We start from the raw sequence: 121896 nt of genomic DNA on the forward strand, positions 1-121896 counted from the left end.
AATGTATGTTATGCTGCCGATTTGGTTTTAACAATAAACCACAAGTTTGTTACATAAAAGAAATTAAGATAAAATTGAATAAGCCAACTTTACATACAACAAAAGTTTAATTATTTCAAAACACGCACTAAACCGCAACTAATCCTGACAGCATTCCTTTACAGTACTCAAAGGCAGAGAGAATTCCTTTCTCATACAGATGGTTTGACTTAGTTTTGGCTTCACTCCCCTTTTGGAGAATCTGATCATCTGTTCTTGAGCTTGAATACAATTGAAAGTAGACTTTCTCACCTTCAAATAACCCCTTCAAGAATTTAACCTAACATTTCTGGTCTGGAATTTAAAATAAACTCCTTACATTGAGGTGTAACCTATTTCTTAATAGCTCTAAACTTTCTTTAGGAGCAACTGTTTTACATATCCAGCTTGAGCTAAGACTTCTGCAAAGCTGCTTCAGACTAAAAGTCTCTTTTCCAGCTATGGGTGTTTCCCCTAAAGTTAAAAAATAAATCCATTTTGGAATCTTATACTTGAAATGTAATGCACATTTGATAACAATATTCACTTATAAAACTCACTGAATAAAACCAAATTCCCGTTACTCTCCAGAAGGTTTATTTCAATCTGTGTTTTAAATGAAAGTACCATGGCTGCAGCAAAACCTCCAAGTTAATAATTAAACCCTTCATAGACACCGACCAAATCCACATGCCACCACCTCAAAATCCATACTCTAAAATAAATGATATTTAAATACAAATTATAAATATATCTTGCATCATAACTTATTCAATACTGGTAAAATGTCTTGAATTTAATTGATTTCCCAGTACCAGCTTGGTAGCAGTTTTTCTATGAATTACATGTTGGGTTGAATTGCCGTTGCATAGCTTAAACATGCAATCTAGGGCGATATTTCAGTGCAGTACTTATAGAGTGATGGATGTTTAGATATTCTATTAGATAGAAATCGCATTTCTCTGTGTTTGAGGATAAGGAAGATCCCATTGCACTGTTCCAATAAGAAGATGTATTCCTCCACGTCCCAGTTTTAATGTCTTAACCAACATCATCAAAATACATTTTTTAATAATTTATCTTTTAGGGACTTTGCACTCTATAAGATGTCTGTTGTATTTGCTGCAGCAACTATATTTAAACATTCAAGCTAATGAATTTTTTGAGACATCCCAAGGTTGTGAAAGACAATATTAATGCAAGTTGTTTCCTTAATAACTCGTCCTCCAGAGACAATATTTGGTATGCTGTCCCTTTGAAGCTTTCTCATGGCATCCAGCACTCTTGATCAACATTCTTCCCCTAGCCTCCCTTTTGTACAGTTTGTTTATTCCTATTAGACATTATTCTTTCTCTCACATTCTGCACTGTTTCAATACCTGTTTTCATCAAAGCTGATTTTTGTTGTAGTTGCTCTGAATGGTGTTGTGGAGAAACATTTGAATTCAAAAGTCTTTTATTATGTTGAGTTACATAGAGTCCATTATTCCAGAACTAGAAACAGGCTGGTGGTTGTGCTTCACTCAATTTCTTCTTAAACACCATCAAAATATTCATCTGTTTGCTCCTCACAATCTATCTGTCTAAACCGGGGAAAACAAATACTGTCCAGGTGAGAGTTTTGCAGAATACATCTGTTCGATCCATGAGCATCACACCAAGCTTCTACTTGCCTGTTATTTTAATTCTCCACCTTGCTCTCCCTCTCTGTCTGTTGCTTGCTACAATGTTCCATTTAAGTTTAACACAGATTGAAAGAACTGCATCTTCTCATTCAGCTAATTTATAGCCTTTTGGATTCAGTTTTGAGTTCAGTATTTTAGTATGCCCTTTAGTTTTTGTTTTTTTCTGGTTTCTCGCTTGCTTCCTTTGCTTTTGAATTGTAACTGTTCCTATTCCTGCCATTCATACCCCCTCTAGACATACCTTTCGTTTCTTTACTTATCCCAATATCCCTCTTTTTCGCCTTGTGCCATACAATGTTTTGACATTTAATCATTATGCCTTCCTCCCTGTCGTAGTGCTTTCCTTTCACTTATTGAAAACCTATTGTTTCTAACTTCCTGCAGTTCTAATTGAAGGTCACAGACCTGGAATATTAACTTGTTTCTGTCTTCACTGATGCTGTCTGACTTGCATTTTCCAGCATTCTCTGATTTTTATTACAATGATATTTAATTGGGTATTATGAAATGAAAAATAGGTTTCTTAGCTGCTTTGCAATCATACATCTTCCAACACTTACAGTAGCCTCAATATGTGATATTTTGGTTGTATTTAAATTTTATTTTGAATCTCTGTGAGTTTCATTTTTCACTGAGATCATGTATTAAAAATTAGATAATTAGAAGTCACTGCATCTTGCAGCAAAGTTTCCCAAGATATAAAAGCACACAGGAGAAAGTGAGGACTGCAGATGCTGGAGATCAGAGCTGAAAATGTGTTGTTGGAAAAGGGCAGCAGGTCAGGCAGCATCCAAGGAGCAGGAGAATCGATGTTTCGGGCATGAGCCCTACTTCAGAAATGAGGAAAGTGTGCCAAGCAGGCTAAGATAAAAGGTAGGGAGGAGAGACTTGGGGGAGGGGCATTGGAAATGCGATAGGTGGAAGGAGGTTAAGATGAGGGTGATAGGCCGGAGTGGGGGTGGGGGCGGGGGCGAAGAGGTCAGGAAGAAGATTGCACATTAGGAAGGTGGTGCTGAGTTCGAGGGTTGGGACTGAGACAAGGTGGGGGGAGGGGAAATGAGGAAACTGGAGAAATCTGAGTTCATCCCTTGTGGTTGGAGGGTTCCTGGGCGGAAGATGAGGCGCTCTTCCTCCAGCCGTCGTGTTGCTATGGTCTGGCAATGGACTCCCCCTCCCACTCCACCAAGGACATGCAGGTCCTTGGACTCCTCCATCACCAGACCATAGCAACACGACGGCTGGAGGAAGAGCGCCTCATCTTCCTCCCAGGAACCCTCCAACCACAAGGGATGAACTCAGATTTCTCCAGTTTCCTCATTTCCCCTCCCCCCACATTGTCTCAGTCCCAACCCTTGAACTCAGCACCACCTTCCTAACCTGCAATCTTCTTCCTGACCTCTCCGCCCCCACCCCCACTCCAGTCTATCACCCTCACCTTATCACCCTCACCTTAACCTCCTTCCACCTGTCGCATTTCCAACACCCCTCCCCCAAGTCTCTCCTCCCTACCTTTTATCTTAGCTGCTTGGCACACTTTCCTCATTCCTGAAGTAGGGCTCATGCCTGAAACGTCGATTCTCCTGCACCTTGGATGCTGCCTGACCTGCGCTTTTCCAGCAACACATTTTCAGCTATAAAAGCACACAGTGGATTATTGTTAATTCTATGAAGAAAGTGCACAAAAGGGAATAGTTTTGATTTAACTGTAGTCATTTGTTTTGATACTTCTGGTTAGGTTTTATCTCTATTGACGAGCTGAAGAAGTACCCAGGAGATTTGTACGACTTCATTCCAGGCAGCGCAGGTTATTCAGTCTGCTGTGCCCATAGAGACAAAATATTTTCAGTTTTAAAAAGCAGAAACAGGAACCACACATTTATTCATACAAATTAAACAGGACTGAAATCAGCTTCAACTGAAAAAAAAGCCTTTGAACATTGGTGAAGGTATGAACTTTTGCAGTAGCCTGTTATGTTTTGCTCAATGATAGATTGTTAAGAATAAAGTTTTTTTGCTTACTATGTAAAATGTTTTGTAATTATTGAACTGTAATCCCTTTATGTTTGCATTAATATATCGAATGTAGCTCAATTACTTGTGTTAATGCATCACATCAAATGAATAATCATAGTGATTTCACACAAAATTACAGAGAAAATATAAAAGTGTAATCATCTGTGTTGGTGTTTAACCTCTTTGGGAGAAATATTTCTAACCCCACTTGCCCGTTGTTTCCAAATTTACTCTATCATTTTTTGAAGTTTTCAATAACTTTATAAAATAAATCAATTATTATAACAAATGCAGTCCCAATTTTCACATTTTACTTCAAAGATTCCTCACGTACCTAATTGTGTTTTTAGTGAAGTAAAAATGGAAAGTGCTAGAGAAGCTCAACAGGTCTGGCGAGAGAAAAGGATTTTATTTTTTAAGTTTAGTATGACTTCTTCTGAGTCAGAATGTTGTCAATTCAAATCTGTATTCAGATACTAGCTTGACATTTCAGTACAGAATCATTATTTGTAGAGCAGATTGGTAATCCTGACATAGTGTCTAATAGTTACATCTCAATTGACATAAATAATGCACACTATCTGCTGTTTTACCCTTTCTATTTGTGGAACGTCTTTGCGTAAAAATTGGCTTCCAATTGTCATTAAAGTTATTATGAGGGATTTTTGATTTTTGGGATATTGTGCATGGTACTTTGTAATGCAAATAAATGTGTATTCATAAAAATAACTTAATTCCTTGAGGTACTATTGGTGAGTTGTGAATCTAAACTCCAAAGTCCACATTGTCCATTAACAGCATAATAATTTATTTACCAAAATATACCACCGAACGTTTACTGAAGTTAAGTGCCATCTGCAATTACTTTGTTTATTCCACCATAATTAGTACCCCCTTGCAGCTATCACTGATCTTTAGCATTATTTGTTATGCCTCCTTTCTGCTAAGTTGAATGGAAATCCATCCAGACTTAAGTTGAAGTAATTGCTGTATAGAGAAAACAGAAGAAGATCCAAAAACTAACTTTAGACCTTCACTTCTAAACTGTACTTTGCATGTATATTTTGTTTCCTATCCCCAAACCATTATTTAGTTGCATTTGCTACACTCTTCCCATTTCCAGACGTCTGAATTTTCTCTGAGTCTCGTGGCAAAAAAAGGCTTTCTAAAAGATCTGTCGGCCACAGCCATTGAATTTTCTCCATTGCATTACCTGTCACCTCTTTTTGTCTACTGCAATAAATTTTCTTAAATTTGACTGGCTAATCCTAATCGTGTTCTCTTCGTTGGACACCTATTAATTCAAATTTTAATGCAAGATTTTAGCATTTTTCTTTGAATAATAGTCAAAGTGAATTGTAACTTATTGGGTTATCTCTGTTGGTACATTTTGGAAATTGAATCTTAGAATCTCCACAGTACTGAAGCAGGCCAGTCGGCCCATCGAGTTCACACTGGCCCTCCGAAGACCATCCCACCCAGACCCACCCTCTATCTTCTCCTAGTAACTCTGTATTTCCTCTGGCTAATCCATCTAGCTTGTACATCCCTGGACACTATGAGCAATTAAGCATGGCCAATCCACCTAACCTGCACATCTTTGGACAGGAAACCTACGCATCACGGGGAGAATGTACAAACCTCACATGGACCAAGCTCCAGTTTTCTGTTGTGAATTAGCACTGCTGCCTCGCAGCGCCAGAGACCCGGGTTCAATTCCTGACTCAGGCGACTGACTGTGTGGAGTTTGCACGTTCTCCCCGTGTCTGCGTGGGTTTCCTCCGGGTCCTCCGGTTTCCTCCCATCATCCAAAGATGTGCAGGTCAGGTGAATTGGCCATGCTAAATTGCCCGTAGTGTTAGGTATAGGGGTAAATGTAGGGGTATGGGTGGGTTGCGCTTCGGCGGGTCGGTGTGGACTTGTTGGGCCGAAGGGCCTGTTTCCATACTGTAATGTAATCTAATCTAATCTGTAATCTAATCTAATCGAATTCATTCTCAGTAGAATCTTAGAATACAAACTTTTTCAGAAAACATATTTTATTGGGGAGGAATACTGATTTACAATCTACCTGATTTTACAATCCGTCGCTTTTCTTTAAGCAGTGATCTTGAGATCATTTGTACCTTACTGAAGGGCAGTCCCCTTTACAATACTCAATTAGCAATTGCTTTTATTTGGTAATGTATTTTTTTAAAACCTTGGATTGTACACTGACATGAAAAAGTGAGTGTATTCTTTAGTTTGTCAGCATGTTGGAAGGATTCCCCAACTTGATTTATTCTACAAAATATTGTTTATGTAAGGGAAAGCTGAATGGGATTAACTAGAATCATTTACTGGGCATTGTGGAATCTCGTATCAAATTAAAGTCAGTATTTGGTCTAAATATTGTTTTGCATTTGTAATTGTATTTAAAACAATACACTTAACATGTTTATAAATAACATGCAGAAAAAAATCTCTCGTGTTAATTGATTTTTATCTTTACAGAACTTCTCACGAGCAGACATTGCCACACGAGGGCAGTATAGGAATATGTTTTAAGAATTACCTTGCATTTTCTGAAAGTCAGCGGTGATCATGCAGTTCACCAAATACAAGTGAATTTTATTACGATAATTTTAGGTTAATGTAGAAAATCATTGTTCATGATACAAGGATTGCAGAGTGCTACATTTTCAATGATGCACTAAAATGTGAAAACTTATATCTGCAATGGCACATAACTGTTCACTTGAATGCAGATACATTGTTGTTCAATGTTTGGGGGTGATAAAACAGAATAATTTAAGATGCAGTACAATATTGGATTAAATTCCACATTTCTGCATATATTAAGAACATAAAAGGTAGCGTGTATTACCCAGAACTACTATTGGCAGTATCAGTGATGTGGAAATGCCAGTGTTGGACTGGGGTGAGCAAAGTCAGAAGTCACACAGTTATAGTTCAACAGATTTGTTTGAAATCACAAGCTTTTGGAGCACTCCTCCTTTGTCAGTTGGAGTGGAAGGAAGTGCACAGGCACAGAATTTGTAGATGGAAAGATAATTGCAAGACAATTCCAGGTAATTAAGAGTGCCAAAGTATAGTGCAAATGGTGTGAGTGGAGTGTCAACAGGCTGAATAACAAGTCTTTGCAGATGATCAAAAGTCAAACGGTGTGAGTGAAGTGTCAACAGCTGAATAGCAAGTGAAGGTATGAACTGTGATCTGATTAATTAAGGCAGAGAGATAATTAGCAATATCAATAACTGAGTACCATGTTTATATGGCATCCCTCACTGCATTTTAGTTGTTAGCAATTATCACCATGTAATATCCAGGACCTAAAGGTGCTTATCAAAATCAAAAGATGGGTTTTGTTTCAGCAGTGAGAAGGCTATTAAACAGACAGCTGGCAATATGATAATGACCTGATAAATTGTTTTAATGATGTTGGATGAGGGATATGATTTGGAGGTGCCGGTGTTGGACTGGGGTGTACAAAGTTAAAAATCACACAACACCAGGTTATAGTCCAACAGGTTTAATTGGAAGCACTAGCTTTCAGAGTGACGCTCCTTCATCAGGTGATAGTGGAGGGCTCAATCCTAACACAGAATTTATAGCAAAAATTTACGGTGTGATGTAACTGAAATTATACATTGAAAAATCGATTGTCTGTTAAACCTTTTGTCTGTTAGAATACAGTGATAGCTTCACTTATTTCATGTGTAAATCACAAAACCTTTTTTTTAAAAAGGTGCATTCTCGCGTTAGCTGTTAACAATGGTGATAGCTAGATAATATGTTGAAGGTGTTGGCCCCCTGTGTTCTCTGTCTATGCCATGATGTTTAGATTGATTCTAATCTAAAAAGTGAGATAATGGAGTTTTACATAAATTCATGCAGTTTTTGAGCAAAGTACAATGTAACCCTGCAAGTACAAATTCACCCCACAAAATATATGTGTGCATGTGGGTCTTTGTCTGTCTATGTGTGTGTGTGTGTCTGTCTGTCTGTCTGGGTTGGGGGTTGTGAGTATGAAAAAGTGTATATGTGTGTGTGTGTAGTGAGTGCAGAGTGTCTTAAGTCTGTGAGGGGTCACATGTGTGGGAGTGTATGTGTCTGTAAAGGTGTGTGTGGGTGTCTGTGTGCGTGTCCGCGTGTGTGTGTGTGTGTGTGTGTGTGTAGGAGTGTCTTTGTGTATGTATAGTGCAATGGTGGTCGCCTGTAATGTGACATGAACCCAAGGTCCCGGTTGATGCCCTCCCTATGGGTACCGAACTTAGCTATCAGTCTCTGCTCGGCCACTTTTCTCTGCTGCCTGTCCCGAAGTACACCTTGGAGGATGGTCACCCGAAAGTCCGAGGCTGAATGTTCTGGACCACTGAAGTGTTCCCCAACTGGGAGGGAACCCTCCTATCTGTTGATTGTTGTGCGGTGCCCATTCATCCGTTGTCGTAGCCTTTGCTCAGTTTCCCCAATGTACCATGCCTCCGGGCATCCTTGCCTGCAATGTATGAGATAGACAACGTTGGCTGAGTCACATGAGTACCTGCCATGTACAAGGTGGGAGGTGTCCCCACGCGTAATGGTGGTATCTATGTCCACACTCTGACACGACTTGCAGCGTCTACCGTGACAGGATTGTATGGAGTTGTCCTGAGAGCCGGGCAGTTTGCTACGAGCAACGATCTGTTTGAGGTTTGGCGGTTGTTTGAAGGCAAGTAGTGGAGATGTGGGGAAGGTTTTGGTGAGATGCTCATCCTCATTGATGATGTGTTGCAGGTCACGAAGAGCATGGCATAATTTTTCAGCTGGGAAATACTGAACAACGAAGGGTACCCTGTCAGTTGCAGCACGTGACTGTCTCCTGAGGAGGTCATTACGGTTCCTTGCTGTGGCACGTCGGAACTGGCGGTCGATGTGTTGGGCATCGTACCCTGTTCTTGTGAGGGCATCCTTGAGTACTTCCAGGTGTACTCAGGATGAGGGATAGATATTGATGTGGACGCTGGTGAGGACACCCTGCTCTTCTTTGCATATGCCAGGGTACAAAGTCTCATTCAAAGGATATCACCTCCAATATTGCAACATTCCTGCAATACTGCATTGAAATGCTAGCCTGGACGTTATGCTCATTCAGTGGTACTTGAACCAATAATTTCTGACTCGGAGGTGAAAGTGCAACTATAGTTGCCAGGCAGAAATAATGTTCTATGGCATAAGTGTTTAACTTATTTCTTACAAACTGTAGAGGGAATTCATTCAACCACCATCATTATCTATGTTTGCCACTGCTAGAACAATTGGAAACTATTTACACTGTACTATTCCCTCTCTATAGCCCTGCATCATTTTCTACTTCAAATCCCTTAATAGATAATGTCCTGGTCCTACTTCAATGCGAATCAGTCACGAAGTTCTAACAAATGCTTGCACATAGAAATGACTCCCAAACTCTCTTGTCAGTCATGGTTATTGTTTTGACTCCTGTCTATCTCTGTTACCTCCTCTGGACCTCAGGATGGGGACAAAGTTGCAGAGCCGCATGCAGACTCCTGCCTGGGAATCCGCTCCTACATGCTGCCTTTCATTTTTTTTCTTCAGTTCTTCTTTTCTTTGGAGCCTTTTGTGGTGAGTTAGTTACAAAATTGATGTGGCAGCTAGAGTGGGCCGTTTATGGAATAGTGGCTCCTCCCTGCTGTGGGAAGCTGTGGCTGATGCAGCTGCTCATGGTGAGTGGAGGCAGAAGCAGCAGCAGGAACTTGCTCCCAACGTTCAAGGCTGGTGGCGGTGCAGCATCAGTGGCAAAGGTCCTCCAGCAATCCGAGATGGTGGCAGCAGACTTTTCAAGATGGTGGCACCAACAGGGGGAGATCTCGGAGGAGGGTGGCCAGAGCAGGTCTCTTAGCGGGACGGTGGCAGTGGCCTGGTCTGGCAGTGGAGCCAGGAACTTCTAGTTGCAGTAGGCCCAGAGCAGGGACTCCTGGTGTTGGCAAGGCAGCAGCTACAGCAGTGGAAGCATGGTATGCTTGAGTCAAAACTCCTGGTATAATCGAGGTGGCAGCAGAGCCAGGGAGAGTATGGGCTCAGCACCAGGACCTGGCATCGGTGTCAGCAAGGTGAGCCCAGTGATGACGATATAGCACCAAAAGAGTGGTAACTTCTACATTGGTGGGTCTTTGCATGGCGGCAGCGAGGCAGTGGAGGGGGGTTGGCAGAGTAGGTGTCGTTGGTGAAACGACTCAGGACTGTCTCAGTTATACCTTTTATTCTTTTTCTTCTTAAAGTATTCAAAATGGTGCCGGACTGTGTTGACTGTTGAACCATTTCACCGTATTTTACAGTATTATTCATTGTAAAATGCAAGTGGTAATAAATAAATCATTCATCATTAAGCTGATATCATTTTATGTTTCACCTGGCCCTCAAAGTTCTGGTAAATAAATTCCTTCTTCCCTGAGCAGTCTGCATTGATCCCTTTAAGAAAGTGATTGATTGGTTCCCTTTTGCATAAGGGTATCTAAGGATCAAATGCAGGGCAATGAAGTTGTGCTGCATTTAAATCACGACCTACTTATAGTTTGCTACCTCTGAAAATATCTCTAAAATTCTCTGAATACACTTCTTACCAACAAGACAGCAGTAGCAGGAATGGGATGAGAAGGATATTACAAAATCCACATGAGTGATCATCTTAATTCATTTTGCCCTCCAGAAATAATGCAGCCAGTAGTTCACAAGGCTGATTGTTTGGATAGGTTAATAGAGAGTAAAAGTACAGAGAAAGAAAATGTGAAAGGAGGATTAAAAAAATGATCAAATTAAATATAGGAGGAACAACCCTCTCGTCCAAAATAAAGGGGTAATGACATTAAGTGTCACCAGGAAGCCAGTGTGCAAAAGATGCTGCCTTGAGTAATTTCAAGAGCATTTCTCAAGTCACAATATAAAAATCTTTAGAACTGCACCTGTATTTCGACCAAATCTGAGTGGTGTATCAGGCACCTGATACTTGGTATTGTTTGAACATTGAAGACAAGACTAATCATTGTATAAGGATTGTGAAACTCAATAAATCAATGTTCTTTGAATTATCTGAAAGCTTTTACAATTATACTTTTTTTTATTGCTTGGCACTTTTCCTGTCATTAAAAGTGATATTTAACTTTTTAAGAAGTAGTTGTACAGACAGCTTCAGGACACAGTTTCTCCTCCACACCCAGGGCTCCTGTAATTTTTAATTACTTTATCTCGTGCTGCCCCTATATTCCTCTACATCCTGTACCTTGCTATCTGCTTCGAACACACCGTGTGACATATTCTATATCTTTGTCACTCAGTATAAAGAAATTCATCCTTAATTCTTTACTTTGATGTGTTGTTGGCTGTCTTGTATTTCAATCCACTTTATTCTGTGCTGAACCACAATTTGAAACTTTATCTACATCCAAACTCATAGTTTTTAAGATCTGTCTCCTCATGGTCTTCTGAAAAGGAAAAATAAAAGCCAGGACAATGTTTGTTGATTGTTGAATCCTTTCAATTCTCCAAACATCAGTATGATTTGTTTTTACTGCACTGCATCCAGTACTTCAATGTCTGTTTTATAATAAAGATAAAATTAGTCCAGAGAAACAGGCTGCCGTCTCATTGGAGAGAGACCACTGATGGTGAGTTTGACTTGTGGGTCACCATGCTTCAGGTGACATTGCGGTTGAGAAGGAAGGACCTTATGGTGACCTCACCAGTATGATAATTAACCCATGCTGTTGGCATCACTGTACACTGCAAACCAGCCATCCAGCTAGCTGAGCTACCTGACCTCCTGGTTACCTATCATGTGATGGGGTTGAGCTCAGGAAGTGATGAGAAGATTGTAAGCTGAGCACCGACACTATTTTAAAAGACTCCCCCTCCACCCCTGCTGAAAGCACACAAAGTGGGCACATGCAGAATCCAGACAAATACGCCAAAATCAGTTCAAAGAGCTTAGATCTTAAACATTATCTACATTGTTTTGCATTCTGTTTCTCTGCAATTAATTGCAGTACTTTCTTTCTACTCCTAATGCTCTAATCAATTTGTTTTGCTACTTCTAGTAATTTATCTTTCTGTACTTTACCTCATTTAGCTCCTTACTTTCCACAACATAAACAAGAATGGTGCGGGGGCGGGGGGAACATTATAGAAACGTATAAAATTATGAAGGAAATAGATAAGGTAGAGAGAATGTTTCCACTGGCAGGTGAAATTAGGAAAAGAGGACATAGCCTTAAAATTAGGGGGAGCGGATTTAGAATGGAGAAGGAACTTCTTCACTCAGAGGGTTGTGAATCTATGGAATTCCCTTCCCAGTGAAGTAGTTGATGCTACTTCAGTAAATGTTTTTAAAGCTAAGTAGATTTTTTTTTGAACAGTAAAGCAATTAAAGGTTACAGTGAGAGGATGGATAAGTGGAACTGAGGTCATGTAAAGATCAGTCATAATCTTATTGAATGGTGTCGCAGGCTCAAAGCGCCAAATGGCCTACTCCTGCTCCTAGTTCTTATGTAACATGGGGCACCAGACCTTATTGCCCACTTCCTACTACCCTGGAAGAGTTGGGCACATATTTGATGAAATGCTTAAATTTTAATAGATTTGCAACAAACAATTTGCTCTAATGTGAGTTAATTTCTGCTAAGTTATTCATGCAGCTTCCTATTGTTGTTTGATTATATAATTAATCATTTTGCTGTGTAAGCATTGCGACAGCTTGTTTGGTGATGTTTTGACTTTATAATTCTTACCCTTGCTTTCAAGTCCCTCCATGGCCTCTCTATTCACAATATGCTGTGATTTCCACAAGCCCCACGACTCCCTGCATTGCTCTTTTTTTTGGCTTCTAGGTTAGAATGGTGCTGGAAAAGCACAGCAGTTCAGGCAGCATTCGAGGAGCAGGAAAATCGACATTTTGGGCAAAAGCCCTTCATTAGGAATAGAGGGTAAAGACAAGGACTGCAGATACTGGAAACCAGATTCTAGATTAGAGTGGTGCTGGAAAAACACAGCAGTTCAGGCAACATCCGAGGAGCAAGAAAATCAACGTTTCTTTTTTTTGGTCCCTTGAGCATCTGTGACTTTAGTTGTTGGACTATTGGTGGATGTGCTTTTGGTAACCAAGGACCCAAGTTCTGCAATCCAATTGCCTCAATCTCTATCTCGCTTTCCTCAAGTTGCTCCTGAAAACACATGTCAAGCTTTTGATCACCTGATGTATTGTAACTTTCAGTAATTCTGTCTCACACTTGATTTTATCATGCTCCTGTATGTTACAAGTGTAAATTGAGATTGTGAAGATCCAAAAAAATGCAAGCTTTTTTATTTTTCACAATCGCAAATGTTATCAGAAGTGATGATCATTGTTAAAAAGTCGTTCAGTGGGTGCTGAAATTTCTATGAAGCAGGGAGTTCATGTAGTGTGCTGGCTTCATTCTGAGCCACTCACTTCATCCCCTATCTCTGAAATCAAACTGGAGATTATCTTGTCATTCCTGTCTTTGTGGTTGGGTTGGTGTTAAGGGGTGTGGGTATCCTGCATTATGCAAAATATCATCCCTGTGTTTCTTTAAGGTAAATGCCACTGCTTTACAGAATAGTTCATTGTATGTTAGTCACTTTGAAAAATAATTTGAGCTGCAATCTGGCACTATACAAATAAGTCTTCCTTTGAGTCAGAGCTATAGTCAATTTTAATAGGAGGCGGTGCTTTGTTATCTGTTTTCCAGGACAATTGCTTAATGTCACATTTTGTTTTGTAATGAAATTATAGATCTTTTGCAAATATTCCCTGGAAAAACCAGAGTAGTGAAATAAGCAAGTGTTTCAAAGCAACCCTTTGTTTAGACTAATGATTTACTTTGCCCTTCATGACCTGAGGTAAGTAAGGTATAACTATTGACACTGATTCGTCTTCGCTTTGAAAGTAATTACTTCTGAGGAGTGCAGGCCCTGTGCAATGAGCAAGAGATCCCTCAAGGTCAAACAACAGGCGGAAATTCCAGCTTCAGAAACTCTGTGAATGGAGAGTATTCATTCCCAGGATGATCCAGTGACAACTCCCTGTGCATGGTAAAAGAGCGAGACGAATCATTTCTGTTAGCGAACTGCCTAAATTACCATGAAGACCTGCTAAATGCAATTGAGCTAGAGCTCATAAAGCTTCCAATGTCCCCAATATCTTAGATTTTAGATAATATGGTTGTGCAACAACTCAGACAAAGGACTCCTTTTATATGTTTCATCTTCCTGGTTTCAGTAAACTTCATCTTTGAGCTATTGGTAGAGATTTATGATGTTAACTCTTTGTTGTGTCTTGGCTTTTTAAATTCTCACATTTCCCCCGTCAATTCCTATTTTCAATCAGCAGGGGAAGTTGGGGATGGGTAAACTGCTGAGAATTTCTCTCCTTGCTATATTTTAGAAATATTGAAGACCAAATTACTGAATTACCAGGGTTCACTGTTCCTTTCGAAAATGAAACAACCGGAAAAAAATTTCCTTAGTAATTAGTGGGTAAATGGAGTGAAGGTACAGATCAGTCAGGGAAGAACAGGTCTGAGGAGCTAAATAGCCTCCTCCTTGATCAATGTTCCACTGACACACAAACCTGAAAATTCCTGTTCTTGCATGAATTTAGAATATCCCAAAGCGGTTTACAACCATGTTATCTGTATTCTCATTCACTCTTATGTTTAGGATTAGGTATTTTGTATCTTCCTGTTCCACACAATTCACTATCCTACAGAACAATTAGATGTACAATTTTAAATGTTCTCCTACATCCATCCATTCAGCAGATGAGCTGTTTGCCAGCTGTAGATCTCATTCGGTATAACCAGGTGTGCCAACAGCCCCAGTGACATCATAAATATCAACTCGCATCCTTTGTTTAATCATGATAGAAGTTCCCAGCCACAGTTTCATGAGTGACCTTAAGGAGGTATTTTACCAGGAAGTGTTACTTTTATTTCTAACGTTAAAGAATATTATTGAATGCAGAAAAGCTTATGTTTTCATCGTAGCATTGGTGCATCTTGTAGACATGTTGGCCTAATTTTAATCTTTACTGGTTGAGTGGAATGTTAGTTTTACATTCTGCCCTCTAATGGTCTTCAGTGATTTCAACAGCAACCATTAAACCAGCATTTATCCAATTCTGCAGACCTCACCCTTCTACATTATTTAAACAGTGTCTACATAGGCACCATTTAGATGGCAACTTTGACCATGACTCCGTGTGGAGTTCGATTTTGAGACCATTGATTATGGGATTGGTGACTTAAACGAGTGCAAAATTGGGTGGGGTGTAAACACAGGTGATTAACCCCTCATCTATTGCCTGCTCCCTCCAGATGGGTTAGGTTAAAACCAATGTCATAGTATTTACACACTTGCATTTCCACCTAAACCCAATCTGTTGCAACAGGGAGCAGGCAACTTGACTGGTTTTACTATTTTAATCTCTGTCACTTCCCTTCCCTCCCTAGCTGGAGGGAATTTTTTCCTTTATTTCCTTGACTGAGAGAAGTCAAGTCTACCTGAAGAATGGAATTTGGGAACGTGTCAATGTGACTGACTGCGATAATGTATCACATATCCACCTATTAGCCCCTTTGGTAATACAATAATTTGGTAAAAAGACTAGGCAACTTGATATTGTATAAACAGCTGATTTGATATTAACCTCCTTTTGCACCATAAAGACTCCATGACACAATGACACCATGCCGAGTATCATCGATTATCACATAAACCCACCTGTTTAACATATGTTCTTTAGGGAAGGAAATCTTCCGTCCTTAACTGGTCTGGCCTACATGTGACTCAGATATACAGCAATGTGGTTGACTCTTAACTGCTCTCTGAAATGGCTTGAGGAGCCATTCAGCTCTGTGGCAATTGGGGATGAGCAACAAATGGCTCACATCCCATCGAATAATTTTTAAGAAAAGTTCCCGTTGTTGCGAATGCTAAGTTTTAGAATGTAACACCTAGGAACAAGAGGAGGCCATTTGACCTTTTGAGCCTGCTCCACCATTGAATAAGATCATTGGCAATTTGGTTGTGGTCTCAGCTCTACTTTCCTGTCTTTGCCACATACCCCTTGACTTCATATTCTAACAAACTGTTCAGAGAAATAAATAAATCTTCAGCTCTGTTCTAAAAGAGAGACTTCTTATTCCTAAACAGTATATCAAGTGTTAGTCTCCCCCACAAAAAGAAACATCCATTTTGTCTATCACTGCCAAGATCTGATATGCTTCACGAAGATTGTCTAATCAAACTATTTTCATAAGGTAAGCCCCTCATCCCAGGTATAACTTGAATGAACCTTTTCTAAATTATTTTTTTATTTCAAAAATATACTTTATTCATAAAATATTTTGATGATCTGTATAATTGGTGGTGCCATACATACATATACATTTTATTTCTTTACATACAGAGATTGGAATTAATCATTCGTATATACAGGTCTGTACATTTACCATCCATATATTTAGCTGAGGCTTCAGTGGAGCCTACTTACTGAGTGGGCCCCCTGTTTTTCTTTGACAGGCAGACGTTACATGGTGGTCTTTCCCCACCGTGCCTTGGTGGCAGCTGCCCCATACTTCCGCGCATCCCTCAAGTCCTGGACCTTGGAATGTGCCAGTCTGCAACACTCAGTCGGGGTCAGCTCCTTCAGCTGGAAGAACAAGTTTCAGACAGACCAAAGAGCGTCTTTCACCGAGTTGATGATCCTCCAGGCACAGTTGATGTGCGTCCCGGGGAACAGACCGTAAAGCACGGAATCCCACATCATGGAGCTGCTTGGGATGAACTTCACTGCATTCTTCTCCAAACTTCCTTTGCGTCAGCACATTCCAGAAGGACGTGTGTGACAGTCTCGTCCCCACCGCAGCCGCTTCGAGGGCAGCGTGCGGTGCACCAGAGAGTCCGAGAGAGTTTCAGACAGACCAAAGAGCGTCTTTCACTGAGTTGATGATCCTCCAGGCACAGTTGATGTTTGTCTCGGTGTGTGTCCTGGGGAACAGACCGTAGAGCACGGAGTCCCGCGTCACGGAGCTGCTTGGGACGGCCCTCGACAAACACCACTGCTTTCCTCTCCAGACTTCCTTTGCATAGGCACATTCCAGAAGAAGGTGTGTGACAGTCTCATCCCCACTGCAGCCGCTTCGAGGGCAGCTTGCGGTGTGGCAGAGAGTCCGGGTGTGCATAAAAGATCTCACAGGCAGAGCCCTTCTCACTACCAGCCAAGCCATGTCTTGGTGCTTGTTGGAAAGTTCTGGCAATGAGGCATTCTGTCAAATGACTTTGACAGTCTGCTCAGGGAACCGCTCAACAGGATCCACCCTCTCCTTTTCCCGAAGGGTCTCAAGGACACTACGTGCTGACCACTTCCTGATGGACTTCTGGTCAAAGGTGTTTTTCTTTATAAATTTCTCTACTAAAGACAGGTGATACGGAGCGTTCAGTGACAGCGAGGCCAGACAGGTAGAACCTCACTACGTAGTGACACTTGGTGTTTGCGTACTGGGGATCCACGCACAGCTTGACCAAAGGTGGCCATCAGGGTGAGGGTGCCATTGGATGTGTTTTTTACCCCGTTGCCCAGATCCTTATACATCGAGTCCCTTCGGACCCGGTCCATCTTTGATCTCGCGGGCCATCTTCCATTTTATATGGAGATCAAAAATGAACCTTCTCAAAATTCCTTCCAATGTAAGTATTTTTTATTCAAATATACAGATCACAATGATACACAGTTCTCCAGATTTAGTCTCACCAATACTCTTTTCAATTGTAGGAAATCCTCCCTACATTTTATATTACCTTATGCATGCAATAAAGGACAGCATTCCATTTGCTTTCCTAATCGCATGCTGCGCCTACATACTAACTTTATGCAATTCATGTACCAGGACACCCAAATCACTGTACCTCTGAGTCATGTATTTAAATAGTATCATTCCATTTAAATAGTATACCGCTTTTCTATTCTTCCTGCCAAAATGGACAAGTTCACATTTATCTGCCTATATTTCATCTGCAAAATCTTTTGCCTGCTCACTTAAACTATCTGTTTTCCTTTGCTGACTTTCCCCGTCCACTTCAAAACTTACTTTCCTACCTATCTTGGTGTTATCAGTAAAGCTAGCTACCACACATTTGGCACCCTCATTCAAATTATTTGTATAGATTTTAAATAGTTGTGGCCACTGATCCTTATGGCACTCCAGAACATGCTAACATGAAATGTGCCCATTTATGCCTGCTTTCTACTTTCTATTCGCTGACCAATTCTTTTTTTCTTGCCAGTATGTGCTCTTGTGCATTAACCTGTGGCATGGCCCCACATCAGATGCCTTTTAGAAATCCAATTACGCCACATCTAATAGTTCTCCCCATCTACCTTGAATGTTATTTTGTCAAAAACTCTATTAGATTACTTAAACATGATTATCTCCTTTAGACTATGTAAATACCTGTGGTTCTATGTGCATAACTAGAAGGCAAACTATTGGGGAGACATAATATGCTTGTGGCTTCAGTATCTCTCAACACAACCCTGGCACAGTTGCTGGCACCCTTATTGATGTCGTCAGATAGAGTCCTAGAGATGTACAGCACGGAAACAGACCCTTCAGTCCAACTCGTCCATGCCAACCAGATATCCCAACCCATTCTAGTCCCACCTGGCAGCACCCGGCCCATATCCCTCCAAACCCTTCATATACCCATACAGATGCCTTTTTAATGTTGCAATTGTACTAGCCTGCTTAAGTCCCACTGCAGAAGTTTGGGCTGGTAATCTAAGCATTTCTTTTTTTTTTAATGTATATATTGAAAAAAAATTACATTTTTATGAAAGCACAAACTAAAAAAGTGATAAAAGTACAAAAGTACAGAAAAATAAAAATAATATTGTAGTGTTATGTGATATGACAGTAACATTAACAATAAACTGCCTACTATTCTTTAAGATACAGACAACTCATATTTACTTACTTAAACCAAATTAGCACAAACTCAACTTAAATAAAATATTAAATTAATTACAATCCACTAAACTTGTTACACTACATTGTACTATATTACATTACTCCACTCACTGCACCTTCGTCAAGGCTCCCGTCCATGGGAGCAACAGCGATTATACCCGTATTTACCAGGCCTTCTCTCCCCTCACCTCCAGGGTCCCCAGACCGCAATATATGGCCCTCGTGGCTGTATAAAAGTCCGACTCAATACTGCCAACAGATCCATGTCTATATAATTTAGAAAGGGTCGTCATTTTTTATAAAATTGCTCTGTTCCATAGTGCACTGTACTTGTCAAGTAATCTTGAAGGACGTGCTGCATCACAAGTCTGCGTCGCCGTGCAAGATCTGGAGGCTTTTCTGGTATCCAATTCATTAGGATGTATTTCCCCACACAGTGTGTAACAATGTTGAATAACCTTTTCCCATGCTCACCCAAAGAGGAAAGATTCGGTAGCCCCAAAAGGAGGGACAACGCTTCCTCCCTAACTTCCATTCCCAGGATCCTCTCCAGCTCATTCACTGTGGTCCCCCAATATCCGCAGACCTTGTAATAAGACCAAAAGCGATGTGTGATGGTGCCAATACTGTTTTTACATTTGGGACATTTTGGGGAAGATCCTTTCTTAAGCTTTGCTTACCTCTCTGGCACCATATGGGCCCTGTGGAGGACCTTCAATTGCATTGCTTTTGCCTTATTGCATATTGAAATCTTCTTTACATTCCCCCAAGGGGGAATCTTCCACGTTTCCGATGAGATTTCTTCCCCTAACTCCTGATTCCAAATCTCATGGAATTCCAAATCTCCATATTCCCCTAGGGCATTCCCTCTCTGCAGACAATTTATGGTACTAACTGAGAGAGCGCCCCCACATCAGAGCACTCAATGTTCTGTGTTCAACTTGTAGGTCTGGGTCAAGAACTTGGTCTTCTTCTGTATGTAATCCCTAACCTAGAAATATCAGAAAAGGTTTCTATTAGAGATTCTGTATTTCTGACCTAATTGGCTAAAAGACATCAAGACCTCTCCCTCAAACAGATCTCCCAGACAGGAGATTCCTTTACCCTCCCATGCTCTAAAGCTGGTGTCCATTAAACCCAGTCTAAATCCTGGGCCTCCCACAAACTAGGTGAACGGCAAAGTCTTAAGCAAATTGCCCTCACCCTGCCACATTATCCTCCATGCTTTTACCCATATTTATGATAATCGGACTTTCACAATGCTCAACTAGTGACCTAATCTTATCCATGAATAGTATGTTTATGAAGGGACATTTCGCCTGCAAGGCCTCCATATTGATTTCGAGTCCTTACGCAATCATTTGCTTACATATGACAACAGGGTGCCTATTTGAAATCTCCTCAAATCTGGGAGGTCCACCCACCCCCACCCCATACATCCTGCGGAAGTTGCAACTTGGTAAGTTTAATTAAGGGGTGCCTCCGGCACCAAATAAATGATCCAAGCCATCCCACAAACCTCCGCAGCACCTGTTTGGGTAATACCAGCGGAAGCATCCTCGGAGGATATAACAGCCAAGGAAGAACATTGTTTTCAATCAAAGCTATATGGCCTAACCACAATATGGATAGTCCCTCCCATCACTGCAAGTCTTGCTTTATCCTTTCAAACAGCTGCAGAAAGTTCGCTCTGTACAGCTTCCGGAGGCAAGAGATAATAAAAATTCCCAGATAGAGAAAACCTTCCTGTGACCATCTAAAAGGAAACTCCATTCTGTCCTCCAGTTTCGGTACCCGCACCAATCCCACCATGGGCATGACTTCCGATTTTGTGAAATTTATCTTGTGTCCTGAAAAGCTACCAAATAATTAAATATATTATATTAGCCGAGGTATGGACTTGAAAATGTGTTGCTGGAAAAGCGCAGCAAGTCAGGCAGCATCCAAGGAGCAGGAGAATCGACGTTTCGGGCATAAGCCCTTCTTCAGGAAGGGCTCATGCCCGAAACGTCGATTCTCCTCCTTGGATGCTGCCTGACCTGCTGCGTTTTTCCAGCAACACATTTTCAGCTCTGATCTCCAGCATCTGCAGTCCTCACTTTCTTCTAGAGGTATGGACTTGTCAGGGTTAGCCAAAAACAAAAGGACATCATCCGTATAGAGAGTGATTTTGTGTTCCCGAACTCCCACCTTCGGTGCCATTATTTTAGGGTCTTTTTGGATGGCCTCTGCCAGCGGTTCAAGTACCAAGGTAAACCGCAGTGGCGACAGGGGACATCCCTATTGGCTGCCCCTCTCCACACCAAAATTGTTTGATTTAACCCAATTCGTGATAACCACCAACTTGGAGTCTTTATATAACACTGCCACCCACCTGGCGAAGGCCCCTCCCAAACCAAAACAATCTAGAACAGCAAAGAGATACAGCCATTCCAACCAATCAAAAGCCTGTTCTGCATTCAGGGAGATCATCAAACTCAGAATCTCTGCTGAAATACTTGCACTATGTTCCGCACCCATCTGGTATTGGAAGAGCTGCATCCCTTGATAAAACCCATCTGGTCCTCTTTTATAATAATGGGTAGTACTTTCTCCAGTCTCAGAGCCAACACTTTTAAGATCCATATTCAACAACGAGATGGGTCTATATGATACGCAGTCCTTGGGGTCTTTCCGTTTCTTTAAGATAAGGGAGATGTTAGCCTCCCTAAGAGAAGGCAGAAGACAGTCCTGACTATATGAATGATTATACATCTCCAGCAGTGGTTCATTTAACATGTGCATGAACTCCTTGTGTAATTCACTCGGGAATCCATCTGGGGATCGGGTGCCTACCACCTTGGAGCTGCCTTACTGCCTCCTGCACCTCCTGTAGTGTCAGAGATGCATTTAAAGGGAAGCCTGATCTGCGTTTATAGCGGGGAGGTTCAAGTTTTCAAAGAATGATTCAATTCTCACATCTCTATCCCTACAGCCCTCTGACCAGTATAATTCTGCATAGAACTCTCGGAATCTGACATTGATCTTCCTCAATTCACTAGTGACATTACCAGTTCTCTCCCTGATAGACACAATGGACTGTAGAGCACTTTTCTTCCTATCTACCTGGCTTATCCCCATATTCAACCAGCCTTTGCTTTGCAAAGGAGACCCCTCTCTTTGCCTCTTGTGTGAGCACTGAATCCAGAGCAGCCCGGACAGCCATGACACATTGTAATTTGACCACGGATGGTCTGGTAGAATATGCTGATTCGGCTGCCTTCAGTCAGACCTTGAGCATCTGCTGCTGCTCCCCCCTCCGACTCCTTCTCATTGCCAAGTATGAAATAATCATACCCCTTCAGAATGCTTTGGTGGTCTTCCAGAGCACTGATGGATTACTGGCCATACCTCGACTGATGTCCCAAAAAGCCCTGAACTCCCTTGTGATATACTGTACAAAGTTGTCATCCTTCAACAGATATGGATCCGTGCACCATTGCCGCATGTCTACTCCACTACCTTTGCTCATAACATCCAAATATACTGCTGCATGATCCGAAATAGTTGTGCTCCCAATTCTGCAGACTAACACCAAGTCCAAACAAACCATCAGAACAAAGAACATATCAGTTCTTGTGTGACACTTGTGCCGGTTGGAGTAAAAGGTAAAGTCCCTCCCATTCGAGTGGAGGCACCTCCACACATCCACTAGCCCCAACTCCTCTCACAAGCCCACTAACTGTGTAGACTGCTGAGGTGTACCCGACAGTCCTCTTGGCATCCTGTCTACCCCAGGGTCCATGAGACAATTAAGGTCCCCTCCTATAATCGTACAGTACACCCCAAGAGCCATTAATTTCGAGACTACATCAACTGAAAGTTTGAGTGATGCGCCGGAGGACATTAAATATTCAGGATGCCATACTCTTCTCCATGTTCAGCGCCTTGAGAATGACAAACAGTCCACACACATCTTTGATTTGACCTGTCATCTGAAATCGGAGGTTCTTTCATACCAGTATGGCCACTCCTCTGCTTTTGGAGTTAAAGGAGGAAAAGAATACCCTATCGTATTTCCCCCCCCCCCCCCCCCCCCCCCCCCCGCTCTAACTTCAGATGTTCCATATCAGTCAAACATGTCTCTTGCAACAGTGCGATGTCAACCCTTTCTTTCCTAAAATTTGAAAGCACCTTTTTAGTGGGGGAGTGGCTCCTCTTTATATTCCAGGTGCACCACCTGATCAGATCATTAGCCATGACCGCACTCGACAGCCCGCAGTCCCCTGAGAGGAAGAAGCCCAATCAATTTGCGATGAGTGGAGAAAAAAACAGACTTTATCAAATCTAAAGACTATTCCCATGGTATTAGCAATAACAATAACATTAGCAAATTTGCTGATGATACTAAGTTGGGTGGCAGGGTGAAATGTGATGTGGATGTTAGGAGATTACAGGGAACCTGGACAAGTTAGGTGAGTGGTCAGATGATGGCAGATGCAGTTTAATGTGGATAAATGTATGGTTATTCACTTTGGTGGCAAAAACAGGAAGGCAGATTACTACCTAAATGGAATCAATTTAGGTAAAGGGGAAGTACAGAGAGATCTGGGTGTTCTTGTACACTAGTCAATGAAGGTAAGCATGCAGGTACAGCAGGTAGTGAAGAAGATTAATAGCATTGAGTATAGAAGCAAAGAGGTTCTTCTGCAGCTGGACAGTGCCCCGCTGAGACCACACCTGGAGTACTGTGTGCAGTTCTGGTCTCCAAATTTGAGGAAAGACATTCTGGCTATTGAGGGAGTGCAGCGTAGGTTCACGAGGTCAATTCCTGGAATGGTGGGATTACCTTACACTGAAAGACTGGAGTGACTGGGCTTGTATACCCTTGAGTTTAGAAGACTGAGAGGGGATCTGATTGAGACATATAAGATTATTAAAGGTTTGGACACTCTGGCGGCAGGAAACATGTTTCCACTGATGGGTGAGTGCCAAACCAGAGGACACAGCTTAAAAATACGGGGTAGACCATTTAGGATAGAGATGAGGAGAAACTTCTTCACCCAGAGAGTCGTGGCTGTGTGGAATGCTCTTCCCCAGAGGGCAGTGGAAGCCCAGTCTCTGGATTCATTTAAGAAAGAGTTGGATAGAGCTCTCAAGGATAGTGGAATCAAGGGTTATGGAGATAAGGCAGGAACAGAATATTGATTAAGGATGATCAGCCATGATCATATTGAATGGTGGTGCAGACTTAAAGGGCAGAATGGCCTACTTCTGCACCTATTGTCTATTGTCAATGCTACCAAAACTAAAATCTAACCTCTACTCCTAACTTAAACAAATAAACACAAATAGCACACAAATAGAATGGTTGTGAGATTCCCCTCCCTTGCCCATAGGGGACATTCACAACCATCCTAACACCTTCCAGTTAAGGCCGTGCCCCAAACCCAAGCAAGGAAAACAAACATACTATTTACATTCCTACAAGTTAACATTGGGCGCCACCCCCCCCCCCGTCATCCCAACCCCACACATCTTTACATTAAAGGAGTAACCGCCCCTCACCCAGCAAAACAGAACAATAAAATAACTAATAACCTCCAAACAGATATAATATCAAACATACCGGGTTTTACTCCAAAGCAATGCCAAGCCTATAAAGCCCAAGATCCTAAAAGGGAGAGGAACAAATAGAGAGAAGATACAAAAAAAGTTAAATTATGCCATTGTCCGTATGCCTCTTTTCCTCCTTTCTCCTTGGCCAAAGTCGATCATTTCAGTGAGTTCAAAAAGTCTTTTACTTTTTTGGCAGTTGAAGTTGTAGACAGTTCCCTCATAATTGAGATGTAGCACCGCCGGGTACCTCGGAGAATAATGAATGTTTATATCTCTTAACTTTTTCTTTACATCATCAAGGGTCTTCCTTTTCTTAACTATGGCCCCAGAAAAGTCATGAAAAGACATTATTTTTGAAATTTGTAAGCCAAAGCCTGTGGATCTCAGTCTTCTGGCTGTTTCTATTATTAAATGCTTTTCCTTGCATTACTGGAGTCACACTAGGACTGGACAGAGGCGCTGAGCCGGCCTGATCCGGTAGGCCCGCTCCACACTCACCTGGCCCGACTCGATATCCAGGCCCAGCAACTCCGGAAGCCAGCTCTTGAGGAAAAGAGCAAGGATTTCACTTTCTTCAAGCTCAGGTAAGATTTTCGAGGTTGTCGACTTGAATTAAATTGAATTGAATTTATTGTCACATGTACTGAGGCACAGTGAAAAGCTTACACTTGTTCCTGCAGGGCCCGAGCCTGGCCTTCCAAGGTTCGGACCCTCCCCTTGGAGCTCTCCGCTGCGGCCTCTGAGGCCATGGTCCTCTGCTCCACTGCCTCCGTGTGCTGATTCAAGGCCCGGATCTCCTGCTCCTGTTTTGTCAGCACGGCAGTAATTGGTTCCAGCGCTCCCTTGATTTTATCACGGAGTCTTGCAAACTCAGTTAGTAAATTCTGATGCTCCAGTGAACTCAAGGGCACCGTCATGGGAGTCGAGGTAACGGCTGCGGGTGTGCCTGACATAGCAGGAGAGTGCCCTGCCTGCTGTGCTCTCTTTCCCTTAAATGTCTTCATATCAGCTCCAGATCTTCCAAATCCTAAATTAAAGGGGCTCCAGATGCTTTATCTACTCTATGCTGCAAACTTTCCTCGGGATGACGAATGGGGAAGAGGGGGAAGAAGCCCACCTTGCTTGGGGTATGGCACAGAGCCCAACACAGCAGACTGTTCAGAGTGGTGCCATCTTGAATCTCTCAATCTAAGCATTTCTATCTGTGTAATATTACAGAGTTTCTTTCACTTTGAATCAGTCTGTTCAGAGATGTTATGACAGCCTTCCGGAGCAGCTGGAACTTGAGCACAACCCTTGTGGTTCAGAGGTACGGAACTACCATTGCACCACCACAGCCCTCAGGGTCTGCTTTATTTTCTTTTGGATCTGAGAGTGTTAACACACACAACCGAATGACCAAATGACTGTGACGTTTTGTTTTGCATTTTTAACTATTAACACTACCAGTAGTCACCTGTGTAGCCAATTAAAAGTTTACATGCAAAGCCCACTATGGGCAATGCAAATCATCAAGAGTGAGGGGTCAGGTTGTGCAAGGAGAACAAGAAGGTGTTAAATGAAAATGGGGGAGGGGGAAATAGACCACTGTATCCCCTGTAGTGCCCACTTCTCTCAAAAGGCATTGAGGGCTTTATGGATGCCATAGCTCAAGCTGTAATAACACCCGGGCACTAACATAATAATGGAAAAGGGTCAGACAGTCAGCAGAGATGGCCCCACCCATGGCTCGCTAACTGGACCTATTTACATCCAGGCCAGGAGCAGACACACAAGGCGATCCCTCCATTCTGCCCACACCCCTCCGCAACAGGTGCCCAAATATGGAACATGGGGCTGAGGCGTAATCAAAAACACAACAAAAAGTTTTCTGAATGAATAAAAACGGGCTGCAATTGCCTGCAACCAATATGCACATGGTCCACGAACTTCACAGCACCGCAAAATACAGTTGGGATGGGAGCCCGTGAACCGCTACAATGTGCAGTCATACGGAACTGCTGCATGCAACACCCTGCAGCTCAGGTCCCCAGTGGAAAATAGGAGGACTCCCATGTAGAGAGTCATCCACTGGGGATCCCCACCACTTGGTGGCAAATGAGCATGCCAAGATGTGTCTGGGCAGCTGACAAAGGAGTCAAGATGGATAGTGTGTATCAGCAGCCTGTACATAAACTGCCTTATGCAAGGTGAAATGGCATATTGCACATACCCAAAACGCGACAGTGGGCATGTGCTCCTGAGGGAGGTTCAGGACCCTAAGGCCAGCGTGAAATTCCGTCTGAGCAGGGATACATGCAAATGGGATTCCACTGCACACCTAAGCGTAGCATTTTCTTAGCCCTGTCCTTGCTGAAAGAGTTGAGAACCAGCCCCAGGGCAGGGCTGCTAGAAGTGCTATCTTTTGCATGAGATGTAAAACTGAGGCCACATTTGCCTTTGCATATAAAAGATCCCAAAGTAATCCTTTGAAGAAGAGAAGATGAAGTCTCCCCGGTGTGCTGGTCAATATTTTATTTTGATTTATATCAAGACCTCATTTATAAAACAACCTAAATTTATTTAATATCGTCTGAGACATATCACTGAAAAGGTAGCCCGATTTTTGTTTCGCTGGTGGGATCTTGATTTGAGCAATTTGGCTGCTGCATTTCCTTTAATGGTTACAATAATCTTTGATTCACCCTAAGGCTGTGATAGGAGCTGTGTTACTGAGAATCTTCTTTTAGTCTCTATTATTAAATTTGTCAATTGTGTCAATGCAGAGTTATATATGCCCTTAATATTGGTCCCTAGTACTTCTGCCAGAGATTTAATTTGTGAATCAAGTTTGTGGCCACTAGCCATACAGACAAGAAAGGCCCAGACATTACCTTCGACAACTTAGCTTGGGAGGCAATAGGGGATCGATAGGCGAACTTAGCATCCTTGAATGAGAGGTTGAATGTATCAGGTAGGATCCCCATCCTGATAAAGACTTCTCAGCGGATGCCGGAAATCTGAAATAAACCCGAAGAATGCTGGATAAACTCATCAGGTCTGGCATCTGTGTGGAGAAAAACAGAGAAAATGTTTATTGTCCATCCTCGACAAGACAGGCATCACATGTTGGAGTCACCATTGTATCCAAGTTGATGGACAGATCTGGGATCATGCAGAAACTGATCTCAAAAGAAGGAAAGAGCTTCGGTTTACAGTAGTGCTTCTCAAGTCACTTCACAGGAATGTTATTGGCATTGAACCGCAGGACACTGTTGGACAGCTAAATGAAAGCATGGTCAAAGAATGGAGACTCTTAAATGATGAGAGAAGCAGAGAGCTTTAGGGAAGGAATTTCAGTGCTTATAGCCCAGGCAGCTGAAAGCACCAATACTGGAACAATTAAAAATTGAGGTCAGTGTTGAAACCATCGTTACTCATTCACGGGATATGGATATCTGTGATAGGGCCAACATTTATTGCCCATCCCTAATTGCCCAGAGGGCACTTAAGAGTCAGCCACGTTGCTGTCAGTCTGGAGTCACATGTAAACCAGGCCAGGTAAGGATGACAAATTTCCATTCCTGACGGGAATGAGATGGGATTTTACAGCAATCAACTGTGGTTACATGGTTGCCATTAATCCAGTGTTTTTTTTTTAATTTCCAGGTTTTTATTGCATTCAGATTTTACCATTTACCATGGTAGGTACAAACCCATGACCTCAAAACATTAGCTTAGACTTCTACATTGCTACTTAGTGACATTACCACTTTGATAATCAGCAGAGATAGGATAGGATCAAACATTTTAAACGAGTGAAATGCTTTGTGTTCTGTTCTGCTGTGTGGCCCTTGTTTCCTCACAGAGAATGGAAAATATCAAAAAAATGGAAATTCATAATAGCTAGAGGTTGTTACATCCACAAAGCAAATATTTTCCTTTCTAAAATACCTATTTTAAGCATCCATCTGGATAGAGCAGTTCGTTGTTAAATTTCTTTGCCTTGCAGCAAGGCTCCAGATACCAATTTCCATACCTAATAAATCTTTGTATAATCACAAATTAGGGCACAGCCAAAGCTTTCTAAACTTTCAAATAAAATCTGAGAAAGGGTTATTAGTAATTGGATTATATTGCAAAATATGATATCAGATTGTGTTGTTCTAAGTCTTGCCATTGTTCATTAATTTGATTTGGTAATTTAATACCAGCGTGAGAAAATCAACACTGATTACTGTTTGGGAGGAAGTGAGGACAGCAGATGCTGGAGAGTGTGAGTTGAAAAGTGTGGTGCTGGAAAAGCACAGCAGGTCAGGCAGCATCCGAGGAGCAGGAGAGTCGATGTTTTAGGCATGAGCCCTTCATCCAGAATGTGAGGGGTGGAAGGGAGCTGAGAGATAAATGGGAGAGTGCGGGTCAGGCTGGGGGTGTGAGGTAGCTGGGAAGGCCATAGGTGGATGCAGGATTACTGTTAGAGACAACTTTTCTCATTTGTAAGTATGAGTACCAATCTGTTACAATGATAAGCACTTCAAGTCATAGAGTTATATGGCACAGAAACAGACCCTTCGGCCCAACTCATCTGCACTAACTAGGCATCCAAATCTGATCTAGTCCCATTTACGAGCATATGGCCCATATCCCTCTAAGTCCTTCCTATTCGTATATCCATCCAGATTTCTTTTAAATGTTGTATTTGTACTAACTTCCACCACTTTGTCTGGGAGTTGATTCCATACATGCATTACCCTCAGCGTGAAAAGTTGAAGGGCTTGTCATATTGAGGCAGTTGAGGATTCTGGGTCTGTACTCGATGGAGTTTAGAAGGATGGGGAGTGGGGTTGGGAGACGAGGTAGTCTCATTGAAACCTACAGAATACTGAGAGGCCTGGATAGAGTGGACATGAAGAAGATGTTTCCACTAGTAGAAGAGACTAGGGCCCGAGGGCACAGCCTCCGTTTGAAGGAATGAGCCTTTAGAACTAAGAAGGAGGGGGGTGGTGAATCTGTGGAGCTCATTGCTGCAGAGGGCTGAGGAAGCCAAGTCATTGAGTATATTTAAGACAGAGATAGATAGGTTCTTGATTATTAAGGGAATCAAAGGTTTCAGGGAGAAGGCAGGTGTTAAGAATTTTATCAGCCATGATTGAATGATGGAGCAGACTTGATGGGCCCAATGGCGTAAATCTATTCCTGGATCTCATGGTCTGATGTTGCCTGTTGCATTTTGCATGTTACAATGATGACTGCAGTTTAGCAAAGTACTCCATGGGCTATAAAACACTTTTCAACATCTGCAAAAGTTGTGATGTAAAGGCAGAATCTATCTTAGAATGATAAGATGGTTACAGCATGCTTGGAAGCCATCAGTCTGCCATGTCCATATGGATCTTCAACACAGATGCTAGCAACTTTGCCACATGAGTTTGCGTACACACACCCCCACATTGATACTATTCGACTGTGCTTCCCCAATATTTTTCCTTCCATCAATAACATTGATGTTTGTTTGTTTGCCTGTATTTGACTGCATGCATTTGTAGGGGTTTAAAAAGGAGAGGTTCTGTGATAAGAGTGTGCATTGATAATTTTGTTTAGATGGTTAGAATTGATTAGGATGGTTAGAATTGTAATAAGTAGTGGAGTAATAGAGCTGTACAGCACAGAAACAGACCCTTTGGTCCAACTCATTCATGCTGGTCAGATATTCTAAATTAATCTAGTCCCATTTGCCAACATTTGGCCCGTATCCCACTAAATTCTTCCTATTCATATACCCATCCAGATGCCTTTTAAATGTTGTAATTGCAGCAGCCTCCATCAACTCTTCTGGCAGCTCATTCCATACACACACCACTCTCTGTGTGAAAAAGTTACCTCTCAGGTCCTTTTTAAATCTTTCTCCTGATACCTTAAACCCTCTAGGTTTGGATTTTCCCATCTTAGGAAAAAGACTTTGGCTATTCACCTTATCCATGCCTGCCATGATTTTATAAACCATGATAATGTCACCCCTTAGTCTCTGTTGCTCCAGAGAAGGAAGTCCCAGCCTATGCAGCCTCTCCCTATATCTCAAACAGTCCAGTTCAGCAACATTCTTGTAAATTTTTTCTGCAACGTCTCAAGTTTAACAACATCTTTCTCCTCAATGGGTGACCAGAATTGTACACAGTGTACTGAAATAAAAGTGGCCTAACCAATGTTCTGTACAGTCACAACATGACATCCCAACTTAATGTTCTGACCAATAAAGGAAAGAATGTTAAATGCCTTTTTCACTATCTGTGATTCCACTTTCAAGAAAATATGCACCTGCGCCTCTCGGTCTCTTTGTTCAGCAGCACTCCCCAGGGCCCTGTCATTAACTCTTTAAGTCCTGCCCTGGTTTGCCTTACTAAAATACCACACCTCACATTTATCTAAATTGAACTCCATCTGCCACTCCTCACCCCATTGGCCCATCTGATGAAGGCATTATTTTACTCTGATATAATCTTCTTCACTATCCACTACACCACCTATTTTAATGCCATCTGTAAGCTTACTAACCATGCCTCCAAAATTCACATCCGCATCATTTATATAAATGACAAAAACCAATGGACCCAGCACCAATTCTTGTGGTGTACCACTGGTCACAGAGCTCCAGTCCAAAAAGCACCACCCTCTTCTGCCACCTTCAAGCCAATTTTGTATCCAATTGGCTAGTTCCCCGGATTCCATTTGACCTAACATTATTAACCAGTCTACCGTGTGGAATCTTGCCAAACACTTTGCTGAAGTCCATATTGACAACGTCTACTGTTACTGCCTTAATCAGTCTGCTTTATCACTTCCTCAAAAAGCTCGTCATTGCTCGATTGTAAAATACACATGAAATTGGCATTTTCATTTCCCTCCATGTGAGTGAAAAGCCAGAAAAATACAAGGAAGTATAAAGAAATAATTCTAACAAGGGCTCGGCCCACTGACCAGCTATTAAAGTGAAGATCAATCATTGCTTTACACACAACAGTGTGTAAACATTCCAACAATCAGAAGGAGACAATAGAACCCACCCTTAAAGTCTGGACTCCTGACCTTCATAATTTTGTGCTATGTCTATTTTTTTTCACCCATAACATCTGTGTTAAATTGTCTGTCCCTTATCTATTTTAATTGTGAATGGGAGCCTCAGGATTGTAAATGAGAAATCCTATCGTCTGTCTGCCATTTGTTAAAGTGGAGTTGTTTCCTGTTATTTTCAATAAATTTCATTCAGAGGATGAGGGTGTCTTTGGCCATCCCAGCATTTATCACCCATTCTCATTGCTCAGAGGGCAGTTACGAGTCAACCATATAGCTGTGGCTTTGGAATCACGTAGAGTCATCCATCACAAATCCACCACCTTTGGCCTAACCCGTCCATGCCGATCAAGTTTCCCAAACTCAACTTGTCCCATTTGCCTGCGTTTGACCCATATCCCTCTAAACCTTTCATATTAATGTACCTGTTCAAATATCTTTTAAATATTATAACTGCGTCTGCATTTACCACTTCCTCTGACAGTTCATTCCACACAAAATGTGAAAATGTTGCCCCTAAGCTCCCTTTTAAATATAATGGCTCTCACCCGAAAAATGTGCTTTCTAGTTTTGAACTCCCATGCCCTGTGAAAGACGTTTGCTATTCACCTTATTATGCCCCTCCTAATTTTAAAACTCTCTAATGTCACCCCTCAATCTCCTGCACTCCAGTGGGAAAAGTCCCAGCTTATCCAGCCTCTCCTTATAACTCAAACCCTCCATTCCCAGCAACATACTACTAAATCTCTTCTGAACTCTCTCCAATTTAACAATTGGCAGGGCGATCAGAACTGAACACAGTACTCCAAAAATGTTCAAAACCAACATCCTGTAAAACCTCAACATGACATCCCAACTCCTATACTCAATTGTTTGAGCAAGTGTGCTAAAGACTTTCTTAACCACCTTGTCTTTCTGTGATACAAATTTCAAAGAATTATGTACCTAAATCTCTAGGTCTCTCTGTTCAATTCCTTCAGGCATCTGTGGCCCAAATTTGCACCCACACCTCCCCCCTCACCTCCCTCCAAGGCCCCAAAGGATCCTTCTATATCCGTCGCAAATTCACCTGCACCTCCACACACATCATTTACTGTATCCGCCTCACCCGATGTGGTCTCCTCTACATTGGGGACACAGGCCGCCTACTTGCGGAACGTTTCAGGGAACACCTCTGGGACACCCGCACCAACCAACGAAACAGCCTTGGCTTCTTCCATCGCCAGACCCTGGCCACAAGACGCCTGAAGGAAGAGCGCCTCATCTTCCGCCTAGGAACCCTCCAACCACACGGGATGAATGTAGATTTCTCCAGCTTCCTCATTTCCCCTCCCCTCACCTTATCTCAGTCCCAACCCTCGGATTCAGCACCGGCCTCTTGACCTGCAACCTTTTTCCCGACCTCTTCGCTCCCCTCCCCCCACCCGGCCTATCACCCTCACCCTCACCTCCTTCCACCTATCGTATTCCCAGCACCTCTTCCCCCAAATTCCCTCCCCCCTACCTTTTATCTCAGCCCGCTTGGCACACCAGCCTCATTCCTGAAGAAGGGCTTATGCCCAAAACATCGATTCTCCTGCTCCTCGGATGCTGCCTGGCCTGCTGTGTTTTTCCAGCACCACATTTTTCAACTCTGGTCTCCAGCATCTGCAGTCCCCACTTTCTCTCTTGATTAACAGTCCATTGAAAATACCATGAGGCTATTGCCTCCTTTGCTTTGTTAAAGATTAAACCTAGTTTGAATTTGTCCTGAAAAGCAGTCAGTGAGAGTAATTGGTTATCTTGGTGCTCTCATTGGGTCTTTGTATATTTGTGATGGCTTGTGGAACAGTGAGACATAACTATTGGCACATTTTTCCAAATTAACTTTTGACAGTATTGACATTTAACAAGCTGGTTTGCAAATTTCATTAAACGGAGAGCAGCCTGGGTGACACAGTGAGTTAGCACAATTAATTCCTTTCTCATTTGTTTGATTTATTTGGTGTATTTCTTAATTATTTTAGTCCCACAAGTTCTTTATATGTTCCAAATGCTTATTGAATGCCTCAGGTAAAATCACAAGATCCCTGGCTCCCCTTGTTTTTTTTTATGACAAGCATGTTATTTCCTCTTCAATGTTGAAAATTATGATCTGCTGGAGTTTTACATTCTCTCATCTTTTATCATGAATTCAGCAAAGGATGCCAAGTTTGTAAAATTACATCTATTGTTATAACTTTAACACCTTTCATGACATAGTGATCAATTATTGAGCAGTGAGATAAAACAGGCCAGAAGTGATTCAAGACATTTGATACACAAAAATTTCTTCCCAAATCACTAACTTTTCACTTATTCCCAGGCTGTGAGAGCAGGTGCCAAGTCCAGCATTTATTGCCCTTGATAAAGCGGTGATAAAGCATTATTGAATTGCTTTTGTTCTTTGAAGAGGCACTGTCTCAGGGTCACAATTTCAGTCATGCCTTCTGTAATGAAATTGGGTAATTACTTCAAGAAGGGTTTAAGATATCGTTTTAAGGCACATGATAAAACTGGGGTTTCTTTGAAGTATGTTACAAATTATTAGTTAGTCATTTCTGTGAAGTTGAAACAAACAAATTGCTGGAGAAACTCAGAAGATTTGGCACCATCTATGGAGAGAAAAACAGTTAACATTTTGAATCCAATGACCCTTGTTCAGAATTCTGCAATTTCTGCTTTTGCTTGTTTCAGATCTCCAGCGTCTGCAGTTCTTCCTTTATTTTTCTCAAAATCTGCTATCGACATGGCCAGAGCAATGTGGTACAAAATCACTTCATTTGGTTTGAAGACTCCCATTCGTGATGATAGTTTTCTGACCTGAATCAGAAAGAAACCATGTCGACCCATTTAATTACTAAGATCTACAATGAATTGTCATCAGCAAAGCATGAAACATTGTGAGTTCAACCCAATGCTTTACACTTCGCCAGTCTTCGGCTCAGGGTGTTAACCCCAGTTTGGTTTGCAGAGTGTGACTAGCATTGTCTGTGAATTTACCAGTATATGCCAAGTTTAAGAAAACATCAAAACCTTAAAATGTCTTTCAGATAAGTCACAAATGAAAGATGATTGAAAGAGTGAGGAATTGAAGTTTAGCCCAGTAAGGTGAGGTGAAGTAAGATGGAAGGTAGCTCATGTACAGCATAAAAAGCAGCCTTTTTTAACATTATTTGATAAGCATTATTTGCTCATCCTTAATTGTCTTTGTGAATGTGGTGGTGAGCTACCTTCATGTGCAGTAAGATCAGAAAACAGACAATCATAAAACTGTAAGAAATAGGAACAGGAGCGGGACATTCAGCCCCTCAAGCCTGCTTCACCATTCATTAGAATCAGGAATAATCTGACATTCCTTATGTCCACTTTCCTACCCTTTCCCCATAACCCCCTAATTTCCCGACTGATCAAAAATCTATCTCAGCCATAAATATACACAAGGATGCTGCCCCCACAGCTTTCTGTGGCAAGGAGTTCCAAAGACTCTCAATCCTCTGAGAAAAAAATTCCTCGACATCTCAGTCTGAAATTGGTGCTCCCTTGTTCTCAGACTATGCCCTCTAGTCCTAGACTCTCCCATGAGGGGATACTTCGTCTCACTGTTTACAATTTAAAGCCATGTAAGAATTCTATACATTTCAATGAGATCACCTCTCATTTTTCTAACTTGTGGGCAAAATGACCTGTTTTTGTAGCTCAGTGTTCTATATAATTTTCTTTAACAAACATTTTTGAGGTAGGTTCATTTTAACACAATTGTACCTTTCCCCATGATAATGGGACCATTCCTCATGCTGTGGCATTGAGTGTATTAGAAACTGCCATTCACAGCGTCACAGTCGCCAGTCCAAGAGTAAATAAATCACCAGGAAGTTTTCAGACCTTTAATTAGATGGCGGTTGGATCAGTGATTTGTGATGAATGAGTACTGTCAGAGGTCAGAGGTGAGGAGGCAATCCTTAGCTAAATGTTCAGTTGCTGAATTTACTTTCACACAGTCTCTTGGATCTGGTAGCTGGAGTTATTAGCCTAGATTTTCTGATCAGTTTAGGCTGAAAATGGAGCACAAATTAAGCAAAATTGTTTAGTCAGATGACCTGGCCATTTGTTTTATAGCCATTAATTGGATCTTGCAAGGTGACTGCTGTGCACAGCAAGATCTCACAAACAGCCATTTAATAAGTGACCTGATAACCTCTTTCAGTGATATTGGTTGAGGAATGAGTATCGGTCAAGGCAGCAGGAGAATTAGCCTGCTCTTCAAAATGGTACCACATTTAAGACCCTGATAGGGCAGCGGAATCTCACATTAATGGTGCCTGTCTGAAAGATAGCACTACCACAGTGCAGTATCCACTGAGTTCTGCAATGCAATATCAGCCTAAATGTTTTATACTCAAGTCTCTAGAATGGAACATGTACCTATAGCCAGCAGAATTAAAAGCAACCCATTTGAGTCCAGTCTGACACTTTGCACAGAGCACAGCTTCCCAAATTTTTCCCCAATGTGATCTATCTTGATGACTTAGAAAATCTGGAGACATAAGAGCAGTTGCTGAGGCGGAAGTGATTTTGGTTGCTGAGATGTAGGGCTGAGGGGTGTCTTTAGTTTTTCTTATATTAGAACAATTACTACACTTCTAAATACTTCATTGATTGCAAATTTGAGGGATTCTGAAAGGTTCTATATACATGAAAACAGTTTATTATGTAGATTTATGGGGTGGGAGGAAGAAGCGTTTTATTTTTGCCTTGTTCGTTCCTTGTTTTTCTTTCCTAGCTTCTTGCCTGTTTTGTGTACCATGCAATTTTTCACTGACACAACCCTGTGCCCTATCACGTGTAACATTTGTAAAGTTTCAATCTGGCAGCAAACTCTGAATCTCAACTGGTCTCAACTGTTACCCCTGAGCAACAATGTTAACTCTGCACTAGGAGGTGCCAAGGATTGTCGGAACCAGGAGCTGTGTTGGAGATCCTTGCCTGAAGAAGAGCAGGGAGGAGTTGCCTCTTGTTTAACTACATTGTTTTTCTTCTCTTCAATGTTGAGGCACAGTTGTGAAAATTGATGGGGCATCATCATATTTGTCCTAGTGATAGCAGAATGGAGTTCCTGTTGCATCCTTTGTTGGGAGGATCAAAAGATGGGTGGACTCATACTCAGCTTGTACCAGAGGTGCAATGACAAACTCCACTTCCCTCCCAGCTGCCATTTGTAATCCTCTGTCTCCAGAGTGAGATATGCATACTTTGATACATTGCAGGAGCAGTTCTTTGCATGCTCTTACTCGCAAATGTTGTTAATTTCTGTTACATGATTCCGCAATATCAGCCATAGTCCCAGAACAATGAAGTTTCTACATTATCAATGTACATCTGGGTCTGTTGACTTTGCCTAATCATATTAAAATGCCATAATCATAAACGCAATCCTAATTAAATAATAATTTATGCAGTAGCTTGTCAAGGTTGGTTTGTTATCATTTTTTGTTTCTGATTAGAAGTTTGTGAATTAAAACCACAACCCTGTACTTGAATATAAAATCAAGATGGATGACCATCCAATACAGAGGGAATGATGCAGCGTAGCATGAGCATTCTTTTGATAAGCTCTTAGTTTAGGACATTGGCATAGCTCCTTATCTGAAGAGCATGTTTAGTCAGTGTACGTCAGTGTGACAAATAGAGCATGAAAAAAGGCCCTTCAGCCCAATCTGCCCGTGCCACCCAGTTAAACTAGTCACTTGTCTGAATTTGACCCATTTTCCTCTATACCTATCCCATCCATGGACCTGTGTAAATGTTTCTTAAAGGACAAAATTGTATTCGCTTCCACCACTCTTGTGTCTTAATGTCAGGGCTTCCCAAACTGTGGGTTATGACCCCTATGGGTCCATGAGGCATGATTTTAGGGTCAGGAGTTTCAAAGCAGCGGTGGTTGACTTGAAGTTGGTATTGGATGCTAGCAACTTTCAGGCCTCATTTAGATCTCATATTTCCCTTCCTATTGTTTGGAGTGGCCGAATGGAAAACTATTTGTGGCTGAATAAACACAGCCTTAGAAAACTTAAATGTTTGTTCCTTTTTGTAGAAACCCTTCTTTTTTAATCACCCCTCCCATTGCTCAACTCCAGTTTCCTCCACATGTACCAGTCAAAAACTAAAGCTATGTCCCCACCCCCACCCCACCCCACTATTTGGCAATCAAAGCCCCTCAGAAGCTGCTGCTTTGCCTCCAAAGTCGCCGAACTCTGGAATCACAAAACGTCTGAGTCATCCAAATAGGTTCACACTGGGAGAGAATTTGAAAAGGGTGACCTTTTGTAAAGTTTCAGGCTTGATTTGATGGGTTGCTTTTATACCTGATGGTTAGAGGCTTGAGCGCAGAACTTTAAAATGACATTACATTGCAGTTCTCAGGGTATGCTGCATGCTGTTGGTGGTGCCGCCATTTTGGAGGGGAACATTAACCTGAGATTCTGTGTGCCATCTCAAGGGGTTTTAACCATGCACTATTATGAACAGCAGGCCAGTGCCCTGACCAGTACCCATCCCTCAAACCAATATGGCAGAAAAAAATTATCAAGTCATTTAGTTCATGTGGGATCTTGCTGTGCACAAGTAAATGCGAAAGATTCACATTTGTATGGTGCACGAAGAGTGAACATCCCCAAGTGCTGTACAACCAAGGAAGTATTGTCCAAATATAGATACTGTTATAATGTAGGAAACATGTTAGCCAATGTGCACACAGCAAGCTTGCACAAGCAATACTATGGTAATGCACTAATGATTAGATTAGATTAGATGACTTACAGTGTGGAAACAGACCCAACAAGTCCACACTGACCAGCCGAAGTGCAACCCACCCAGACCCACTCCCCTACATTTTACCCCTTCACCTAACACTACGGCAATTCAGCATGGCCAATTCACCTAACCTGCACATTTTTGGACTGTGGGATTAAACCGGAGCACCCGGAGGAAACCCACGCAGACACGGGGAGAATGTGCAAACTTTTTGTTTGGTGATTTAGGGGATAAGTATTCAGTATCCCAGGGGGCAACTCTTCAAATTAGTGCCATGGGATCTCTTAATGCCATTCAGGTAGAACGCTGGGACCTTAGATAAACGTCTGATCCCAACCCCTACCTGCAGCAGGACAGGCATGCCCATAGCACTGGAGTGTCTACCTTGAACTCCCATAACCCTCATACTCTGAGATAAGAGTGCTGCCAACTGAACCATAGCTGATGTTAAGAGTAGAGAATTACAGGAGGGGGACTAATCCCCTCCCCCTCCTTCACCTATTCCCCAACAGAAAGATGCCATTGAGGGAGACCCATCAAACTGGAAGACTTGCAAGTGATCAGAGATAGGTCAGTCATAAAGACTCTCTTCTACTGCAACAACAACCTGCATGCGGATAGTGTCTTTAATATGATAAAACATCCTAAGGTGCTTCACAGGAGCATTCCAACGCCATCCATGGAGTCGTTAGATCTGAACAAGGAACAGGCGAAGTCCATTCATCCCCTTGACTCGCACCTGCTGCACCATTCACTCAGATTGGAACCTCAAATTCGTATTCCTGCCTACCCCCTGAAATCTTTCACAAGTTGACAAGAATGAATATTAGGATTGGAGTGTATTGAATAAGGATAGAGAGGTAGAGAGACATAAAGAGAACATTTGAGAGCCTTTGGGTTTTGGTTGTTGAAGACAATGGTGGCACCAATAAAATTTGGATGATGTGCCTGATTTGGAGATTCTGAAGCAGAAAAATTAGAAACTGGTGTAGTCAGCAAGGATGAGCCCTTGCAAGTATGGCTATGAATCGGTCTGTGAGCACTCCAAGCCAATATCAGTTCAGTTCAGTTCAGTGCACTGAAACAACTTAACTTGTCATTGCCCTGGTCAAACAAAATATTTGTCAATTTTTTTTCAAGGTCAGATCGCTATCTCCCTTACCATGCACGCATGCTACATCTTATCATTATGTACTTACGTAATGGGCATGAAATAATATTGAAAGCTTTCTGTATCTTCACTACCAAAGGAATGCAATGTACAAGGTAAGGAGTGACTAACCACAAGTGTGCCATTCTGTCTCCTTCTTTCAAACTCGTAGCTAAGTAGACAATAGCATGACTGTTCTGGATGTTGAGAGCTGGAGATAAAGACTTATTGCGAAACAAGAACACTTTCACTCTTTAAGCTCCAACAGCAATGAATGATACACCCTCATGCAGCTCTGAAACTCCAGAATACAATTGAGCTGGAAAAGAAGGCCTGTTATTTAGCCAGTGCACTCCACGTTGGACATCTCAGTTAAAATCGATGCATGAAAATTTAGTATACGCTGGTCTCTGGACCTGAACCTCAAGTCCTCATAAAAAATGTAACTTTAGCTGTATCGACAACTGTTTTCCCTCCATGTCAAATCTCCCAAGATACTTTACAGTATCATTATCAGACCAAGACTACCACAGGAGACAAAGAAAGTGGTTTTAGAGTTGATCACTAAAGCCTGGTATAAGAGTTAGGTTTCCCTATCTGAGGCAAGGGAAAGGCAAAGAGGAACAGGGAGAGAACTTAGTTAAAGGAGGAACACAGAGGAGGAGAGAGTTATAGAGTCATACAGCATGGAAATAGATCCTTTGGTCCAACTCGTCCATGTCGATTTCCTAAATCGATCTAGTCCCATTTGCAAATTTGAAGAAAGTGTTTGGTATGCTTTCCTTTATTAATTAAGCATTGAGTATAGGAGTTAGTAGGTCGTGTTGCAGCTGTACGGGTTCGGCCACTTTTGGAGTATTGCGTGCAGTTCTGGTCTCCTTCTTATTAGAGGGATGTTAATCTTGACAGGGTTCAGAAAATATTTACAAGGATGTTGCCAAGGTTGGGGGATTTGAGCTATAGGGAGAGGCTAATAGGCTGGGGCTGTTTTCCCTGGAGTGTTGGAGGCAGAGGGGTGACGTTATAAAGGTTTATAAAATCATGAAGGATATGGATAGGATAAATAGACAAGGTCTTTTCTCTGGGGTGGGGGAGTTCAGAACTAGAGGGTATAGGTTTAGGGTGAGAGGGGAAAAATATAAAAGGGACCTAAAGGGCAGGTGTGTGTGTGTGTGGAATGAGCTGCCAGAGGAAGTGATGGAGGCTGGTCTAATTACAGCATTTAAAAGACACCTGGATGGGTATATGAATAGGAAGGGTTTAGAGGGATCTGGGCCAAGTGCTGACAAATGGGACTATATCAGGTTAGGATATGTGGTCAGCATGGACGAGTTGGACCAAAGGTCTGTTTCTGTGTTGTACATCTCTATGACTCTACGACCGAAGGGAAATCACACAACGTACCTCACACTAATCTATATCTTAACTCCACCATCACCCCTTCCCCCTTAGTGTGGTAATCTTTGTAATTTGAGTTAAGTGTGCCATGAGCCTTTCCACTAATCCCCTTTGTGAACCACAGCCACGTATAGTGATTTTAGCCAAGTGTAATTGGGTTTATGTGACTGTTACATCAGTTAAATTAGAGGGTGATGTTCACGATAAGCTTCATGTGTTAGTTGCCAGTTTTCGCTTGGTGTTGAGGTGGGAGTTATGATCTCACCATTTATGGAACTGATCATTTTCATCTGAAGCATTATACAGCAGGTCTATTGTTTGGAAAATCTTTAGGGTACTTGGAAGGTGGCACTTCCACCCTTAGTTCTGAGTCAATGATGATTTTTTTATGAAAGTGAAACAGCCACATTAGTCAGCTGAGTTACATGGATATCAATGTTTTGTTTTTGAAAAATAAACTTCCTTTGATATTCAAATCAGAGTGAGAAACAATTGACACTGTCAAGGGTGGTTAGGGATGGGCAGCAAGTGCAATCTTTACCAGTGATGTTCATTGTTGCAACTACGTTTTGCATATCATGAGCAAGAAATACATTCTTTTGGAATATTGCATGCAATTCTGATTTCCTTTCTGTCTGAAGGATGTTGTGAAACCTGAAAGAGTTCAGAAAAGATTTACAAGGACGTTGCCAGGGTTGGAGGATTTGAGCAAAGGGGACAAATTGAATAGGCTGGGGCTGTTTTCCCTTGAGTGTCGGAGGCTGAGGGGTGACCTTATAGAGGTTTATAAATCATGAAGGGCATGGATAAGGTGAATAGCCAAGGTCTTTTCCATGGGGTTGGGGAGACCAGAACTAGAAAGCATAGGTTTAGGGTGAGAGGGGAAAGATATAAAAGAAACCCAAGGGGCAACGTTTTCACACAGAGGGTGGTATGTGTATGGAATGAGCTGCCAAAGGAAATGGTGGAGGCTGGCACAATTGCAATGTTTAAAAGGCATCTGGATGGGTATAAGATTAGGAAGGGTTTGGTGGGATATGGGACACGTGCTGACAGGTGGGACTAGATTGGGTTGGAATATCTGGTCGGCATGGTTGAGTTGGACTGAAAACCTGTCTGTGAAACCTTCAAAATCCCAATTATTCAGCTCCATTGAATGCTGTAGGTTTCTAGGGAATGAATGGGAAGTTTTATTTACAGTGTTGGAACCTATCTTCATTACATGCACTGATTATAGGTACACTTTGTGTCAAATAGAATGAATGATCACTGAAACACGTTGACAACCTATGACAGATACAAGGTATATGCTGCAACCCTGTTGACTTAGTGGAGCAATGTGCTTTATATCGTGGTAATTATAAATTTCATAGCCACACATTGACAGTGCTTCTGAATCTGGAGGAATAGAGTTGTTATCAAAATAAAGAGGCAAGGTTCATAGACGATACATTTCTCCGAAGAATAAGCACTTCACCACACAATGTTATCAAACAGCACAGAAATAAACTGTTTGTCCAATTGTGCCTGTACATGTAGTCCTTGATTAATATTGCCCTGTTTCAGATTATTTCACTGGAATATTGTTTCTTTGTGGGTCTGTTGCTTTGAGTAATATTGAGTAAAGTATTAAGTCACATGCTGCGCTTCACTGCATCATCCCACTTCAGAGTCATCTGATCTCATTGCAACCCTTAAGTTATTTTGAGGTCTGAGTGGTCAAAGGAGGTGTATTGGTAATGTCTTAGAATCTTTACAGCAAGGAAAGAGGCTCTTTGGCCCATCATGTCAATTGAGGAGAAAGTGAGGACTGCAGATGCTGGAGGTCAGAGCTGAAAATGTGTTGCTGGAAAAGCGCAGCAGGTCAGGCAGCATTCCAAGGAACAGGAGAATCGACGTTTCGGGCATTCCTGAAGAAGGGCTTATGCCCAAAACGTCGATTCTCCTGTTCCTTGGATGCTGACTGACCTGCTGCGCTTTTCCAGCAACATATTTTCAACCATCATGTCAATTATCAAATATTCATCTATTCTAATCCAAATTGCCAGCTCTTAATTCCTAGCCTTGTAAGCTGTGTTCATCTAAATAGCTTTTTAATGTCTTGTGGATTCCTGCCTCTATCACTCTTTCAGGAAGTGAGTTCCAGATAGCCGCAAATCTTGAGTGAATAGCATGTGAAATGAAATCCTGAGGAAATGGTGGATGTGAGTACACTTGCAACATTTAAAAGACATTTGGATAAGTACATGGATAGGAAACGTTTGGGGGGATATGGGCCAGGAGCAGGCAGGTGGGAATAATTTAGTTTGGGATTATGATCAGCATGGACTGGTTGGACAAAAGGGTCTGTTTCCGTGCTGTATGACTATGACTCTGAATGAACATTACTTTTCCTCAAATCCCCTGTCATTTTCCTACTTCTTACCCTAAAGCTGTGCCCATCAGTTATTGGTCTCTCTACTAGTGGGAAAAGTTTCTGCTATCCACCCTGTCTATGCCCCACAAAATGTTGTACACCTCAATCGGACTACTCCTCAGCCATCTTTACTCTGAGGAAAACAGCCCCAGTCTAGCTATTCTCTCTTCATAGCTAAACTGCTTCAAACCAGGCAACATCCTGGTGAATCTAACCTCCATCCCCTTCAGTGCAATCACATTCTCCTTGTAGTGAGTCAACCAAATCTGCACACAGTACTTCACTGTAGCCTAAATAACATTATAACCAGCTCCATCATAACCTCCTGCCTCTTGTGTTCACTGGACTGGTAGTGTAGAGGATCCTGCACAGTTGAGGCCTGTCTTGTCCTTATCTGACATCCATATACTGTCAGCACTCATTGTCTGGTACATAATAGGGTCAACAGCAGTTCCGTTTGAGGATAGAGGATTGTGAGCTGTTAAGACAGGTGACAAAGCAGAGATCCTGATGTGAGAGTTCAGAGAGTTAAAGTATTGTTTGATTTTGTGCGTCTGATACCCATTCTCTGCGTTAATCAACCTTGGGTGAAAACAAAAATTGCTGGAGAAACTCAGCAGGTAAGACAGCATCTGTGGAGAGAGAAACAGAATTAACATTTTGAATCTGGAGAATGAAAACCAAGATTTGGAGATGCCGGGTGTTGGACTGGAGTGTACAAAGTTAAAAATCACATAGCACCAGGTTATAGTCCAACAGATTTAATTGGAAGTACACTAGCTTTCGGAGGTAGTCCTCCTTCATCAGGTAGTTGTGGAGGACACAATTGTAAGGCACAGAATTTATAGCAAAAGTTTACAGTGTGATGTAACTGAAAATATACATTGAAAAATACCTTGATTGTCTGTTGAGTCTTTTATCTGTTCCAATACCATGATAGTTTCACTTCTTTCATGAGTAAATCACAAAACGTTTTTTTTAAAGTTGCATTCTTAGGTTAACTGTAACAATTGGTATTAGCTAGATAATATATTGAAGGTGTTAGCCCCCTCTGCACTTGCAGAGTTACATTGTACTTTGCTCAAAAACTGCTCAATAGGGGACTCAGAGTCCTCTAATCCCGGAGTTTCCATTCTAAAGAAAGTTCCTTTATCTCGTAGTCCTCTCAGGTTCCCTGAGGCATGTCAACAAAACAAATGCTGGAGATTGATTTACAGCCAGTGTTTGAAACAAGTGTGTAGGGTGAAATTGTTCATAATCGAGGTTAAATGAGTTTCTGCACAGTTCCCTGATGTTTCCTGTGGAATGTGCACTGTACACTCCTCCCGACGTGACAAGGTAGTACACAGATCTTTCTTTTACATGTCACCAGTCTCAAGATATCCCTCTGTGCTTTGCACAGAGTGTAGTATACTCTGAGAGACAGGACCTTGTGGTTAATGCTATGCTTTTCTATCCTGGAAATATATAGGCTCCTTGAGCATGCCTCAAGTATCTGTGCAATTTTTAGAAGATGTACTAAGTTTTTCAAGATCCACTGATCTTGTGATATATTTGGAAATGTTATCGGGGCAAGACCGGAATATGGAGTGATTAGATCAGTCACAATCTCATTGAATTCATGTAAAACTCTGTTATTTCACTTTTTAGATTAGAATCAATCTAAACACCATGGCATAGACAGAGAACACAGGGGGCTAACAACCTCAACATATTGTCTAGCTAACACCAATTGCTACAGTTAATCTGAGAGTGCAACTTTTAAAAAAAGGTTTTATGATTTACACATGAAAGAAGTGAAACTATCATTCGAACAGATGAAAGACTCAACAGACAAGGTATTTTTCAATGTATAATTTCAGTTACATCACACTGTAAATTTTTGGCATAAATTCTGTGCCTTACAATTGTGTCCTCCACAACTATCTGATGAAGGAGCGTCGCTCCGAAAGCTACTGTGCTTCCAGTTAAACCTGTTGGACTATAACCTGGTGTTGAATGAAAACCAAGTTAAACAATACTGACCAAATGAATGAAAATCCGCAAATTCTTAATGGTTATTTTTCATTCAATGAATATACAAAAAACATACAAATTAGCAGCATGGGAAGATCACTGTGCCCCTTAAGCCTTCTATTTCATTCAATGGGATTGTGGCTGATCAAGTTACTCCACTTTTTTTTCTCGCCCTGATAATGTTTCCAAATATATTACATCTTCAGAACATTAATTCTGCTTTCTCTCCACAGGTGCTGCCAAACCTGCTGTGTTTCTGCAGCAATTTCTGTTTTTGTTTTAAGTTTCAAGTGCCCACAGTTCTGTGGTTTATTGTAGTTAATCTTGGGTATGGGTCCTAGAAAAACAGATAAATAATATTGCAGACAATCAGCAAGACGTATGAGAGTAGAGATTTTAAGCCATTCAACACTAAGCTCCTCTGCTAATAGAAAATGATGTATGATCTCCACATGTCTTCTAAGATATAAAGCACAGAATTGATAATATCTCATGGAGTGCAGGAAGAGGTCAATTGAGCTGGTATTAGGTGGTCCAGAGAATGATATTACTAGAGATGTTCACAGGTTTGGTTGGGTTCTGGGTAAAAAGATACCAAGGTGAGATTAAGAGCAGAGGCAGGAATTCTTAATAAGGAAGGGTCACCGGACCCAAACGTTAACTCTGATTTCTCTCAGCAGATGCTGCCAGATCTGCTGAGCTTTTCCAACATTGTCAGTGTTTGCTTCGAATTTACACCATCCGCAGTTTTTGTTTAGGGATTCGTAATGGATCACTTTGGCGATGTTCTCACTCGGGATGTGGGTATTGTTGGCTGAGCCAGCATTTATTGTCTGTCCCTAGCTGCCCTTGAGACCGTGGGAGTGAGCTGCTTTCTTGAATCACTGCAATCCATGTGCTGTAGGTCGACCCAATGACCCAATGAGTTGTCAGGGAGGGGAGTCAAGAACGGTCCATTGTTTAGGGAAAATATTACAAGCCTTTAACTTCCTCCTTGTTTACACTGCAACAGTTCACCCCCACCTTGGGGTCTCAAACCTTGCCTTGTTCCCACCCATAGCTTTCAATGACTTGTGCTGAAAGGAATTTAATTGCGAAAGATGGGGCCGTTAAGAGTGATGAGGTCATTAAAGCAGAGCTTTACTGGAAAAGGAAACCACATTCCTTCAATAGGGGACTCAGAGTCCTCTAATCCCGGAGTTTCCATTCTAAAGAAAGTTCCTTTATCTCGTAGTCCTCTCAGGTTCCCTGAGGCATGTCAACAAAACAAATGCTGGAGATTGATTTACAGCCAGTGTTTGAAACAAGTGTGTAGGGTGAAATTGTTCATAATCGAGGTTAAATGAGTTTCTGCACAGTTCCCTGATGTTTCCTGTGGAATGTGCACTGTACACTCCTCCCGACGTGACAAGGTAGTACACAGATCTTTCTTTTACATGTCACCAGTCTCAAGATATCCCTCTGTGCTTTGCAGCATAGTGTAGTATACTCTGAGAGACAGGACCTTGTGGTTAATGCTATGCTTTTCTATCCTGGAAATATATAGGCTCCTTGAGCATGCCTCAAGTATCTGTGCAATTTTTAGAAGATGTACTAAGTTTTTCAAGATCCACTGATCTTGTGATATATTTGGAAATGTTATCGGGGCAAGACCGGAATATGGAGTGATTAGATCAGTCACAATCTCATTGAATGGAATAGAAGGTTTGAGGGAGGGGCGAGGGGCCTACTCATGTTCTTTGTATGTCCATCTACTGAAAAACAATCATTAAAGATTTGCACATTTTCATTCATTTGTTCAGTAGTGTTTAACTTGGTTTTCATTTCACTTTACAATATATGGTGGATGAGGAGCAGGAAGAGATGGTTGAGTGGTGTTCTACAGAATTGTACAATAAAACATGCTGTAGGGTTCCTTACCAAAAGGGGTTTTGAAGGCCCGTGGTTTGCCATCTCTTCTGAACATTACAATCTCAAACTGTGTAACACTCAAGAGAGTTGTACAGCACAGAAACAAACCCTTCTGTCTAACTCATCAATGCTGACCAGGTATCCTAAATTAATATCATCCCATTTGCCAGCATTTGGCCCATATCCCTCTAAACCTTTCATATTCATATACCCATCCAGATGCCTTTTAAATGTTGCAATTGTACCAGCCTCCACCACTTCCTCTGGCAGCTCATTCCATACAAGCACCACCCTCTGCATGAAAAAGTTGCCCTTTAGATCCCTTTTACATCTTTCCCCTCTCACCTTAAACCCATGCCCTCTAGTTCAGAACTCCCTCACCTCAGGGAAAAAGACCTTGGCTGTTCACCCTATCCATGCCACTGATTATTTTATAAGCCTCTGTAAGGTCACCCCTCAGCCTCTGACTCTCGAGGGAAAATAGCCCAACCTACTCAGCTTCTCCCAATAGCTCAAATCCTGGCAACATTTTTGTAAATCTTTTCTGTACCTTTTCAAGTTAAGCAACATCCTTCCTACAGCAGGGAGACCAGAATTGAACACAGTATTCAAATCGTGGCCTAATCAATGTACTGCACAGTACAACATGTTGTACTCAATGCTCTGACCAATAAACATACCAAAAACCTTCTTCATCATCTTACCGACCTGTGACTCCACTTTGGAGGAATCTTGAACATGACTTCCCAACTCCTATACTCAATCTTCCAGTACTGAACCAGTTATGGTGGAGAGCATATGGATTATGACCTCAAGCCCCTGGAGTGGGTTAGATTTATTATTTTGCTTATGTTGTAGCTTCAGTGGGTGCAAAGTGCATTTGGGATTTTCCTTCATCTGATTCTTTGTCTTTCAGAGTAGAAGGAAGGCGGGGGCAAATTAAGTTGCATCAGAGGTTTGCTTTATCCCACTGATCCAGATACCCAAGACTCTCTGAGCGATAGAATTACTTCCTCACCTCTCCTCTAAACCTCCTGCCCTGACCTTAAATCTCTGTCCATGGTCATTGATCCCTTCACCAAAGGGGAAGGTTTTATCCCATCCACCCTGTCTGTGCCCCTCATACCTTTATACATCTCAGGAGAAAGTGAGGACGGCAGATGCTGGATATCAGAGCTGAAAAATGTGTTGCTGAAAAAGCGCAGCAGGTCAGGCCGCATCCAAGGAGCAGGAGAATCGACGTTTCGCGCATAAGCCCTTCTTCAGGAATGAGGAGGGTGTGCCATGCAGGCTGAGATAAAAGGTAGGGAGGAGGGACTTGGGGGAGGGGCGTTGGGAATGCGATAGGTAGAAGGAGGTTAAGGTGAGGGTGATAGGCCGGAGAGGGGGTGGGGGCGGAGAGGTCGGGAAGAAGATTGCAGGTCAAGAAGGTGGTGCTGAGTCCGAGGGTTGGGACTGAGATAAGGTGGGGGGAGGGGAAATGAGGAAGCTGGAGAAATCTGCATTCATCCCTTGTGGTTGGAGGGTTCCTAGGCGGAAGATGAGGTGCTCTTCCTCCAGGCTTCGTGTTGCCATTGTCTGGTGATGGAGGAGGCCAAGGACCTGCATGTCCTTGACGGAGTGGGAGGCAGAGTTAAAGTGTTCAGCCATGGGACGGTTGGGTTGGTTGGTGCGGGTGCCCCAGAGGTGATCTCTGAAACGTTCCGCAAGTAGGCAGCCTGTCCCCCCAATGTAGAGGAGGCCACATCGGGTGCAGCGGATACAGTAAATGATGTGTGTGGAGGTGCAGGTGATTTTGTGATGGATGTGGAAGGATCCCTTGGTGCCTTGGAGGGAAGTGAGGGGGGAAGGTGTGGGCACAAGTTTTGCATTTCTTGCGGTTGCAGGGGAAGGTGCCGGGAGTGGAGGTTGAGTTGGTGGGGGGTGTGGACCTGACGAGGGAGTCGGGGAGGTAGTGGTCTTTCTGGAACGCTGATAGGGGAGGGGAGGGAAATATATCCTTGGTGGTGGGGTCTGTTTGGAGGTGGCGGAAATTACGGAGGATGATACAATGCATCTGGAGGTTGGTGGGGTGGTAGGTGCGGACCAGTGAGGTTTTGTCCTGGTGGCGATTGGAGGGGCTGGGTTCAAGGGCGGAGAAGCGGGAAGTGGAGGAGATGCGGTGGAGAGCATCGTCAACCACGTCTGAGGGGAAATTGCGGTCTTTAAAGAAGGAGGCCATCTGGGTTGTTCGGTATTGGAATTGGTCCTCCTGGGAGCAGATGCGGCGAAGCCGAAGGAATTGGGAATATGGGATGGCATTTTTATAGGGGGCAGGGTGGGAGAAGGTGTAATCTAGGTAGCTGTGGGAGTCGGTCGGTTTATAGTAAATGTCTGTGTTGAGTCAGTCGCCCGAGATAGAAATGGAGAGGTCTAGGAAGGGGAGGGAGGAGTCTGAGACAGTCCAGGTAAATGTGAGGTTGGGATGGAAGGTGTTAGTAAAGTGGATGAACTGTTCAACCTCCTCGTAGGAGCACGAGGTAGTGCCGATACAGTCATCGATGCAGCGGAGGAAAAGGTGGGGGATGGTGCCAGTGTAGCTGCGGAAGATGGACTGTTCCACATATCCTACGAAGAGGCAGGCATAGCTGGGGCCCATGCAGGTGCCTATGGCTACTCCTTTGATTTGGAGGAAGTGGGAGGATTGGAAAGAGAAGTTGTTCAGAGTGAGGACCAGTTCAGTCAGTCGAAGGAGGGTGTCAGTGGAAGTGTACTGGTTGGGTTGGCGGGAAAGGAAGAAGCGGAGTGCTTTGAGGGGGACAGGAGCTCATATCCCACAACCCCGCACCGCCCGTTTCTACCTCCTGCCCAAAATCCACAAACCTGACTGCCCCGGCCGACCCATTGTCTCAACCAGCTCCTGCCCCACCGAACTCATCTCTGCATACCTCGACACAGTCCGGTCCCCCACCTACGTTCAGGACACCACCCACACCCTCCACTTCCACCATGATTTTCGCTTCCCCGGCCCACCATGCCTTATCTTCACCATGGACAACCCCCTCAAAGCCCTCCGCTTCTTCCTTTCCCACTGACCCAACCCTTCGACTGACTGAACTGGTCCTCACTCTAACCAACTTCTCTTTCCAATCCTCCCACTTCCTCCAAACCAAAGGAGTAGCCATGGGCACCCGCATGGGCCCCAGCTATGCCTGCCTCTTTGTTGGATATGTGGAACAGTCCATCTTCCGCAGCTACACTGGCACCTCCACCTTTTCCTCCGCTGCATCGATGACTGTATTGGCGCTACCTCATGCTCCCACCAGGAGGTTCAACAGTTCATCCACTTTACTAACACCTTCCACCCCGACCTCAAATTTACCTGGACCATCTCAGACTCCTCCCTCCCCCTCCTAGACCTCTCCATTTCTATCTCGGGCGACCACTCAACACGGACATTTACTATAAACCGACCGACTCCCACAGATACCTAGATCACACCTTCTCCCACCCTGCCCCCTGTAAAAACGCCTTCCCATATTCCCAATTCCTTCGCCACCACCGCATCTGCTCCCAGGGGAACCAATTCCAATACCAAACAACCCAGATGGCCTCCTTCTTCAAAGATCGTAATTTCCCCTCAGATGTGGTTGACGTTGCTCTCCACCACATCTCCTCCACTTCCCGCTCCTCCACCCTTGAGCCCCGCCCTTCCAATCGCCACCAGGACAGAACCCCACTGGTCCTCACCTACCATCCCACCAACCACCAGATACACCGTATCATCCTTCGTAATTTCCGCCACCTCCAAACAGACCCCACCGCCAAGGATATATTTCCCTCCTCTCCCCTATCAGCATTCCAGAAAACTCATCTCCGCGACTCCCTCGTCAGGTCCACACCCCCCCACCAACTCAACCTCCATTCCTGGCGCCTTCCCCTGCAACCGCAAGAAATGCAAAACTTGCGCCCACACCTCCCCCCCTCACTTCCCTCCAAGGCCCCAAGGGATCCTTCCACATCCATCACAAATTCACCTGCACCTCCACACACATCATTTACTGTATCCGCTGCACCCGATGTGGCCTCCTCTACATTGGGGGGACAGGCTGCCTACTTGCGGAATGTTTCAGAGAACACCTCTGGGACACCCGCACCAACCAACCCAACTGCCCTGTGGCTGAACACTTTAACTCCCCCTCCCACTCCGTCAAGGACATGCAGGTCCTTGGCCTCCTCCATCGCCAGACCATGGCAACACGACGTCTGGAGGAAGAGCGCCTCATCTTCCGCCTAGGAACCCTCCAACCACAAGGGATAAATGCATATTTCTCCAGCTTCCTCATTTCCCCTCCCCCCACCTTATCTCAGTCCCAACCCTCGGCCTCAGCACCGCCTTCTTGACCTGCAATCTTCTTCCTGACCTCTCCGCCCCCACCCCCTCTCCGGCCTATCACCCTCACCTTAACCTCCTTCCACCTATTGCATTCCCAACGCCCCTCCCCCAAGTCCCTCCTCCCTACCTTTTATCTTAGCCTGCTTGGCAAACCTTCCTCATTCCTGAAGAAGGGCTTATGCCCGAAACATCAATTCTCCTGCTCCTTGGATACTGCCTGACCTGCTGCGCTTTTCCAGCAACACATTTTTCAGCTTTATACATCTCAGACATGTCTCCTCTCTGTTTCTCTCTGCTCCAAGGAAAACAGCCCCATTCTATCCAATTTTAAGATATCTGTAGTCATAACAGTGGATTATCCATTAGATTTGTTTGGTATGTTGCATGTTTGGAAGGGCCTAATGATGGAGTGAGTTACTGCAGTTCATCTTGTGCACAGTACACACAACTGCCACTGTGCATCAGTGGTGGAGGGTGTTATAACTGGTCCTTCGGCAATGGTCCCCAATTTTCTATGATTCCACTTGGCAAACCCCAATTGGTAACACTGCCACGCATGGAGGGATAAACTGGCTCCCCTTCTTCAACCACTCCCTCAGTTGATTCCAACAAGGTTAATTTTAAAAAAGATCCTTTTTCCCAGTCAAAATATATTTATGTTTTCAAAGGAACCAATTCAACCAGGCTTTGTTATTTTAAAGATGAGTGGGTTTATTAATTATTGTGTATGAGAAAATGATAATACGATATGATCACAAGCAAGCAGATTAAAATTCAGAGGAAAGTCCAAAGAAAGGTAAATAAAAGATATACGAATCAACCTTTGGTTAGCCCATAATGATTAAGTAATGAAACAATGTGACTTTGGAAAAAAATCCTTGAACGAACTGCGGATGTTGTAAATTAGAAACAAAACACAGAAGTTGCTGGGAAAGCTCAGCAGGTCTGGCAGCATCTGTGGAGAGAAATCAGAGTTAATGTTTCGGATCGAGTGATGTTGTGAAGAAGGGCCACTGGACCTGAAACATCAACTCTGATTTCTCTCCACAGATGCTATCAGACTGCAGAGCTGTTCCAGCAGTTTCAGCAGGTTTTGTTTGTGAATGTGACTATTGAGTTGGTTGATTCTGGTCGTGCTAACTTAGGCAGTTAAGTAGTTACCTGGAAATTCTTGGATCATCTATTAGCTGAAAGGAGAATATCCATTTTCCCTCAACAGTGGGTCTGCTGACTTGTTTCCAACAATGAGAACTCTCAGAGGTATCTTGTGGAAGTTTACAATCATGTCTTTTCACAGCACACTTTAGCACAGTGGAACTTGAACCACAAGCTGTCACACTAGCGTGGCAGCTCTCTAGCACAGAGAATCGTGGTTGCAATTGGATTTTATCTATCTTTCTTGTTTATTCTTGCAAGGGTAAATCCAAACATGTTATTCACCGGAATCACCTTTCTTTCAACTCTTTTCATGTCTGCAGTCTGCGACATATCGCACAGGAGGTCACAATTCAGGTTTTTGAATGGCATCTCTCCCATTGGAGTGTTGCTATCTGAAATTCCCTTAATATTCTCAATGTTCCATGATTCCTCTTAGAATTCTTGGTAACTACTCATATATTTCTGACAGCCATTGAATTTACATCCTCAACTATCTTTTGGCTTGTAGATCTTATATATATATATGTAAATATAAAACATGTGTTGTACTTAAAAGTTCAACATATCAATATCTGCTTATTAAGGTGGGTGGAAGGTGAGCCGATCAGTTGGCTACTTTGCCCTTTCTGTAGTTGAGCTTCTTGAGTGTTGTTGGAGGTCAAAGGCAAGACAGAAATATTCCATCACACTCCTGATTTCTAGATGGTGAACAAGCTTTGGGAGCAGTAATTTGACTGGACTAGTAATTCTGAATCCCAGAGCCATGGGGACACAGGATCAAAAACCTCAACAACAGTTAATGGAATTTGAATTCGATGAATAAATTGTGAATTAAAAGGTGGTCTCAATAATGAAATATTGTTGATTGTTGTAAAAATCCATCTGGCTCATAACTGTCCTGAGGAGAAGGAAATCTGTCATTCTTACCTAGTCTGGCCTACATGTGACTCCAGACTTACAGCCACATGATTGTCTCTTGGCTACCCTTTGAAACGGTGTAGCAAGCCAATCAGTTCAAAGGTAACTAGGGATGGCCCACATTCCAAGTTGTGTGAGGATTGAAAAAAGGAGGCAGTTGCTTTGCCTGTGTTGCAGAATTCCCAGCCTTTGACTTGCTCTTGTAACCATGAACACACTGCACAGAGAGAAGTTCCCAAAATTTGAGCCAGTCATGATAAAATTAAGGAGGAGAAAGTGAGGGCTGCAGATGCTGGAGATCAGAGCTGAAAATGTGTTGCTGGAAAAGCGCAGCAGGTCAGGCAGCATCCAAGGAACAGGAGAATCGACGTTTCGGGCATAGGTAAGCCCAAATATGCTTCATATTATGACGCTGAGTGACTTGGAGTCAAAGTTGGGCATGGCATATCCCCATCTACCCCCTGTAGTTGCCCCTGGTGGAGGTATAGGTTGTAGGTTTGAGCGGCGCTGTGGAAGAAATGATGGTTTACTTGTATTGGAAGAGATCCAAGTATATAGAAAGTTATAACCCATACCTGAACATTAATTGATGTAAGTGACAAACAAAACATTGATAGAAGAATCTGCCTACATCCTGTAATCTCTACTACATTGGATTTACAATAAAATAATCATTGATTCTCCACTCCCTTTCAAAGTTCAATTATTCCATGTGCTGTTCAATTTCTTGAGAAGTCAAACATAGCCATCATGTGTCTATGTGTCACTATCATTGACTGTGGACTCAGCCCTAAGAATAGATCATCTTGTATTAAACCAAAACAGAAATTGCTCGAAAAGCTGAGCAGGTCTGGTAGCATCTGATGGAGAGAAATCAGAGTGACCCTCCCTCAACTTTTGTTATTCTGTTTTGCCAATCCAACAATAACCAGAAATGAAACTGAAGTGTTTATGCCAATTTTGTATGCAAGCCCCTAACTAATTGCTCCAATTTTGGCGTAAAAAGAGTTAAGTCAACAGTGAGCAATATTCAATGGAGATGCACCACTTTCCCCTCTCTTTAGACCTGTTTCGAATTGGAACAAGAGGATAAAGGAACTCCTCATTGTGGTTATTATTCTGGAACTGCTCGTTGTCCCTTTTCTGCAGATTATTTTGTTTGTCACACTTTTTGTTTTTGTTTCAATTATTTCCAAATCATTGAATTTGCTAGTTATGTCTGGCGCTGTAAATTCTATACAATTTGGAACATTATATTGTTGGGATCAGAGAGAAGTTAGCAAGAGTATTGTATCTTTAGGCAGAGGTTACACCAACTCTGTGCTCCCTTCTGAGCAAAGCCAATTTGATCAATTATATTTAATGAAGTACACAAGAAAATTCCTGACATAACTTGGGAAAAAACATTTTTCCATGGAACACGTAAGTTAGGTAAGGGAGGTTTTCTGTGTATGTTAATTGTTGACTTATGTTCTCAATGATAGCGTGTCCCTTATCTGATGATAGGCTGAACTGGTGTCAACATCTTTCAAGTTGTAAAATCCCAGTGAACAATCAAGGTCTGTAACAAAGGTATAGCCAGGTTTCAGAAGGGTAGGAAGGAAGACTGATCTAGAACAGTCATCATTGACTGCAAAATATAAATAGCCTTAGGCCTGATATTGGCTAACTCCCTGACTCACTGTAGGGACTGAGGAGGGTAAATCCTGGTGGAAGAGGAGGATGGTGTAGTTGAGACAAAAGCAGAAATTGCTGGAGAAACTCAGCAGGTCTGGCAGTATCTATAGGACGAGGAATAGGCCATTCAGCCTTTCGAGTCTATTCTGCCATTCAATAAGATCATGCCTGATCTGTGGCCTAACTCACATACTTACCTTTGGCCCATACCCTTTGATACCTAAAAATGTGACTGTTTCAAATTTAAAATTAACAACTGATCCACTGCCATTTGTGGAGGGGAGTTCTAAACATCTATTGCCCTCTGTGTGTAGAAGTGCTTCTTAATATCACTTTTGAACAATCTGAGCCTAATTCTGAGGCTATGTCTCCTAGATTTGGAATCCCCAACCTGTGGAAATAGTTTATCTGTATCCACCTTATCATTTCCTGTTAATATCTTGAATATCCATGGGTCACTGGAATCAAACCATTTATTCTGCTTTCTCTCCATAGGTGCTACAAGACCTGCTGGGTTTCTCCAGTAATTTTTGTTTATGTTTGTTTCAGAGCTCCAGTGCTCTCAGTTCTTTGTTTTGTGTTGGTGGTATAGTTGAGGTTGGACACAGATTCAGTATATTTCTGCTTAGAGTCATCGAGTCAAACAGCACAGAAACGGACCCTTCGATCCAACTCGCTCACGACTACCAGATATCTGAAAATGATCTAGTCCCATTTGCCAGTACTTGACCCATATCCCCCTAATCCTTTCCTGTTCGTGTGCCCATCCAGATGCCTTTTAAATGTCATTGCAAGTAGCCAAAGATAACCTGGGGTTGAGGGAGGGCAGCTGAATGGCCTGCCTGTACTTCTAATGTTCACATTTTGCTGCTCCCTCAGTAGCTGCCTGGGTTTGCGGAGTGGGGACTAGGAGGAGGGGTCAAGACCAGAGAGTGTAGCCGGCCTACTGTTAGATATTTGCACAGCCTCCGTGCCCAGTTAGGCATTGGAGAATGGGATTGGATTTGTAGATCGGCTTTGCATCAGGCCCCAGAGTAGTTGAGAGACAAAGTTGGCCGAATTCCTGAAAATTGGGTGAGCTTGGGAGTAGTGAGTCTGAGGTGAATGAAGAAAGATTCATCCAAATCCAGTCTTCACCTTCCTCCAGGCTTCAGGCTATCTTCCTTGGATTGCCTGGTTCCTGCTCTGATTCACTGATGGTCTGGGCTGGTACAGATACTAACCTTATGGCATTAACTTGGAGTCTCTGGCCATGGAAGAATAATTGCCAGTATCTAATGACCAATATTCTCCCACAGGAAAAATCCAGCAGAAGCATTAAAATGGCATTAAATAAAATGGTGACTCTTTTTGTCACTTTCTTTGAAGGCTTCCATTTATTCACTCAAGAGAATCTGAGAAAACATATGGTGGGGAAGGAAATCCTTTGACAAGTAATTCAATCAGGTGACAGACTCTGTTTGTTTCCCAGTGTGCAAGAGATTGACATGTTGAGTGAGAAACGCTGGGAGGCTGTCGATCCCAATATTAGTTATCAAGGCAGGTGGACCTTTCATGATCATCCAAACAATACCCCATCCCAAATCAGGGACTGCAGCTGGATACTTGCAGAAGGAGATCCCACTCAGCCTGACACCAACATTCCCTTCTTAAAGAGGTACTCAGATTGCCAGTGCCTCCGTGCCTTAAACTCCAAACGGAGACAGAGTTTGGGAGAGATCAGACGGCTGACGAGGCCCACTGTTGAAATGAGGCAGTGCTTTCCATATAGGACCTATATAAGAAAAATTCCCTTTCACCCTGGAGTTTCCTAACATTGATTACATTTCAGCTGACAACCTGACAATTAAGCAGTGAGCTTAAAGTGCTCCAGATCTTGTCTCCTGCTTGGCACACAAGTGTAAAATGGGTTCATGAAGAGAGAAGTGTTCATTTCATGGCTGCCATTGGATCTGTAACAGATGTGACAAGCCGCCTGTCAGGAACAGGTTACACTGTTGGCAACTGAGAGTAATGTTATTTTGAACCCTCAGCAAAGCTTTCCCAGTTGCCTGAATGAACCTTGAAAGTTTGGGAAGCAGTTTAGGCTTGTCACCACCATAGAGAATTCACTAAAAGACAACTGTAGGAGGGGTTCATCCTGATGGCAATGTGTAAGATCCCATAATGCGCTAATGAGCAGAAAGTTTGTCAAAGTGTGGGAAAATTTAATTATTCTACATGTGCAGAACTATCATCCACCAAATGTTGATTTTATGTGCATCTCTCTTTCTTATTTATATAGAATCCCTACAGTGTGGAAACAGGCCCTTCAGCCCAACAAGTCCACACTGACCCTCTGAAGAGTAACCCACCCGGACCCGTTCCCCTACCCTACATTTACCCCAACTAATGCACCTAACCTAGGCATCCCTGAACACTATGGGCAATTTTGCATAGCCAATCGACCTAACCTGCTCATCTTTGGACTGTGGGAGAAAATCAGAGCAACCCTGCATAGACACAGGGAGAACATGCAAACTCCACAAGCAGTCACCCAAGGCTCCAATCGAACTCGGTTCCCTGGTGCTATGAGGCAGCAGTGCAAACCACTGAGCCAGCATGCTGCCCTAATCTCTCAATTCTGAAAGACCTGTTGAGTATTTTAAAGCCTTTTCTGTTTTTATATCTGTTTTACTGATTTTAAAAAAATCATTGAAGGAATGTGGGGCACCACTGGCAAGGCTAGCATTTGTTGCCCATCCCTAAGTGTTCTTGAACTGAGTAGTTTGCTAGATCTATAACAAAGGACATTTGAGAGTCACCCACGTTTCAGTAAGCTGGAGTCACATGCAGTCAGGATAGCTAATTGCAACAGTTGTACATCTTCAAAGGACATTGGTGAACCTGATAGGATGTTATGAGAATCAACATCGACTACATGGTCGCCATTAGACTAATTTTTTATTTCGGTTTATTGAAGTCCTTGTGCGTAGAACATTAGTGAACATTTCTGGATTATTAATTCAGGGAAATTATCAGTATACCTGTACTGGCTGAGGGCCATGTACATCAAGGATAACTCTGACAGTGCGATATTTTCTCAGTACTGACACTCTGACAGTGCGGCACTCCCTCAATACTGATCCTCTGACAGTGCGGCGGTCCCTCAGCACTGACTGTCCATCAGTGAAGCACTTCCTCAGTACTGATCCTGCAACAGTGCAGCACTCCCTCAGCACTGACCCTCTGACAGTGCAGCACTCCCTCAGTACTGACCCGCTGACAGTGTGGAACTCCCTCAGTACTAACCCTTTGACACTGCAGCGCTCCCTCAGTGCTGACCCTCTGACAGTGCATTGCTCCCTCAGTATTGGCCCTCTGACAGTGCGGTACTCCCTCAATACTGACCCTCTGACAGTGCGGTACCCCCTCAGCACTGACCCTCTGACAGTGCAGCTCTCCCTCAGTACTGACCCTCTGACAGTGCAGCACTCCCTCAGTACTGACCCTCTGACAGTGCAGTGCTCCCCCATTACTGGCCCTCTGACAGTGAATTGCTCCCTCAGTACTTGCCCTCTGACAGTGCAGCGCTCCCTCAGTACCGACCCTCTGACAGTGCAGCGCTCACTCAGTACTGACCCTCTGACAGTGCAACGCTCCCCCAGTACTGACCCTTTAACAGTGCAGTGCTCCCTCAGTACAGTCTGGACCTTTGAGCTGACATCTCTGGAGGAGGACTCTGTATGTATGAGTGGATGTGAACCCACAATTGTCTGACGCAGAGATGAGAGACAAGAATGTGACCGACTTATCCATAAATCTACAGTGTTCCTGTCATCAGTGCTCAGAGGTTCAGGTCCAATCTAAACAATGTATAACTTTGCTGCAAAAAATAATGTAAAACTTGTATTTAAATAGTGCCTTCCTTATCCTCAGATCCTCCCAAAGTACTGCACAGATAGTGAAGTGGTTTTGAAATACATTCACTATTGTAATATCAGAAACCCAGCAGCTAATGTGCAAACTGTAAGCTCCCACAAACAGAAAGGTGATAATCCTAGTATCCCAACAGTGTGGGAGCTGGCCATTCAGCACATATCGACCCTCTGAGGAGTATCCTACCCAAACCCACACCCCCTACCCTCTCTGTAACCCTGTATTTCCTGTGGCTAGTCCAGCTTGCCTGCACATCCCTGGACACTATGGGGCAACTTAGCATGGCCAATCTATCAAAACTGCACATCTTTGGACTGTGGGAGGAAACCAGAACACCTAGAGGAAACCCACACAGACACAGGACAAATGTGCAAACTCCACACCAACAGTCACCCGAGGGTGGAGTTGAACCCAGGTCCCTGGCATTGTTGGGTAGCAGTGCTAACCACTGAGCCACTGTGCCACCTCGCTGTGGCTAAAATGTATCTAAATGAGACTTGTTTTGAACTGATAAACAATAAAAGGATAGAGGCAATTTATGTCACGAGCCATCAAGTAAAAATATTTCAAACATTCCTGAAAAATGTAGCAAGATTTTCCTGGACTTGCACCTGGATGTATTGGTTTCACTGAATACGGGAAATTCAAGTGGGGAGGAGTGCATTAGGGAGCTCCTTTGTTCTGTCATCATTTACATAACTAAGAATCAGGTGAAGCCCCTAACCAGATTACCACTTCATCATGTCATGTAATTCAATATGGCCTGGCAGATAGCAAAGAAAATGTGTTCTACGACCTAAGGAATGTGATATACTATTCACTTAACACATCGCAAAATTTGCCAAAAATCCAAACAACTTTGTTTGTTGAGTGACGAATAAGTGATTCACTATAAGTGAACTTTCCTCAGCTTTGAACAGTGCTGTGCAATCCTTTGTGTTTGCCTTAGAGAGTAGAGATTCTCACTTTAATATTACAGATTGGTAGGGCCTTAAGGAGTGCAGTGAAACGAAGGGACCTTGGAGTTCAGGTGCACGGTTCTCTAAAAGTGGAGTCTCAGGTAGACAGGGCAGAGAAGAAAGCTTTTGGCACACTGGCCTTCACCAGTCAGGGCATTGAGTATAGAAGTTGGGAAGTTATATTGCAGTTATACAGGACATTGGTGAGGCTGCACGTGGAGTATTGTTTTCATTTTTGGTCACCTTGCTATAGGAAGGATGTTATTAAATTGGAGAGAGTGCAGAAGAAATTTATAAAGATGTTGCCTAGACTCAATGGTCTGAGTTATAGGGAGAGATTGGGCAAACTTGGACTATTTTCTTTAGAGGAGAAAGTGAGGTCTGCAGATGCTGGAGATCAGAGCTGAAAATGTGTTGCTGGAAAAGCGCAGCAGGTCAGGCAGCATCCATATTTTCTTTAGAGAGTAGGAGACTGAAGGGGAACCTTGTAGAGGTGTATAAGATCATGAGAGGCATAGATAGGATGAATGCACTTTTTACCAGGGTTGGGGAATGGAGGACTAGAGGGCATCAGTTTAAAGTTAGAGAGGAAAGAATAAAAGGGAACCTGAGGGGCACCATTTTTTATACAGAGGATGGTACGCATATGGAATGACCTGCCAGCGGAAGTGGTTGAGGCAGGTATGTTAACAATGTTTAAAAGGCATTTGGACAATACTTAGATAGGAAAGGATTAGAAGGATATGGGGCAAGTGCAAAGTGGCCAAAGGGCCTGTCTCTGTGCTGTATGTCACCATGACTCTATGACTCTAAAACCGCACTGTTGTCAGTTTGATCTTAGCATATCTGATCTGCAAACATCTTGATACACCTGGCTTGGTACATGGGCAATAGAGGGACCCTGAAACTTCCAGGAATGAATAAAAGCACAAAAATTGAAAGAGAAATGTAGATTAGAAAAGACAGAAAGAATGTGCTGATGGATTTGAGGTAGATAACTGATCATTTAGGTGATAGACACCAGATAATAATGCTGGCATAAACTAATCAGCTACAAAGGTTCAGAGAAATGTAGGTTGTCCTTATGAAGCAGAAGCGATTTACAAGACTGGTATCAGAGATGAGAAACTTGAGTTATGAAGTGAGGTTAAGACTGGTACCAGAGATGAGAAACTTGAGTTATGAAGAGAGGTTAAGACTGGTACCAGAGATGAGAAACTTGAGTTATGAAGAGAGGTTGAAGAAGTTGGGACTATTCTCCTTGGAGAGAAGAAGGCTGAGAGGAGATCTAATAGAGATTTTGAAAATCGTGAGCAGTCTGGACAGCATGGATAGGGAGAAACTGTTCCTGCTTATAAAAAGAACAAATGTGAAAGAGATAGATTTAAAGTGGTTTGCAAAAGAAGCAAGGTGATACGAGACAAAACCTTTTCAACATCTAGCCTGTCAAGTCCCCTCAAAATCTTGTGTGTTTCAATAAGATCACCTGTCATTCTTCTAAAAATGAATGAATAAAGGCCTATCCTGTTTAGCTATTCTTGATATGTGTCAGCCTCTTTATCATAGTTATCAGAAAAGTGAATATCTTTTGAATTTTGGCATCAAAGATGCCCTTGAATTTCACACACCACCCTGACCATCCCTCATTAACATCTAAAGGATCAATACAGCAATTTCCGAACAAAACTCGCTTGCAACGATTCTCCATGTTTGTTTTTTTCTGTTCACTTTTTCAATGTCTTTATTTATCACTCTATTAATCAGTCTTGCTTTCCTTCTTTAGTCAATCATGGTGTGGCACGGTGGCTCAGTGGTTAGCCTGTGCACTGCACAGCACCAGGGACCCAGGTTCGATTCCTGCCTCAGGTGACTGTCTGTGTGGAGTTTGCACTTTCTCCCCAGGTCTGCATCTGTTTCTTCTGGGTGCTCCAGTTTCCTTCCAAAGATATGCAGGTTAGGATGGATTGGCTGTGCTAAAATGTCCAGGGGTGTGTAGGTGAGGTGGTTTAGCTATGGGAAATGGTCCTGACAAAGGGCTTTGGCCCAAAACGTTGACTTTGCTGCTCCTCAGATGCTGTCTGACCTGCTGTACTTTTCCAGCTTCACATCTATTGACTCTGACTTCCTGCATCTGCAGTCCTTACCATCTCCTAACTGTGGGAAGTGCAAGGTTACAGAGATGGGATAGGTCTGGGTGGGATGTTCCTCTTCACAGGATTGGTGTGGACTCAATGGGCCGAATGGCCTGCTTCCACACTGTAGGGATTTTATGATTCTCCCTCACTGGTGTGTGTTGCGTTCCTGCCAATAACAGTAATTAGACACTGTCAATTACAATGTGATATCAATAAGAAATGGTGTCTCCGGCTGAGCAGTGGCCTGGTCTCTGAGAGTCCTCTGAGTTCCAGCGACATGAAACGTTTGTCTCTCGGCAGGCTGTGGAAATCAGGCAGTGACGTTCTTAGCAGTAAATGACTCTAATTTAGCAAATATACCCTCTGAGGTGTTGGTATGTGAGCTGGTGAAGGATGCAGGAGGCAGCTTTGCTGTGGATCCTCTCAACATCCGCATCCTCTTCCTCAGAGCCGGAAGTGCAGAACTATTCCCAGGCTGGCATCAGCCACTGATTCCATTGTACCTGCAGGAGACAAACGCGAGAATGCATTGTGACCAAGGGGTGGAAGTGCAGATAGATTACAAATATATTCTCGCTAGTAGTAAAGGGAGAGAAGCACATTCTTAGCCAATGCTTCTTTCTCAGTTGTAGGGACATGGAAGATTTGGCATTCCATTGGGAGCAGAGCTGGTCTTCATTTTTCAGGCGGTCAACATCTTCTCTGTCTAGTGGGTGAGAGGCTGAAAATTGAGTATCCTGGCACCCATCTCCCCTCTATTGATTTGATTTGATTTATTATTGTCACATTTTGGGAAAGCAAATCTTAGCAGGACTTATGCACTTAATGGTAAGGTCCTAGGGAGTGTTGCTGAACAAAGAGACCTTGGAGTGCAGGTTCATAACTCCTTGAAAGTAGAGTGGCAGGTAGATAAGATAATGAAGAAAGCGTTTGGTATGCTTTCCTATATTGGTCAGAGTACAATAGATTATAGAGTCATAGAGATGTACAGCATGGAAACAGATCCTTCAGTCCAACCCGTCCATGCCGACCAGATATCCCAACCCAATCTAGTCCCACCTGCCAGCACCCGGCCCATATCCCTCCAAAGCCTTCCTATTCATATACCCATCCAAATGCCTCTTAAATGTTGCAATTGTACCAGCCTCCACCACATCCTCTGGCAGCTCATTCCATACACGTACCACCCTCTGTGTGAAAAAGTATACTAGTTTTCTTTAACAAAAAATGTTAAAATTCCATTTGCCTTGCTTATTCATTTTACTTGCTTACTAGTTTTCTTTGATTAATTCATGAGGACACCCAGATCCCTCTACATTGAAGCAATCTGAATGTTTCTCTCCAATTGGATGATAATTTGTTGCACATCTTTTCTTCCAACCAAACTGGATAACCTCATCCTTATCCACATTAAACTCCATTTGCCAAATATTGGCCCTTTCACTTAATCTAACCATATCCGTTTGTAACTGTCTTATTTCTTCAGTTATATTCCCACCTATTTTAGTGTCATCTGCAAATGTGGTTATATTGCTTTCTGTCCCTGCACCCACACCATTAACATAGATCGGAAATAATTGGGGTCCAAGCACGAAGCCATGTGGCACCCCATTCGTTACAGTTGGCCAACCAGAGAAAGACTCTGGCTCTCTGCTTTCTCTTTGCCAGCAGATTTTCTATCCAAGTGAATAAATTACCCGTAACCGCATGTGATCATACCTTGTGTATTAGCCTTTTGTACAGCACCTTATCAAATGCCTTGCTTGCTACATCTTTGAAGGATTGTAGTAAATTAGCTATGGGAGACGTTATAGTGTGGGCTTACTACATCAGTTACCAACTGACATTGCTCTCATTTCCTAAGAGGATGGGTACCTTGGCCTTCCTGGAGTTTAGAAGAACGAGAGGTGATCCTATTGAATTAAACAAGGTTCTGACAGGGTGGGCCATATTGAGTACAGGAGTTGGGAAGTCATGTTGTGGTTGTACAGGACATTGGTTAGGCCACTGTTGGAATATTGCATGCAGTTCTGGTCTCCCTTCTATAGGAAGGATGTTGTGAAACTTGAAAGGGTTCAGAAAAGATTTACAAGGATGTTGCCAGGATGGAGGGTTTGCACTATGGGGAGAGATTGAAAAGGCTAGGGCTGTTTCCCCTGGAGTGTTGGAGGCTGAGGGGTGACCTTATAAAGGCTTATAAAATCATGAGAGACATGGCTAGGATAAATAGACAAGGTCTTCCCCCTGGGGTGGGGGAGTCCAGAACTAGAGGGCGTAAATTTAGGGTGAGAGAGGAAAGATATAAAAGAGACCTACGGGGCAACGTTTTCATGCAGAGGGTGGTACGTATATGGAATGAGCTGTGAGAGGAAGTGGTGGAAGCCGGTAAAATTGCAACATTTAAAAGGCATTTGGATGGGTATATGAATAGGAAGAGTTGAGAGGAATATGGGCTGGGTGCTGGCAAGTGGGATTAGATTGGGTTAGGATATCCGGTCAGCATGGACAAGTTGGACAGAAGGGTCTGTTTCCATGCTGTACATCTTTATGACTCTATGACTGTATGTACCTAGGTACAGTGAAAAGTTTTGTTTTGCGTGCAGTACAGGCGGACCATATCATACAAAATGAATTAGGATAATAAAACGAAGTGAGGAATACAATATTATGGCTGCAGAGAAGAGGTCAAAATTAAATTTGAAATTTGAGAGGGCCATTCAGCAGTCTAATAACAGCAGGGAAAAAGCTGTTCTTGTATCTGTTGGTCCACGCATTTAAGCTTAAATATCTTCTGCCTGATGGAAGAGGTTGGAAGGGATTATAACCAGGGTGGGATGGGCCTTCCTGGGGCAGCGGGAAATATAGATGGAGTCAATGGATGGAAGGCTGGTTTGTGCGATGGACCAAGCTGTGTCCACAACTCTCTGTAGCTTCTTGTGGTCCTGGGTGGAGCAGCTGCCATACCAAGCTGTGATGCATCTGGATGGAGTGCTTTCTGTTGTGCATCTATAAAAATTGGTAAGCATCTTTATGGTCATGCTGAATTGCCTTAGCCTCCAGAGGAAGTAGAGACATTATGAGCCGTTTTTGCCTGGAATAAGAGATAGGGAGGGACTGAGTAGGATGAAAGTGGCTGCTATGGCTATTAAGTGCTGGTGTGGGTGGGAGAAAGATGGTGAGGTGTCCTCAGTGACTGAGTGGGCAGCACAGAGGGCACACAGGGTTAGTATGCTTGGAGTGTCAGGTTAGGTGGGACCAAGTGAGGAAGAATGTTGCATGCGACAGTGAGAGTGATAGACCATGAGCCTCGATGGGAGGTGAGTGAAGTAGGAAAGATAGAGTATGAGGGTGTCATTGAGAAGATGGTGGCACTTATCCTGGTAGAACAAAGAAAGCTGTTGAGGTTCTTCCTGCATTACTGGGAGTTTCTCTAAACCCCACTGGCATGGGTGATAACTTTGGTATTGCGACCTTCTCTGTGGATCCTGGAGGAAGAAGACAACTTTCCTCTACACCACATCCCATCCTCTAGGAGCTCTAGGTCCCTGGCCACAAGGTGCAGTGCCAATCTTCCCTTATCAGGCATGTTCAGGCAAGTTAATCAAATCATATAGGGGAGCCCTGGATGGCCAGCTCTTGACTGGGCATTATAAAGATGGCACCGATGCCAAGAATCCTAGGATGCATTGTCAGTGGCAGATACACCCAGCTACAGTGAGGGAGAGAATAGGACAAACATGAGGCCATAGGGATACACTGCATAATTAATGAGTGGGTTTGGGATTGTAACATGAAAAAACAAACTAGGGCCTCGTGAAGAGAAAGCCTCCACATGACTCAACAAAAATGACATTCATCTCAGAATCTTGATTTTTATGCAAATAAATACGATGCCTGGGGCGCTTGTGGTACAATTACAATGTTTAAAAGATTTCGGAATGGGTAGCTGAATAGGGAGGATATGGGCCAAATGCTGGCAAATGGGGCTTATAGAGCTACCTTGATTATCCAAATGAGTCGGACAGGAAGTATTTTGTTCGGATAACTGATTATGGTTCCTGTGGTGACTGCAATAGGAGGAACAGGGTTTCCGTGGCAATGGCAATAACAGGTATAGGGTTCCCGTGGTGACGGCAATGGCAGGAACATGGTTCCTATGGCGACCCTGTTCCTGCTCCTGCCCTCAGCCCAGGTTGCCTGCTCTGGCTGTGCTTTTATTTAAATTGAATATAATTTTTACGGGACCTTGAGATCTTGTTTGGATAATCCGAAATTCTGATCTTTGATGTTCGGATAACTGAGGTTGTTCTGTAGATTAGTAGAGACTGTCTGGTCAGCATGGATTAATTGGACTGAAGGGTCTGTTTCCATGCTGTACAACTCTATGGTTTGGAGATGCCAGTGTTGGACTGGGGTGTACAAACTTAAAAATCACACAACACCAGGTTATAGTCCAACAGGTTTAATTGGAAGCACACTAGCTTCCAATACAGTGTATTCTAACAGATGAAAGGCTTAACAGACAATCAATTTTTCAATGTATAATTTCAGTTACATCACACTGCAAATTTTTGCTATAAATTCTGTGTGTTAGGATTGAGCCCTCCACTACCACCTGATGAAGGAGCGTCGCTCCGAAAGCTAGTGTGCTTCCAATTACACCTGTTGGACTATAACCTGGTGTTTGTGATTTTCAATTCTATGGTAGTATTCCTGTCTCTGATCCAGAAAGCCAGGATTTTAATCCTACTTGGTGCAGAAGTATCCAAACAGGTTGATTGTAGTGGCTGTATGGTGCTTCACTTTACATCTCTTCCACTCACCTTTGTGTCATTTCCCTCGTTACTTGGCAGACAATCCAAACTCAGCAAAGTGCTTTGAAACTGTGTGCATTTTGAAAACTTGTGTAAACATTGACCAACACAAGCCAGCAAAAATTAGGCAATGCTGAAAAACAATCAGTCTTTGAACAACCTCTAGCCTTCCATGCCTATTATCTAGGTTCATGAAGTCTGTTTGTTACTCATCAGCAATATTAAACCCGTGAAAAGACCTATACTGCTAAGTCTTTGCTTACGATGTTTCCTTGCCTTAGAGTTGACCTGGCCACAGTGCGAACTCATGTCCACTTATTTTTCTCAGAGTAAAGACTTTTAATCTTCAGTGAGGCTGAGTAGGCAGGTACGTTCTTTACATTTTCAAAAGCTCCCCATCAATTCATCAGATTGTCCTGGCTGTTTGACCGTCAGGTTGGATGTCTCATTGCAAATGCTTGAATCTTAGGCCTCTGGAATAGTTTTCATACCACTTGGGCTTTGTCAGACAAGCCTTTGCGACTGTTACCTGTCCTGCAGGTATGCGGGCCAAACCACTTCAGCTGCATTGAGAGTGTGGAAAAGCAGCTGTAGTCCAGTAGGGAATTGAGGAGAAATGTTAGGAAGGTGAACCCGTTAGATGTCGAATAGCTGAAGTGAATCGCACTGACAGAGGGAAGCTGGATAAACATATCAGCAAGAAAGGAACAGGATGATATATCAATTAGGTGAGACAAGATAGGTAGAATAATATTCTTGAAGAGCATCAATGCAAGATGGGTTTGATGGCTGAATGAACTTTGTTCAATATTCAGCTAGACCCAAAGAAATATTTGCATTTATACACCATTTTCCAACAATATAATAGGAAAGAAAATTTGAAAAATGTTTCAAACTGCTTTGAGACATTCTGAGTGCTGAAAAGGAGCTCACTAATACATGTACTTTAATCTTTCAGTCCCTTGATGGAATAGAACTTGAATCAAACTGAAAAGAGAGACATGTCACCGAAGGCTACCATCTTATATTCATCAGGACAATTGCAAGAATGCCAAATTTCAAATAGTCACAGCACTTGATACTATTGGAGTGATAGGCACTGATTGGTTGGCAAGTACATTGCTGTGGAGCAGCACAGAGGAAATTATAGGCTCCTCCAGCTCCCAGGAAGTGCAAGAATACCAGAGACTTAAACAAATTCCTTTTGTTTGAGTAGTTGTGTGTGACTTCTAACAAGAGTAAATGAGCCAAGTTATGGGCTCAGCTGATTATCTTCAGCGGGCTGTTAGTGTAGTTATGAGCACACTCAGGATTGCTTGTCAGATGGCAGTGGCAGAGTAGGCAGCATCCAGGCTGCTGGACTCGTGCTTGTCCTCTCCGTCCACTTTTCCTTTTCTTTTCATTTTTCCTTTAGCCCTTCTTTTCTCGGTTTTATTGAATTTTCACTCAAATTTGCCTGATGAAGAGAGTTCTTCAGTAGGAAGGTGGTTTTGTTGGGATCCGTAGCAGCGGTGGTGTCTTCAGAGGTGGCGTGGCTACAGAGTAAGCTTACCTGAAACCTGGAGCGGGACTCTCACTTGAATATGGAGTGGGCTGGTGAATCCTGGAGTGGGACCCTGGCAATGGCATAGTATAGGCTGGTGTAGACTGGACCAGGACTGTAGCAGCAGAGCAGGGAACTTTGGACTCTATTTACCTTTATTTTTTATTTTATTTTAAACTAATGAGAATGGCGCCGATGCACAGTGACGGTACTCACTTTTCACTGTGTTTTATGTTGAATACACGTGATAAAAAAATGATTCAATACAATTTCACCTGCACTTCAATTCCCTGCTGCATTGTTGGACAACTTTGAACTATTGCCTTTCAGGCTGTTATCTTCTCATACTGGTCTGAAGGAATGCTGGGTATTTTCTGACCAACTTCTTCGACGGTGATAGCAGCAAGTGGGCTTGAACAAAGGCTCTTGACCCAGGGGTGGGGTTACTATAACTGTGACGCAAGAGCCCTTGCATGAGATATTATGCAATGAGGGAACAAGTGATAGATATATTAGTTAAAGGTTGATTGATTGTATAAATATCAGGAACTGCTAAACAGTGGGTGTAACCTCTTTGGAGTGTGGCTGACTGAAATAATGCTCTCTCTAAAATTGAGGGCTTGAGCCCTATTTAAGTACTATTATCTATATATTGTTCGGCTGAAAGTACTTAATGGATTCATTAAGGTCAGAACAAAATGAGTACAAGAAGACACATGCAATTTAATATGAAGCAAATTTATTGGCTTAATTAACTTAATATCATTGAGAGACATACACACATCAATGAATGAATCTATTCACTTAAACTACATAATATACCTACATTTACAAACAAGTGGATGTCCCTTCTATCTGTGGCAACTTTGCCGACAGTGGCACTCGGAGTTCTGACTCAGATTCCATAGTATTGGTCTTGTGTACCCGAGCCCCATGGTGAAAAATCCAATTAATGGGGCAAGGTTCCTGATATTAATAATATTCTGAATCTAAGATTATGCGTTGACTCTCTATTCCGGAATGCTTACAGTACTTTTCCAGGTATTCCATTGCAGAGAAAATAAGCTGAAAACATCTCCAGTTGGCTCTGCGTTAACTATACAGAAAAATGGTTCCCACAGACAATCATGGATGTACGTTACCTCCCAGCCAAAACAGTCATTTTTTTTAAACCAAGACTGCAATGTCAATCCTGATTTCCCAACCTTCTCTATCAACCCAGTCTGTGTATCATTATTTAATGCATCAAATGCAAAGGAAGACCATTTGCCAATGCACTGATAGGAATTTGTGTAAACATAGAATTTTTCTCTTGCAGTGTAACTTCCATGTTCTTAATCTTCTCCTCACTCCCATCCACCCCACAGGATGTAAACTATAAAGTAAAAGTCAAAACTGAGTTGCATATCCCCAGTAGATCAAGTCCAAAATGAGTCTCACCCTCCACCAAAAGGCAATTACTTATATTCACAAACAAGCAGAAAAAGAACTGGGAATTAAACCTTTCCATTTGTCAGGAAGTTTTAAAGACTCCCTACACTTCACAAGTTCCAACTGTCTCAGTCAGTTAAAGTTCACTCTGACATGGCTGATATAGCACATTGACTTGGCAGTGACTCATTGCTTATCTGTTTTGCTGTTCGGGAACAGGGTATCATCAGGGGAAACAAGTGAGCACATCCCCACTTGATGGACTTGATGAACTAGATTGTCACTTTCTGTATAGTACTGAGAGAGTGCCACACATTCAGAGTTATCATTATTTGGAGGATATCTTAAACTGAGACTCCACCTGCCCTATCAGTTGAACATTAAAGATCCTTGCAGTATATAAGTAATGTGTTACATCGGCCTGTGTGGTGTACACCATCACAGGCCGCAATGCAATTTCATGGCAAGACAAAGCCACTTTAAGATGGTACTTAGAGACAGTTAATATTTTCTTGATCTAAGAAGGCTCTGTAAATATTCTTTAGTGGCCCAACAAGATCATAAAAACTGAGTATTGCAAATTTTTTTTTTCTTTATGACCAAGTGTGATACTCACTAGAAAGAGAGCAACAAGAACAGAACTCTGTAGGAAGCTGGGGATTGCTGGCCCCATTGCTGAGATACTGCATCATCGATAGTCACAGGTGAGGTGCCGGGAGACTGGAGGTTGGCTAACGTGGTGCCACTATTTAAGAAATATGGTAAGGACAAGCCAGCGAACTAATGGATCCTGACGTCAGTGGTGGGCAAGTTATTGGAGGGAATCCTGAGGGACAGAATGTACATGTATTTGTAAAGGAAAGGACTGATTAGGGATAGTCAACGTGGCTTTATGCGTGGGAAATCATGTTTCACAAACTTGATTGAGTTTTTTGAAGAGGTAAAAAAGAGGATTGATGAGGGCAGAGCGGTGAACGTGATCTATATGGACTTCAGTAAGGCATTCAGCAAGGTTCCCCATGGGAGACTGGGTAAGCAAGGTTTGATCTTATGGAATACAGGGAGAACAGCCATTTGGATACAGAATTGGCTTGAAGGTAGAAGACAGAGGCTGGTGGTGGAGGGTTGTTTTTCAGACTGGTGGCCTGTGACCAGTGGAGTGCCACAAGGATCAGTGTTGGGTCTGCTACTTTTCGTCATTTATATAAATGATTTGCGTGTGAGCATAATAAGAGGTATATTAAGTAAGTTTGCAGATGACACCAAAATTGGAGGTGTAGTAGACAGCGAAGAAGGTTACCTCAGATTCCAATGGGATCTTGATCAGATGGGCCAATGGGCTGAGGAGTGGCAGATGGAGTTTAATTTAGATAAATGCTGCATTTTGGGAAAGCAAATCTTAGCAGGACTTATACACTTAATGGTAAGATCCTAGGGAGAGTTACTGAACTAGGAGACCTTGGGGTACAGGTTCATAGCTCCTTGAAAGTAGAGTCATGGGTAGATAGGATAGTGAAGAAGGCGTTTGGTATGCTTTTCTTTATTGGTCAGAGTATTGAGTACAGGAGTTGGGAGGTCATGTTCCGGCTATACAGGACATTGGTTAGACCACTGTTGGAATATTGCGTGCAATTCTGGTCTCCTTCCTATCGGATGGATGTTGTAAAACATGAAAGGGTTCAGAAAAGATTTACAAGGATGTTGCCAGAGTTTGAGGATTTGAGCTATAGGGAGAGGCTGAAAAGGCTGGGGCTGTTTTTTCTAGAGTGTCGGAGGCTGAGGGGTGACCTTATAGGGATTTATAAAATCATGAGGGGCATGGATAAGATAAATAGACAAAGTTGTTTCCCTGGGGTGTGGGAGTCCAGAACTAGAGGGCATAGGTTTAGGGTGAGAGGGGAAAGATATAAAAGGAACCTAAGGGGCAACGTTTTCACGCAGAGGGTGGTATGTGTATGGAATCAGCTGCCAGAGGAAGTGGTGGAGGCTGGTACAATTACAATATTTAAAAGGCATTTGGATGAGTATATGAATAGGAAGGGTTTGGAGGGATATGGGTTGGGTGCTGGCAGGTGGGACTAGATTGGGTTGGGATATCTGGTCAGCATGGACGAGTTGGACTGACGGGTCTGTTTCTGTGCTGTACATCTCTATGACTCTATGACTCTAAGTGGTGGATGTGGACACCATTACGACCTTTAAAAGACAGTTGAAAAAGGACATGAATAGGAAAGGTTTGGAGGGATATGGGCAGGTGGGACCAGTTTTGTTTGGGATTATGTTCATCATGGACCGGTTGGACAGAAGGGTCTGTTTCCATGCTGTCTGACTCTACGACTCTATGACAGACTAACTTTCCCTCAATCACACATTGCATTATCTTGGACTGTTTATAAATGGCCTTCTACATTATGCAATTGTTAATCAATAATCAGCAAAACTTTGGGAAAAGTTTGACAAACTCTCACAACTTCAAAGAATGTCAAAGGATTATGTAAAATAGCCTGCAATTGCCCAATGGTAGACTTTGATTCACAAAGTGGTGGGGGGGGGGGGGGGGGTGGGGGTTGCAGCAGGGGAATTTGTGTCAGCTTTACTTCAAGGACAACAGAGAGATGGAAAGATATTTTAACTGTTATTGAGCTCAACATCTTTTAAAAGGCAGCCTGCGTTTTAGGCTGAGACTGGGGATGGCGAAGCCGGAGAACCTGTCAGTTGTTGCTCACTCTCCTGGAGATCTGCGGCTGGTAATCAGTAGTTTCTTTGCTTTCACTCTATGTATCTGGGCTCTCCCCTTGGGTGGCCAGATTATGCACTGTTTGAGATGCAGTGTTATAAAGTGTGCACAAATCGTATTGACATCGTTATTTTGACTGTTCAGTAAAAGAAAGAAAAAGCATTTACTCAAGGCATCAGAAATTCAATTGTGCCCAGATAATGGACATGCAGGCAGGTGGGGGTAGTAGGGGAGCTAGACGCACATTGTTTACACCTGTCAGTGTCGTCCAGCTGTCTAACTGGTGCAGTCCTGAGGTATTCATCAACTGCACATGTTTGACAGGGGTCTGGCTGGCTGGTGCAGAATGCTGTTGAGTGTCTATTGAGGACATCTCAAGTAGAGGGCAAACTCTGTCAAGCCTTCTAATATGCTTCAATGTGAAGACCATAACAACATTAAATGTGAGAGCTACGGGAAAGTGAGAGGTGCAAAATATGTTTTACACACGTGCCACTTGGTACTGTGCTAAAATGATTCAGGGGGGCCCTTTATACACGATATCCTGCCTTGCATACAGACAGGGGCTCAGGGAAGACAGGGCCACCGTTAACAAGAATGGTTCCATTCCTCCACCTCCAGTTACTTGAAGTAAAAATCTTTAAAATCTCTCCGAGTGACTCATTTATTTAACAGGAACAGTTTTAGCAGTAAACATGTTTGCTACATTCAACAAGTGTGATTAGAGATATGATGACAGATTCTACCTCCATGAGATATAATTCACTGCTTTGGTTTACTTCCAACATGTCAATTTGAGGTCAGACCACGGCGAGTGCAGGCAAATAACACAAGCTAAAGTGTTTTTGAGTTGAGTTGACCCACTTGGCTGCATGCAGGTATTCCAGAGGTTTGTTGCAATATTTCCCCCTCGGGCTGGTTTCAATGCACCTGAATATCATACAAAAAACAACGCAGTGAAGGAAGAAATTATTTCAGATTAAGAGTTAAGATTTGGGGAAGATTGCATTGCAAGTTATTGCATCAGGGAATTTGCATTTCCCAACAGCCATGAATTTGAATGGCAGCCAGTTCAAAAGTAGATTCCCACAACGCGTGGTGATAGATTACTGCTGAATTAGATAATGTTCTGGGGACTCGGGTCTGAATTCAATTAAAAATAAATGTGAAATTAAGACTCAAATGATGACCATGAATTCATTGTCAATTGTCGGAAAAACCCATCTGATCCACTGGTGTCCATTAGGGAAGCAAACTGCCTTCCTTACCTGGTCTGGCCTACATGTGACTCCAGACCCACAGCAATGTGGTTGACTCTTAATTGCCCTCTGGGGAATTAGGGATGGGCAATAAATGCTGTGAATAAAAATAAGTCACCAATTGACTGTCAGAGCTTTGCAGAAGGCTACCATGGGATGGCAGAGTGGCTCAGTGGTTAGCACTGCTGCCTCACTTTACCAGGGTCCCAGGAAAAATTCCAGCTTCAGGCGACTGTCTGTGTGGAGTTTGCACGTTCTCTGCATGGGTTTGCTCCGGTTTCCTCCCACAGCCCAAAGATGGGCCGGTCAGGTGAATTGACCATGCTAAATTCCCCATAGTGTTAGGTGCATTAGTCAGAGGAAAATAGATCTGGGTGGGTTACTCTTCAGAGAGTTGGTGTGGACTGGTTGGGCCGAAGGGCCTGTTTTCACACTGTAGGGAAATCTAATCTAATCTGCATTTTGTTAACATCTTTAACATGGTAAATCATTTTCAAGTCTTTGAGTCATCATTGTCTACAGGTTCAGCACCAGAGGACTGGAGGATTGCAAATGTTGTGCCCTTTTTCAAGAACGGCAGTAGAGATGACCCAGTTAATTATAGATCAGTGAGCCTTACATCTGTTGTAGGAAAAGTTTTGGAACGGATTATAAGAGATAGGATTTATAAGCATCGAGCAAGCAACAATTTGATGGAGATAGTCAATATGGTTTCGTCAAGGGCAGGTTGTATCTCACAAACCTCATTGAGGTTTTTGAGATGGTGACCAAGCATGTAGATGAGGGTAGAGCAGTTGACATAGTCATAGAGTCATAGAGATGTACAGCATGGAAACAGACCCTTCGGTCCAACCCGTCCATGCCGACCAGACATCCCAACCCAATCTAGTCCCACCTACCAGCACCCAGCCCATATCCCTCCAAACCCATCCTAATTCATATACCCATCCAAATGCCTTTTAAATGTTGCAATTATACCAGCCACCACCACATCCTCTGGCAGCTCGTTCCATACACGTACCACCCTCTGCGTGAACAAGTTGTCCCTTAGGTCTCTTTTATATCATTCCCCTCTCACCCTAAACCTATGCCCTCTAGTTCTGGACTTCCCGACCACAGGGAAAATACTCTACCTATTTATCCTATCCATGCCCCTCATAATTTTATAAACCTCTAAAAAGTCACCCCTCAGCCTGCGACACTCCAGGGAAAACAGCCCCAGCCTGTTCAGTCTCTCCCTGTAGCTCAGATCCTCCAACCCTGGCAACATCCTTGTAAATCTTTTCTGAACCCTTTCAAGTTTCACAACATCTTTCCGATTGGAAGGAGACCAGAATTGCACGCAATATTCCAACGGTGGCCTAACCAATGTCTTGTACAGCCATGTTGTACATGGGCTTCAGTAAAACCGTTGATAAGATTCCACATGGTAGGCTTTTGGGGAGGATGCAGAAGCATGGGATTGATGGTGATTTAGCAGTTTGGATTAGAAATTGGCTTTCTGTAAGAAGGCAGCGAGTGGTGGTTGATGGTAAATATTCAGCCTGGAGTCCGGTTACTAGTGGTGTGCCACAAGGATCTGTTTTGGGACCAATGCTGTTTGTCATTTTTATAAATGACTTGGAGGTAGGCACAGGTAGATAAGTTATTAAGTTTGCAGATGACACTAAAGTCAGTGAAGTAGTGGACAGTGTGGAAGAATGTTGCAAGTTGCAGGGGGACTTGGATAAACTGCAGAATTGGGCTGAAAAGTGACAAATGGAGTTCAATGCAGATAAATGTGAGGTAATTCACTTTGGGAAGAATAACAGAAAGGCAGAGTACTGGGTCAATGGAAAGATTGTTGGTAGTGTGGATGTGCAGGGGGATCTTGGTGTCCATGTACATAGATCCCTGAAAGCTGCCACCCAGGTTGATAGTGCTGTTAAGAAGGCATACGGTATTTTAGGTTTTATTGGTAGAGGGATTGAGGTCCGGAGTTGTGATGTCATGCTGCAACTGTACAAAATGCTAGTGCGGCCTCACTTGGAATATTGTGTGCAGTTCTGGTCGCCCCATTAGAGGAAGGATGTGGAAGCATTGGAAAAGGTGCAGAGGGGATTTACCAGGATGTTGCCTGGTCTGGAGAGAAGGTCTTATGAGGAAAGGCTGAGGGACTTGGGTCTGTTCTCATTGGAGAGATGAAGGCTAAGACGGGATTTACTAGAGACATACAAGATGATCAGAGGATTAGATAGGGTGGATAGTGAGAGTCTTTTCCTTAGACGATGATGATGTTGGCTGGTATGAGGGGGCAATACTGCAAATTGAGGGGTGATAGATTTACGACAGATGTCAGAGGCAGGTTCTTTACTCAGAGAGTGGTAAGGGCGTGGAATGCCCTGCCTGCCAATGTACTTAACTCAGGCGCATTAGGGGCATTTAAATAGTCCTTGGATAAACATATGGATGACGATGGGATAGTGTAGGGGGATAGGCTTAGATTAGTTCACAGATTGGATCAACATCAAGGGCCAAAGGGCCTGTTCTGTGAAGTATTGTTCTATGTCCTATGCTCAAGATTCTTTACCTTGAGTTATCAACAGAATTTGGAAGAGACATGATCCACAAGCTTGGTCAAACAGGGTCTCAAAGAGGAGACAGAGTTAGTGAGGTTTAGGGAGAGAGTTTAGAGTTTAGGATCTAGCTGATTAAAAGCATGACTGCAGTGCTGGCAGCAACTCAAATTGGATATGCCAGTCAGCGACTGGAAGAATGCAGAGATTTTGGATGGTTTTATAGTGCTGGAGAGGATTACAGACTAAGGGAAACCAAGGTCAAAGGCATCTGGATGTGTATATGAATAGGGAGGGGTTAGAGGGATATGAGCCAATTGCTGGCAAATGGGTCTAGATTAGGTTAGGATATTTGGTCGGCATGGACGAGTTGGACTGAAGGGTCTGTTTCCGTGCTGTGCAGCTCTATGACTCTACACTGCATGAGTGGCTAGAATGCAAGAATGGGAATATTCAAATTGAAATGCGTCTGGATTGGGAGACAGAGTGTGTTGGTGAGCATAAGGGAAATGTATGACTGGCGTGACTGGCAATTACAGCCATTGCTTTAAGGTTTCCACTGTTACAAAGTATGGCTGGACTTACTTCAACAAACACCACTACATCAGAGTGACCAATGAACAGATGTCACCGCCAGTCGCTGGAATATAGTCCAAGCCTCTTGCTGGCAAGAATTGGCAGAGAACTGGGGATAGGTCATGTGGTCACATCTGTGTCACATTGTCTGTACCGGGGCACTGTCTCACACTTGCCCAGACAACAGTTCTGACCTCTCAGTTAAAAATCACACAACACCAGGTTATAGTCTGACAGGTTTAATTGGAAGCACTAGCTTTCAGAGCGCCGCTCCTTCATCAGGTGGTTGTTGAGTATAAGATTGTAAGACACAGAATTTATAGCAAAAGTTTACAGTATGATGTAACTGAAATTATATATTGAAAAAGACCTGGATTGTTTGTTAAGTCTCTCATCTGTTAAACAACCACCTAATGAAGTAGTGACACTCCAAAAGCTAGTGCTTCCAATTGAACCTGTTGGACTGTAACCTGGTGTTGTGTGATTTTTAACTTTGCACGCCCAAGTCCAACACCGGCATCTCCAAATTCTGACCTCTCAGTGTCAACTGTGGCTCTCATCCACATTGAAAAATCCCGGAGACATTGTGTACCATTAGTTTGAATCCAGGTTGTGTTTTTAAAATCCTTGCTGACGAGATGTTCTGCAAACAGTGCTCAGATATAACAGAATTGTGTCATGATGTGTAACCTGAGCCTGAGGCATTTGAAGTGAATAGGATGCAAGTATTAGATTAGATTACTTACAGTGTGGAAACAGGCCCTTCGGCCTAACAAGTCCACACCGACCCTCCGAAGAGCAACCCACCCAGACCCATTCCCCTACATTTACCCCTTCACCTAACACTACGGGCAATTTAGCTCGGCCAATTCACCTAACCTGCACGTTTTTTGGACCGTGGGAGGAAACTGGAGCACCTGGAGGAAACCAACGCAGGCACAGGGAGAATGTACAAACTCCACATAGACAGTTGCCTGAGGCGGGAATTGAACCCGAGTCTCTGGCGCTGTGAGGCAGCAGCGCTAACTACTGTGCCACCGTGCCGCCCCATATGTGAGCACTGCTTGTTACAACAACATCAACATTCAGATGTGAATGGCGGGGACACATCCTCCCTGTGGAGCAAGAAGAAATGCCAAAGAATTGAGCATGAATTTAACAACAGAGCAATTTATTTGAAAACTTACAAATGGAGGAAAATTGCAAATTAGCTCAAGGTTGTAAAGTAATAGGTATACCTTCCTCTGTGAGCATTAAATCCAAAAGCAAAACTGCACCCTCACATCTAAACTTCAAAACGTGGCAATATTACAGAATCATAGAGCCACACAGCAGAGAAACAGGCGTTTCGGCCCACCATGTCTATGCCAGCCCACAAACACCAAACTACACTAATTCTGTTTACCTGCACTAGGCCCATATCCTACTCTGCCCTGGCATTTTATCCAGATTTGGAGGTGCTGGTGTTGGACTGGGGTGGACAAAGCTAAAAATCACACAACACCAGGTTATAGTCCAACAGGTTTAATTGGAAGCACTAACTTTCGTCAGGTGGTTGTACAGTATAAGATTTTAAGACACAGAATTTTTAGCAAAAGTTTACAGTGTGATGTAACTGAAATTATATATTGAAAAAGATTTGGATTATTTGTTAAGTCTCTCATCTGTTAGAATGACCATGTTGGTTTCAGTTCTCTCATATGTAAATTGCAAAACCTTTTTAAAAGTTACATTCTCAAGTGAACTTTAACAATAGGTGTCATGTTGGCCCAGATAATGTACTGAAGGTGTGAGCTTCCCTGTGTGAGACTGTGCCACACTGGTCAGACTGATTCTATTTCTAAAAAATGGATTTACAGAATCTTACATGGACTCATGCAGTTTTTGAGCAAAATCAAATGTAATTCTGCAAGTACAGATTCACCCCACAATCTTATTTGTGTATGTGTGCATGTGTGTTTGTGTGGGTGGGAGGGATATTTATGGAGTGTCTGTGAGAGGGTGCGTGTGTGAGTGTGGGAGTATATGTGTGAGTGTATGAAAGAGGGTCTGCGTGAGTGTGTGCGTGTCTCGAGTGTCTGTGTAGGAATGTGTGTGTGTGTGTGTCTCCTACACACACACACACATTCCTACACACACACACTCACACTCTATCATACACTCACACATACACTCCCACACCCACACATGCACCCTCTCACAGGCTTACACACCTTTACACTCACATTCACACACGCATCCTCTCACAGACACCCATTAACATCCCTCCCACCCACACAAACACACATACACAAATAAGATTGTGGGGTGAATCTATACTTGCAGAATTAGATTAGATTAGATTACTTACAGTGTGGAAACAGGACCTTCGGCCCAACAAGCCCACACCAACCCTCTGAGGAGCATCCCACCCAGACCCATTCCCCTACATTTACTCCTTCACCTAACACCATGGGCAATTTAGCGTGGCCAATTCACCTAACCTGCACGTTTTTGAACTGTGGGAAGAAACCAGAGCACCTGGAGGAAACCCACGCAGATACAGGGAGAATGTGCAAACTCCACACAGACAGTTGCCTGAGGCAGGAATTGAAACTAGGTCTCTGGCACTGTGAGGCAGCAGTGTTAACCACTGTGCCACCGTGCCGCCCAACTGTGCCATTCCACACGCAAACCACTCTCTGTGTAAAATATCTGCACCTCATGTCGTTTTTAAATCTTTCTCTACTCACCTTAGCAATGTGCCCTCTAGTCATGAAATCTCCCATCCTAGGGAAAAGACAACTACCATTAACCCTACCTATACCCCACCACCCTCAGGCAGCACGTTCCATATTTCTACCACCCTCTAGATGAAAGAGTTCTTTCTCAGTTTGCCTCTAAGCCATTTGCTGTTCTCCTTAATCTTATACCCTGTAGTCTTAGACACGTTTGCCATGGGGAAAAGACTCTCATGATCTACCCTGTCTATATCTCCCATAATTTCGATACATCAATCAGATCTTCCCCCTTGGTCTCCTGTGCTCTAAGGAAAGCAAATCCAGTCTATCCAGTCCATCCTTGTAACTGAGACTTTTCATTCCATGCAACATCCTGGTGAATCTCCTCTGCACCCTCTACAGTCCAACCATGTCCTTGCAATTGTACTTCTGTAATACCACCTAATGGCTACCCGGCTTGCACAATGCACAGATACTTCAATGTAAAATGTGACAGGAAATCTGGTGTAGATCATTGTCAGTCATGGTGTCAGAGTTTAACTATGTTGCATAATTTGGCTCCGACTCCCCCTGAATATCTAATAATTCAACAACAACAGAAACAGAGATTGCTGGAAAAACTCAGCAGATCCGGCAGCATCTGTGGAGTCAACGTAGAGCTAATGTTTCAAGTCTAGTGACCCTTCTTCAGAATTTCTGTTTATTTTTCAGATGTCCAGTTTCCACAGTTTTTGTTTCTCTTTAATAATTCAGCCAATTCGTCTAAGAACAAATAGTTTTTCCATCACACATTGGTGAATTACACTGCATACAGGAGCTAGTTAGGCATTATAACAAGCAATTCTTTCAGCTGCTTCTCTCTGAAGACATTTTGGTAAATCAGTGGTGACTGAACTCTCATGGTGGCATGTATTGTGCTTATGTTGCTGGTTTACAGATTGGTGTGGGGATTGCAGAGAGATTAGAGATTGCCAATTAGATACAAAATTGGTTTAATGGCAAGAGACAGAGACTAATGGTGGAGGATTGTTTTATGGACTGAAGACCTATGACCAGCAGTGTTCCACAGGTGTTGAGTCCACTTTTGTTTGTCATTTGTATAAATGATTTTGCTGAGAATATAGAAAACATGTTTAGTAAATTTGCAGATAACACCAAAATTGGTGGTATAGTAGACAGTGAAGAAGGCTATCTAAGATTACAAAGAGATCTTGATCACTTGGGGCAAGGAGTGGCAGATGAAGTTCAATTTGGATAAATGTGAGGTATTGCATTTTCTTAAAAAAACAAGGGCAGGACTTATAAAGTTAATGGTAGGGTCCTGGGTAGTGTTGTCGAATAGAGAGACCTAAGGGCACATAATTATTTGAAGTTTGCATCACATATGGGCAGGTAGGTTATGAAAGCGTTTAGAGCTGAAAAAAGTGTTGCTGAAAAAGCACAGCAGGTCAGGCAGCATCAAAGGAGCAGGAGAATCGACGTTTCGGGCATAAGTCCTTCTTCTGGAATGAGGAGTGTGTGCCAAGCAGGCTAAGATAAAAGGTAGGGAGGAGGGACTTAGGGGAGGGGCATTGGGATTGCGATAGGTGGAAGGAGATTAAGGTGAGGGTGATAGGTCGGAGAGGGGGTGGGGACGGAGAGGTCGGGAAGAAGATTGCAGGTCAAGAAGGTGGTGCTGAGTCCGAGGGTTGGGACTGAGAAAAGGTGGGGAGAGGGGAAATGAGGAAGCTGGAGAAATCTGCATTCATCCCTTGTGGTTGGAGGGTTCCTAGGCGGAAGATGAGGCGCTCTTCCTCCAGGCGTCGTGTTGCGATGGTCTGGCGATGGAGGAGGCCAAGGACCTGCATGTCCTTGATGGAGTGGGAGGGGGAGTTAAAGTGTTCAGCCATGGGGCGGTTGGGTTGGTTGGTGCGGGTGTCCCAGAGATGTTCTCTGAAACGTTCCGCAAGTAGGCGGCCTGTCTCCCCAATGTATAGGAGGCCACATCAGGTGCAGCGGATGCAATAAATGATGTATGTGGAGGTGAAGGTGAATTTGTGATGGATATAGAAGGATCCCTTGGGACCTTGGAGGGAAGTGAGGGGGGAGGTGTGGGCACAAGTTTTGCATTTCTTGCGGTTGCAGGGGAAGGTGCCGGGAGTGGAGGTTGGGTTGGTGGGGGGTGTGAACCTGACGAGGGAGTCGTGGAGGGAGTGGTCTTTCCGGAACGCTGATAGGGGAGGGGAGGGAAATATATCCTTGGTGGTGGGGTCTGTTTGGAGGTGGTGGAAATTACGAAGGATGATACGATGTATCTGGTGGTTGGTGGGGTGGAAGGTGAGGACCAGTGGGGTTCTGTCCTGGTGGCGATTGGAGGGCCGGGTTTCAAACCCCAGCTCAGGACAACACTCTCACAGACACCCTGCAGTCAGCCCTACCCCCAGCTCAGGACAACACTCTCACAGACATTGAACCCTGCTCCTCCAATCGCCACCAGGACTGAACCCCACTGGTCCTCACCTACCACCCCACCAGCTTTCCGGAAAGACCACTCCCTCTGCGACTCCCTCTCAGTCCCAACCCTCGGACTCAGCACCACCTTCTTGACCTGCAATCTTTTTCCTGACCTCTCCGTCCCCACCCCCTCTCCGACCTATCACCCTCACCTTAACCTCCTTCCACCGATCGCATTCCCAATGCCCCTCCCCCATGTCCCTCCTCCCTACCTTTTATCTCAGCCCGCTTGGCACACCCTCCTCATTCCTGAAGAAGGGCTTATGCCCGAAACGTCGATTCTCCTGCTCCTTTGATCTTGCCTGACCTGCTGCGCTTTTCCAGCAACACATTTTTCAGCTCTGATCTCCAGCATCTGCAGACCTCACTTCCTCCTATGAAAGCGTTTAGCACACTTACTTTAATTCCTCAGACTTTTGAGTGTAAGAGTTGGGACGTCATGTTGAGGCTATGCAGGATGTTGGTGAGGCCTCTTCTGGAATACTGTGTCCAGTTCTGATTGCCCTGTTATAAGAAAGATATTATTAAACTGAACAGGATTCAGAAGAGATTCACCAGGGTGTTGCTGGGAATGGAGAGTTTGAGTTATAAGGAAAAGCTGGATAGACTGGGACTTTGTTCAATGGAGTGGAGGAGAGTTGAGGGGTGACCTTATCGAGGTTTATAAAATCATGAGGGGTATAGATGGCCAGGATGGGGTATTTCAAGACTAGGCGATATATTTTTAAGGTTAGAGGAGAAAGATTTAAAAAATATGAGGGGCAAAATTTTTACACAGGGAGTGGTTCATGTGTGGAATAAACTTCCAGAGGAAGTGGTGAAGTGGTGGATGCAAGTATAGTTACAACATTTAAAAGACATTTGGATAAATACATGAATAAGAATTGTTTGGAGAGTTATGGGTTAAGCGCAGGCAGGTGGGATTAGTTTAGTTTGAGATTATGGTCAGCACGGACTAGTTGGAAAATAGGGTCAGTTTTGTGCTGTATGACTCTCTGACTCTGTGACTAGTTAGGGAAGGGTGAGGCCATGGAGGCATTGTAAGGCAAGGATGAGCATTTTAAAGTAATGGAATATAGGGGTGATTGCAGAACAGACCTTAATGTGTGTACTGACATGGACAGCTGAGTTTGTAAAGATGTCAGTTTATCAAGGCTAGTATGCAAGGAGCCAAGAGAACAAGAGAGACAGATATTTGGATGCCAGAAATACATTCTCAGTTTGGTACCCATACTGTGTACCAAATTCATATAGTCTTGACCAATATCACCAGCTTAGAGCATGTAAATGTTTGTGGCACACATAACACACGAGGCATTACATGGGGCTCTGCCAAAGCTGGAATGATGAGTTACTGTACCTAATGAAAGGCTGCTATTTCTTCTTCAATCACAATCAGTTTTTTTTTTCGGATTAGAAATAGTTTGGGGTATGGGCGCAGTCTGAATTTGCTTTTGGGGCTGAAATTGAAAAATACATTCCATTTTGCAATAATAAAGCATCATTGTGGGACAGAAGGTCAGACTAACATTTCCTACAATCTTAGGGTGTAGCTAAGTATTTTACATCGTACTCATTATCTTAATGTGGGAAAATATTGCACAGTATTTGTACACAGCTATGTGATAATGGCTAGATAACAATATATTGGTTGAGGGATAAATACATCTCATGCTGTTCATGGAAGTAGTGTGTAGGATCCTTTATATTTGCCTGAGGTGGAACCTCTGACACATCCTCAGACCCAGCATGGGGAGTGTCAACCTAGGCAAAGTGTCTGGAGTGAGGCTTGAACCTATGACCCTCTGCCATAGAATCAAGATTGTTACCAACTGAACCAAGTTTTGAGATTTTTTTGTAATCGTGACTATCCAAAGAGACTTGTGGGTTTGAGGTACAGGATCTTTAAAATATCATGAGCAGGTGCAGAAAATTGTCAAGAAGGATAATGGATTGCTGGACATTATAACTCAATGTTTGGAATGTTAGGATGTAGAAGTCTTGCTTCAGTTATTCAAAACTCAGGTTAGACCACACTTGGAGTGCTGTACACAGATCTGGCAGCACACTTTAGGACGGCTAAGTTGGCCTTGGAGGGAATTAAATGCTGGGACAATGATACCTGGACTTCAGGGTTTAAGCTATGGGGAGAGAATACAGTCAGTTCTACTATAACGCGCCTTTCTTCAATGCGAGTTGGCTTTAACACAATTGAAGAATTTAGACCATTATTTGTAGAGCACAAACTTTCCTTACCGGTATTGGCTATAATGTGATTCCGGTCCCGTTAGTTTAAATGGCGTGGCTCTTGCGCGCTTTTCTTATAATGCGTGATCATATGAGAGCGAAACTATAGGGTTATATCAGAAATGGCTGTACACAAATTAAACCTTTCGTCTCTAGAATTTAGAAGGTTAAAGGGTGATCTGATCGAAGCCTTCAAAATATTAACAGGAAAAGACAGAGTAGGTATAAAGAAATTATTTCCACTGGTTGGGGATTCTAGAACTAAGGGACATAGTCTGAGAATTAGGGCCAGACCATTCAGGAGAGATGTTAGGAAGCACTTCTACACCAATGGGTAGGAGATCTTTGGATCTGCCACCAACAGCAACGGTCGCTAGATCAGTTATTAATTTTAAATCTGAGGTCAATCTTTGTTAAACAAAGATATTAAGGGATATGGAGTTAGGCCACAGATCCGACATGATCTCATTGAATGGTGGGACAGACTTGAGGGGATGAATGGCCTGCTTCTGTTCCTATGAAATCTCAGCATGGTGATTCTGTAACAATTGGGAAGGATTAGACCGTTCTCAAATACGTTTTCTATCCTCTCTCCACAGGAGAAACGTCCAATCCCAGAGCCAGGTTTTAATGGTGAGTCTTCTGACCATTGTGTGTCTGCAGCTGGCCTCAGTCTTTAGTTTCTGTTGCTTTCTACATTTTAGCAAAACCACCATTGTTTTGCAAGTGGCGAAATAATTCAGGGTTTAAAGGATGTCACATTCATAACATGCACAAATATCATAAATAAAATTGATAAATGGGATTCGTAATTGGTCATTTCATAACATCAGAGAATGATTTGCTGTATAATGAAGCCATTTGGCCCATTGAGCTAATGCTAACTCTTTAAAATAGCAGTCCTATTGGTTTCACTGTCTTGCTTTTACTTACAAACCCTTCCCCCTTTCAAGTATTTGCTTATGGAAGATAATTATTGAATCAGATTCCACCATCATCTCTGGCACTGCAATGCAGACTGTAACAGTGGAACATAGAACATAGAACATAGAAGAATACAGCGCAGTACAGGCCCTTCGGCCCTCGATGTTGCGCCGATCCAGGCCACCTAACCTACACTAGCCCACTATCCTCCATATGCCTATCCAATGCCCGCTTAAATGCCCATAAAGAGGGAGAGTCCACCACTGCTACTGGCAGGGCATTCCATGAACTCACGACTCGCTGAGTAAAGAACCTACCCCTAACATCTGTCCTATACCTACCCCCCCCTTAATTTAAAGCTATGCCCCCTTGTAATAGCTGACTCCATATGTGGAAAAAGATTCTCACTGTCGACCCTATCTAAACCCCTAATCATCTTGTACACCTCTATCAAGTCACCCCTAAACCTTCTTTTCTCCAATGAAAACAACCCCAAGTGCCTCAGCCTTTCCTCATACGATCTTTCTACCATACCAGGCAACATCCTGGTAAACCTCCTCTGCACCCGTTCCAGTGCCTCCACATCCTTCCAATAGTATGGCGACCAAAACTGCACACAATACTCCAGATGCGGCCGCACCAGAGTCTTATACAACTGCAACATGACCTCAGTACTCCGGAACTCAATTCCTCTACCAATAAAAGCCAGTATGCCATATGCCTTCTTCACCGCACTATTTACCTGGGTGGCAACTTTCAAAGATCTGTATACATGGACACCAAGATCCCTCTGCTCATCCACACTCCAAGTATCCGACCATTAGCCCAGTACCCCATCTTTTTGTTACTCTTACCAAAGTGAATCACCTCACACTTAGCTACATTGAACTCCATTTGCCACCTTTCTGCCCAGTTCTGCAGCTTATCTATATCCCGCTGTAACCTGCCACATCCTTCCTCATTGTCTACAACTCCTCTGACTTTCGTATCATCCGCAAACTTGCTCACCCAACCTTCTAACCCCTCCTCCAGGTCATTTATAAAAATGACAAACAGCAATGGTCCCAAAACAGATCCTTGCGGAACACCGCTAGTGACGGCACTCCAAGATGAACCTTTGCCATCAACTACTACCCTCTGTCTTCTTCCAGCCAGGCAACTCCTAATCCAAACCTCCAACTCACCCTCAATGCCATACCTCCGTATTGTTTGCAGTAGTCTACCATGGGGAACCTTATCAAACGCCTTACTAAAATCCATATACACCACATCTAACGCTTTCCCCTCATCCACCTCCTTAGTCACCTTCTCAAAGAATTCAATAAGGTTTGTGAGGCACGACCTGCCCTTCACAAAACCATGCTGACTATCCTTGATCACATTATTCCTATCCAGATGTTCATAAATCCTATCCCTTACAATTCTCTCTAAGATTTTGCCCACAACAGAAGTGAGACTCACCGGCCTATAGTTACTAGGGTTATCCCTACTCCCCTTCTTGAACAAGGGAACCACATTTGCTAGCCTCCAATCTTCTGGCACTACTCCTGTAGACAATGAGGACATAAAAATCAAGGCCAATGGCTCTGCAATCTCCTCCCTTGCTTCCCAGAGAATCCTAGGATAAATGCCATCAGGCCCAGGGGACTTATCTATTTTCACCCTTTCCAGAATTTCCAATACCTCTTCTCTACATATCTCAAAGCCATCCATTCTACTTAATTGTGACTCAGTATTCACATTGACAACAATGTCCTGTTCCTGATTGAATACTGACGAAAAGTATTCATTCAGTGTTTCCCCAATCTCTTCAGCCTCCACACGCAACTTCCCACTACTATCCTTGACTAGACCTATTCCTACCCTAGTCATTCTTTTATTCCTGACATACCTACAGAAAGCCTTAGGGTTTTCCCTAATCCTACCAACTAAGGACCTTTCATGTCCCCTCCTTGCTGCTCTTAGCTCTCTTTTCAGGTCCTTCCTGGCTACCTTATGACTCTCAATCGCCCCAATTGAACCTTCACGCCTCATCTTTTACATAGGCTGCCCTCTTCCATTTAACAAGGGATTCCAATTCCTTATTAAACCACGGCTCCCTCACACGACCCTTTCCTCCCTGCCTGACGGGCACATACTTATCAAGGACACTCAATAGTTGCTCCTTGAACAAGCTCCACATATCAATTACGCTCTTGCCTTGAAGCTTACTTTTCCAAGCCACACATCCTAAGTCATGCCTCACCGCATCATAATTTCCCTGCCCCCAGCTATAACTTTTGCCCTGTAGTGCACACTTATCCCTCTCCATCACTAGAGTAAAAGTCACCGAATTGTGGTCATTGTCCCCAAAGTGCTCACCTACCTCCAATTCTAACACCTGGCCTGGTTCATTACCCAGAACCAAATCCAGTATGGCCTCACCTCTTGTTGGCCTATCTACATATTGTGTCAGGAAACCCTCTTGCACACATTGGACAAACACTGACCCATCTAACGAACTTGAGCTATAGCTTTCCCAATCAATATCAGGAAAGTTAAAGTCCCCCATAACAACCACCCTATTACTTTCACTCTTCTCTTGAATCATCCTCGCAATCCTTTCTTCTACATCTCTAGGACTATTAGGAGGCCTGTAAAAAACTCCTAACAGGGTGAGCTCACCTTTCCTATTCCTAACCTCAGCCCAAACTACCTCAGATGGCGAGTCTTCATCCATCGTCCTTTCCACAGCTGTAATACTATCTTTGACAAGCAATGCCACACCTCCCCCTCTTTTACCCCCACCTCTGACCCTACTAAAACATTTAAACCCTGGGACCTGCAACAGCCAATCCTGTCCCTGTTCTACCCATGTCTCCGTAATAGCCACAACATCGAAGTCCCAGGTACCAACCCACACTGCAAGTTCACCTACCTTATTTCGTATACTTCTTGCATTGAAGTATACACACTTCAAGACACTTTCCTGATTACAGGCACCCTCCTTTGAAATTGATGCCATGTTCCTAACCTCCCTACACTCCAGGTCCTGCACCCTAAAGCTACAGTCTGGGTTCCCATGCCCCTGCAGAGTTAGTTTAAACCCCCCCCAAGAGCACTAGCAAACCTCCCACCATAGTTCACCTTATCTTCCCTACTGCCCTTTCACTAATTGCCTTAATTCGTTGTCCTTTAGCTGCTACCAACACCTTCTCTTAATAAACTCTATCAACATCCTTCATATTTAAAGTTGCAGCAAGTTGGAATGTTTATAATGATTGGGCTTGTAATATTCTGTGCCAGTACTTGGAAGAATAGAATATAGTTCCATAACACTCCTGTTATTGTGACACAGATTTGGGTAATATTTCCTGAAGCTAGAGTTAGAGACATGGGGCATTGTATGGGTGAAATTGTATGGGAAGATTGTGGAAACTTCAATTTATAAAAGTACACACAGGTATTAAAAATCCTTCCTCAATTAAACCAGTGCTCATGCAAGTTGATGAATGATGAAAGCAACTCATCTCCTCAACAGATCTCTCAGGAGATATGAGCAATCCTGAGCTGGTGTTGGATTACCTTGTGGGGTATTAATATTCATTGCAGATTGCATTCAAGTACAAAAAATGTTGTCATTCTCTTGACAAACAGTGTGTGGACTCACTGACATCTACAAGGTGAAACTGAGGATTGTAGATGCTGGAGATAGAGTCAAGATTAGAGTGGTGCTGGAAAAGCACAGTAGGTCAGGCAGCATCTGAGGAGCAGGAGAATCGATGTTTTGAGCAGGAGCCCTCCATCAGGAATGCTCATGCTGCCTGACCTGCTGTGCTATTCCAGCACCACTTTAATCTTCACTGACATCTACAGCCTTGTCCCACACAAATTTGTGCTCTGTTCATCAAGGTTTGATGTTTTTCATTGCAATAGCGTTTTTCACCACCCCAGGCCACCTGAAAGCGCTTTGTAGCCAATGGGAGTACTTCTGAAATGAGGCCATTGTTGTAATGTCGAAAATGCAGAAAATGCACACCAAGCTCCCACAAACAACAAGAAGATCATGGCGGGGGCTAAAAAAAAGAACTGCGGATGCTGAAAATCAGAAACAAAAACAGAAATTATTCTCGAGAAACTGAGCAGGTCTGGCAGCATCTGTGAAGAGAGAGCAGCGTTTAACATTTCAGGCCCAGTTCTGAACTAGGGTCACCAGACCCGAAATGTTAATTTCTGCGCTCTCTCCACAAATGCTGCCAGACCTACTGGGTATTTCCAGCAATTTCTGGTCTTGTGGGAATAATCTGTTTTTCCAATGTGGACTGACAGATATCGGAGACAATCTTTGCTGAATTAATGCCATAGGATCTTTAGCATCTGCCCTTCATTTAGCATATCATCCAAAGCCTAGTGCACCAACAATGCTGCCTGCCCTCAGTACTGCAGTAGAGGATCGACCTCGATTTTTGCACATACGTCCAAAAGTGGAACTTGATTTAAGCATTTATTGTCTGCCTGTAATCCTTTGAGAAGGGCAATACTGCCCATGACATGCCCATAATGGGCCTTAGGATGATTTACTGCAGTAGAGGCCCTTTACATGTGCCAGTGATTGTTTTTGGAATAAATTTAGAGGCATAGAGATGTACAACATGGAAACAGATCCTTGGGTCCAACATGCCCATGCCGAACAGATATTCTAAATAAATCTAGCCCCATTTCCCAGCATTTGGATCATATCCCTCTAAACCCTTCCTATTTATATACCTATTCAGATGTCTTTTAAATGTTGTAATTGAACCAGTCTCCACCACTTCCCCTGACAGCTCGTTCTGTACATGCACCACCCTCTCCGTGAAAACGTTGGTCTGTAGTTCCCTTTTAAATCTTTCCCCGCTCATCTTAAACTTATGCCCTCTAGCTTTAGACTCTCCTACCCTGGGGAAAAAACCTTGGCTATTCACCCTATTCATGATTTTATAAACCTCTATAAGATCATTCTTCACCCTCCAACGCCCCAGGGAAAAAAAGTCCTAGCCTATTCAATCTCTCCCTATAGGTCCAAACCTGGCAGCATCCTTGTAGATCTTTTCTGAACCCTTTCAAGATTCACAGCATCTTTCCTATAGCAGGGAGACCAGAGTTGTAACCTCATTGGAAAGTCAATGAAATGGGTAATCCAAGCAGATGACTCGATGTGGTGTAAGATATCTTGAGACAGATTGTTAGTTCTCATAACTTCATCTGTTCCATATTTCTGTTGGGTTTCAGGTGAGCTGGTAATCTGATTTGTGAAGACAGAAGTAACACTAGTTCAATCGAACATTGAAGGATGCTAATATTTATCAAAATATTAAAGCTGTATTTTTACCAAAGAGTACATTTGCCAGTCCCTCATCAACCTTCTATGCTGTATGTTCAGAGGTGCTCCTGAAGATGAATGCAGTTGGCATCTGTGCCACAGACGTCCATTACTGGCAACAAGGAAAACTAGGAGATGCCGTCATAAAAAAGCCCATGGTCCTGGGACATGAAGGCTCGGGGACTGTGGTTAAAGTGGGATCAGGCGTACAACATCTCAAAACAGGTCAGTGTCTATCTAAAACTCGGAGAAAGTTAATGAAATAACTGCACAGAGGCAGGTATCCCATCACCAAGTCACCTTTTATTTCCGTATAGTTTGTAGTGGGCTCTGATCAGCCAGTTCAGAGCCATACCTTAACATGAGGAGACTCTCTGAATCCCTTGTTTATCTCTGTCAGTCAGGGCTCCCTGATTGGCCCAGATTAACAACCCCAATCAAGAATCTTATTGTCAATGAGATCCCACTGGTTCTAATCACCGCAGGTAAACTTTGAAAAAATTAAACTTCTATTAAACTTTAGCTTGAGGTACAAATGGTCGTAATCCTCATCCATGCAGATCATTTTCTCGTTATGTATGGAAGGAACTAGGGAGGAGGACATCAAAAGAATTTGCTGGTGACTAAAATGCCATTCAGGTTGCTGGAAAACTTATTCGAGTTGATGGAAAATGTCTGGTGGGGGGAGATTCAGAAAAAGGAGGCAGAAATACAAGATTATCACAAGCCCGTTCCATTCAGGAGCTCATTCTGAAAGCTCTTTGTCACGTAGAGGGCAGCAGAAATCTGGAGTTTAGTTATGTTATCTGAATGGTGATTGGGAATTTAAGACAGAGATGGGCAGCTTTTATTGAGGAAAGAATTCAAGGAAGCCATTACCCTCTAGTACTTGCCCAGACACTAAAGACTTCAGTCAAGAATGTCCACGACCTCCTTTCTTTCAGGTGACAGAGTTGCCATTGAACCTGCTTATCCATTATTAAATGATGACTTCTGTAAATCAGGACGCTACAATCTGTCTCCGAAAATGTTCTGCTGTGCTACTCCACCCTACGACGGGCACTTGTCCCAATACTATGCCCACAATGCCAACTATTGCTTCAAGTAAGTACTGTGTGACATGTGATTTGATGATGCCTGGTCATTGTCACCAGTTGGATGGTTTCCTCATCTGGATGTTTTTAAGGAAAAGCTCAGTTGAGGGCAGCAAACAACTTGTAATCCTCTCTTGAATAAATCAAAACAATGCAGATGATGGAAACCTGAAATAAAGGATTGCTGGAGAAACTCAGCAGGTCAGCAGCATCTGCAGAGAGAGGAACAGAGGTACAAGGATAGAAATTGCCGGTTCTAAAGAAGGGTCACTGGACCCGAAGCATTAACTTTGATTTCTCTCAACAGATGCTGCCAGACCTGCTGCGTTTTTCCAGTAATTTCTGTTTTTGTTTCTGATTTCCATTATCCACAGTTCTTTCAGTTTTTTGTTCAATGAACAACAAAGGTAATGTTTTGAAGCTGATATGTCTTTTCAAAAGCTGTGACTTGAAGTGTTGACTCTGTTTCTTTCTCCACAAATGTTGTAAGACTTGCTGAGTTTCTCCAGAATTCTCTGCTTTTATTTCAGATTTCCAGCATCCACAAATTTTTTTTTTTGGATCTGTTTGCTGACTCCAAAGCACTGCATTAACAAGAGATGGTTATTGAATATTGAGTAAAGTTTTACTTTGTTTTACACTTTATTTACATGAACTTATGTAGAATATTTTCACACTACCACTGATTTATTGGCCACCATTAATTTATTATTTTAACCAAAGCATTGCCAGTTATTTCCGACAGTATTAAGCTAGATTTTGGAAAATAACAGTTCTCCTTTTCTTTACACTTTATTTCTTAGTGAGTTTTGAGAAGATTTGTAGCTCAGGTTGAGGTTCTGGATGTAGGCTTGCTTGCTGAGCTGGAAGGTTCGATTTCAGATGTTTCGTCATCATACTGGGTAACATCTTCAGTGAGCCTCCGGATGAAACATTGATTGGTGTAGCTCACTTGCTATTTATATGTTTGAGTTTCCTTAGGTTTAGTCTGTGACCCTATACACAGCTCCATTAAAATATTATTATTAATTGATATTTGCAACTATATTTGTGAGATGCTATTAATAACAGGCAAGCTCCTTGGAATCAGCAAAAATAGTGTTTGCTTTTTTATAGGCCAGTGGTGGTGTTTGTATTTCTGATGGACCCCCTCCTAATCTACTTCATTTCACTCCATCAGAGTATTTCATTCTCCCATGCTATGGACCAGACCAGAACCCCTCAATATATTTTAAGAAGGCAGCTGAGACCCTAACTTTTTCTTATTTCAAAGAAGAATGTAACGTGACTGTTCCAAATGCAATGTGACTGAAGCAACTCAATGTTAAGCACAAATTATAATAAAACACAATCTGTTTAAACACTCAAGTTAAAATACAACCAAAGGAAGAAGAATTTCGAATTAACTCTATTGGGAAACTTAACAGAATTATTGGTGCAATAACTATGACTAATGAGCTGTGCCAATACAGTAACATTGCCATAAACACACCCCTTGGCAAAAAGGAAAATTCAGACACAGATTCTCATATGTAGTTCTCACATCCCGGAAGAAAAAAGCATCTAGAGAAAATTCAGACAGAGTAGTAGCCAGGAGACATTCACTGAAGTTTCCAACTCTGATGAGACCCCAAAGGCTTCTGATGTTACTGAACAAACCAAAATCTAGAATCCTAATTTTAGAGAGCTGGCCACATCCATTCAGGCTGCAAAAAGATAAACCTAAGGCTTCCCAAGTTGTTTACATTGCCCCAGACTGCTCTGTACCTCTGCCTTACAACCTCTCTTAAAAAAAAGGACAAAATAACTTCCCAAAAGCACATCATCGTCACACCCCTATGTATTCATTTAGCTTTCCATTAACTACATTTAAACTACTTGCCTTTCTCTAGCAATGTGTTCCACATTATTGTAATATTCCAGGTCTTATTGTGCTGCTAAAGAATATTTACAGATTCTACTAAGGTAAGGAGACTGTTTATTTAAGAAATATCTTATTGTGCCTTCATCTTGTCAAAAGGCTGCAAGTGGGAGAAAATCCATGTGACGCTATCTGATTTCCTATGGTGATGTATCATTAATGTATCACACAGTCGGACTTAACTCTTTATATTCTTTACAACCAGTCCCTGGGTGATGTTCTCCAGTTTATTACAGAGCCACTGGGATACCCCAAATTGTCACGCTCCCAAGTGAACTGGCTCTGCTTCTTTATTCACCTGCCCCTCAGTTGGTTGAAACAAAGTTAATTTTGAAAGAACCCCTTCCCTCATGGATGCCTTTCAGACAAATAAATTTATGTTTTAAAAGGAGCCAATTTGACCAGGGTTTTATGAATGAGTGAAAAAAATGAGGTACTGAACGCAAGAAGCAATGATACTTCATCCCATGTACACACAGATTCAAAATGACAGATGAGTTCAAAACAAGATGAAAGTTAGAAAAGATATATGGATCAGTCTCTGAGTTCCTTGAAGAACAGATGTAGAGGTGTTGTGGCCATTCTGTTTGGTGATACTGCTAGCACTAAGGTTAAGTTGAGAACTGATTTCAAGATGCTTGAATTTGCAGATCAGCTGAAAGATAAACAGTCCTGTTTTATTTCAAATTTGTTTTGACTTATTTTCTGGCTTCCATCAAAGAGATAGATAAACTTCCTTTTTGCCTACAATGCAGGGATGACTACGGGGTTTTCTCAGCTATGGCGATCACATCACATACCTTCAAACACAGGCACACTCAGATCAGAGTTCAAAATGGCTTTTAACCCCCAATCTTATGTGTTCCTGAAAGATGAAAACATAAACATGCTCTTGACCAGACTGCTGTATTTACTCCCATCATGTTGACAGTCTGAGATAACTCACAGGAGATTACAGTTCAGTTTGGAGTATCTTTCTCCTCTTAAATCCTTCCCTTGGAAGTTTCCTTGACACCCTTTGGGTATGACATTCCATGACTTCCTTCAAGGCTGAGAAAGTCCCCACAGACCTTCCACGCAATCATTGAATTAATCTCAAAAACAAATTAAATAATTCTGTTTGTGATCCAGATGTGTGCACCATCATCGTGACAATGTTACAATACAACAGTTGCCTTATTCAAGATTACTTACTTCAGAGTTAGTTGAGTTTAAGGTTAACTTTCGCACCTATGCTGACAGGTTCAACAATCCTGCCATTCAGTACAATCATTGCTGATCTTGTACCTCAACTTCCTCCTCTATCCTTAAATCCCTTGATTCTCTTTGAAATCCAAGAGTCTGGAATATCCTCAATGACTGAGTATCCCAACTCTCTGGAATAAGGAATTCCAAACAGCTGAGTGAAGACATTTCTCCCCACCTCAGTCCAAAGTGACTGGCCCCTTACCCTGTAACTCGAGGCATCTCTAATTTTGGATTCTCATGGTAAATGCAAGCAGTTAAAGGCATAGACTCAGTTTATCGAAAGAAGGGTGTAATGCATGTGATCCAAGTTGTTTCTCTGTTTCAGGCTTCCTGAGTGTGTGAGTTCTGAAGAAGGTGCTTTCATCGAGCCTCTCTCAGTGGCAATTCATGCCTGTCATCGAGGCCGAGTGAAACTAGGCAGCAAGATCCTGATCTGTGGAGCAGGTAAGCATCAATTGCTTGAATGTCATTTGTGGCAGTGAGAAAGGGTTGAGTCATCTGTGATTCGGTAGCTTTGGTGGTAAGCAGTTATCATGCGGCCAAGCGTTGTCACTCAAGGCAGTGTGAAAACAGTCGCCATGTCAAGACTGACCTGCATCCCTACTTAATTATACAGGGCCCATTGGACTTCTCAATCTGCTGGTTGCCAAAGCGATGGGTGCGGCTCAGGTAGTGGTCTGCGGTAAGACTCAGTTTCATCTTTCTCATCTCACTTGACTTTACTGCCAGTATTTTTCATAATGTGGAGGTGCTGGTGTCGGATTGGGGTGGAAAAAGTCAAAAATCACACAACACCAGGTTATAGTCCAACAGGTTTATTTGAAACCACAAGCTTTCTGAGCCTCACTCCTTCCTCAGGCAGCTAGAGAGACAGAATACATCGGACACAGAATTTATAAGTAGAAGATCAAAGGGTCATACAGCTTTTTTAAAAAATACTTTTGTTGAGAAAGTTTTTCTTTACAAAATTATGAAATTACAAAAATGTAACAATCTAAAATTATAACGACCATTACAATGAACAAACTACTACCCTACTCTCCAAAACAAATCAAAACTACAAATCAATAAGTAAGTAAATAAATAATGCCACTCAGCGCAACCATACCGAAGCTCCCAATCTTTGGGACCATTAATTATTATACCTGTATATATTTACGATTCTTCCTCTCAGGGCACAAGGCTCACTAAACCTAATCATCATGGCTAAACAAAAGTCCTATTTAAAATGGCAGACAAATCTGCTTCCAGGTAATTCAAAAAGGGCTGCCATGTCTTATACAAAAGTTCCATTTTATGGTGCACCATGTTTGTGAGGAAATCTAAAGGGATGTGTTCCATAATTAATTCATGCCACCCTAACAGACCTGGAGAGTTCTCAGTCACCCAGCTCATCAGAATGTTCTTCCTTGCACATTAAGTGAGAATGTTAAATAGCTTTTTCCCATGTGCATTTAAGGAAGATAAATTCGGCAAGCCCAAGAGAGACCGGGACTGCCTTATCTTCAGTCCCCAGGACCCTCTCTATTACTCCTGCCACAGCACACCAGTATCTACAAAGCTTGTGGCATGTCCATAAACATTCAGTGAGGGTACCTATGCTTATTTTACATTTGGTGCACATTGGAGATGTTCCCTTTTTAAATTTCACAAGGTGATCTGGAGCCAAATTAACCCTATGAAGAACTTTCAACTGCATGGTGTGTGTCTTGTTACAGATTGAGATTGTTCTCGCGTTCTCCAAAATGTCCTCCCATGTCTCTGAGGGGATCTACCATTCCAACTCTTGCTCCCAGACCTCGCATAGTCACTCAATATCTTTCGAGGCACCACACCCCAGTAGGTGGTAGTACTAACCAAGAGAGTGCTTGTGGCATGAATCAGGGTCATACAGGGTCTGCGAATATATTGAAGAAACCTAGATGGCTATTAATACTTTTATCAGTAAGAATGGAGATGCAGGTTTTGATTGATTAATATGTAAATCCCAGAACTTCTTTGAAGTCACTGCCCCAAGATAACTTCAGATTTTATCAGAATGTAGGTAACATCTCAGGTCAGACAATGCATATTAGGTGTGAGGCCTTGTTTTGAGTCTGTTTCTGTCACAACTTGGACTCAGATCGAATTTTTTCAGGGGAAGGTTTCCATATCCCTCTGCTTTCTTCAGTCTGAATCTAGAACAGCAGCCTCATGGAATTACGTTTGGTCATTGATCTGTAGCACCTTGATGAACCTGGTAACCGAGCCCTCATTTAGATTGAGAAAAGGATCAGGATCATTTACAATCCATGGGAGTCAGTGAAAAGCGGTGAAAAACAAACTCCAGCTCTCTTCACTTGTTGACTATTCTGAGCTTTATGTGGACTTGAATTCGACTTGTTTCGAAATTTGAGACTGTTTTTCCAGAGTGGCGAATGACTGTATTACATTATAGTGTTGCTGTGTCGGGATGGACAGGTTTAATTTTCAACTTGTAAATTAATTGTTATTATGGTCTTCTATCCTCAACCATTCTTTCATTTGGGAGGTATGGCTTCATGGTATTGTCGCTAGACTATTAATCCAAAGATCCAAGTAATGTTCTCAGGACCCGGGTTCAAATACTGCCATGATAGATGTAGAATTTGAATTCAACAAAATTCTGGAATTGAGAGTCTAATTGATGACCATGAGGTTATTGTTGATTGTTGTAAAACCACATCTCATTCAATAAGGAAACTGCCATATTTACCAATCTGGCAGACATGTGACTCCAGACCCTTAGCAATGTGGTTGTCTCTTAATTCTGTCTGGGCAATTAGGGATGGGCAATAAATGTTGACCTAGCTAGCGATACCCACATGCCATTAAAGATTTTTTTTAAAAAAGTGTTAACGTGTTTATAAAGGGGCACAAGAGTAGTGCCCCTACCTCTGAGCCAGAAGCACTGGGTTCAAGTCCTACTGTAGGAATTTACAGCCCATGAATCACAGAGATGTGATGGGTGCAGGGGAAGCCCACTTGGCCCATCGTATCTACACTGGCATTTCAAATGAGCACCGTTCTCCAGTGCCAGTCTTCTGCTTTCCATCATACCCTTGTAAATTATTTTTTCCAAAGCCTTCCCGGAAGGTGTGTTCGTTACGCAGCCAAACAGGTTAAGTGTTAATCTGTAAATGATCCAACACATGCTGCAGGTAGTAAGAGCAGGAGACTGTCCTGGCCAACAGTGTCATGGAAAAATGTTGGATCCTTTATTACTGATATGCTCCAAACTGCAGCATACTTGTTAAAGTGTCTGTCACTATAGCAGCTCAGCATCCTAACGGGGTTGGTGGATGTGTGGTTGGCGCAGTTGCCTAGACAGCCAGTGTGGATCAGATTGGTCACAACTGCATGGGGTTCAGCTTCCATCCCAGCTGAGGGTACATTCAGGATGTGCCTCCTTACCCCAACCCGTGGTGGAGATCATGGCACTGAATGTCAGGCCTGCCTCCTTACCCCAACTGTGGTGGAGATCATGGCACTGAATGTCAGGCCTGCCTCCTTACCCCAACCCGTGGTGGAGATCATGGCACTGAATGTCAGGCCTGCCTCCTTACCCCAACCTGTAGTGGAGATCATGGCACTGAATGTCAGGCCTGCCTCCTTACCCCAACCCGTGGTGGAGATCATGGCGCTGAATGTCAGGGCTGCTTTCAAGCAGACAATAGAAGAAAAAGAACATCTTTCTGCCAAAAACAATGCATCTCTGTTAGACAAAGCAAATCTGCATGAATGGGTCTGTCAGTCAACCCCATTTCCAGATTTTGATTCAAAAATCATGAACTCATTCTGTGGCATCATAATAGCTCTTCATAGCAACAATTACCCACTTCCCTTTTACGGTGTGGCCTTGAACTTTCTGTATGTCTACCCCGAGCAATGCATGTAACTGAGACACAAATCAATTGCAGGGGCTAAATGATTATGGCTGTCAGTGAGGTGCACCTATCATACAATACTCACAAATCTCCATGATCTATTACAGGTTTATTAATCATTGTTTTGACTGAATACATCTCTTGCCCTCTATCTCCAACAATACTGACACAGCCCACAAGTAACAAAGTTTCCTGAAATTTGCCTCCCTCATATTCTATGTTTAACCTAAGGTGAAGGATATCCAAGTACATGGTATTAGAAGAAAAACTGACATCATCCCAGTGAAATTTTTATTTTAATTTTAGATTTTCTTTTATAATTGCTTTATATTTACAGCGTCCCTTTAAGATGTTGCTAAATATCACTTATTGTAATTGTGTCTGAAACACGCTGCCAGAGGTGGTGGTGAAAGCAGACACAACAGCAGCATTCAAGAAACACCTGGACGAATACATGAACAGGAAGGGAATAGAAGGATTCAGATCCTGTAAGTGAAGGCAGTTTTAGTATGGAAGGGCAAAATGTGTCGGCACAGATTTGGAGGGCCAAAGGGCCTGTTCCTGTACTGTATTGTTCTTTGTTCTTCAATTAATTTGTTGTGATTGCTCAAAAGAGAGTTCAAAAGGTTTTGTAGCACAATGGTTGTGTCCCTACCTCCTGCAGGTTAGGTGAATTGGCTGTGCTAAATTGCCCATAGTGTTAGGTGAAGGGGTAAATGTAGGGGAATGGATCTGGGTGGGTTGCTCGGAGGGTCGGTGTAGACTTGTTGGGCTGAAGGGCCTGTTTCCACACTGTAAATGATCTAATCTACTCCAAAGCTGTATAGTAACATTCTGAGCCGGTGGGTTATGGGAAAATATTTTTTTAAAGTGTTGGGTACTTTACCTTTGAGCCAGAAAGGATTAATATCCGGCCACATCTGACCAAATTGATTAAAATGATAAAGAGCTGGGCTCTTATGGTGCAGTGATAGTGTCCCTGCCTCTGAGCCAGGAGGCTGGATCCAAGTCCTACCTGTGCCATAACATCTCTGAGCAGGTTGATGGGAAAATATCAATAAAGAAGGGCACAGTGGTCGTGTCCTTACTTCTGATTTAAAGTCCTACCTGCTGTGTAATAAACTGTCTTAAACAGCTCAATTCAAATAGTTATAGAGTTTAATCATGTTCCATATAAATGCTGAGCATACTTTTGAAGGGACTGCTTCTTACTGGTTTATCTGTGCTTTTGCTCATTGGGTTAGGGGGAGGTGGAGTCAGGACAATTGAGTGGCCTTACTTGTAGGCCCTGATGGGCCTGACCGAAGTAGCTATAAACAGAGTTTACGGCGCAGGTTGTTTGATCCAACTGCCACGCTCTCTTCCATGGTTAGGTCTGAGCCTGGGTATTCCTGGATAGGGAGCCCCTGATGTGTGTGATGACTGAATTTGTTGAAACTAATTTTCTTGTCAATGTGAGTGCAATGCTTCCTCTGGATCTAGATTATTTTACTCTCACTTGTTCCCATTTGGCAGTTGGATGATGCTATTGAGATCCACAGGGAATCTGAATGTAACTTGACATTAGCAGAAAGAGTGAATTTTCAAATTTAACATGTTGGCTGCACCCAAATTCCAAATTTCGATGTTTGCTTCCCCAAAATAGAAAACAAAACTTCCTTCCTATTCCTTTGCGATGTTTATTTGACCACTTTAGCATCTTGCTCAGCTTATCGCTCTCACCTTTTCCGCAGAGCTCTTTTATTTTGATTTTCAATCGGTTTCCATTTTGTATAGTTTGTTTCTTTTCCCCAGCTGTTGGTAAGAAAATATCAAACTGCTTCGCAGCACAAAGATCATGCTGTTTTCCACATTTTGTTTCAGGTGAGACAGAGGAGTCAGTAAAACTGAAGAGAGTCAGTGAGAATGGGGAGAGTGAGTGAAAGTGTAGAGTGAATGGAGGGCACCATTGATAGCAGCAAAAGCCATTGCAAATGGAGAAACCAGTGAGAGAGTATAGTTCCATCGTTCTGATATAATAACCTTTACCAATTTCGATACATATCAGTGATGAAGCATAGCTATTTTTATTCACTGTTGACCCGGGGCATCTGAAGGTGTTCTTGTGCTGGCGAACAAAGATGAGTTTGTTTCCTTAGATTTATCAAGTACACGTCTGGAGAAGGCGAAGGAGGTGGGTGCTGATTTTACCATAGTGGTGGCAAAGGAGACGCCCAAGGATCTTGCCCAGAAAGTGGAGGAAGCTCTTGAATGCATGCCAGATACAACAATCGAATGCACCGGTGCTGAGTTCTGTGTCCATGCCGGAGTCTATGTAAGTACTGCATTAAATCAACATCCTTGTATTATCACCATCGAGTTACTGAGTCATAGACTCAGACAGCACGGAAACAGAGCCTTTGGACCAACCAGTCCATGCCGAACATAATCCCAAACTAAACTAGTCCCACCTGCCTGTTCCTGGCCCATATCCTTCCAAACCTTCCTATTCATGTACTCAAGCAAACCAGCCTCTGCGTAAAAAAATTGCATCTCGAGTCTTTTTAAAATCTCTCTCCTCTCACTTAAAAATGTACTCCCTAGTCTTGAAATCCTCCATCCTAGGGAAAAGACACCTACCATTAACCTTATCTATACCCCTCATGATTTTATAAACTTCTATCAGGTCACTTCTCAACCTCCAACACTTCAGTGGAAAAGTCCCAGCCTTTCTTTGTAACTCAAATGTTCCATATCCGGCAACATCCTGGTAAATCTCTTCTGAACCGTCTCCACCTTAACAATATCCTTCCTATAATTGAGCGACCAGAACAGGACACAGTACTCCTGAAAGGGCGTCACCAGTGTCCTGTACAACCTCAATATGATATCCCAACTCTTATACTCAAAGGTCTGAGCAATGAAGGTTACACAAACTAAACACCTTCTTAACCACCCTCTCAGCATGGGATCCTAACACCGCGTGATGACCAGGCCAACCATTTGAAGAAGGAGCCAAATACCGAAGAAATAAATGAAATGAAACAGCAAGTGCTGGAAAGTCTCAGCAGGTCTGGCAGCATTTGTGGAGAGAGAAACAGTTCGCATTTTCAAATCTAACTCTTTTCACTCTTCTATGATTTCCTATCTAATGGAATGAATGGCCTGTTTCTGCCTTGTATTTTGTACTCTATGTAATAATCATCTTTCAACCAATAGGTGATTTATTACATAGAGTATAAAGTACAAGACAGGAACAGGCTATTTGTCCCATTATGCTGTGCTGCTCACAAACATCCGCCCATTCCATCTGCTTGTCAGGTTATCTTCCTGTTCGAATACTCATCTAATTTTCTTTGGAAAGCACTTTGACTGTTTGCACCAACTCCTGTCAGTGGTAGTGAGTTCCAAATTCCAACTACTCGCTGAATAAATACATTTCCAATTATTCCCCAATTGGATTTATTCATGACCATCTTGAATTTTTGCCCCTTGATTGCCTAACGGTATGGGATCCTTGATCACCAGCTGTGAATTCTTTTTATTCTTTCACAGGATGAGGGCATCACAGACTGGGGTCAGCATTTATCGCCCATCTCTAATTGCCCACAGGGCAGTTAAGAGACAACTACAGTATGCATTGCTGTGTGTCTAGAGTCACATGTCAGGTAGACCAGGATAGGATGGCAGTTTCCTTTTCCATTAAGGAACCAGATGAGTTTTCCGATAGTTGACAATGGTTTGAATCTTAGAATCATTATTAGAATCTTAATTTCAGACTTTTATTGAATTGAAATTCCACTATATGCTATAGTGGGATTTCAGCTTGAGTCCCCAGGTCATAACTTAGGTCTCTGGATTAATAGTCTGGTATTAATGCCATTAGGCCATCACGTCTAAAGTTTGGTAAAGTATTAAAAATGTGACTTATGTTTTCTGGCTATTTTGACCATATTTTTTGAGGTGCTTCATCGATCTGTCATTCCATGTCTTTGTGAAAATTAATTTCAAACTAAGCAGCATGGCTTTTCCCTCCCTGTTAGCTCATGTGTGTAATATTTCCCTTAGTCCACTCGCTCTGGTGGGACTCTCCTCCTCGTTGGTCATGGTGAAGCTTTGGTCACTGTCCCCCTGCTGAATGCAGCCATTCGAGAGGTTGATATCCGTGGGATGTTCCGATACTGCAACACGTAAGTACTAGCACGTTCCTGGCTCCAGAAACAAAATAACTTGCTCCTGGCTTTTAATCTGAATTAAAGGTGAAGATTTGAAAACCAGGGCTGAAGTGATCAAAGCATATGGGGAGAAAGCAGGGTCAGGGGACTGAGTTGGACAATTGGCCATGAATGTATCAAATGGGGGAGCAGGTTTGAAGGGCCAAATGGCCTGCTCCTGCTCTTGTTTTCTCTGTTATCTGCAACCATTTTCAAATGAAGTGAACACCTTCAAAATCAGTGGACACATGACAGAGCAGATAGGGAGAAACATTTGCACTGACAGAATGATTGAGAACCAGAGGACATTGGTTTAAGGTGATTGGCAAAACGAAGCTACGGTGTCATGAGGGTTTCCTCTTTTAGGCACTGAGTGTTTAGTATCTGGAATGCACTCTCTGAGAGTCTGTTGGAGACAGTTCTACCCACCCCTACCCTCCTCTCATTTATCTCTCTATCCTTCAGGCACTCTGCCTATATTCCTGACAAAGGGCTTTTGCCCGAAACGTTGATTTTACTGCTCCTTGGATGCTGCCTGAACTGCTGTGCTTTTCCAGCACCACTAATCCAGAATCTGGTTTCCAGCATCTGCAGTCATTGTTTTTATCCTGTGGTAGAGGCAGCTTCAATCGTGACTCTCAAAAGGTGATTGGACAACTGACCAAAAAGAAAAATATTTGCAGGTCTATTGGGTGAGAGAGGAGTGGAGTGGAACTCCATGAGTTGCCCTTGAGAGAGCTGACATTGACATGATGGACCGAATGGTCTCTTTCTACTCTGTAACCATTCTTTGACTCTCTTTGAGACACAGGTGTATGATATTTAAAGATCACCCAGAATGTTTTGCCACAATGGAATGCTAAGTTACAGTTTAAGCTCATTTCAGTTAAATATTTTCTTTATCCTACTACTCTTGACACTTAACATGATTGAAGGAGCTTGTGGTGTCCATGTATCTTCCTTATCTCAGAATCAGAAGGCTACAGACCTTGGCGTATATAATCTGGGTTGACACTCCTCGTACAGAGATCATTGCCCATTTAAGGGTCTCAATTGACAGGACGGGGAGGGCAACCACAAATCCTCTAGCCAGGGGCTTAATAAGGGTCATGCTGGAAGGTGATGGTGTTCCCAAATGGCAATATTCCACTGGATTAAATTCCACCCCACAACCTTCAAACCCACCCCTGGGAGAGCTGTTAATATTCTGCTTAGTATTCCTATTGCACACCACTTAGCTTTGGTGTGGTGATTAGTTGTTCACCTTTTTTACTGCTGCTCTGTATTTGAAACTGTCTCTCACTGGTGCAAAAGTGAATGTATGGTAGCCTGCAGACACTGGGAGATGCTGTGAAATTCAGTGTAAAATAACATTGAGAGTGACACAGATTCAGATTCACCAACTTCAGTGGACAGAGTCCTGCAGGGTTCCTCACACTTCTTTTAAATTTCAAAAATATGCTTTATTCATAAAAATATTGCTATTGTACATGCATAGTCACTAAAGCAGTTGGGTTCTGTACAATAGGGTATGAAGAAACAAACAACCATTGGAGTTTGACTCTATCCAACAACAAACCCAAGCCACTTGTAACTTGCACAAGACTATATTTACATTTATTTGAGGCACCGGGAGGGTCTAATAACTGAATGGACCAGACACACACACATAGAAAGTAAGGAGACTCACATTATGTCCTTTGCAGTATTTTTTTCACAACCAGCAAACAAACCTGTTCAAATAATTTTTTTAAATGTTATTTTTCAAGACATCCTTGATTTTACTTGAAGGCTCCTACAGCATTGTCCTGAAGATCCATCTTTAACATCTCCAGGACAATCCTGGAGGTTTTGGTGACATGACATAGGGTTGACAAGCAAGTCAGAGTTTGGGGGAAAGGGAAATGTGTTAACACAGAGGTGAATTAAGTTGAAACATATGACTTTTGCATATACATTCATCTTAAGTGTGGTTGGCTTCATTTTTAAAATAATTATATCTTTCAAGAGATTAAAGATAGCAATTTGGTACGTAGTATTTCCATTCTCCAAAATGCATGCTAGTTTTTCAAAAGCAATCTTTGAAAACAACTGGTTGCAGAGATTACCATCTATTACTCCCCAAACTAATGAGGCATTCTCAAACTTCAAAATCCACATTAACAGCACTCCGGTTCTACTCAGACTTTGCTGCCCTAAAGACCAAGTGTTAGTACTGTCGCCTGCTTCCATGTTCTAATTTCTATCCAGGTTTCACTGATGGAAGTTCTTCAAAATGAGCTGGCTCTCTGAAAGAAATATGGGTTTGTAATCAGCTTTCCTGGTTGTGTTCACTGACCATCACATCAGAGCAGGCATTACTGTAAGCCCAATGGAAATTCAATAGGTACTGGCCATTCAGTTCCATGGAAGCTCTTGTATCTTTCTTGATTAGCAAAGAAAGAGGTTGCATTTATATAGTGCCTATTACCACCTCGGAATGGCCCAACGCACTAAGTGCTTTGTGAAGAGTGATCACTTATTCATTTGTCTTACTTGACAATGTCAGATACTTGGCAGCTAATTTACACATAGCAATCTCCCACCAACAGCAGAATGATCATCATCAATTAATCTGTTGAAAAAAAGAGACACATTGATGACATTTTTTGGGCCAAAAATCAATTCTTCAAAGGTATAGGTTGGTTAAACAGCATTTCCCTTTCTCAAAACCTTGATGACTCTTCCTGATTGGCTTGAACCTATCAATTCCTTCCTGTTTTGTCTTCAGTAATAAAGACTAACATCTTGTCTGTGAGAGACTTTGTGCTAACTGGTCTGTAGTTTCCTGCTTTCTGTAACAATCCTGTACAATACACCCTGCCATATAAGACAAATAAGAAGAGGTGATTATTTAAGGGATGGGCCTTATATCATTTATTTGCATATTAGAGATAAATTCCATATGTCCTACTGTTGCAATAAGTCTCTGACATTCTTCTAGAGTCATGATTTCATAACATTACTTCAAGAATTTATTTTTGGAATAGTTCCAACTAAGGTCTGACTTCACAGGAATGATTTTAAAATATTATTGTTGAGTAATCTGACATTGAGATATCAATGAGTAGGAAAGCTGAAAATGTTTTTACTTTGCACACAAGGAGGAACTTATGTGGGAGCATGTATGAAGGATGTTCTATTCGAGAAGCTTTCTCTTTGAATTGGTCCTTTGCTCCTGCAGAACTTTGTTATCTGACAATGGACATTGTGGAGACTCACAAGTTCCCCTATATTCAGTCATTTGCACAATGTTTCTGGCTTCTAATTGTACCATTCAGGTTCCCTTGATAAGAGTCAGGCATGGCTTAGTTTGGTACCTCCTTTATTTCACAGTCCAAAGGTTGAGGTTCTAATTCCTCAAAATTTACTGTAATACACAATTGTAGTGTCAAGAGAGTGGTTGCACTGTTGAAAGTGCAACGACTCAGATAAATTTCTTTCAATGTTAAGCTCAGACATTATTAACCGTGTCAGACTGGTGTGAAAGACTCTGTGGAAGTACTTTGAACAACCAGAGGGGTGGTCTGGTCTTTACTTCTAATGGGAGGGCATTTTCACTCAAAATCAACATAGTTATTTTAATTAAAAATCACACAACACCAGGTTATATTCCAACAGGTTTATTTGAAAGCACTAACTTTCAGAGCGCTGCTCCTTCACCAGGTGGTTGTGGAGTATAAGATTGTAAGTCACAGAATTTGTCTCAAAAGTTTACAGTGTGATGCCACTGAAATGATATATTGAAAAAGATCTGGAGTGTTCGTTAAGTCTCTCATCTTTTAGAATGACCATGTTGTTTCAGTTCTTTCATTTGTAAAATCCAGAACTTTTTTAAAAAAGTTACAGTCTCAAGTGAACTTGAACAGTAGGTCCATGTCATCTCCGATAATGCATTGAAGGTGTAAGGTGCCCTGTGTGAGGCTGTCTGTGCCCCAATGTCCAGACTGATTCTATTTCGAAAAAAGATTAGATTTTTTTTTTAGATTAGATTACAGTGTGGAAACAGGCCCTTCGGCCCAACAAGTCCACACCGACCCGCCGAAGCGAAACCCACCCATACTCCTACATTTACCCCTTACCTAACACTACGGGCAATTTAGTATGGCCAATTCACCTAACCTGCACATCTTTGGACTGTGGGAGGAAACCGGAGCAGCCGGAGGAAACCCACACAGACACGGGGAGAACGTGCAAACTCCACACAGTCAGTCGCCTGAGTCGGGAATTGAACCCGGGTCTCTGGCGCTGCGAGGCAGCAGTGCTAACCACTGTGCCACCGTGCCGCCCACCAAGGGATTTACAGAATCTTACATGGATTCATGCAGTTTTTGAGCAAAACAAAATACAATTCTGCCAAGTACAAAATCACCTCATAAACTTATATGTGTGTGTGTGTATTTGTAGTGCAGTGGGGTCACCTGCAGTGTGACATGAACCCAAGATCCCGATTGAAGCCATCCCCATGGATACCGACCTTGGCTATCAGCCTTTGCTCGGCCACTTTGCTTTGTTGCCTGTCCCGAAGTCCACCTTGGAGGAGGGTCACCCGAAGTTCCGAAGTCGCATGTTCCTGACCGCTGAAGTGTTCTCTGATTGGGAGATTCAGGAAGATCACACATATTGACATGGACATCAAGTTTCTGCAGAAATGCAGGAAAGCAGGAAAGATCCAAAAGGATTACGGATCACAGACCCACTCAAGTCAACCTACAACACAGATTACATGGAGAGACTTTGTCATCGCACCTCTCGCAAACTCAATCACCTCATGCACCAACTCCACGGCAGGTGCCACAACCTTGAAATTCAGATGGAGTCCACACTCCCAGCCTGCACTCAGCATACAACAGTACAATTAACGGGACATTGCCAAACAGGCAAGGTGACAAAACTACACCACGTACATGCAGACCAAGAACAAGAACCTGGAGAAACTTGGCATCACCACCAGCAGTAGCCAAGCCCCATCCTGGCACCACAGTGGGAAACGTTATCACCATGGGGAAGTCGATGGTCAACTTATTGGACCACACCCTTCAACTGGAAGAGATTGAAGTTCTTAGCAGGGGTCTCAATTTCTGCCCCACCAGCAAAATGGACCCCTTGGGTCTTGCAGCAAACATGGAGGAATTAATCAGACAAATGAGACCCTGGGAATTCTTTCAAGTTGCCAGCAGTTATCCCAATGGGCCCACTGAGGAACTGGAACAGTCATCACAGCGATCCGTAGAGGAGTGACCAAAGAAGGAGTCAACTTGGACCCCACCAGAGGGCCGCTGCCCTGGACTTGACATGTACGCTTAAACCAGCAGGAAATGTATAAATGCCAGATTCATCAGCCGTCCCCACAAGGTAGAGCAAAACATCACCCGATCACAACACAAAGCCACCCATACTCTCAAAACCAGTTGCAACATTGTCATCAAACCAGCAGATAAAGGCGGAGCTATCGTCATTCAGAATAGAACAGACTAATGCAAGGAAGTGTACCGACAACTGAACAACCAGGAACACTACTGGTAACTACCAGCTGATCCAACCAAAGAGCACACTCGTGAATTAAACCCATTGATCAGGGCTTTGGATCCAGTCCTTCCAATGCACCCTCATCACATGTATTTCTCGTGTAGATAACTTCTACTGCCTTCTGAAGATACACAAAGCCAACACACCAGGACGTCCTATCGTATCAGGCAATCAGACCCTGTGTGAAAAGCTCTCTGGCTATGTCGAAGGCATCTTGAAACCCATTGTACAGGGGAACCCCAGCTTCTGTTGCAACACTACAGATTTCTTACAAAAACTCAGCACCCACGGACCAGTCGAATTAGGAACATTCCTCATCACAATGGACGTTTCAGCACTCTATGCCAGCAAACCCTCGTGATGACAGCATTGCGGCAACAGCCTCACTACTCAACACCAATAACTGCCAATCTTCAAGCACCATCCTACAACCCATCCACTTTATTCTTGATCACAACTTTTTCACTTTTGACAACCAGTTCTTCATTCAGACACACAGAACAGCCATGGGGACTAAATATGCACCTCAATATGCCAACATTTTCATGCACAGGTTCGAACAAGACTTCTTCTCTATGCAGGACCTCCAATCAGTGTTATACACCAGGTACATTGACAACATTTTCTTCCTCTGGACCCATGGCCAGGAGTCACTGAAACAACCTCACAGTGATATCAATGAGTTTCATCCCACCATCAAACTCACTATGGACGACTCTTTAGTATCTGTCTCATTCTTGGGACACATGCATCTCCATCAAGGATGTGGACCTCAGCACTTCACCTCACAGCAAGAAACTGTAATGGCCTCCTCACGAGACAGACACAAGCTGCAACCGACAGGGTACCCTTTGTTGTCCAGTACTTCCCAGGAGCTGAAAAACTACACCATGTTCTTCACAGCCTGCAACACATTCTCAATGAGGATGAGCACCTCGCCAAGACCTTCCCCACACCTGCACTTCTAGCCTTTAAACAACCACCAAACATTAAACAGATCATTGTTCGTAGCAAGCTGCCAGCCTTTCAGGACAACACCATACAACCCTGTCATGGCAGACACTGCAAGATGTGCCAGAGTGTCGACATGGATACCACATCACACGTAGGACACCGCCCATCATGTATGCGGCAGGTACTCATGTGACTTGGCTAACGTTGTCTATCTTATACACTGCAGGCAAGGGAAAGGACTACAAAAGAAGGAAATCACAGTGATAACTGCTGATTCAGGCCTGAGATGGAAATATTTAATTCCTAGATCATCTCAGATTCCTGACCTTTGACATGGGGTGAAATGGAAAGTTGTTGATTGGGCAGGCACCAAGTTCAACATCCACTCGTTGGCGCCAGTCACTGGATCGAGATGGGAACCATCTCCAGGTTGCAGTGCTCAAAGACAGGTTCCAATGGTGACACGGCTTCTAAAAGAAGTTGTGGAGTAGAGCAGACTGGAGATTAGAAGGTCAGCAGTGTCACTGCATTGATATTTTCTATGTAGCATGTTCAGAGATGTCATTACACACCTCTGTAGAAGATGGGACTTGAACCCAGGCCTCCTGGTTAAGAGGTATAGTCACTACTACTGCAGTACAAGTGCCCAAGAATCATAGTGTATATAAGTTGCTGGACAGTCAATCATAAGATAGGCTGAATCACCCTATTTTGTGCATAAGCCACATCACTGAATGACTCCCTGCGCTGGCCCTGACAGTGAACTGTTAATGTGCACCAGATGGTTTGGTTTTCCCAATTGGCTCATTAACCAGCTCCTCCAGGAATTTAATGGGCCATTAATTTGAGTTGAGCTAGATCCCTTATTTTATAATCCCTGCCCCTCCACTCAATCTCACTCTGAAAATAGCCTCACGTTTCAGAGGTCAATTAGAAGCTTGTTTCCAAATGGTGTCCGCACACGAATTAGGATCAGGCATAGACCATTCGGCGACTTGAATCTGCTCCATCATTTGATGGCTGATCTGATGGAAGCCCTAACCTGACTTTCCTGCTTGTCCTCCTCCCTATTATAAGAAGGATATTATCAAACTACAGATGGTTGAAATGAAAGATGTAGAAGTCATTTTAATCGCATTTGAAAAGGTGGCTAAACAAATGCGATAACCAGTGATCATGTGGGTTTGTTGATCCAAATAAAACTTGTAGGTAGAGCTAGTGAGGTATTTGCATCACTATCAGAGGAGGTACCAAGGGAGTATGAGGAGGTGAAGAAAGTGCATATGAACTTGTGCTAGAAGGCCTACAGACAACATTTCAGGAATCTAAGGGGGGGACCCTGGTCAAACCTACATTGAGTTTGAAAGGTTCAAACAGAGTAATTTTGATAGATGGATGAGAGTTTTACAAATAGAGCAAACCTACAACACTGTTAGAGAGACAATTATTTTAGAGGAGTTCAAAAGTTCACTTCCTGAAGTAGTGAGAACTCATGTGGAAGAGCAGAGAGTTAAAACGGCAAGGTTAGCAGCTGAAATGACTGATGACTGTGAGTTGATCCATTAATCAAAGTTTAGCTTCCAAAATCAATTTCTGCCCTTGACGGACAGAAATTGGAGAAAAGAGAAATCCTCACGTGGAAAGGGAAAGGTAGAGCTTGGGTGAAGCTCAGCAGAATAACATCACAGGGTGAAAAGGAAACCATTAAAGGGGAAAGAGTAGTTAAAAAGCTGTGGTGTTTTCACTGCAATAAAGTAGGCCACATGAAGTGTTGGTGGGTTAGGAAAATGATTGGAAAGCCAGGTGTAGGAAACGGAAAGCACAGTGGAAGCTAGAAAGGTGCACCAGAATGTACAAGCTGGTTGGAGGTTAGTTAAGGAGCAAGTAGATAACAGCAGATAAAGAGGTTACAATTTTAAGAGATACAGGATCCTCTCAACCTGTGATGTTGAAAGATGAGGAGATATGTATCTCTGAAGGACCATTGTCAGAAAAGGTACTAGTAATGGGAATTCACAGTGAGAGAAGAATCGCTCAAAGATACAAAGTAAGGTTAGAGTGTCCAGTGAAGAGTAGAGAAGTCATGGTAAGAGCACTGGACAAACTCTTAGCTCCAGGAATATAATTTGTCCTTGCTAATGATATAACTGGTTCACAGGTAGGAGTGCTGCCTAAAGTGGTTGAAAAGCCAGTGGAAACTCAGGCAACTGAACTATTGCAGGATGCATACACTGGGACTTTTCTGGACTATGTGGTAATAAGGTCACAAAGTCACCAGGAGAAACAAAAGAGAATAGAATACTGAATAACTTAACCTGTCCAAAACCCAACAGATTATACCAACTAAATAATGCTGTTCCCAATTCTTGCAACAATCCCCATAAACACCTCTTGGCACAAACAGTAAAATCAAACCCAGGGTCCTACAGGAGAGATATCAGAGAGAGAGAAGATCAGCTTTTTTGGGTCCAGCTTTTGGACCTGCTTTTTTGGATCCAGCAACTTCAAAGCTGCCTGACTGCTTTCAATTAATTGCCAGACTAAACCAGAGAAAAGCTGAGCTGGGAAACATGGCCGCTTCCCTTTCATTGTACAAGCTTTTTTTTAACTTGAAAGCCTGTTGCCTGAGGCAGTATCTGTTAGCTATAATCAAACTGGCCCTAAAACCCTTCAAATGCAGGCGTTTTGGAGTCTGTGTCTTTATGACCCTGTCTGAAAAAAATATCAAGTACAACATCATCCTGTTAAAGGAGCAGCATCATCACAGGGTTGTGCGTATGAGTAATGAACTTCCTGAGGAAGTGGTGGATATGGGCACAGTTACAACATTTAAAAGACACTTGGATAAGTACATGAATAGGAAAGGTTTGGAGAGATATGGGTCAGGAAGAGGCTGGTGGAGCTAGTTTAGTTTGGATTATGCTTGGCATGAAGGGTCTGTGTTTATGTACTGTATGACTCTATGACTCTAGTCCTTTGACTCCCTTGTTAGTCAATGACATGTCTCTGTCAGACCAAATAACATTCACTATCTCAGAAAGAGAGTTCCGCAGGCCAAAACCTTCTGATTGGTCCTGATTCTTACCTCAGTCTTAACTGGAAGATTGCTCATTTTTAAACAACATCCCCTAATTCTAGTCACTCCGACGAGGGCAGATATCCTGTCAAGTCTCCTCAGGATCTTATAAATTTCAATTAGATCACTTCTCATCCTTCTAATCTCCAGTGGGAATATGCCAAGCATGTCCAACCTATTGTCATTGATAACCCACGCTGCCCCCTACCCCACACAGCCCCAGCAATGAGATCACACCCAACCCTCACTTCACCTCCCCCCATCCCATGGATGATTAAAAACCAAAGCGTACGAGTTGGAGAGAACAATGAAGAAGCCAGCACATAAACTGAAGGACTGGTGTTGGGTTTCAAAGGATATGAGGAATGCATTGTATCCTGCACTCTGTGCTGTTACCCCGATGCACTTGTATCATACGATCTGCCTCTAAAGCACGTAAGAGACCATGTTTCACTGTACCTTGGTGCATGTGACAGTAATAAATCAAATCAAACATTCTTGCAATGTGTTGGTCAATACTTTCTAAATAACATGCTTAATGTTTCAAGTCTAGATGACTGTTTATTAGAGCTCAGATGAAGAGTCATCTAGACTCAAAATATTGGCTTGCTCCCTCTCGGTGGACGTTGCCTGACCTGCTGTGATTTCCAACATTTTTTGTTATCAGTACAGATTCCAGGATCTGCAATAATTTGCTCCTATTTGTAAATGCCATGGTGTTTAGTCATGATTTGGAGATGCCAGTGTTGGCCTGGGGTGTACAAAGTTAAAAATCATACAACACCAGGTTAAAGTCCAACAGGTTTAATTGGAACTGAAAATGTGTTGCTGGAAAAGCGCAGCAGGTCAGGCAGCATCCAAGGAACAGGAGAATCGACGTTCCGGGCATAAGCCCTTCTTCAGGAATGATTCCTGAAGAAGGGCTTATGCCCGAAACGTCGATTCTCCTGTTCCTTGGATGCTGCCTGACCTGCTGCGCTTTTCCAGCAACACATTTTCAACTCTGATCTCCAGCATCTGCAGTCCTCACTTTCTCCTCGAAGGTTTAATTGGAAGCACACTAGCTTTCATAGAACATAGAACAGTACAGCACAGAACAGGCCCTTCAGCCCACAATGTTGTGCCGACCACTGATCCTCATGTATGCACCCTCAAATTTCTGTGACCATATGCATGTCCAGTAGTCTCTTAAATGTCCCCAATGACCTTGCTTCCACAACTGCTGCTGGCAATGCATTCCATGCTCTCACAACTCTCTGTGTAAAGAACCCGCCTCTGACATCCCCTGTATACTTTCCTCCAACCAGCTTAAAACTATGACCCCTCCTGTTAGTCATTTCTGCCCTGGGAAATAGTCTGGCTATCGACTCTGGCTATCGACTCTATCTATGCCTCTCATTATCTTGTATACCTCAATTAGGTCCCCTCTTCTCCTCCTTTTCTCCAATGAGAAAAGTCCGAGCTCAGTCAACTTCTCCTTATAAGATAAGCCCTCCAGTCCAGGCAGCATCCTGGTAAACCTCCTCTGAACCCTCTCCAAAGCATCCACATCTTTCTTATAATAGGGCGACCAGAAGTGGACGCAGTATTCCAAGTGCGGTCTAACCAAAATTTTATAGAGTTGCAACAAGACCTCACGACTCTTAAACTCAATATCCCTGTTAATGAAAGCCAAAACACCATATGCTTTCTTAACAATCCTGTCCACTTGGGTGGCCATTTTAAGGGATCTATGTACCTGCGCCCCAAGATCTCTCTGTTCCTCCACACTGCCAAGAATCATATCCTTAATCCTGTACTCAGCTTTCAAATTCGACCTTCCAAAATGCAACACCTCGCATTTATCCAGGTTGAACTCCATCTGCCACCTCTCAGCCCATCTCTGCTTCCTGTCAATGTCCCACTGCAGCCTACAACAGCCCTCTATACTGTCAATGACACCTCCAACCTTTGTGTCATCTGCAAACTTGCTGACCCATCCTTCAATCCCCTCATCCAAGTCATTAATAAAAATTACAAACAGTAGAGGCCCAAGGATAGAGCCCTGTGGAACACCACTCACCACAGACCTCCCGGCAGAACATTTTCCTTCTACTACCACTCGCTGTCTTCTGTTGGCCAGCCAATTCTGTATCCAGACAGCCATGTTCCCCTGAATCCCATTCCTCCTGACCTTCTGAATGAGCCTACCATGGGGAACCTTATCAAATGCCTTGCTGAAGTCCAAATACACTACATCCACAGCTCGACCCTCATCAATTTTTCTAGTCACATCCTCAAAGAACTTGATAAGGTTTGTGAGGCATGACCTGCCCCTCACAAAGCCATGCTGACTGCATTTAATCAAGCCATGCTCTTCCAGATGGTCATAAATCCTATCTCTCAGAATCCTTTCTAACACCTTGCAGACGACAGACGTGAGACTTACTCATCTGTAATTGCCGGGGATTTCCCTATTTCCTTTCTTGAAAAATGCAATTCCTCAGGTACGACTCCAGTGGAGAGCGAGGATGAAAAGATCTTCGCAAGTGGCTTAGCAATTGCATTTCTCATTTCCCAAAGCAGCCGAGGACAAATCTGGTTCGGGCCTGGCGACTTGTCAATCTTAATGTTTAACAAAATTTTCAGCACATCAGCTTCCTCTATCTCTATCCATTTCAGCATGCACACCTGCTCTTCAAAGGTTTCATTCACTACAAAGTTCGTTTCTTTCATAAAGACAGAAGCAAAAAACTCATTTAGGGCTTCCCCTACCTCCTCAGACTCCACACACAAATTCCCTATGCTATCCCTGATCGGCCCTACTCTTTCTTTGACTATTCTCTTATTCCTCACGTAAGTGTAAAATGCCTTTGTGTTCTCCCTAATCCGTTCTGCCAAGCCTTTCTCGTGCCCCCTCCTGGCTCTCCTCAGACCATTTTTAAGCTCCTTCCTCTCCTGCCTGTAATCCTGTAGAGCTGAGCTTGACCCTAGCTTCCTCCACCTTCCTCCACCCTACTTTTTTCCTTTTGACGAGAAGCTCCACCGCTCTCTTCATCCAAGGTTCCTTTCGGAGCGTTGCTCCTTCATCAGGTGGAATCTAATCTAATCTACAAAGACGTGCAGGTTAGGTGGATTGCCCATAGTGTTTGGGGGTGTGTAGGCTGGGTGTGTTAGCCACAGGAAATGCAGGGATGGGTTGGGGTGCTTTTCAGAAGGTCAGTGTGGACCCATTGGGCCAAATGGCCTCTTTCCACACTGTAGGGATTCTATGATTTGATATCTTTTGATGACATGACTGTATTATTCTTTGTTATAAATCAATTGACAATTAAAGTATTGAGTCAACTCATAAAATTCAAAGGTTAAATATATGAATGGTACTTTCAGAAATGCACTAAGTGCTTCACGGAAGTATTTTTTAAAAAAAACCTTTCCTTGTAAATATCAGTCATTGACCTCTGTGTTCTTGAAAAAAGTCGGAAAGAATAAAACTGAACAGGATAACTCCTGTACTGAAAACAAAAACTGCTGGAAATAACTGGGTCAGGCAGCAGCCGTGGAGAGAGAGTAAGCCAACATTTCGAGTCGCGATGACTCTTCATCAGAGTTGTTGTGAAGTGTGAAGGGGCAGTAGTTATGCAATGGTGAGGGGGAATAGAGTGCTGAGGTAGAACGTGTATTGATCATTCAGATTAAGTGATCAGAACGTGATAATGGTAGAACAATGGTGTGTCTACCTGCCAGACAGGAAAGAACAGACTGGAATGTTGAGGGGAGAGGGGACTCAGTGACAGAGAATGTAACAAGGAAAGCTAAAAGAAAGGGAAGAAACGGTTTCACAATCTGAAGGTGTTGGACTCAGTATTGAGTCCAGAAGGTTGTAACATGCCTGGTCTGAAGATGAAACAGTGCTCCTCCAGTTCTCACTGTGATTTGCTGGAGCATTGCAGCATGCTGAGGGCAGACAAGTGGGCATGTGAGCAGGACGCTGTGTTAATCCTGTGTTCACCTATCCATACCTCACCACCTCATTCTCCCTCTCCTCCATTCACCCAACCCTTTACCTGCAGTTCCCCCCACACCCACCCCCAGTCCTGAAGAAGGGTTACACCTGAAACATTAACTTCTCCACCTCCTGATGCTGCCTGGCTTGCTGTGTTCTTCCAGCCTCCTACCATGTTAAAATTACTGGCTTCAGGAATATCAGGATTTTACTTACACATGGATCGGAGGAGTTCCTGTTCTCGTGGCTGCACTGTTTCTGCTTGTTTCACCCAAATCCAGAGCCTCACACACCCCAGGATTACTACGGCTGCGAAAATTACAACAGGAGTTCAAGATTGGGCGTCATGCTACTCATGTGATGTGACAGCCCAGTGCCCTGTGCAATAACTTATCCACAGGAGCAGTGGATAAGTTATTGCAGCCATATCTTGGGTGGCATGGTGGCTCAGTGGTTAGCACTGCTGCCTCACAGCACCAGGGACCCGGGTTTGAACTCATCCCTGGTCAGCTGTCTGTGTGGAGTTTGCACATTCACCCTGTGTCTGCATGGGTTTCCTCCGGGTGCTCTGGTTTCCTCCCACTGTGCAAGGGTGTGTAGGTTAGTGTGGATTGTCAATGCTAAATTCTCCTTACTCCCAGTCAGGAAACAGAACTGGCGAGGTGTCCCCTTAGCCTGGTGTAGTGGCTTCCTGGTCTGGCATGATGGCCTTCTGGTGGTACGTGGCAATCTCCCAGCCTGGCATGGCCTCAGCATGGACTTCCGGTCTCGAGGTGGTGCTAGAGCAAACTTCCAGCCTCGTGAGCCTTGAGGAGAAGTGAATGGTTAGGGTCTGAGTTGCAATGCCTGGAAATGATTCAACTGAGGCATTCAAGGTGATGTTGGTGAATTATTTAAATGGGAGCAATGTGTAGGCGTATGGGGAAAAGGCAGGAGATTGGCATGTCATGGTCCACGTGCTCAGAGTGCCAGTGAGGATACACTGGGCCGAATGGCCTTCTTTTCACCGTAACAGGTCTGTGATTCCTTTGTAAAAGTGGTAGCTGTTTCTGTGCTGCTAGTATTAACCTCACTACCATAGGGCGCATGTTGCCTCCATGATAAAATCATATCCGTAAGAAGGTTAGGTCAGATATTGGATGCCTGGTGCTGCAAAAGGTGAACTTGTTGAAGTGCTACAAAGTGACAGGAGGTGGCAGTGTCTTAAACAATTAAAAGAACATTTTTGTGATAAGGATTCATTGAGAAAAAAACAATGAAATTATTAATGGCCAGGAATTTGCTCAAAGCTCCACTGATGTAACTCCTGTACAAATGCGACAGAAACTGCAGACATATATTCCTGGTGTGGAGGGAGGGACAGCTCAAGAAGTTCTCAATCTGTGTGATCGGCAGACACTGCCCTAGTAACAGACTCAGAGCTTTTAGATACAGATTTTATTCATTCTGCAGAATTATTGCAATTTGTTTAGATTTATGAATTGCTTGAATTAGAAATACAGTGAGTGTTTTTAACAAAGCAACTGAAGGAGGAAGTATTTTTCTTTAATTTGAAATGTTCCTGTGCTGATGTCTGTACTCAGTGTTTGGAGGTCAGGAGATGAAGAAGGATGGGATGGGTGTGTGGTTTCTGAGCTGCACAGTTTACAGGGAACATTGAGCGTGACATCATCCTGTGTGAGTTTATCAGCTTTCTCTTTTGCAAGTTCCTTCAGTCTTGTACAATCCGAGCTTTCGTTTGTTTGTACTTGCTTAAAGGAGTAATTAGGTGTTCCCAATTGCATCATATTTAATCCTCTTACTTAACTAAGATCATATTTTATTGCCTGTTTTAGAACAGATTTCTAAATAATTGTGACTTCATTGCAACTATGTCTCACGAATTCAGTTTCCTTGTGAGCTCTGCCCACATCTTACAAAATTTTAACTTTTTTAAAACTGTGGTTCACATTCCACTAAGCTTTAATCCCTTTCTGTCCTAGTAACCTCCTTCAGCCCCAAGATATACCAGCATATCTGTTCTCCAATTCTAACCTCTGATGTGTCCTGAAATGCTTCCCTCTACTTCACTGTTCCTCCATCTCTCTCTCTCTCTCCATGACTGTCCCTCCAACTGTGTATCTCTCTGTCTCCATCTGCTTCTCTCTCCCACCATCTCTGGACAGGCTGGGACATTTTTCACTGGGGCGGTTTTCACTAGGAGGTTAAGAGGTGAACTTCTAGAGGTTTATAAAATCTCGAAGGGTATAGCCCATGGTTTCCCTGGGGTGAGGGATTTCAGCATTAGGGGACATATTTTTAAAATGAGAGGAGAAATATTTAAAACAGGCATTGGAGCAATTTTTTTACACAGAGACCAGTTCGTGTATGGAATGAACTTTCAGAGGAAGTATTGGATGTGGGTACAGTCACAAACTTTAAAAGACATTTGGATAGGTACATGAATAAGAAGGTACATGAATGGAGGGATTTGGGCCAGGAGCAGGCAGGTGGGACTAGTTTAATTTGGGATTATGTTCGGCATGGGCTGGTTGGAACGAATTGTCAGTTTCCGTGCTTGTATGACTCAATGACTATAACTCTCTCTCCCTTAAACTCTTTCACATTTGCTCTCTTTCCTGTCTTTCTCTTCCCTCCACCTCGTTTTCTCTATGTCTCTCCAACTCTCTGTCTCAAGCATCATCTTTCTCCCTCTATCTCTTTCTCATCTCCCTTTCCCCCCATATCGCAGCCCACCCTAACTCTCTCTCTCTCATCTCCCTCTCCCCCCTCATATCTCTGCCCACCCCATCTCTCTCTCTCATCTCCCTCACCCCCACATATCTCTGCCCACTCCATCTCTCTCTCTCACATCTTCCTCTCCCCTCCATATCTCTGCCCACCCTATCTCTCTCACATCTCCCTCTAGCTCCATATCTCTGCCCACCCCATCTCTCTCTCATCTCCCTCTCCCCCATATTTCTGCCCACCCCATCTCTCTCTCCCCTCAGTGGGCGGCACAGTGGCACAGTGGTTAGCACTGCTGCCTCACAGCGCCAGAGACCTGAGTTCAATTCCCGCCTCAGGCTGTGTGGAGTTTGCACATTTTCCCCGTGTCTGCTTGGGTTTCCTCCGGATGCTCCGGTTTCCTCCCACAGTCCAAAAAAAATGTGCAGGTTAGGTGAATTGGCCATGCTAAATTGCCCGTAGTGTTAGGTGTAGGGGAATGGGTGTGGGTGGGTTGCGCTTTGGCAGGTTGGTGTGGACTTGTAGGGCCGAAGGGCCTGTTTCCACACTGTAGGTAATCTAATCTAATCCTCAAAACCTGATCTCTTTGAACTCAATGTTGCTCGGTGCCAAATTTTGTTCAATAGGGTCCTATTAGGTGCTTCGGAATGTGTTTGTATTATCAGCTTTGGTGTGAATGCAAGTTATTTTTTTCAAATGTTATTCAGCTAGGTACACAAAATATGAAGTATGGTTAAGCATTGCACAGTTTTGGTCTGCTTCCTTCCGAAAGAATATAATAGCTGTCCAAAGAAGGTCCATTTGTCTGATTCTGAGGATAAAGTGGTTATCTTATGAGGAAATGTCAGATAGGTTGGGCCCATATCCATTGGCATTTTGAAGAATGAGAGGCGATCATATCGAAATTAGTAAGCTCCTGAGGGAACCTGACAGGGTAGTGGCTGACAGGGTGTTTCTCTTGTGGATGTGTCAGAACTGCGGGCATGGTTTAAAAATTAATGCTTTCTCATTTAAGTCAGAGATGAAGAGAAAATATATCTCTGAGGATCATTAGTTTTTGGCATTCTCTTCCTCAGAGAGCTGTGGAGGCTGTCACTGAACATATTCAGAAAAGCCCTACAGGGCGGGAGCAGGCCATTGAGTCCACACCAACCCTTTGGAGAGCATCCCACCCATACCCACCCTACCCCGGCATTCCCTCTGGCTAGTCCACCCAGCCTGCCCAACACTGGACACCATAGGCAGTGCAATGTGGCCAATCCACCTTAACCTGCACATCTTTGGATTGTGGGAGGAAACTGGAGCACCTGGAGGAAACCCATGTCGGTACAGGGAGAATGTGCAAACTCGAGGGTGGAATTGAACCTGGGTCCCTGGCGCTGTGAGGCAGCAGTGCTAATCACTGGGCCACCAGGCCACCGTGAGGCTATCCAAGGCTGTATCAAGTCCATTTTCAATCAACCAGACTTTTGAAGAGTTTTTGAGGCATCAAATCTGAAAATATAGTTGGGGCCGCAATTAGACCAACCGTGTTCTTATTCATTGTCAGAACAGGCCTGAGGGGTTGAATGGCCTGCTTTTAATTTGTTGTGTTCCCTCTGTGTTCTCCATATCAGGTATCCCATGGCGATTGCTATGTTGGCTTCAAAGAAGGTGGACGTGAAACCTCTGATCACACATCGTTTCTCACTGGACCAGGCCATTGAGGCATTTGAGACCACAAGGAAACGGCTAGGAATTAAAGTGATGCTGAAATGTGACTAAGGGGAAGACTCCTTTTACAGGTTCCTCAGCATGTGAGCCTGGGCTCATTAACTCTCATGGCCTGCAGCAAACTCTGGGGCGATGTGTTAACAATTGAAAGGGGGTTTTGTCGATAATCATGGAGGCTTTGTAATTAAATTGGCACTTTTAAAATGTTTCCTTTGATTAAAGCTGTATTCTCCATTTTCTTCCTGTTTCCACCTGGACTCCAACTTTAACTTCAGTCTCCCCTTGAGTCTTGTTTTTGGGTTCCAGTGAACATTTTGATACGATCAATAATGAGATTTATAAAATAAACAGAATCAGTTCAAAGGAAGAAACTTGTATTTGTACAACGACTTCTGTGACCTCAGGATAGCTCAAATTAGCTGTGAAGCTAATTAATCATCTGCCATTTGCCTATCGCTTTCCCGTCTCTAATGTGCGTGACCTAATTGCAGTGCAAACAACGTGATTGAAACAGAGAATGTCAATGCCCCTGTGGATTGGCAGAGTAAGTCATTCGTAAGCATCCCTCTTACGCAAGGTTTCTCCCCTTCCCCCTTGCCCTCCCCCTG

General features: G+C 43.0%; 2 protein-coding genes across 5 annotated transcripts in view; both read left to right on the plus strand.

Annotated features, from left to right (window-relative positions):
• terb2 (telomere repeat binding bouquet formation protein 2) overlaps positions 1–5175 on the plus strand; it is a 24616-nt gene extending 19441 nt beyond the window's left edge. For 3 of the 4 annotated variants that reach the window (XM_087981952.1, XM_087981954.1, XM_087981953.1), the window contains exon 8: positions 3439–5175. In XM_087981952.1, coding sequence (XP_087838078.1) covers positions 3439–3596 — 158 coding nt within the window. In that variant the 3' untranslated portion in view covers positions 3597–5175. The remainder of the gene's footprint in view (positions 1–3438) is intronic. The other variant, XM_087981955.1, reaches the window with a different exon arrangement.
• A 67466-nt stretch (positions 5176–72641) lies between these two features.
• LOC122542497 (sorbitol dehydrogenase-like) lies at positions 72642–121527 on the plus strand. The gene is made up of 9 exons (XM_043680284.2): positions 72642–72799; positions 85239–85272; positions 90965–91129; positions 91849–92008; positions 95493–95611; positions 95784–95849; positions 101211–101386; positions 103120–103241; positions 121192–121527. Exons 1-9 carry the CDS (start codon positions 72743–72745, stop codon positions 121337–121339), a joined length of 1047 nt encoding a protein of 348 aa, XP_043536219.2. The 5' UTR covers positions 72642–72742; the 3' UTR covers positions 121340–121527.
• Positions 121528–121896: the final 369 nt, after the last annotated feature.

This window comes from Chiloscyllium plagiosum, unplaced genomic scaffold (genome assembly GCF_037043375.1).
Source record: "Chiloscyllium plagiosum isolate Xiang-an unplaced genomic scaffold, Cpla_swu_hap1 HiC_scaffold_42, whole genome shotgun sequence".
NCBI lineage: Eukaryota > Metazoa > Chordata > Chondrichthyes > Orectolobiformes > Hemiscylliidae > Chiloscyllium > Chiloscyllium plagiosum.

What these genes read in the sequence shown, in the direction of transcription:
- LOC122542497 (XM_043680284.2), top strand. Translation starts at nt 72,743, where the DNA reads ATGGCGAAGCCGGAGAACCTGTCAGTTGTTGCTCACTCTCCTGGAGAT. An exon ending in AATGCCAACTATTGCTTCAA is followed by an intron (nt 92,009 to 95,492) that starts GTAAGTACTGTG and finishes TCTCTGTTTCAG; the next exon opens with GCTTCCTGAGTGTGTGAGTT. An exon ending in GGCTCAGGTAGTGGTCTGCG is followed by an intron (nt 95,850 to 101,210) that starts GTAAGACTCAGT and finishes TTGTTTCCTTAG; the next exon opens with ATTTATCAAGTACACGTCTG.